This window comes from Zingiber officinale, chromosome 4B, assembly GCF_018446385.1.
Source record: "Zingiber officinale cultivar Zhangliang chromosome 4B, Zo_v1.1, whole genome shotgun sequence".
Taxonomy (NCBI): domain Eukaryota; kingdom Viridiplantae; phylum Streptophyta; class Magnoliopsida; order Zingiberales; family Zingiberaceae; genus Zingiber; species Zingiber officinale.
Genome location: NC_055993.1, coordinates 118,906,306 through 119,050,484, shown reverse-complemented (window position 1 = coordinate 119,050,484; position 144,179 = coordinate 118,906,306). Strand labels below are relative to the sequence as shown.

Below are 144,179 nucleotides of genomic sequence, written 5' to 3'. Positions count from 1 at the left end.
TTTTGGTATAAACATTTATCTAGAGATAAGAATCACATTGGTCAAATGTCTACATTTGTGATAAATGTAGTTGTTCAATTAATTTATATTGTAGATAACATGGTGTGTGGTGTCACACACAGAGGATCATGTTATCAGTACCTTATAAATTATAAACAGTAGCTCACGACCAAAATGGAAAGGAACAAACCATTAGAAGGTCGTAGTGTAATTAGGTATCAGTTTATCTTGACTGTATAATTACACTAGTACACTTAGAGTGTATTGAGTAGGACCATTTGAGGTCGTTTCTTTTATACTGATTTTATAAAGAAACAAAGACCTCGGTTATTATGGAAGTGTGTGCTCTTAATCCTGATATAATAACAAGCACATATATTTGATATTTATTTCTTTAATTTATCAATGGGTGAGATTTAGTTCGATGAATCAATAAACCCGATAAGTTGGGAAATGGTATCACTTATAGTGTGTGTTGTTGATTATAGAAGGAAACTGTGTCCTAGAGATACTAGGTTGATAATGTCCCCAAGAGGAGCTCATAAGGATTGTCATGTTAAACCCTGCAGGTGGACTTAGTCCGACATGATGATAAGGTTGAGTGGTACTACTCTTGGACTTAGATATTAATTAAATGAGTTGTCAGTAACTCACTTAATTAGTGGACATTCAATATCTTAAACACAGGGAGACTAACACACTTATAATAAGAAGGAGCCCAAAAATGTAATTTGGGATTGGTGCGGTAGTTCAATGATAGTTCTCTAGTGGAATGAATTATCATTGATAAAATTAAGTTGTGTGTTCAACACGGGATGCTTAATTTTATCGGAGACCAAAACCAATTCCTCCTCTCGGTCCCTATCGTAGCCTCTTATTTATAGAGTTCTATACCCACCTATACCCACCTTCTAAACCTACCCAATAGGGGTCGGCCAAGCTAGCTTGGGAACAAGCTAGGCCGGCCTAGGTAGGGTGGCCGGCCCTAGCTTGAACCCAAGCTAGTAGGGCCGGCCAAAATAAATTAAAAAGAAATTTAATTTTAATTTTTATTATTATGTGGAAGATATAATTTAAAGAGAATTAAAATTAAAATATCTCTCTTGTAATAGATCTACAAAAGATTAAAGAAAAAGATTAGATCTCTTTCCTTATTTGTAGATTGTAGAGATGTTTTATTTTCTCTTTAAATATTATCCACATGTTGATAAAATTAAAATTATAGAAATTTCCTTTTTATCAACCATGAAGGGATTTTGAAGAGAAATTAAATTTACAAGAACAAATAAGGAAATTTTTGTTGATTGGAAATTTTTCTTCTCTTTAAATTGTGGCCGGCCATATGAATTTAATGGGGAGTTTTTATTTTATTAATTCCTTATTAATTCATATTAAGGAAAGCTATTGATATTATTTTTAATAAGTTTTCTTAATTGTCAAGGCCAAGGATTATAAAAGAGGGGGTTAAGGTGCCTTGAAGAGAGACAATATTTTTATTTTTCTCTCCCTCTTTTCTTCTTCTTGTGGCCGGCCCTAGGCTTTCTTCTTTCTTCTCTTTTGGTGGCCGAACCATACATCTCTTGGAGCTCTTGTTGGTGGCCGGACCTAGGAAGGAGAAGAAGAAGAGGAGGAAGCCTCATCTTGAAAATCCTTTGGAGCATTGGTGGTGATCAAGTTCTTCTTCCTTGGAGGTGGTTCTTCTTGTGGCCGAACCTTGCTTGGAGAAGAAGAAGGTGCGTGGTGGTTCTCATCTCGGAAGATCGTCGCCCACACGACGTCCGGGATAAGAAGAGGAATACGGTAGAAGATCAAGAGGTTTTTCTACAAGGTATAACTAGTAATTTCTATTTCCGCATCATGCTAGTTATTTATGGAAATAATACCAAATACAAGAGGCTTACGTTCTAGTGTTTCGAATATGGTTTTTCGAAGTTGTGTTCTTTTGTTTCTTTCTTTTCCTTGTGATTTGATTGTTCTCTTTGGTTAACCTAAAGTTATTTTAGGAAATTAAATATTAGCTTTCTATTAAAGGTTTTGTCTAGTCGGTGGTGGTTGCTCCCATATCCAAGAAGGCCATGTGCCTCGCCACGTCAGTACTGGGAACCTTTTATGGAAATTAATATTTAATGGAATTAATAACTTAAGGAGACTTGGGTCAAACGTGTTAAGTTCCGCAGGAGATCCAAGTCAAAACCTAAAAGAACAAATAGATTAAGTTTTGGATCAAACGTGTAAAGTTCCGCAGGCGATCCAAAATTTAATTTAAAAGAACACATGGTAGCTAGGAAAAGGTTCAGACCTTTGTACAAAATTTTTGTACAGTGGAACCTATAGGTTTTCCGAGTAGCAACCAACAATTGGTATCAGAGCTAGGGTTTTGCCTCTGTGTATTTGGTATTAGTTTAATTATGCACATGTCATACATAATTTAGGCAGGATAATAGTAGGATGTGCTAATTTTGTGGATGCGGGATCCAACTATTATGGCTTATAGTTATTATGTGTGTGATTGGACCCTTGGACATGTCAAGGGCATTTTATTGTATGTGCATGATTGTATTAAAATACAGCAAGAGCTGTATTTAGTTTTATTAGGATTTTATTTTTGATCTAGATACATGTACATTCCTTTATGGAATATAGGATCAAAATGTAAAATTCTATTTATGTCGCGGATCGAATCTTGCAACGCGTGGAACCTTCTAAGGACCAGAGGCGCAGCGGAACTAGGAGCAAGATGGATGCGACAGCTAGACCCGGTGGCGGTGGCTAAATATGACAGCAGCTTGGGATGACAACACACGGAGGGCAACTATAGATAAAAGCCATAATAGTTGAAAATTAGATTTTCTATTTATTGCTTTTATATTGTGCTGTGTGTGCATGTTAGTATACATGACCAGTAGGCTAGCATAGTTAAAATTCCTCGTTTATAAATAACTAAGTGGGAGAGGGATTTTAAATAAATCCCATGGTCTCCATTACTGGTTTGTAAGTGATGCGAACAAGCTTGCGCGTTGGCTCTGAGTGCCTTCCTCCATAACGGATGAGCTTGTTTGTGGATCACTAGAACAGACTTCCATTTTTGGATGACTATAGGAAGTTAATTAAGAGCGTGTGATCTTCCCCAACGGAAGGAGCATAATCTTATTAATGGACTTAGTGTCTAGTAATGGTATACACTTAGACACATCTAATAGTATCCTCCCCATCGGAGTCACTGCTATTATTTGTGTGACCAAATGAAACCAACTATTAATTTGTCATAAAACTAGGTTGACAAGATAATAAAATTAAAGGGTTAAAACCCCTCTTACAAATGATTGATTTTGTATACGTCCACACTAACGTGGCATACAAAATTAACGGTGTTTGAGATAATTTTATTTGTCATAAAGATATGTTGACAAGATAGTTAATGGGTAAAACCCTCCTTTTACAAATGATGAATTTGTATATGTCCACACTAACGTGGCATGCAAAATTCACGGTGTTTGAGGTGTTGGTGAATTTAAATAATATTGTTTGAGGAATCAATGTTATTTTAAATTCAAAGAGTTTTGACCAAATATTTGATCAAAGACAGATCAACTATTAATTTTATTCGTCATAAAGTAAAGTTGACGAGATAATAAAATTAATGAATAAAATCTCCTCCTCTTCGATTTTGTATACACAAAATTCATGGAGATTTTAAGGAGTTGATATTGACCAAATATTTTTGTGATTCTTAGGATATTTGTCAATCCCTAGTAGTCATACTATAGAAAAAGACTTAGTAGTCCCAATTGTAATGATTGGAAATAAGACTTGGACATTAAGGTAGACTGTCTTCTTAGAACTAAGAACAATTAAGGTGTATTTAATTCATTAGTTGAAACATGTCTAGTGGTGTTATCTACCAGAACCTGGAGTGTAGATACAAGATGCCATTAATCATGTCTGCAATTCATTGTAGGGTTCCAGGAAACCCGACAACTAAATGAAAGGTAAATCACCGTCCACATGGGCACTACTGTAAAAGTGGTAGCTGTTGCAGTGGGAGATGTTTATCCTTTGATAAGAATAAAATATGGATTTTAAGTAATTGTCTTTACGTACCAAGTTTAGAAAGAACCTGATTTCAGTTTCTAAACTATTATAGATATTGTGTCTATTTTGATAACAAAGTTGTTATCAAGAAAAATAGGGAAGTTATCTATTCTGGTATGATGGTTGACAATTTATAATCCAATAAAACTTCCACGATGCAACAAATGGAAATAAGTAACACATCTTCTAATTTAAGAGAAAGCAACCTTCGGAAATGAACCAATTATATCTTTGGCATCTAAAGCTAGGTTATACTTGAGTAGGATTCATTGGTAGCTGATGAACTTTTGGGTTCATTGGTAGTGGAAATCTTTCCAACCTGCAAGTCTTACTTGGAAGAAAAATAACCAATAAGCTTTTAAGTCCAAGGGGTATGGAGTCAAAGATATGTTGAAAACGGTTCATTCTGATTTGTGTGATCCTATGACTATCCAGACAAGAGGTAGTATTGAATATTTTGTCTATTTTATAGACAACTATTCAAGATACAAATAAATTTACTTAATGTGCCGCAAGACTAAGTACTTTGATTAGTTCAAAGAGTGCAAGGCTGATGCGGAGAAATGTTAAAGTAAAAGTCACTATGGTAAGATCGTAGTGGCAAGTACCTCTTGGGAGAATTTAGGAGTCACTTATCAGAAGTTGGATTTCAATCCCAACTAACTGCATCTGGTACACCCCAACAGAATGATGTAGTAGTAAGAAGGTAAAGGACTCTTATGGAATAATTAGATAGATGATGAGTTATTCAGAAAATTACCAAATTAGTTTTAAGGATAAACTCTGAAAACGAAAGTGAACATAGTACCTTCCAAGTTAGAACTCTCTACTAGAATTGCTGAATATGTGAAAACCTATTTTGAAGCATATTCGGATTCGGGTAATCCAGCACATATGTTAAAGAGAGACAATGATAAGTTGGATAGGAGTTCACTTGTTTGTAAGTTATCCTAGATAAACAAAAGTAGGTTTATAGTCTTAAAAATCAGAAGGTCATTGTTAGCATCAATGACTGATTTTTAAGAAAAGGACTATATAATGAACCACGTGCTCATAAGTAAATTTGTTCTTAAGGAAATAATAAAGGACATGTCTAACCTAGTACCAACTGTACAAGATGAGATACCACAAGAAAACTGCAACACGTATCACAAATGATACACAATTGCATAAAGTGTCTTGTCATAGTGGGAGGGTTGTTAGGCAACCTAAATAGGTTCATGTTTTGGGAGAGTTTTTGGACTCGATCCCTGAAGGACATAAACCTGATCTCCGGACATATGACGAAGCACTCCAAGATAAATATGCAGCATCTTGGCAAAGAGTAATGAATAATAGAATTAGAATATATGTATTCTAATAAAATCTGGAAGCTTGTAGAACCACCAAGTGGTGTAAAAACCTTTGGGTGTAAAAGGTCTATAATAGGAAAAGAGGGATAGACAGGAAGGTTGAAACCTTCAAAGCAAGGCTTGATGAAAAAGGAAACTTTTTTCACTGGTAGCCATGCTTAAGTCTATTCGGATTCTTTTATCTATTTGGCAAGTAGATGTCAAGACAACATTCCTTAATGGAAGTCTTGAAGAAAACATCTATATAAAGCAATCAGAAGGGTTCATTGCAAAGGGCTAAGAGCATCTTGTGTGCAAGCTCAATCAGTCTATGGACTGATACAAAGCTTCAAGGTCTTGGAATATCCGGTTTATCAAAGTAATCCAGACCTTTGGATTTATTGAGTAAACGGATAAGTCTTGTGTATACAAAAGATGTGATGGAAACGTGGTGGTATTTCTTGTACTATACGTAGATAGCATTTTTGGTAGTTGGAAACAATATCAAAATGTTGTCAGAAGTAGGGGTATGGTTGTCCAAATAATTCGATATAAAGGACTTGGGAGAATATATATATTCTTGAGATCAAAGTAATAAGGGATCACAAGAAAAGAATATTTTACTTATCCCAAGCTTCATACATCGAAAAAATCCTTGCTCGTTTTAAGCATACAAAAGTCCAAGAAAGGTTTCTTACCTTTTCAGGACGCAGTAACTTTATCTAAAGATATGTCTCTGTAGACATCAAAGGAGATAAAGGAAATAAAGGCAGTTCTTTATGCTTCGGCTGTCAGAAGCCTAATGTATGCTATGCATGAGATCAGAAATCTGTTTTGCCAAGGGCATAGTTAGCAGATATCAAAGTAACCCTAGACAAGGACATTGGACTGCAGTAAAGCATATATTAAAGTACCTTAGAGGCACTAGAAATTATATGCTAGCTTACAAGGCAGTTAATTTGGTCCCTGTGGGTTACACGGATTTTGGCTTCCAATCGGATAGGGACAATAATAAGTCAACCTCGGGGTTTTGTGTTTACTTTAGGAGGTAAAGTCATAACTATGGAAGAGTGATAAGCATAGGTATTTTTCTGGACTCCACCATAGAAGCTTAGTATATGGCAAACCTCTGAGGTAGCCATAAAAGCTGAATGACTCAATAACCTCAAGATAGACTTAGATATGATTTCTGGTTTGTCCAAAGATTATTACAATTTATTGTAATAATGTTGGTGCAGTAGCAAACTCGAAGAAACCATAAGTCTATAAGGCAAGTAAACACAATAGAGCGCAAGTACCACCCAATACAAGAAATTATATAAACGAGGAGAAGTTGTTGCCGCCTAGATTGCATCAGGTGATGACCTATAGATCCTTTCACTAAGGTCCTTAAGGCAAGAGCTTTTGATGGGCATGTTGAAGGGTTGGGAATCAGATGTATGGCGGTGATATGGCAACTTAGTCTTTTAGTATAAGTGGGAGATTGTTAGAGTGTATACTAAAAGCCTAGCTTTTGGTATAAACATTTATCTAGAGATAAGAATCACATTGGTCAAATGTCTACATTTGTGATAAATGTAGTTGTTCAATTAATTTATATTGTAGATAACATGGTGTGTGGTGTCACACACAGAGGATCATATTATCAGTACCTTATAAATTATAAACAGTAGCTCACGACCAAAATGGAAAGGAACAAACCATTAGAAGGTCGTAGTGTAATTAGGTATCAGTTTATCTTGACTGTATAATTACACTAGTACACTTAGAGTGTATTGAGTAGGACCATTTGAGGTCGTTTCTTTTATACTGATTTTATAAAGAAACAAAGACCTCGGTTATTATGGAAGTGTGTGCTCTTAATCCTGATATAATAACAAGCACATATATTTGATATTTATTTCTTTAATTTATCAATGGGTGAGATTTAGTTCGATGAATCAATAAACCCGATAAGTTGGGAAATGGTATCACTTATAGTATGTGTTGTTGATTATAGAAGGAAACTGTGTCCTAGAGATACTAGGTTGATAATGTCCCCAAGAGGAGCTCATAAGGATTGTCATGTTAAACCCTGCAGGTGGACTTAGACATGATGATAAGGTTGAGTGGTACTACTCTTGGACTTAGATATTAATTAAATGAGTTGTCGGTAACTCACTTAATTAGTGGACATTCAATATCTTAAACACAGGAGACTAACACACTCATAATAAGAAGGAGCCCAAAATGTAATTTGGGATTGGTGCGGTAGTTCAATGATAGTTCTCTAGTGGAATGAATTATCATTGATAAAATTAAGTTGTGTGTTCGGGGCGAACACGGGATGCTTAATTTTATCGGGAGACCAAAACCAATTCCTCCTCTCGGTCCCTATCGTAGCCTCTTATTTATAGAGTTCTATACCCACCTATACCCACCTTCTAAACCTACCCAATAGGGGTCGGCCAAGCTAGCTTGGGAACAAGCTAGGGCCGGCCTAGGTATAAAATTGGGTGGCCGGCCCTAGCTTGAACCCAAGCTAGTAGGGCCGGCCAAAATAAATTAAAAAAGAAATTTAATTTTAATTTTTATTATTATGTGGAAGATATAATTTAAAGAGAATTAAAATTAAAATATCTCTCTTGTAATAGATCTACAAAAGATTAAAGAAAAAGATTAGATCTCTTTCCTTATTTGTAGATTGTAGAGATGTTTTATTTTCTCTTTAAATATTATCCACATGTTGATAAAATTAAAATTATAGAAATTTCCTTTTTATCAACCATGAAGGGATTTTGAAGAGAAATTAAATTTACAAGAACAAATAAGGAAATTTTTGTTGATTGGAAATTTTTCTTCTCTTTAAATTGTGGCCGGCCATATGAATTTAATGGGGAGTTTTTATTTTATTAATTCCTTATTAATTCATATTAAGGAAAGCTATTGATATTATTTTTAATAAGTTTTCTTAATTGTCAAGGCCAAGGATTATAAAAGAGGGGGTTAAGGTGCCTTGAAGAGAGACAATATTTTTATTTTTCTCTCCCTCTTTTCTTCTTCTTGTGGCCGGCCCTAGGCTTTCTTCTTTCTGTTAGGACCAAAAGTAGCTAGAGGGGGGGGGGGGGGTGAATAGCTCGTCGCGTTCACTCGGTGCGCTTCGTTGCTTGGCGTTGCTTGTTTCTTCTTGGATGTGCAGCGGAAAATACAGAAACAAACATAAAACGCTAACACTAGGATTTTACTTGGTATCCACCTCACAAGAGGTGACTAATCCAAGGATCCATACCAACGCACACACCCTCCACTAAATAAAACCTCCTTTGTGGTAACTACCAAGGGCGGAGAAGCCCTACAAGACTCAATACAAGAAGAAAGGGAAGGAGTACAAGAAATAGAAGCTTACAAGCTTTACAATGAGTACAAACCCTAACCCTAGCTTCTCTTCTTGGCTTTGATCCGCCTCTTGACTTGGAGAGCTTCCAAGATCCTTCAAGAACTGGCGATCTGAGCTTTGTGAGTGCTGTGAAGGAGCTGGCGAGAATCTGAGAAGTTGTCGTTAAAGTTCTACCGAAGACCACGCTCGCCTGCGGCTTTAAACCCGACGCAACGGTCGGATCCCGATCGATTCGAATGTTCCGAATCGATCGGGGAGGCTTTGGATCGATCCACGGATCGATCCAGAGCGCCTCTGTGCTCTGGAAACGCGCCTGGATCGATCCACGGATCGATCCAGCGCTTATCGCGCGAAGCAGCATCGTCCCGATCGATCGGCTGATCGATCGGGACCTCTGGATCGATCCACGGATCGATCCAGAAGCTTTCTGTTCGCTGGGAAGAATCTGGATCGATCCACTGATCGATCCACATCCTGGATCGATCCACGGATCGATCCAGCACTTGGTTTTTGCCCAAAACCAAGTCCCAAACCTCCCTCACCAACATCCGGTCAACCTTGACCTGTTGGTACATCATGCCTCGCATCTGGTCACTCCCTTGACCTGCTAGGACTCCCCACCAAGTGTCCGGTCAATCCCTTTGACCCACTTGGACTTTTACTCGTCGTGCCAAGTATCCGGTCACTCCATTGACCTACTTGGACTTCCACTAGATGTCTGGTCAACCTTGACCCATCTGGACTTCTTTCCTTGCCAAGTATCCAGTCAATCCCTTTGACCTACTTGGACTTCCCAACACCAGATGTCCGATCATCCTTGATCCATCTGGATTTCCTTCCTTGCCAAGTATCCAGTCAATCCCTTTGACCTACTTGGACTTCCCAACACCAGATGTCCGATCATCTTTGATCCATCTGGATTTCCTTCCTTGCCAAGTATCCAGTCAATCCCTTTGACCTACTTGGACTTCCCAACACCAGATGTCCGATCATCCTTGATCCATCTGGATTTCCTTCCTTGCCTGGCTTCACTCACCAGGACTTTCACCTAGCTTCACTCACTAGGACTTTCACCTGGCTTCACTCACCAGGACTTTCACCTGGCTTCACTCACCAGGATTTCCTTCTGCCTAGCTTCACTCACTAGGACTTTCACCTGGCTTCACTCACCAGGACTTTCACCTGGCTTCACTCACCAGGACTTTCACCTGGCTTCACTCACCAGGATTTCCTTCTGCCTAGCTTCACTCACTAGGACTTTCACCTGGCTTCACTCACCAGGACTTTCACCTGGCTTCACTCACCAGGATTTCCTTCTGCCTAGCTTCACTCACTAGGACTTCCATCTGCCTAACTTGCCAGTTAGGACTTCCCAGTCAAGTATCCAGTCAACCTTGACCTACTTGACTCTTCTTCAATCAATATCTTATTGTCAAACATCTAAACCCAAACCAAGACTCAGCTTGGTTAACCAGGTCAACCTTGACCTGAGGGATTTTGCACCAACAATCTCCCCCTTTTTGATGTTTGACAATACCACAATAACACTTACAATCCCACATGTAAGTTAGGCTAATCCTATAGCCTCCTTCTTCATGCCACTAGGTAATGAACCCATAAATTAAGCTTTCCATTCTCCCCCTAAGAGGGCAAACTCCTCCCTCTAGGTAAGGAAAACCTAACTTACTTCCTTTCATTCTCCCCCTATTGGCACACATCAACCCCCTAAAAAAAGCATCAACCCGTCTTTGGACACACATCAACCTATGCTCCAATTTTGGGCACACTTCAACAACTCCATTTGTTGAAGACTCTCCCCCTGAAGAGTTGCTCATCGTGATCACAATTTCACTCATTGTGATCAACTCAATATTTAAGGTCTCATACCCTTCATTATCTTTAACTTCTCCCTCAATGTTGACAAATACCCAACCTTGAGCATTTTCAACCACTTGAGTTGCCACTTGAAATGATGAGGATATCCACTCCCCATTTATCCCCATTTCAAGTTTAAATGCTCAACCTTGAGCAAGTTCGCAACAGAAGGTTAACCACCTTCCAAGGTTCATGAAAAATAATTTTCATGTCTTTAAAGAGTCCCTCCCCCTAAAGACATGGTGGTAACTTCTGTCATTGCACCAACAACGACTTGGAATCCCTAAACCTTTAGGAAACCCAGATTTAGAAGTTTTGAGGTTCAAATGTTCAAAATTTGAAACAAACCTCAACCTAAACTTCAACTTAGCCTTCCTTAACCAATCCATCCTTGTTTTCACATGAAAACACCCTTCTTATGTATACAAATGTATATTTAGGGGTTTGGAATGGTTACCTAGACTAAAATAGGTTCAAAGTGCTGAAATCAGGCTTTCCCACCAAAATCAGCAACTTGGATCGATTGAGTTGGGTTCCAATCGATTGAACCGGCTGAATCGATCCATCGATCGATTCAGACGGTGGATCGATCGGTGATCGATCCAGAGACCCCACCCTGCCGAATCGATCCACCGATCGATTCAGATGCCCTAGATCGATCGTCGATCGATCCAGAGCGCCTCGCCATCAGAATCGATCCATGGATCGATTCAGCACTCAATCGATCCATGGATCGATCGAGACTCCGATAGTTGCTGAAATTCCATTTCAACTTCAGAAACCCCTAGAAAATTCTACAAAAATCCAAAAATTATGAAATTTCGTGTAGACATTATTTAGGGCATATATTATCATGGAAAAATAGTTTTCTATGAAAATACATCATATTTTCAAAGATTGACAAAAACTTGAAAACTTGCAAAAGCTTTAGTGTTTTCTTCAAGTTTGTGTCTAACTATTCAATGGTGATTACTATCAAAAGATAGCCTTCACCAAGGTTTTCCAAAATCATTTTGAAAACATTTTAAAAACCAATATCCCACCATATTCCTTGGGCTTAATGCACATGACTTGTACATTAGCTTTCCCAATGATGGGAAAACACATAACTATGTGTTTTGATGAACCTAAAACTCAAAAGAATGCACTAAATCAACATTTTGAGTTTTGTTCATCTTCCTAACATCTCACTTGTATCTAATGTGCACTAAAACACATACAAGTCATCTTATAGTCCTTGTGAGATGTAAGATTTTGGTTTTGCCCTATTCTAGGGATCATGCATATCTATCTAGGCATTTTAGTTATATACTAGACATCCACTAAGGATGTCTCTTGTTAATAATTGTTGTTAAATGCCTTTTGTCCTTAATTACAAGGAATTAAACTAATGCAAGATAATGTTATGGCATACATCAAAATAAAATAACTTTCAAAAGAAAATGTCCTATAATTACATGATGTATGAATGTCATGACATGGTATTTTTTGGATTTTTCATAATAAAACATGAACGCAAAAATAGACATGATGTCATGACACATGATGGGCAAACAATCATGGCAAGGTTTAGCATAAATAAAATATACCTAGATTAACTATCTAAGTATCCTTAAAATTTTAGCTAAACTTACAACTTAAACCTAGATTGTCCTAAAGTGCTTCAAGAAAATGCCAAAGCCTAAATTGACATTTCTAATTCCCTTGATTAATGTATGCCAATTTAAATTAAGCATATTCCTCAAATGTTGGCATATTTCATTTTTCCACAAGAGTAGCACTTTAAAGTTAAGGCCCGGATTGCCTTAAATTTCCTAAGAACATACCAAAATCCCAACTTGGTAGCTCTTATGAATTTCCCAATATGTGCCTTTTAAGATTAAAATCAACTTTTCACCACTAGGCACATTTTACTCTTTCAAGGAGTAAATAATAGTTCCATTTCATTTTCAAAGGTTAACAAAAACCTTGAAAATGCTCCTTGAGTGTCAATTTCCTCAAAGTTGGGTTAACTACCCTTCTAATCGGAGTTGACACTCTCTAACCCATTTATGGGGTAGAGAAAATGCTCCTAGGAACCCAACACCTATTGGTGCTCCTTGGATGCTCTAGGTACTCACTAGGGATAACTTCCCTAGATACCTTCCTAATGACCTTGTTGGGCTTCTTAGAAGCCTTGGTCACATTTTCTAGGTCAACTCTAGGGATAGCCTCCCTTGTGACCTTGTTAGTGACTTTCTTAAACTTCTTAGAGGTCTTAGTCACTTTGGTTGCAAAGATACTTCTAGGGATATCTTCCCTTGTATCCTTAACTTGACCTCTAGACCTAGGGTTTATTCCATAACTATATGGAACTCTATGGTAAGAGGGCACATCCTTCTTAGCCTTTGGTTTGTATCTCAAACCTCTATGGCCGTTGGATGACCTTTGTGCTCCTAGACCTAGGCTATGCTCATTTTGCCCTAATAGGATATTTTCCATCCTTTTTAGGGTCTTTTCCATTTTATCAAGTCTTGACCTTAAGACTTGATTTTCTCTCACTAAGTCCTTAGTATTTGATTTTTCATTAAGTCCATGAGCATTTTGGTTTCTAGGCTTGTATCTAAAATCCTTAGAGTTATTGCCTAGATTTCTACCTACATTCCTAACCTTAGGTGTAATAGTCTTAGCATGTAGGGCCACATGCTTTTCCTTAAAGCCCTCATGCTTTCTATTCTTATGGTAATTGCATTAAAATGATAAAAATTTGAACTATCATGCTTTTTACCATTTTGCAAAGGAATAGGCTCAATGAAAGTTACCTTCCTTTTTACCTTGGAGGCTCCCCCTTGACTAGTGCCTCCTTGAGCCTTGACCTTCTTCTTCCCCTTGGGGCATTGACTACGATAATGCCCCTTTTGATTGCAAGAGAAGCATATAATATGCTCCTTGCTCTTCTTTGTGTTGGGGATGGTCTCCTTGGGCTTCACCTTGCCCTTTTGTGCCACTTGGCCCTTTTGCTTGGCTAATTTAGGGCACTTGCTCTTGTAGTGCCCATGTTCCCTACATTCAAAGCATATAATATGATTTTTATTATTAATTGAAATATTTATACCTTTGCTCATAGGAGTGGCATCTTTTTCTTTGGATCCGGAGGTAGAAGCTTCCTCTTGATCGGACCTTGATTCTCCTCCATTTGATTTTTCTTGACTTGTGGAGGTAGAAGCTTCTTCCTCCTCTTCTTCTCTTGACCCGGATGTAGAAGCTTCTTCTTCTTCTTGATCCGGTGTCACCAAGGATTGCTCCCCCTCAATCCTAGAGGTGGAGGCTTCATCATCTTGAATATGAAACAAGGAATATGCTCCCTCCTTGTTCCCTTCGTTCCCTTGAGGATGAAACTTCTTGGATTTCCTCTTCTTCGGAGGTTGAGCATCTCTCAACCTCGGAATCCTCCTCTTGGTCTTGCTCCAAAGAGTCACCCTCTCTGGATTCTTCTTGATCTTGTACAGTGGAGGGGATCTCTTCATGAAGCTTGGCCAATTTGCTCCAAAGATCCTTTGCATCTTCAAATTCTCCAATTTTGCAAAGGATGGTGCTTGGCAGTAGATTGACCAAAAGCTTGGTCACTTTGTCATTGGCCTTGCACCTTTGGACTTGCTCCGGGCTCCATTTGCTTTTCTTTAGAGCTTTGCCCTTGGAATTTGTTGGAGCTTCGAAGCCTTCCGTAAGAGCAAACCATTGCTCTATCTCCATCATAAGAAAGTTTTTGATTCTTGATCTCCAAGAATCAAAACTTGTGGAAGTGTATGGTGGAGCCACCCTTGTGTCAAATCCAAGTCCATCTTGGAATTGCATCTTGAAGTTGAGCTTAATGAAGTCTTGAACTTGAAGAATTTGCTCCAACTTCTTCACCCTCTAGCTTTTCTTGATATGCTTGACCCTTCCGGCGATGATTCCGGTGAAGAGCAACCTTGCTCTGATACCACTTGTTAGGACCAAAAGTAGCTAGAGGGGGGGTGAATAGCTCGTCGCGTTCGCTCGTTGCTTGGCGTTGCTTGTTTCTTCTTGGATGTGCAGCGGAAAATACAGAAACAAACATAAAACGCTAACACTAGGATTTTACTTGGTATCCACCTCACAAGAGGTGACTAATCCAAGGATCCACACCAACGCACACACCCTCCACTAAATAAAACCTCCTTTGTGGTAACTACCAAGGGCGGAGAAGCCCTACAAGACTCAATACAAGAAGAAAGGGAAGGAGTACAAGAAATAGAAGCTTACAAGCTTTACAATGAGTACAAACCCTAACCCTAGCTTCTCTTCTTGGCTTTGATCCGCCTCTTGACTTGGAGAGCTTCCAAGATCCTTCAAGAACTGGCGATCTGAGCTTTGTGAGTGCTGTGAAGGAGCTGGCGAGAATCTGAGAAGTTGTCGTTAAAGTTCTGCCGAAGACCACGCTCGCCTGCGGCTTTAAACCCGACGCAACGGTCGGATCCCGATCGATTCGAATGTTCCGAATCGATCGGGGAGGCTTTGGATCGATCCACGGATCGATCCAGAGCGCCTCTGTGCTCTGGAAACGCGCCTGGATCGATCCACGGATCGATCCAGCGCTTATCGCGCGAAGCAGCATCGTCCCGATCGATCGGCTGATCGATCGGGACCTCTGGATCGATCCACGGATCGATCCAGAAGCTTTCTGTTCGCTGGGAAGAATCTGGATCGATCCACTGATCGATCCACATCCTGGATCGATCCACGGATCGATCCAGCACTTGGTTTTTGCCCAAAACCAAGTCCCAAACCTCCCTCACCAACATCCGGTCAACCTTGACCTGTTGGTACATCATGCCTCGCATCTGGTCACTCCCTTGACCTGCTAGGACTCCCCACCAAGTGTCCGGTCAATCCCTTTGACCCACTTGGACTTTTACTCGTCGTGCCAAGTATCCGGTCACTCCATTGACCTACTTGGACTTCCACTAGATGTCTGGTCAACCTTGACCCATCTGGACTTCCTTCCTTGCCAAGTATCCAGTCAATCCTTTGACCTACTTGGACTTCCCAACACCAGATGTCCGATCATCCTTGATCCATCTGGATTTCCTTCCTTGCCAAGTATCCAGTCAATCCTTTGACCTACTTGGACTTCCCAACACCAGATGTCCGATCATCCTTGATCCATCTGGATTTCCTTCCTTGCCAAGTATCCAGTCAATCCCTTTGACCTACTTGGACTTCCCAACACCAGATGTCCGATCATCCTTGATCCATCTGGATTTCCTTCCTTGCCTGGCTTCACTCACCAGGACTTTCACCTAGCTTCACTCACTAGGACTTTCACCTGGCTTCACTCACCAGGACTTTCACCTGGCTTCACTCACCAGGATTTCCTTCTGCCTAGCTTCACTCACTAGGACTTTCACCTGGCTTCACTCACCAGGACTTTCACCTGGCTTCACTCACCAGGACTTTCACCTGGCTTCACTCACCAGGATTTCCTTCTGCCTAGCTTCACTCACTAGGACTTTCACCTGGCTTCACTCACCAGGACTTTCACCTGGCTTCACTCACCAGGATTTCCTTCTGCCTAGCTTCACTCACTAGGACTTCCATCTGCCTAACTTGCCAGTTAGGACTTCCCAGTCAAGTATCCAGTCAACCTTGACCTACTTGACTCTTCTTCAATCAATATCTTATTGTCAAACATCTAAACCTAAACCAAGACTCAGCTTGGTTAACCAGGTCAACCTTGACCTGAGGGATTTTGCACCAACACTTTCTTCTCTTTTGGTGGCCGAACCATACATCTCTTGGAGCTCTTGTTGGTGGCCGGACCTAGGAAGGAGAAGAAGAAGAGGAGGAAGCCTCATCTTGAAAATCCTTTGGAGCATTGGTGGTGATCAAGTTCTTCTTCCTTGGAGGTGGTTCTTCTTGTGGCCGAACCTTGCTTGGAGAAGAAGAAGGTGCGTGGTGGTTCTCATCTCGGAAGATCGTCGCCCACACGACGTCCGGGATAAGAAGAGGAATACGGTAGAAGATCAAGAGGTTTTTCTACAAGGTATAACTAGTAATTTCTATTTTCGCATCATGCTAGTTATTTATGGAAATAATACCAAATACAAGAGGCTTACGTTCTAGTGTTTCGAATATGGTTTTTCGAAGTTGTGTTCTTTTGTTTCTTTCTTTTCCTTGTGATTTGATTGTTCTCTTTGGTTAACCTAAAGTTATTTTAGGAAATTAAATATTAGCTTTCTATTAAAGGTTTTGTCTAGTCGGTGGTGGTTGCTCCCATATCCAAGAAGGCCATGTGCCTCGCCACGTCAGTACTGGGAACCTTTTATGGAAATTAATATTTAATGGAATTAATAACTTAAGGAGACTTGGGTCAAACGTGTTAAGTTCCGCAGGAGATCCAAGTCAAAACCTAAAAGAACAAATAGATTAAGTTTTGGATCAAACGTGTAAAGTTCCGCAGGTGATCCAAAATTTAATTTAAAAGAACACATGGTAGCTAGGAAAAGGTTCAGACCTTTGTACAAAATTTTTGTATAGTGGAACCTATAGGTTTTCCGAGTAGCAACCAACACCAATAGGTCAAGGTTGACCGGATATTGGTTTGGAAGGTTTGGGACTTGGTTTGGGTAAAAACCAAGCTCTGGATCGGTCTGCAGACCGATCCAGCGATACGTTTGTGTATCTGATCGGTCTGGTGACCGATCAGATGACAAACAGAAGGCGATCATGGTTCTGTGGGCTTACTGATCGGTCTGGGGACCGATCAGCTTGGAGCCTGATCGGTCCCCGGGACCGATCAGGGACGCTACCACCTGAGGTGGGATCGGTCCGGGGACCGATCAGATTCCACACAGAGAGTTGGGCAACTCTCTGTGAAGTCTTCTGATCGGTCTGGGGACCGATCAGCACAGGGCCTGATCGGTCCCCACGACCGATCAGGAGGTTCCCTGATCGGTCTGTGGACCGATCAGGAGGTTCCCTGATCGGTCCATGGACCGATCAGAGACGGAACAGAAGCGAAGGCTAGGGAATGGATCGGTCGGTGGACCGATCCACATGGAGCCTGATCGGTCCACAGACCGATCCAGGCACTAGCCGTTGCGACGCAACGGCTAGATTTCTTCTGTGTTTCTTCGCTTTCTTCGCAGGTTATAAAAGGAGGGCTGCTGCTGCGAGCCTCCTCTCCTTTTTCCTTCTTCCTGTCCCTAAGTGCTGCTGTGCTTAAGCTTTGTTGAGCTTCTCCAAAGCTTCGCGTGAGCTTCCGGCTAGATCATCTGCTGTTGTAGGCGCTTGGAGCTGTTGCTTCTTCCAGTCGACGAGAAGGCAAGATTGTTTTTACACTTGTATTGTCTTCTGCTTTCTTGTATTTCTTGTACATTCATCTTGCTGTTGCAAGAGTATTGTGGCGAGGTTTCTCCACCCATAAGGAGTTATTTTTAGCCAATTTTCCGGGGACTCATCCACCGACGGATTGACTGGACTCGTCCACCTTACGGACACGCCGAGGAGTAGGAGCCCTAATCTCCGAACCTCGTTACATCGGTTTGTTTGAGGTTTGTCTTCTTTTCCTTCGTTTCTACATGTTATTTTCCGCTGCGCTAACCTAGTTTGTAGAAACGCGACGATTTGGTGTCGGTTATTCACACCCCCCCTCTCTAGCCTCCGTACGAAGGATCCTAACACTAGTGAGTGAAGCTAGGTAGATGAAAAGACCTAGTGAGTGAAGCCAGACACGTGGAGATCCAGGTGGGTCAAGATTGACCGGATACCTGGTGTTGGGAAGCCCAAGTAGGTCAAAGGATTGACCGAATACTTGGCACGAGGAAATCCAGATGGGTCAAGGGTGACCAGACATCTAATGGAAGTCCAAGTGGGTTATGGAGGACTGGACACTTGGCACAAGACGGTAAGTCTAAGTGGGTCAACGTTGACCGGACACTTGGCATGAGGAGAAAAGTTCGAGTGGGTCAAAGGGTTGACCGGACACTTGGCGAAGAAGTTCCAGCAGGTCAAGGTTGATCGGATGCTAGGCATGAGGAGTTCCAACAGGTCACGGTTGACCGGATGTTGAAATTGGGGACCCTAGACTTGAGTTAAGCAAGTCAAAGGAAAGTCAATCGATCAACTGATCGATTGAAGGTGTGCTGTGAGGAAGGTTATCCCAATCAATCCATCGATCGATTGGGAAGTGAAATTGCAAGCACAGAATGCTCCCCAATCGATCGGTCGATCGATTGGGCTCCCCTATCGATTGATCAATCAATTGGGGCAATTTTTCTCGCGCAGATGCGAGAGCACAAAAGAAGACTGAATCGATTGGTCGATTGATTCAAGCCTCCTCAATCGATCAGCCGATCGATTAGGATTAGACCGTTGCGTAGGATGCAGACGATGGACGACTGCGATGGTTGGGATGTGACATGGCAATCGATTGGGACGAAGCCCAATCGATTGGGAGCCGCAGGAGCGCACATTATATAGTAGTTGCGAGTGTTTTTCTCAACAACTTTCTTGCGCAATTCTTCCCGATTCTTCATGCGATTTCTCCACTACTCACAACCAGTTCTTGAAGGCTTTTGGGGACAAGTGCTGGTCCACTTCCAAGGTTCAAGAGGCAACAACAAACGACAAGTAAGAAAGAAGAGAGGGTTTTTCATTTGTATTCATTGTATATTTCTTTTTGTGTTGAGTTGTTGTATGTGTGAGTATTGTACGAGGTTTCTCCACCTCCGATAGTTACTGAGAAGGAGTGTTTTTATTAGTGGAGTGAGCGTCGTGTATGGATCATTGGATTAGTCACATCTTCTTGATGTGGATACCAAGTAAATCCTAACATTAGCGTTGTGAGTGTGTTTTGTGTGTATTTCTACTGCATTTCATCATCACAAAGCGAACAACCGAAGCACGACGAGCTCTAGCACAAATCAACCCTAAAAATAATTTTTTTATGTTTTATATCATAAATTAAAAAACATATTGTCGGACAAATAGAAATCACAATGTTAAACTTTTAGCTATCTTCTTGAGGTTCTAGAAGGATAAAAATAGAATTTCCATAGGTAAAATGATTTACATTTTTTTAAAAAAATATAATTCTTGAAGTACAAATTGATTTTAAAATTAATTTATATATATTTTTAAAAAATAAAAATATTATAAACTAATTTTCAACTTATAAAATATGCTCCTACATTTCAAACTTTTAGTTTATATATATATATATATATATACACACACTAATGATAGTTTAATTTATCAAGTCATTATTTAAGCATGTGGTTCAGATTTATAAATCGGAATGATAATGAGTTTGATTATGAGGTCAAAAGGAATGAGAATCAGGATTACATTATTAGTGTTTGGTTTAAATCAATGTCTGGTTTAAATCAATGTCAGTAATGAGAATCAAATAAATTTTCAATTTTATCCTTATTAGTTAATGCATTAAAAAATAATTTGAGTTTTTTTTCATTGCAAATAACTGCAATATAAGATTTTACTTGTTTTGGCTTAAAAATAACTATAATATAAGATTTTTTATCGATAATTTTAGCGCTTTTACTTTTTTTACCTTTTTCCTTCTTTCGTCGGCACGTCTCTCTTTCCTCTTGCCATTTTGCCCCCCTATGATTTGCATCGGTCGTGCTAGCGAGCGTCACGATAAAGCTGGATTGTTTCTGCTTCCTCCTCTAAATCTCTGTGGGTCGGTGGGACGACGACTTTGTTGATTAGGTTGCAAGTCTGTTATTCATCGATCAAGGACAGGTAGATGAGCCGGGGTGTTTGTTGAGAAGTGGTTTACGTTTAAGAGGCGAAAACTGTGGCTTGGCTATAGGACCTCTAACTGGATGGCCCTGGGAGATCTGATGACTATAGGTTATTCGAGTCATCATCATTCGTTTCGCATAATTTGGATGAGTTTTCTAGCCGAAAGGATGGGGAAGTGGCAATGGGAGAGAGGGAGCAGGAGACAGCGCAACCATCTGGGAACAACTTGTAGGTGACGGCTATTGCTGCCGAAGGCAGCAACATGGTGTACTTGACTCAGACGCCAGATTTCCTTTGTTGGAGCTACTCCGACAAGCTTCCACTTCGCCAGCTGACGGGGGAGATGTGGCTATGGCACAGAGGGATGTGGATGAAGGGGGGGTATGGGAATCTTTGGTATTAAGGGGAAATATTAGTATTAGGTCAAGGGTATTTTTGAAATAAGAAAATATTTTGATTGTTGAAAATAGAGTAATGACTGATTGAGGGGGGAAGACAAGAGAATGAATTATTACCTAATTATAAGGATTCATTTCCTTATTCATATTCACATTCTTGTAATTTAAATATTAACAATAGCAATCAATTATTACTATTATCATTCCTCTCCTTTATTTCTCTAAACCAAACACCTTCTTAATTTCTATTGAGTATTTCATTTGGTAAAGAGAAGTTGAGAGTATTGAAAACAACAAAGATAAAAGCAGTCAATATTATTATTAGATTATGCCTCTAGATTTATATAACTTTTAAGTTAAAAGTTATTGTTGATAATCTTAGTTATTTATTTAAGATTATATTATTTAATCTTATTTGATTTAAGTAATAAATGATTTTTAAATAATAGAGTATGCTTTTCACGTCATTAAATGAGAGATATAGTTCGGAAGATGATTATTTTAAAAGTGTAGGGTTTTACCTGATTGCAGGGTTAATAAAAACAATTTCAAAACTTTTGTTTTTTCAATTTTTTTCCCTAAAATGAGTATTAATTATTAAGGTTATGCATGATAATTTAATCCAAACTGATTTTAATATAAATGCTATTAATCATTCTAATTAATCCAGAGTAGGTTTTACATGTCATGCCTAGCATCAAGGAAATGACAAGGCCATTTTATCATATTTTAAGGTGGTCTTAATGAATTGGTTAAAGTCTATGATAAAGCATAAGATCGCGATTTAGCATAGGAAAAAGAAATCACATCATAGGAGAGACGATAAGACAGACAGGCGACAGGGGCGAGATGATTCATTGTGTATGTTAGTATGTTACCCAATGAAAGAAGAATAATGAGAATATTATAATTTCATATTAGAAAAATATGCTTCTAGATTTTAGGTTAGATTGAGTACACGGTAACAAATATAACCAAAATATAATAAAAGTTAGAGGAATATTCTTTAGCCGGTACAGCAAGCTCTCTAAGAGCGATCTAATTAAGACTATCATTATTGTATATACTATGTGAAAATGTGAAATAGACTTCGTCATTGTTTACTTCGGTAATTAGTAATTACGAAGTAATATATGATAATCAACTTCGATAATAAATTTAATACAGTAAATTTGATTTTATACTTCGTAGGTTTAAAAATATGAGTCTCGCTTTAATTTTATCTGATATTTTACTTCATAATATATATTCGATGAAGTAATAAATTATAAAATAAAATTTATATGTCTAAGTATTGAAGTAATAAGTGAATGGATTAAAATTTGTGGTAGATCTTGAACCGGTTTACTTTTTTTCCCAACCCCTGCTAAAACCTAATTCTGCCGATCAAAGCACTTCGATCCCATCTAATTTTTCTCCTTCGCGTTTTCTCCCCGACGCGCGACAACCACTTGACGGCAACCTTCTCTTTTGTGTTCACCTGACGGCAGCCTTTGCCTTCGACGTTTTCTCCCTGAAGCACGACGGTAGCCTTCTCCTTCGGCGTTGTTCCGCCGAAAGAAAACTTAGGTTTTTTCCTTTGCGTTCCCCTCCAACAACGGTAGCCGACGGTAGCTTCTCCTTCCCATCCCCCCTTGACGGCAGCTTCTCCTTCCCCTTTCCCCCTGTCAGAAGGATTCTCCTTCGCATTTTCTATCGACGGTAGGTTTCTTCCCTCTCCACCCACCCCCTTCTTTCCTTTACTTTCTGTTGTGCCTTAGCGTTCTTCATCTTTGCAGCACTATCAGAGGGAATTGACCTTCGATAGGTCGCCCTCTTTGAGGTTTCCTGGCCACGGGAAGAAGGCAAGTTCTTTGTAGAAGTTTGAGCTAGAGATCGTTGTCCCTAACAGATCTGGTCCTGCAACCCTAACAACTCATCAACTAGGTTAGTTTCTGGCATCTCTTGTTTTTCTAGTGACTTGAAGTTGATAATTGTAACAAGTTATGTATTTAAGCAAGACAACTGAGGTGGGATAGGCAAGGTTAGGTAGAGAAAAAAAACTTTACTTAATACTGCACAACCATTTGAAGCCAACAGTAGACTTACCAAAGGAAGGAGTGCCAAGGTTCTTGTACTCGTAGAATGTAATGTTGTCATCTGGTTATTATCGTCTGTCTTGACTTTGAATAGATAGAACTTCCGGGATAATTTGAAGAGGCAATACAAAATCTAAAGCAGAGATAAAAGAATACTGTGGGGATGTTTCATTTTTCTTTTCTTTATTGCCATGGTTTCTTGCAGCATTCCTTTGAATTTCACTCGCATCATTATTTGATTTGGAGTAAGTTCCTATGATTTGTTTCGGTAAGGTGTGGATTGCCAATTTACATTCTTTGATATGATGAGTTCTTGTTCTTGATGGGTTCGAGGTTTTGGAAACAATATGAGTGATTTGTGAGTGTCACCGTGGTCATCTCGTTTTCTTTCCTGATGATGTCGAGCTTCTAAGTGCAGATTAGAAGAAGGGGTTCGGAGTTTTGTTGTGTACTTACCTCTTATTGTAACTTGTTGATCCCCTGGTAGCTTCTGGAGTATGCAAACTGATCGTCGAGGCTAGTGTTCGACACTATCTCCGTAAACGATATTGTTCCGCTACGGTGTTTAACGGATTGTTGCAATTCGTTCTCAAGATACAACGACGAACGTCTCGGAATTGTAGCACTCCGACTTCCGAGACCAGCGAACCTTTTAGTAGACTTCTTGGACTCTTGTATGCACAAGATGAGATGAATGCTTGAAGAAGAGAAGAGAGGATTGAGTGAGTATTCCATCATCTGGAGGGTTCTATTTATACTGAAAGAAGAGGTTGAGTGTCCTTTGAGTGAGTGGATGTGTTCCTTGGGCTGGATCGATCTAGATCATCTATTCTGAAGGGTTGTAACCATTCACCAAGCCCACTTCAATCTCATCCATCAGATCTGAGGAGTTGTGACCCTCAGATCCGCCTATTGTCATCGGCCATCGGATCTGGATCCATTGATTCGATGCTTCAGATCAAGTCTCATCCCAGGCCGTCAGATCGTTACTCTTTGCGATCTAACGCTCTAGATCGCATCACAAGCGATCCATCATACCTATTTGATCAACGTTGATCAACGGTAGCCATCCATTCCCTAAGTCAACTGTCCAGTCATCTCCCTTTGCCCACGAGGATGCCGCGTAGGTACTGCCACGTCAGGTACGAGCCTGACACGTCACCCGAAGTGCAAAGTGCGCCTACAAAGCGCCCATTGCGCACGTGCGCACGTGGCGGGTGGCGGGCTCACATGTGCGAGCACCTGCTCGCCCTGGGCTAAGGGGTCACCTGTCCTTTTATTTTTGTGTTAACTCCATTAACACATCTTCATTAATAAGTAGAGAATACACATCGAGAATTTCCGATGTGGGACTATTCTCCCATGCAATTTATTAATGAATAATAAATGTTATTTTGGGCTGACTTTAAACATTAATTTCTCATTCACCCTTAATCGGTTTTGAGCAAATTAATAGTCTAAATCTATCTACGCGAATCGTAGATTTCAATTTTGAAGTCAATTACGACTTTCAACAATTGATGACTTCCTTCCTCTAAATCGTTTTGGTCCATTTAAGGCCCCAATATCCAACAATCCCCCACATGAATGGAAATTAATGCAATGCGTGTATGCATGCTGACATTTTACAAGAGTCCAATCGATAAGTCACTGCATCGGGAGAGGTAGCTTGTGGCTTTGAACCTTCCGTAGTGAAATGCTATCGAGTATACTAGGCTGCGCAGTGAACGTGATGTCTTGAACTGCTCAGCTGTTGGTGTATACTTAGACAATAACACCCACACAGAGATCTATCTCACCTACTTTAGGTTCTCATGGTTGGTTCCGTTTCGGCCATGGATACCATCTTGGATTCATGAGTGTTTCATTGAAGCGGCCTGTCTTCACACTCACATAGGTGACACTTCTATCAAGAGTATCCTACCATACTCCACCTTATCAGGTATAGAAGTCACTAAAAGCATAAGCTTAACCTCACTACATGATGTAGGATAGCACAAATTCATCCTAGGATTGGGATAGAGATAAACTATCTAATGTGCTGGACCACAACTTCTGTAACTTCGTTGTCCCATTGAACCAAGATCTTGGGATCTCCAGTCAACAAGGTTGGGTTACCGCTACAGTTGTTTTAGTTGTAGATTTTTAACCCCATTCCTCTTGATGAGCAGTATACTTGATCTCGACTCAACTTCTTCGTTAGAGGATCTGCCAAATTATCTTTGGACTTAACATAGTCGATTGCAATCACTCCATTCGAGATCAACTGCCTAATGGTATTATGTCTACGACGTATATGTCGTGACTTCCCATTATACATATTACTCTGTGCCCTTCCAATCACCGATTGACTATCACAGTGGATTAGTACGGCAGGCACAGGTTTCACCCAGGTAGGAATATCTTCCAAGAAATTCCGCAGCCATTCAGCTTCCTCAACTGCTTTGTCTAGTACTATAAACTCGGATTCCATAGTTGACCGAGCAATGCAAGTCTGCTTAGTGGATTTCCAAGATACTGCTCCCCCACCGATCATGAATACATATCCACTAGTGGATTTGGAGTCTTTTGTATCTGATATCCAATTAGCATCACAATATCCTTCCAACACAGCGGGATATTTTCCATAATGTAATCCATAGTTCATAGTATATTTCAAATATCTGAGAACTCGCATCAATGCTTTCCAATGGGTGTCGTTTGGATTACTCGTAAAACGACTCAGTTTGTTGACCGTACAGGCAATATCTGGACGTGTGCAGTTTGTGAGATACATCAAACTGCCTATTATCCGAGAATATTCCAACTGCGATATGGTCTCACCATGGTTTTTCGCTAAGTGTTAACTTAGATCCATAGGTGTTTTTACTGTAGAGAGATCGTACGCATTGAATCTTTTCAATACTGACTCTACATAATAGGATTGTGTCAGAACTATTCCTTCTGATGTCCTGAGAATTTTAATTCCCAATATAACATCTGCTTGATCCATATCTTTCATATCAAAATTTTTTGTCAACATTTTCTTTGTAGTCATGATTATATCATGATTACTGCCCATTATCAGCATGTCGTCTACGTATAGACAGATGATTACATAACCTTTAGGTGTGTCTTTGACATAAATGCATTTGTCACATTCATTTATTCTGAATTTGTTTGACAGCATTACTTTGTCAAATTTTTCGTGCCATTGTTTAGGCGCTTGCTTAAGTCCGTACAACGACTTAACAAGTCGACACACCTTTTTCTCATTTCCAGGAGCCATGAACCCTTCGGGTTGCTCCATATAAATTTCTTCTTCCAACTCACCATTTAAGAACGCAGTCTTAATATCCATTTGATGTATTTCAAGGTCATACAGTGCTGCAATGGCTATTAGCACTCGTATGGACGTAATCCTTGTCACCGGTGAGTATGTATCGAAGTAATTAAGGTCTTCCTCTTGCTTGTACCCCTTGGCTACAAGTCTGGCCTTATACTTGTCAATTGATCCATCAGCTTTATACTTACGTTTTAGTATCCACTTACAACCTAATGGTTTATTACCAGAAGGAAGGTCTACTAATTCCCAAGTATGATTATTCATGATAGACTCAATTTCACTATTGACAGCTTCTTTCCACATTGGAGCATCGGGTCTAGAGAGAGCTTCACTTAATGTTCTTGGTTCCATTTCTGACATGAAAGTCATGAAATCTGGCCCGAATGATTTCTCAACTCTAGCCCGTTTGCTACGACGTGGCTCTTCACTTTGATCGTCAATAGTCCTTTTATAACAGCTAAGTTCGGTAACGTTATTTTTGTTTGAACTTCCGTTGTTATCACTTTCAACGTTTCCCTTTTTATTTGGGAATACGTTTTCAAAGAATATCGCATTCCGAGATTCTATGGTTGTTCCCACATGTATATAAGGAATGTCTGATTTGTGAACTAGGAAACGATATGCACTACTATTATGGGCATATCCGACAAATATCGCATCAAACGTTTTAGGTCCGATCTTTACTTGCTTTGGTTTAGGTACTTCGACCTTTGCCAAGCACCCCCACACTTTCAGGTATTTGTACGATGGCTCGCGGCCTTTCCATAGTTCATATGGAGTTTTATCATTTTTCTTATGAGGGATTCTGTTGAGAATGTGATTTGCCGATAATATTGCTTCCCCCCACAAGTTTTGAGGTAAGCCTGAATTTATCAACAAGGCATTCATCATTTCTTTTAGTGTCCGATTTTTACGTTCGGCAACACCGTTTGATTGAGGTGAGTAAGGCGCCGTTGTTTGATGGATAATGCCAGATTCTGTACAAAATTCATCAAACGGTGCACCATATTCTCCACCTCTATCGCTTCGAATTATTTTAATTCGTTTGTCAAGTTGGTTTTCAACTTCTGTTTTATAGGTTCTGAACGCCTCTAGGGCTTCGTCTTTACTTCTTAAAAGAAAGACATAACAGAACTTTGTGCAGTCATCGATAAAAGTAATAAAATATTTTTTACCTCCTCTAGTTTGCACAAATTTCAAGTCACATAGATCACTATGTATTAACTCTAGAGGAGTTGTTGTCCTTTCCACCGAATGAAAAGGTAGTTTCGTCATTTTCGCTTCCACGCACACTTCACATTTGAGTGTTCCGTCAACATTGACGTTTGGTAATAAATTTAATTTGACGAGACGTTTGAGAGTATTATTATTCACATGTCCGAGTCGATCATGCCATAAATTAAAACACTCAACAACATAGCTGGAAGCATTTATTTTATTACCATCAAAATTTCGGAGTACAGACATTACAACCATTTTGAATAGACCCTTTTCTAGGTACCCCTTTCCTACGAAGACACCATTCTTCGTAAGTACAAAGTTGTTTGACTGGAACACTAGCCTAAATCCGGCCTTGACCAATGCCGCTCCAGAAACTAGGTTCTTACTGATGTCGGGAACATGGAGTACATCAATGAGTGTTAGCTCCTTTCCGGACGTCATCTTCAGAACAACCTTTCCGAGTCCAACAATTGGCGACGTCGTGGAATTACCCATATAGAGCTTCCTGCCATTTATCGGAGTATACTTGGAGAACATCGCTTTATCGGAACAGATATGACGAGCTGCTCCAGTATCAATGAACCACTGCTTCGAGTTGGTATCCACCAAGTTGGCTTCAAATACAACCGTAGTGAGATCCAAGTCCTCAAGAGAGGTTGCGACATGATTCGCAACATCCTTTGGCCCCTTGGTAGGCTTCTTTGGGCGTCTGCAGTCCTTGGATAGGTGTCCTGCCTTTCCACAGTTGTAGCAGGAGCCTTTGAACTTCTTTGCTTGAACCTTCTTTTTGAACTGCTTCGGTTTTTTGACGTTCGGCTCGACCAGGTTGGACATTTCGTCTATAGTCCGCTTGGTTCCTCTGGAGTCGGATAACTTTCGATTATCCTCCTCTATTCGTAGCCTCAGGATCAGGTCTTGCAGCCCTATTTCCTTTTGCTTGTGCTTTAGGTAATTCTTGAAATCCTTCCATGACGGAGGGAACTTCTCAATTACCGCAGCAACTGCAAATGTCTCGTTCAGCTTCATGCCTTCGGCGTCCAGATCATGCAGTATTAATTGCATATCTTGGACTTGAGATGAGACGCTTTTTGAGTCCACCATCTTGAAATCCAGAAACCGACCGACGATGAATTTCTTCAATCCAGCATTTTCGGTCTTGTATTTCTTCTCAAGGGATTCCCACAAAGATTTTGCCATCTCCAGAGAACAATATACGTTATATAACGTGTTGTCCAAGGCGTTGAGTATATAATTGCGGCACAGAAAATCACCATGAGACCACGCATCGCTAGCAGCCTTACTACCTTCCGTAGCGGCTGGCGTGTCTTCGTGCAAAAACCGTACAAGGTTTAGCGTTGTTAGATAAAATAACATCTTCTGCTGCCATCTTTTGAAGTCGGTTCCGGTGAATTTCTCCGGCTTTTCTCCGTGCGGAATGGTTGTCGGAACGACGGTCGGAACGACGGTCGGAACGACGGTCGGAACGACGGTCGGAACGGCCGTCGGAATGTCGTTGGTAGCCATATCAGTTTGCAGGAATATCGTTTACGACTGTTGATCCCCGGGTAGCTTCTGGAGTATGCAAACTGATCGTCGAGGCTAGTGTTCGACACTATCTCCGTAAACGATATTGCTCCGCTACGGTGCTTAACGGATTGTTGCAATTCGTTCCCAAGATACAACGACGAACGTCTCGGAATCGTAGCACTCTGACTTCCGAGACCAGCGAACCTTTTAGTAGACTTCTTGGACTCTTGTATGCACAAGATGAGATGAATGCTTGAGGAAGAGAAGAGAGGATTGAGTGAGTATTTCATCATCTGGAGGGTTCTATTTATACTGAAAGAAGAGGTTGAGTGTCCTTTGGGTGAGTGGATGTGTTCCTTGGGCTGGATCGATCTAGATCATCTATTCTGAAGGGTTGTAACCCTTCACCAAGCCCACTTCAATCTCATTCATCAGATCTGAGGAGTTGTGACCCTCAGATCCGCCTATTGTCATCGGCCATCGGATCTGGATCTATTGATTCGATGCTTCAGATCAAGTCTCATCCCAGGCCGTCAGATCGTTACTCTTTGCGATCTAACGCTCTAGATCGCATCACAAGCGATCCATCATACCTATTTGATCAACATTGATCAACGGTAGCCATCCATTCCCTAAGTCAACTGTCCAGTCATCTCCCTTTGCCCACGAGGATGCCGCGTAGGTACTGCCACGTCAGGTACGAGCCTGACACGTCACCCGAGTGCCACGTAGGCACTGCAATGTCACCTGGAGCATAAATTTAAGCTCCTCAATGCTCCTCGTGACGATGCAAAGTGCAAAGTGCAAAGTGCAAAGTGCGCCTACAAAGCGCCCATTGCGCACGTGGCGGGCTCACAGGTGCGAGCACCTGCTCGTCCTGGGCTAAGGGGTCACCTGTCCTTTTATTTTTGTGTTAACTCCATTAACACATCTTCATTAATAAGTAGAGAATACACATCGAGAATTTCCGATGTGGGACTATTCTCCCATGCAATTTATTAATGAATAATAAATGTTATTTTGGGCTGACTTTAAACATTAATTTCTCATTCACCCTTAATCGGTTTTGAGCAAATTAATAGTCTAAATCTATCTACGCGAATCGTAGATTTCAATTTTGAAGTCAATTACGACTTTCAACAATTGATGGCTTCCTTCCTCTAAATCGTTTTGGTCCATTTAAGGCCCCAATATCCAACATAACTTTGGATTCGATTGTTGATAACTCGTTTCTTTGAGGAGTTCTAGGTTGTTATAACTGAATTCATATGTTGATATTATATTTTCTGTGTGTGTAACCATTCTTGAAGGTGAACTAGATGGGTGTAATTGAACCAGGATTTGATACTACGTTCTTCAGGTGAGTTAGCTTAAAAGGAATTGGTGATTGTTTTGATTTGGATTTGATACCAAGTTTTGTTGATGCCTTCAATGTGTACTAGATTAATTTGAATAGCTTGGGGAATTAGGTTGTTGGTTTTAACGTGTTTTGGTGATTCAAATTGATATAGGTGCACCATCCTCTCCGACTCTAACCGAACCTTCTACAAGCAATCCTAAAAGAAAATTTTGCTATACCCCTGTTCACACACATTAAATAAATAATGCCATCAATGTGAAAATATGGATGATAGATGTGAGAATCTCATTATCAATTACCTTGATACATAGATCAAGAAGAGCTAAAATTGGTAGTTAGTTGGATTGGAATGCCTACTAATAGACTACTACCTGATTTACAAGAAAAGAGTTCAACCCAAACAAATTACCATCGAGAATATCACTAACAAGCACAATTTACCTAAATGAAGCTTGTTGGAGCCCTTGAAATTCTAGCACAGTGTCCAAGTCAACTTAGAGTGATTATTTGAGCTACATGTTAAGAAGCATGACATGGGGTTTGGATTGAAGTAAAACTTGTTCTCTGGTGGTATCAGGTTTAATTGTACATCGCGGATAAAATTATAAAGATGGGTCATTATGGTCAGAAAATACATATGCTAGGTTGCGCAATCTACAAATGCATTGTGAGGGTAAGAACTTGCACTTAATCCTATAGATTGGTTAATGGACATATATATAGAATCAAATGTTTCAAGTTGTTTGCAATTGATTCACTGAGGCGGCTATGGTAAGGTGGTATAGATGGGATAAAATATTTCCAAGTTCTCTACAATCAAGTGCACATTCCTTAAGAATGAAAATACACTACCATGGTTCAAATGTGGTAAGACAAAATTGACACTGCTACCCAGAGCTACTTGATAAGCTAAAATTTCGAGGACGAAATTCTTTTAAGAATGGGAGAATTGTAAGGTCCTACTAGCATCGAATGATTAAATTAAGTATTTTGAATATTTTCGATGGTGATAATAATAATATAATAAAATATGAAATAATTGCAGTTTATTAAGAAATAATTTTATAGAATTTTTTTAGGAATTTTAGAGTTAAGCAGGGCTCATATGACATTGATGGAGATAATCTATTAGAGTTAAGCAGGAATTTTAGAGTTAAGCAGGAATGATAGTTTGCAGAATCCAACTTTAGAAGTTTATTAATAGTTCAAATAATTAAATAGCTAGTAATAACAAAGGTCCCTTTGCTGATCTCAGTTTTCCAAATTTTCATTATTATTTATAAGAAAAATGCACGTGCTTGCTGAAGATTTCTTTGCTATTGAAAATGAAAGTTGTTTGGGTTCTAAGTTTTATGATTAACTTGTGCAATTTCCTTAATTTCCAGTAACATCTGTCCATGTATATGTTTGGTAAAATATTCTCTGTTTTGATATGTATAATGTATAGTGTAATATGTTCTCCATTTTTGATAGGCATGATCTATATTGTGTATTGTTAGGTTATGTAGGTTTTGGATATGGGAAGGTCCTTGTGAATTGGTATGTTTACTGAATGTGGATATTGTGTGATGCGATACATGAAAGAGATAGTCTTGGATGAAGATCCACAATTGGAGAGGGTGAATTTCTTCTTTATGAAATATTTTCTTTATAAAATATTGAGTCATTTTTTATTGATCCTCAAACTTCTGTTAATGTTTCAGTTTGCAGCATCAAAAAATAAACAGTATTACAATCAATCTCAGTATGATGAAGTCAGAAGTGAATGGAGCGAATTCGTCTACTTCTATATGGGTGCCTAAGTGTAGGCTATGATATAAATTTTAGACATGTATTTAGAGATTTATGGATACAAAAGTTTTTGGGTTATGGTTAAACATGTCTTTTATTAATACACTTTTGGATTGTATTTGATATATATTTGTGATATATTTGTTTAATTTTGGTGATAAAAAATATTGTGTTGTAGTAAAATATTATAATATAAATTGTTGTCAATTAAAATTGTATTGTAGTAAAATATCGTCAATTACTTTGATACTATAAATAAATGATGAAGTAATACAACAAAAAAGACTTCGCTAAATTTAAATAGTGGTGTAGTTAAAGAAACTATTTACTTCACTACTGATTAAATTTATGAAGTAGTTCGTATAAATTACTTCGCTACATTGAATTTTTTGTTGTAGTAAAATATACTCTATTACTTTTATACTACTATGAAGTAATATAATAATAAATACTTCGACCAAGCCAAATTATGCAGAAGTAAAATTAAACATTTACTACACCATAATTCAAAAATTGTGAAGTTCTAGACCTATTTTACTTCGTCAAACAACGAAACCTATGAAGTCATAAATCATCAACTACTTCGGTCATTTTACAAGTCTCGATGAAGTAATAGAGCTTTTTTACTTCGAAAATGGTCTGATTTTGAACCGGTTTTGGACCGGTGATAGACTTCGGTAAACGTGTGGTGAAATAAAAAATTGACTCTTTTACTTCACGTGTGTCTACTTCGGTAATTATCTACCTATTACTTTGGATAATATCCAAAGTCTATTTCACATTTTCACATAATATACTACATCCTTAAATTATTATTAGCTTTTCTAGCTAGCATGCACATCTGTTATTATAATCATTTGGCCCTCATATACTTCGATAATAATTTAACAATGAAGACTGTCTCATAAACAAATAATCTATCTAATGAAATTTCAAACTAAAGTACATAATTGGTACCCATAAGGGAAAAACAAATGAACTTTAATGCTTATTCTCTTTGGCATATATTGTGCTAGTTTTAGATCAACTATGACAATAAAATTATCATACTATGCTTATCTTATTGTAGTATATTTATAGATAATTACAAATGCAAACTAAGGTAAAATTTTCTCATGTTGTATTGTTGGTATCTTGTGATAGTTTTGATATGGTCAACCAAGTTAAGTTAGGTCCTGTGTATTTGATCTCTGTGTCTAAGTGTGCAGGAGTTTATGAGCACAGAAAGTCGAGCGGAAGATGCGACTAGCGAGAAGGACGACATGGGAGAGAGTTGACGGGCTCGGTGCGTCCGAGGGAAGAGGTGTTGCGGAAGAGTACACCAGTGGATGAGAAGGATATGCGTAGCAGTCCGAGGGACGAGAAGCCAGGGAGGAAGACTGCTCGAAGAGAAGGCCGGAAAATGAGTTCGGGTGAGCCCTATTCCGGTTGGCTGAAATCATCCAGGCGATCGGAGTAGCAGAAGAACAAAAGGTGGCTATAAGTGTTGCTGAAGGCGCCTTCAAAGAGAGTTGAAAGTGCCTCCGCGCTTTCACTATGGAAGACGCCTTCGATAAATAGTACGAAGGTGCCTTCCAGTCATATGGAAGACGCCTTCGACTAGGCAAGAAATGAACATTGGCGAGGATAAAGTTTTATCATCGCTTGCCTCGCTGGATGCACCTTCTAACCACGGATAAGATTTTCCAGTGGCTATAAAAAGACCCATGGACTTAGGAAATAGATATCAACTCTTGTTTTTATTTCCTAGCAACTGTCTAAGCATTCTACGATTGTAAGAGGTTTCTCCGCCTATACAAAGGAGATCTTTTAGAGCTTTTACTTACCTTGGATTAACAACCATTTAGATTGTAACCAAGTAAACCCTGTGCCTCTTCTTTCTAGCTGTTTCTTTAGTTTATTATTATAGTTGCTTTTAATTAGAGTTAGAAGAACGAGAAAGATCTTTATTTATTTTTTCAGACAATTCATCCCATCTTGTCGGCCCTGCTGCGCCAACAAGTGGTATCAAAGTCAGACCGCCTTAGAAGGACTAACCGTCGACTGAAGCACCAAGACGATGGCCGGACCAAGTATCTATCCGCCAACATTTGAGGGGAAGTTTGAGTTTTGGAAACACAAAATGAAGATCTTCTTAAGACAGATTTTGACATCATGTTGAGTATTAAAAATGGTTTCAAAGTACCCAAAACAACAGACGAAAAAGAACTTGAGGAATACCGATGGAGCAAATTGTAAAATATCAGGAAATAGGCGGATATTAATAAGGGAATTTTTTGGAATTTTTGGAAATTTTTCGGGAATTTTTCGGGGCTCGTACGGACGAGTTGGCGGGGATAAAAACAGGGTCCGAAAAAGCCTGTTTAGGCTACCCATTTAAGTGAGGAAAAGATTTATTTAATTATTTCTTTTTCCTTTTTCTTATTTGTTTTCTTTCCCTCGCTGTTTCCCTCTTCCCCGAGCCCCTTCTCTCGCGCCGACGCCTACCCTAATTGCCCACGGCAGTTTTCCTTCCCTCTCGCGACAAATCCCTCGGCCACTTCCTTTTCTCCTTTTCTTCCTCCCAAGCCGCACCCCTCGGTGCCCTAGCCGAGCTCACCGACGCCGCTGCCTCCCTCTCCCCTCCTCTGGTCCGACGAGACACCGCCGACCGCAACTCACAGAGCCGACCTGTTCTTCTGTGCTCAGCCCGCGACACTCATCTCACGGCCTTACCCCTTCTCCTGTGCCCTAGTGCCGGCGCCACCGTCGACCACCCGGAGCCCGGGCCTTGCCGACGCCGCTGGTTTTTCCCCCTTCTCTGCGCTCTAGCTCCCTGGTTTGAGGTCCTCTGCGGAGTCGAGAGTCGTCGTCGCACAGAGCAGTGTCGGCCACCAGGTCTGTTCCGAGACTCCCTCACTCTCGATCACCCCTGCGCCAACAACTGTGCCCTATCACTGCTTTGTGGCCTCTTCCGTGCCCTAGTTTCGGCCGTTGTAGCCACCAACAGCTAGCTCTGATCCAGAACTGGTGAGTTTGTTAATTAAGCTGTGGTTGATATCAGATTTGGAGGAATTGGGTAGCATTTGTTTTTGTATAGGTTTGTAGAGGTTGAGTTTTGATTTTTGTTACTAACTGGAAGTGATGGGTTCTGGCAGTGAGACCTGTTCTCGGTAGCAAGTTGTCTCTGCTGTGGATCTATTGGGCTATCAAGAATTTCTGCTGTAGATAGGAGAAGGGAAGGTAAGGAGTTAAGCATTTTATATATGCTATGAATCATTGTTTGATTTAATTATGTTAGATAGTTGTTCATGTGCAGATGGATTTAGGTTTATGTGTTGATTCGGGTTTTTGCTCTAATTTAGGGTTGGAGAGTTTATTTAACTAATTATAAGAATTTAGTTAAGTAAAAGTATATCTATTGGTATTACAGGACTTTGACGCGAGACGAGCATCTCGACGTCGTATTTGGATCATATTTGGACATTCCTATTGGAGGCAGGTACTTTTGACTTATTGTCTTTGATATGCTTAGTAATGAAATTAACAATTTGCATTAATTGTGTTTTCTTATTTGTTTCGGTTAATCACTGCCCGATACATGTTACCTGCTTGATTGATTGTTTGTTTGCATTTCGGGTTGATACCTATCTGATTTCACATGCTCATGGGTAGTGATATAACCATGTTTTACCATGTCAGGACCTAGGTTTGATACCTTATGTGATCAGTATACCTTGATATGATTTATTTACTTTGGTGCACATTATCATATGTCCAGAGATCGATTTAGCATATTACCATGCTTAGTGACATGCACCATTCGCATGATTGCATGCTGTGTGAGAGATTGCTCCATTATTGTCGAGCACTTTGCCAGTTTTCATCACTGTTCGGTGCTCCGTTGTGACGCTCATGGGTAGCGTGACACAGCGTGATAGCACGTCAGTTTGACTCTTCCGGTGCTCGGTTGATCCGCTCATGGGTAGTGTGACGCAGCGTGTAGCACGTTAGAGATTCCTCCCCGTCATAGCGTACCGGGAGATGAGAGCATTGCGCTCCCCCATTTATGATTTGGGGTAGGAGTACGTATGTACTCCGACAGCATCCCGTCCTCTCGGTCACTCATCAGGAGTAGTGATGTAGAGTGCATGGTCGTCACATCCCTACCCACTCAGTCCCACTTTTGTTGTGAGTTGGCTGACTGGCGTCAGGGGTGACCATGACATTGGCATCATGTGCATGATGCATTTATTGTTTGTGATTGTGTTTGCTGCATTTATATGCTGCATATTATTTGGATACCTATGTTTGACATGCATACATGTCTTCTATACCTTTCGGACTGTTTGTCCTTATACCGGGTCCTGGTTAGTACAGATTCTCTCCTGTCTTCTTCGATTTGTATTTACCTTTATCTTTATCAGGAGACTGTACGCATGATTAGTGCTAGGTGTTATTTCTTTACTTTGCATATCAATTGTACCTGCTGAGTGTTGGACTCACCCCGCCTCCATTGTTGTTATTTTCAGGTTGATGCTGTCAGGAGGAAGTTCCAGTCGCTAGTCTTCACTGCACGTAGTGCTAGATCCCTGCAGACCTCGAGGATTTATTTACCATTTGGTTTGGTTTTTTATTTGCTTATGTGTGTACTTGGTTATTTGGATACTTGGACATCGTATGTTTTCTTTTGATATTGATGGATGTTCTATTCGATATGTTTTTACTACATGCCTGCCTGGACGGCAGAAGAGGTGAGTTTCGTCGGTTTGGAGTTTTATGAGTGTAGTGGAGTAGGGTGGATTTCGAGTCAGTGTAGTATTGTGATTACTATTATTAACTGCGTGGTTGTGACAGCCAGAGGCTGAATATCTATATAAACTGCGTTGTGATTGTTTTTATTTATTGTTATTATTCCAGCCGCCTGTGGCTGAGGTATATGGGTTATGTAGAAGTTTCAGATTGTCCGCCGTACAGGGGAGATGCTGCCGAAATTTCTTCGGACAGGGACTCCTCTGGGGCGTGACACAAACAACAAAGAAACGAATTTATGGGCAATGGTAAGGCTGAATTTCATCTACTTAGTGTTCTACCTGTGCAGGAACTCGAAAGAATCAGTGACTATGCATGTCCGAAAGAACTTTGGGAAAAGTTCTTAAAACACCATGAAGCATCAAGAAAAGAAGAATCAGACCCTTCGATGGGCATCGCTTCATCATCAAAGGAATCTGAGACCGAGGAGATCAACAATATAGCACTAATAGCTGAATACTGACCTAAAGACGACGATGAAAGTAGCTCAGAGGTGAGTATTGATGAAGGGGGAGGATCCTCAGAAGAAAGTAGCGACGAAGGGAAAATATTAGAAGACGAGGTAAGCGAGGTACGTACTTTATCTCCTGAAGAATTGTTCCGATTCATTAAGGTGTTTTCTAAATATTAAGAAAAAATAGAAAAAGAAAATGCTAAGTTAAAATTAAACTTAGCAAAATCATTCCCCTAGAAATGTATGATAATTTACATAAATAAAAAAGTTGAAAAATGACCATGCCAAATGATTTTGAAAATTTAAAATTTAAAAATTATGATAGAATCAATTGGTATATTAGGAATAATAGGGGTTAAATTAGAAGTCATGTTCCACCAAAATTGTTAATTAATCCAGAGAAAAATTTATATTGGATCCAATAAATCGTGCTTAAATTAAATTCTTATACATATTGACTCTCAATTTGATTTAATATTATTTTCGTTTAGAATTGTCTAAATAAAATGTATCGATTTAAAATTATCTCGCAAAATTATTTTTACAAAAACTTTTTTTTTGAAATACTATCATCTTCTCTATCTATGAAAATATTTTCAAAAATTATTAACCGTTGAATTATTTTGTATGAATTTATTAACAAAAATAGTATTTTGAATATTAAAAATAATTTTTGACTTACTTTTTCAATAGAGTTTATCTTTCTGTGATGAACCATGATATACTCTATCTTTACAAAAAGTTTCTAATTTTTTTAAATATTATCTGAATAATTACGAATTACTTTGTAAAAATCACATTAGTTATTCAAGAAAATAGAAATGTTGAAAATTTTATTTTTTTTTCTTTCACACAATGTGTTTGACACATTCATAAAAATTAGTAGAATTTTTAGAATTAAAAAATATATTTTTAAAAGAATTATTTTCAAAATTCAATCTCTATATTAAAATAATTCATTTCTTATCAAATAAAAATTATTTCTTTCTAAATTTTTTTTATACTTATCTAATATTGTCTTGTTGAGTTTGACAAAAATTTTCAGGAATTTTCGAATATGATAAGTAATTATTAAAACAATATTCTTCTAAATCGAGGTTTATTTATTACAAATTAAATTCTTGACAGTTAATTCTGCGAAAAATGTTAACGTTCTAGTTTTTTTTACCCCCTAAGAATTAATGTCAAAATTCTATAACTTTTTATATATCTTTCCTTATATATTTTTTTTTAATATGTAATGAAAGGGAGAGAAATAAATATAAGTTAGGGGAGTAAGGACTAAGGGAATTTTTTTTTTTTGTTATAACGAAGTTTGTAAATTTTGACTTGCTGAAATTACTTTTGCAAATTTTTTACATATTCATGTTATTACCTTTTATTTTACCCTAATTTTAACTTGGGTTGATACACTTCAAAAAGGGGAAGATTATTGATTTTGATGTGGTCAACCAAGTTAAGTTAGATTCTGTGTATTTGATCCTTGTGTCTATGTATGTAGAAGCTTAGGAGCATAGGAAGTCAAGCGGAAGACGGAGCTAGCGAGAAGGACAATACGGGAGAGAGCCGACGGGCTCGGTGTGTTCGAGGGACGAGGTGCTGCGGAAGAGTACGTACACCGATGAACGAGAAGGACGTGCATGGAGGTCCGAGGGATGAGAAGCCGGGGAGGAAGGCTGCTCGAAGAGAAGGCCGAAAAATGAATTTGGATGAGCCCTATTCCGATTGGCCGAAATCACCCAGGCGATCGGAGCAGCAAAAGAATAAAAGATGGCTATAAGTGTTGCTGGAGGCGCCTTCATTGTGGAAGGTGTCTTCTATGGATGAAAGGCGCCTTCGATGAACAGTACGAAGGCGCCTTCCAGCCCTATGAAAGGCACCTTCGACCAGGCAAGAAATGAACGTTGGCGAGGATAAAGTTTTATCCTCTCTTGCCTCGCTGAAGGCGCCTTTCACCCCTATGGAAGGCGCCTTCTAGCCACGGATAAGATTTTTCAGAGGCTATAAAAAGACCCCTGGACCTAGAAAATAGATATCAATTCCTGTTTTCATTTCCTAGCAACTGTCTGAGCATTCTACGATTGTAAGAGGCTTCTCTGCCTACACGAAGGAGATCTTTTAGAACTTTTATTTGCCTTGGATTAATAACCATCTAGGTTGTAACCAAGTAAATTTTGTGCCTCTTCTTTCTAGATGTTTCCTTTAAGGTAGATCCGCTACCTTAGCGGACCCTCTAATGCCGACCCCACGGATATGGAGGGAGGTACATGCAGGTACACAGGCCATAGGCACATGGTGGGATAAACCCCAGGTCATCAGTTCCTGAGAATCAACCCTTGACCATTACGCCAAAGATGTCATGCGCCCACCATTTGCGTTACGCTCTGTGCCTCTTCTTTCTAGGTGTTTCCTTTAGTTTATTATTATAGTTGCTTTTAATTAGAGTTGAAAGAACAAGAAAGGTCTTTATTTATCTCTTCAGGCAATTCACCCCATCTTGCCGGCCCCGCTGCGCCAATAGATATGTTTAATCATGTGTAATATATATATATATATATATATATAAAATCGTAGAGATGACAAATTGGGGATGTGACTACTGCATTGATTGGATGTAGACTTTGCTATGCTCTACAACACAAAAAATATCAATGTCGAGCCAGGGAACGGGCCCTGGTGTTGGTCTTCCGACGCTCAAGTCAGTCACTAAAAAGAGGAAAAAGATGGAGCAATAGTAGACACAGGTGTGAATAGTGAATAACGCGTACTTCCATTAGTGTATGGACCCCTTTATATAGTGCCCTGGTGGCGATGTGCACACTTCTCGAGGCATGGGCACGTTCTCCAATTAGTTGTAAGCACATTCTCCAATTTGTCCTATGAAGGACCTGTCAGGAAAATGCCTCTGACATCATACCTTAATAGGGCATGCGCATCCCTAACATGACAGCAGAACCTTCTGTTGTACGATTCACCTGTTGACCATGTCGCGTGTCAGTGGCACTATCTCCCAAAAGGATATTGAGAGATACGACAATGATCCCGTTGTTCGGCCAAGCGAGGTGATCGATCAGCTGGAACTCCTCCGATCGATCGGCCTCTGTTGTTCTTCCTTATGGTGACTGGGTATAGCAGCTTGTTATCGCTCAATCGGACTAACGCTCCGGTCGTCCCAATGACCCTCTGTTTCGTGACGAGCGCCTTATGATCTTAGATGTACGGGTGTTCTGCTTGCACTAGCTTTTGCCGGTCGGAAGCTTTACGCCCAATCGACCACTACCGTAGAGTTCCGCTCGACGCCCTTTTGGAGAGTGAGCCCGTTGGTTCTTTAACGTTGACCTTCTTGACTTTGATCTCCACGTCGACTGTTATCTCCATCCTTTGACCCACACTTGGTGGGTCCCTCTTTGTTTTATATATCCATTAATGAATTTTTATTTGAGATATATCTCTTGAAAAATGCATGTGATCCTTCAGATCTCTGACTATTTGACATTCCAGTATAAAATACATGACTAAAATATGTTGGCATCCACTTGTGTCGTAATTCATACATCAATGACAACCAATCATTTTTCTCTAAGTTAGCACATTTGATGACCTCTTTCTATGAATTCTCAAATTCATCAGGTGTTGTAGAATTTCCAATGACATTTTTGATACTTTGATAGTAGTCACAAAAGTCAAAGAGTGTAATTTATCTATAAATTTGTTTAGTATGCGCCACAAACAATATCGATGCAGTGCTTGAGAGAAAACTTGGGCAATGACTTTCGTCATAGCAGGATCCTGATCAGTGATGATCACATTTGGTGCACCTTTAGACATTACGTCTATGAACTTGTTAAGCGAGCAAACAAAAGACTCAGTTTTCTCATCACTTATAAAGTCGCAACAAAATACAATTGTCTGATGATGATGGTTAACTCCTACAAATGGTGCAAAAATCAACCTATATTTGTTGGTGTTATATGTCATATCAAATACAACTACATCACCAAATATATTGTATGCTGTCCTTGATACATGATCTAGCTAAAAACACTTGCTAAATCTATTATTTGAATCAGTCTCATATTCAAAGAAAAAAACTAGATTCTTCTCTTTCTCAGATGCAAATAACTCAATTAGTATTTCAGCATCGATACCCTTTTGTTCATCCCTTAGTTCTTTCTTAAAATTTCTAATATCTCGTTCTGTGCAACCCACCCTCACAGGAGCTTCGTACTATATCTCTAATAATCGTATTTGTTGACAAGTTGGCACATTGACTTCTGAAAATTATTGAGTCAATGCTTTCTTTGCTATCAAAATATTACGATGTGAGCGTAGTAAATGTACCTTTGAAGGAGTCGAGAGTGGATGATTATTACTTTCCATGATGTTTTTGACAACCCAATTAGATCTAGTTTGTTCCTTGACAAGTGAAATCTTTGACTGACAACTAGTTCTAACTTCGTCACGTGCTCTTTTCCTTGTCTGTTGATCACCATTTGCATTATTATTCCACCGTATTTGTTCTGTATGTCCTTTTTTAAAACATACAAATTGTTTTCAGACAACTTCATTTGTCATCTTATTTTTCTTGCTATTGTTTAGCCCAGCACTAAATCCGACTTCTCGTGCATATTGGTTATAAAATGAAAATACCTCCTCTGGTGATGAGAATTTCATTCCAATTTTTAGCTTTCGATCATCTGCAACTTGGGGAATATATATTTGGGTCTCGTCATCATTTTCTTCCATTGTTGAGAATGTCAGATGAAGTGAAGCTCTGCATATAACCATATAGCCACAAAAGCATACTAAATCAAATAGATATAAAATAGTATTCTCATGTGACAGTAATGTAACATCAAAATGTATCGTTTTAGTACTAAAGCATGATCTCTGAAAAAGTAAAAAAGAGATGGTAATTTTAGTACCTACACTAGACTCTTGGAAAAAATAATATAAAAAAACTATGATTGGGTTGAACTAGTCAGATCGTATATCAACATTTTACTAAGAATATATCTCATAAAGTATTTTACTAATCAGAATGAGATATAAGAAACCACCTTATATATCAACAACTAAGATTATATCTCATAAAGCATTTTACTAGAAATCACTTTCATTTCACTATTTACAAAATGATTCTTTTGGTGAGATAAATTTTTTGGACAGTTGATTTGTCAAGAAAATATGGAACTATAGAAGAAACTAAACTTTATTCTATTTCACTCGTGCGCATTTGCACACTGTATTTATAAACTTTGCACAAGGATGATTCCTTCAATTTTAGGTTTATGAAACAAGGGAACTAGGGAAGGGGATGGCATCAATAGAGGCTTCAGTTTTAGTGTCACCGACAAAGCATTTATGTGTATTCTCCAACTAAGCCAACCACGAATTGATGGAGCACAAATAGATGAAATTATTGCTAACAAAGAGGATGGTGTTTCACACTTTTGATGAGGTAGGCAAACTTCAGGTTCGTCATAGATGAGATTATGATTATCTCTCCAAATTACAGAACCCCAAAAATGGTTGACATACTTCATGATTTATATTGTATGAAACATAAGGACTCTGTTGTCTCTGGGAAAATATGAGCAAAGAAACAAAATAGTTATAATGGACTTATTGTTCATTCTAGTAAACAGTGTCAATCATTAGTATAAGTTAGTAATACCTCAAAACATCAACAATACAATCTCATCAAGATTTGTTAAAAATAAAAATAAAAATAGTCCAGTGTTTGATAAATAACCTTTACAAAATTCGTCCTATTGTTGTTGTTCTTAGTCCATTACAATTTCCATGAGCATGCTGTTTCGTTAGATTAAAATAAAGTGTACATATAAATATATAGGTTTAAAATAAAGTGTTCATTCCAATTTCCAATTTCCATTTTCCATGAGCAAGCTTTTCCTCGTATCTTAATTTGTAAGATCTCACCGGAACAGAGTTGGACGGTATCTTAAGGAAATCCTAGTATGCTGGTTGCTCCAGGACGGCGGCAGCAACGAAGAAGGATGGCATTGACAGAAAAATCTAATCTGCGGAGAGGGGCGTTTGGCGGCTGGGGTAGTCCTAGTAACGGCGAGGGTCGGTGTCTGGCGCCGGGTCTCACTCGGCAGGCAGAGACGAAGGCGGCAAGAGGCGTCTAGCGGGTGGGGCAGTCCCAGTCGCGGCGAGGGTCGGCGTCTGACACTGGATCTCACCCGGCAGGCAGCGCCGAAGGATGGCGGCAACCCAGAAGGATGGCGTCGGCAGCGTCGAGAGAGGAAAGAAACTATAAGACGCTGCTTCGGAAAAAAACTAAAAAAAGATGACAAAATATAAAAACGCTGATTTGGATTGCGTGGCGGTTGCGTACGGGAGCGTAGTAAAAAGTTACGTAGCATATCATTATTGTATATAATATCTGTAAAAATAAAAACGCCGGAGAATGATTAATGTTGATAATAGTTGACGAAGAGATCCCTGTAAGCCGTCGGGGAAGGAACCATGCCGGTGCCGGAGAAGAATAGATTGCTGTTTGGACTCGCGATAAATTGAATCTCTGGCGGCGTAAAGATCGCAGTAGGAGTAAAGATCGCCGGAGATATCCATGGCAGCGATGCAGGCCCCGGCGACAAGATCCCCCCTCCGCCTCTCCGTTGTTCCGGCGAGAACGGAGCCGGTCCCCTGTTTCCGTCGCGGTCGGAGGCTGTGGTCGCGCGGCCGCCGGTGAGGCTTTGCACGGTGGACATGAAGTCGGCTGGGGTGGTGTGGATGACCTTGGGGGAGACGGTGTAGATAATGACGGGACGCCGGTGCTGCTGCTGCTGCTGCGGCGGCGGCGGAAGCGCCACTGGGGACTTCTTTATCTTACGGGACTCTTTCTTGACTGTCAGAGGAGCCGGCCGCGGACCGTGCAGCTCCCGCTGCCGCGCAGTTTGTCGGCCGCCGCCGGCGGAGGAATTATCCATGGCAGAGAGAATTAAACACAGATTGATCTCAAATTACAAGTCTCTAATTAATAAATTTCTTTGAAAATGGGAAAAACAATAAAGAAAGAAAGAAAGTGAACAATCTAAATAAAATACAAATTTGGAGGAACTTTAAAGGAGATTAACATGATATTTGTAGGCAAGGAAAGCAATGCATTGCCAAATTAACATTCCATTCTATCCCCTTGAAAGTTTCAAAATTTTCAAAACGTCCTTGGGTATGTTTAGTGCTTATCCTTTTACTAGTAGGTTAAAGGCTGCTCTAGCACCACTAATCACTACTAACTTACTAAAAGAACCACAACCTATTACGATGTAAGATAAAATTGAGTATAATGTATTCAAGATGGTCCGACTATTCTCCGGGATCATGTATTCGTGAGAGTTTCATTTATTATTATTTTAATTACTTGACTAAGTCATGATATAAACTAAATTTGAAAGAGAATCTATAAGAGGTGAACGGAGGGCCAATTAAAGAAATCTAGGCCTTGATCAAACGGGTGAAAAGGTCTCCAGAATCTCTCACAACTCAGTCTACTTGGTTGACCATCTCATGAAATTGTCTCGCTCTTGAATTCTCCATGATTAATGGATTGGAATTCTGGGTGCAAGATTTTTGTGTTCTAGTTGATAATTAAGTCTGATTAGGGCTAAATTTTATAATAAAAAAATTACAAATTATCATAATTTTTTTTGCAAGATCCAATATGTATGTCTTTCAGAAGAATAGTCTAAGATAAGCCAATTGGAAATCCAAGCTTCCAAGATAAGAGGAATAGTCTACTTAGAAAATAACATCTCCTTCCTTGCGTGATGACATATCGAGGAATTTTTGTTTAAGTCGGTTAAATTCTTTGGCGATTCATGAATGGTTGTCTAGGTCTTGCAAACTCTTCAAATTTGCGGCCATACGTTATCAAGGTAAAAACACAATTCACAATTATATCTGGATGCTTTTCTATGTATTTTATGAAAAAAGTACGTATGAGAAGTCGTCTGCGTTGGCTTAGAAGTCGTCTATCTATCCAAGTCATTTGTGATTCAAGATTTCTAGAAGTTATTTTCTATAGAAGCCGAATGATTTGAATAATTACGATTGATAGATTCAATTTCTACAAAGCATTTGTTATTGTCAATTATTTTCAATAATGTATTATTTTGCTGATTTGATTGGATCGAGCCAGGACCTCAATTCAATCAGTTAAGTTGCTGGTCCCGTCGTATCAATGATATTATAAACAGTTCGCTTCTGATGAACTGGTTTAGCAGTTTTTCTTATCCACCAAACTGTAATAAACTTGACTGATAACATATCAAACACATGATATTGTCAGTGTATAAAGAAAGATTCATCAGTCGACTATGCATGGATTGCCTATCACATTATCGTGCGATCTATTTCAAACTCAGTAAGAGAGGTGTTTGTCTTCAGAATCATCGAAGCAGTTAGACATGATTATATCAACAACAATGTTTAACCGCTAACAGAGCGGTTCAGTCCTCAGAGTATCTATTCTTCAGAATCTGAATCTGCTGAATCTGGCCGTAAATGAGGTTTAAAGAACTTTAGAACCTCCTCGTAGACAGATTTCTTGAAATCAACTGCCTGTTCAGGAAGCACATAATGTAGTATGAGATTCAAATTCGATCATATATATTAGTGTAATAGGACAAGAGTCGGTTTACCCACACATTCAATAACTTGCTCCGGTGTCATCCACATCCATTCTCCGAATTCTGGCTTCTCACTTCCATCCCCAGTGAGACTAATTTCATCTTCGTCTCCTGTGAATCGAAATAGAAACCTGCACATTTATGCAGACTTAGCTATGGAGAATGAGACCATAACCAGTTTTCCTAAACAGAGTGATAATAATCAATATATTTCGCAATGAACCTTACTCGACATTAGCTAAGACAAAACAACTTCAAAGTTGTCTCAATTTGTATGCTCTATTAGCTTTTGCAACATTTGTCAAAGTCCGAGCGTAGTGTTGATAACTACTACTTTTCGAAGGAGGAATGTCTAACAAAAAATATGAAATGTTCAAAAAGGAAACAAACATTCTACCAATAGTTGTTTTGTTTGCTCTCAGTGGTAAGCGGGTTAAATTCTATTCATATAACTGCACAATTGCGAGGTTAAACCTTTCCTCTACTACCTTGAACAGGTAATACACATCATAAATAGACATTCTCATCAGGGTACTGAATAAGATGTGGCACTATTTTCTGAATACCACATTGGTTAATCGTGTGTTGTTCCAATGCCTATGTTAACAAGCCTCTCCTTTACAATTAGAAAGGTAGAAAATCAATAAGAACGTCAGAATGCTTACCACTTTTGTGCTTGACCTTTCCAATCCGTCCCCCATAGTTTGTTCAGCTTTGCCTTTGCTTCTAGAGGGAAATCATATGTTAACCAGTAGGGAACCTGCAGTCGCAGAATTGAGGCAACATATGCTCACTTGCCTCTTCTAATAAAGCGAAGATTAAAAAATTCAAGCGAAAAAAATATGGCACACTATATATCAACCAAACGATAGAACTCATCTAATGCTGTTTAAATTTTAAACCACCTGTTCTTAGCTAAGATCATGAGTTAATCCCACATAAACAAGGCTATGATCAATATATTGTATCATTTAATAGTTTAACTCGACAGTAACAACATGGCTAATAGCATGACTAAGTTACGTGGTATATCGTCAGCCGATTTGAACAATCAGCAGTTTGTTCCATCCCAAACTAAAATGAGAGCAAATGCTAGTGTAGATTGGTCACCTCAGCAAGGATATCTGCAGATGTAACTCCTGTTTCTTCTTTCAATTCCCTAAAGGCAGCAATCCTAGCGTTTTCTTCTCCTTCTATACCACCCTGAAGAAGATGTTCATAAAAGATAGGATAACTTCAGTGGCAAACAGAAAAACATATCGAAAATTGAAGAATCAATATCCAAGCTTTTCGTGTTTGACAGTAGCTGAGAACAAATTTTAAGCATCCATTCAAAACAAACTTCTACAGACATGTGACAAGCTAGAATCAGAAAAAAGGTATAACCCAATTTTAGGAGTGTTAAGTTAGTTAAATTGTTTCTTTTTATTGTCTTTACTAGAATTGTTCAGTAAAAGATAAATTAATAATTCTCTCACAATGATTTTATAATATTGATTTTGGTTTTATTTAAATAAGAAAAAAAACTATTATAAGCATTTAAAATGGTCATAGTTAATTTATTATATTTAAAGAACTTTAGAATATATTTAATTATGATCATTTTGAATATTATTATGGTGAGTAGAATACATTAAACAATTACTTTACTTATTCTAATTTAAGTAACTATTTTACTCATAATAGTTAATTGACCTTTAATTTAAACTAATGCTAATCTCTTTAGGTTGTATTTGACCAAATCTTTTAATTTATCTATTTGATGAACTCTTTACCTCCACCAATTTATTTCATGGAAACTAGAAAAACGAAATGTTCTATAGAAGGAGAATATAACGACATCTAGGATTTATGAGGTAGGTTCTTTCCCTTCTTTCCTTATCCATCCACTTCTCCTATGGGTGCACATCTCAAATCGTATTATGGTTTTTTTCATCATGGCTTTGCATCCTCCTCTTTTGTTAAAATTGATCAAAATGCAAAGACATGAAAACAAGCATAACACAAGAAAAGAGATGTGCATTGCCAAGAGAAGAAGAGGAAGAACCTATATCATAAATCCTAGATGCTGATATATTCTTTTTCCCCAAAACTTTTAAGTTTTTCAAATTTTATAAAATAAATTGATGGAGATAGAAAGTTCACTGAATGGATACATTTGGTGAAATACAATTCTAAAGAGTTTTGATTTAGCTTAAATTAAAAATTAATTAGAATAAGAGAAACAATTATTTAAACTATAATAAGTAAAACAGTTGTTTAACCTATTCTACACACTACAATAAAAAGGCAGCCCAGTGCACGAAATTCCGTCAATACAAAGTCCCAAGGAAGGATCAAAAAACATTGGGACTAATATATGGAGTCTTACCCTGCATTGCAAGAGATTATTTCTGCGACTCAAACCCGTGACCACAAGATCACATGGAAACAACAACAACAACTAGAAAACATATATATTCAAAGATCATATATCTCAAATCATCTAATCAATTAATTAAATAATTGACCTAAATTATCTTTTATATAACAACTAAACCTTATCCCATTAAGTGGGGTAGGCTATATGGATTCTCCTGCGTCATTAGACTTTTATACTCCTACTATATAATCCTCTATATTTAAATAAATTTTATCTTATTTTATCGTTGTTAACTAAATCTTCTTTAGTCTTCCTCTTCTTTGGTCTTACTCTTTTTTCTTTTGATGTCCGTATTTATTATAGTTTTAAATCATCTAACTGGAGCATTTATTGGTTTAACATAAATTACCTTTTATAGGAAACTAATTTCAAAAAATGATGATCTAATTAAACCAACTTATACTCCTAAACTTCTGATCATTCAAGGAAATTTAATTCCTTGATGGAAAACAATTCTTAATCACAAGAACTAAACTTCCATTCTGTGTTTGAAGAAATTGGCAAAAGGACTCTGTCTCCCCTAGTGTTTAACTGACTTAGCCATATGCTTTGATTATGTTCGATGTTATCCCATCCTAATCTACAAGATTAGAAGTATTGAAACAACAAATCCAAAGTTTCTCATCAGAAATATCCAAAATAGAGAACCAAATTTCCCATTTCTTACTCATTATCATCAAATTATAAGCACTAAGACACCAAAACAAAGGAATTTAGATGAAGCTAATGGAAACAATACGGTACACAGCGCAGCCATAAATGAATCAAAATGGCAGGATGAAATGGAGCAAATCACAGATGAAATTCAGTTTTTAGCACATCAAACTCGTTTATTCTTTCAACAAGGAAAGACAAGTACAGAAAGGCGATTACACTCACCTGAGGCATCTGCCAAACGCCGGGGACATCGAGCCTTGAAGCCGAAAAGATCTGAAAACGCGAAACCATCCATCAGACGAACGCTCGAGAGTCGAGGAACCGACACGAAGTGCCACGAACCTTGTTATCGGGATTGACGAGGCAGATCCCCACGTTCCTTCGGTAGCCCGGGGGAGAACTTTCCATGGAGACGGCGACGAAGGGAGCTCAGATTTAGCGGAGGAGAACGCGAAGTTGACGAACGCAGGAGGATCGGACGGGGAGGGAAGGGGCTTGTCAAGGGAGGGCCAGATAAGGAGGGGCGGCGGGGCGGCTGCAGAGGGAGGAGACCACCATGGCTGTGCATTGCCCGTCGCCATAGAAATGAAAATCGGAATTTGCTAATTAAGCGGACGGTATTGCCCCTACCCTTTGAAAATTATTCGAAATTGCCCGATTTATTTTCGAGTATCACCCTCAAAAGTTTTATCTACTTATGGAAAAGCCTATCAAAATTTTAAATCCTACAAAATATCTTTCATAAATTTAAAATTATCAAAATATTTATAAGAAATTTAAACTTCACTTACTAACAAATTTTAAAATTCTTGAGTGCAAAAAAAAAAAAAAAAAAAAAAAGGAAAAAGAAAAAAAAACCCTTAGGACAAACCATACCATATAGAGATTCTTACACCTTTCTTAAATGGACCCATAATCTCTATAATTGACAAGGTGGAAGCTTCAAATGTGCAACTTACACACAAAATATTCACTATCCTTCATGGCATAAAATGCCAAAAAGGAATATGAGGTCGTTAGGTCACGAGACCCACAATAGGCTCATCTGGCAAGTCGACTGAGTTCTTAATATTGTCCAACCAGCCATCACTCACAAGAGCCGCTAGGTTGGCTTTGGTGAAAATAGTTGGTGACTCGGCTTTCACCCGGCTTCTTTACTTGAATAGAGAGCTTGGGTGGACTACTAGTGCGTCCAATCGGGTCATATGTCTGATCGGTGGGAGCACTAGGTTAAGCTAGTTAATATTTGGCTTTGAGTTTCATCGATGCTTAAGAGATCAGGGCTCGAGGCCCGACCAGTCGGAGGGCCTGATCGAGTAAGCTCTCAATCTAAAATGATGGTAAACCTTCACTCAGAATATTGACTGCCTCTTAACTTTGACCGCCATGCAAGCCGACCTCCTAGGCTTTGACCTGCCTCAAGGGGGGCCCACCTTAACCACTGTATCACAAGTCTCCCCTTCAAGTCTAGTCGAACGAGGCTGCAAATCCAACTGACTGGACTTTAGTGTTTTTAGTGTTGTTTGTGCTTCTGGTCCTCTGATCGGGCGCTCATTTACCTTAAACGGATATTATACTTAGCCACCAGTGTTTCTGAGACCCGATATTTCCCAACTAGGTGATCATATTTTGTACCATTATTCGATTTAAGATGATGAAATACTTAGCTACTACTACTTCATGTGTCCTTTGTCTCCCGACTTGACGCTCCCTTTTTGAATCGTCTCGGCTCAAGCTAAGGTCACCCTGGCTTCTTGGAAACTGAGCAAATCACTTATCATTAATGTGAAGCATGCTAAGCACGACTTTTTATCATAAGCCTACTTAATGACTCCCATCCCTCATAAGTGTTTCTTGTATCTTATTGACACATGTAACACTTATCATTAATGTGAAGCATTGTGACGTGACAAACAACTGTTGGGATTCTATGTGACTACCGACGGTTTAAATTCAACGATCTAGATTAAACCTCTCTCCTCCATCCTTTTGATCGAACGACTGTGAGCAGCCATCACTAGGGTTTTTAAGTTGCATATTTTGACGCCACTGTATCGCTTTCTTCTTTCTCTTCATCTTCTACTTCTTTGTTTTCTGCTCATCATTGTCGATGATTCCTTGCATCTTTTACTCCTTTAGCTTCTAGTAAGTTTCATTTCTTCTCTTTTCCTGACCCTTCCCGTCCTATCCTTCGGTTCACCCATTGTTGTCCATGGGCTCTAGTACACCTCCATTGCCTTTGATTTTAAAGGTGACGAGGTAATGTTGATGTAGAAAGCATCAAACGATAGAACATAAGTTTTGATTATGTCAAAGGGTTCAAAGTTAAGGTTTCTTGTTGTCTAATAAGGTTGACTGAGTTTGTAGGAAAGTCCTAAGTGAACTTAGACAAAAGAAAGTCCTAGTTGATACTAAGCAGGTGAAAAGTCTTAGTTGCGGTTAGGCAACGAAGCCTTGGTCCGGAGGACTGGGTGAAATCTTGGCGGGTCGAGGACTTTGGGCGAAATCCTAGAGTCGAGGACTCTAGGTGAAAATCCTGGGGTCACGGACACCAAGTGGAAGACTGGGCGGGTCGTGGAGCGGACATTCAGCATGAAGTCCTGAAGTCTTAGACGCTGAGAAAAAGTCTAGACGGTCTATAGGACCGATCTGACAAAAGGTAATTTCTCCTGAGAGGAGTAGATGATGGCACACTCCTCGAAAAGGGAATAGTAAGCATTGGTCTAACATAGAGTTTCAGCAAAACTCAAAGTCAGAACTGGATAGTTCGGAGGCTATCAAAGTTAATTTTTATATATACTATTTTGCCTTTTATTCTAACTCTGTTTTATAGGAGGACTAACATTTCTATAAGGTCAAATTTTGTCTTGTTTAGTCGATCGAACGTCTAAATCAGTTGACCGAACTCCCAAGCAAAAAGATCAAATTTCAGCTCTCGATGAAGTTTTGATCGGAGGATCGGTCGATCGAACAGGGAGGTTCAGTCGACTGAACGACAGATAAACAACAAGTTGATTGGACCAAATAATCGAGCGAAGACTCGTCTGAAGTGGCAAAATCTGGATGAAAAGCCAGGCCGATACAGAAGGATCGGTCGATCGATAAAAGTCACGTTGTGAATAGTGATCCCGAGATCAGCGGATCGGATCAGGTTCACCTTGACTATAAAAGGAGGCCTCGACTTCTATACAACAATTTGAATATATTATGCTCCTGCGTGCTGCTCCAAAGATAAGTCCACGAAGTCATAACGTTGTTCCAACGATCGAAAGCTTGCATCTCCAACTCTCTAAGTAGTCAGTATAATTTCATTTATAGCACTTAAACTTTAATCACATTGTAATTGTATTTATCTTTGTAATTTTAAAAAAACTAAAAGTGAATTATCCAAAGTAAATACTCAACGAGTGTGGGCCTTGGAGTAGGAGTTGTCACAGGCTCCGAACCAAGTAAAATCAACTTGTGTCATTGTTTTTGTTTATTCCTTTATTTCCCCTGCATGAACTCTTACACGAGTGTTTTCCAAAAAAATGAATGTGAAAATCACGAGTGTTATTCACCCCCCCTCCCTCTAGCATGTCTTGATCATTCAGATAAATGAGATGCGCCACTCTTATCACATTCCCCCTGACCACCATATTATTATTCCCTTTGGTTACGACCGTTCCCACCTTCCTCCAGCTGGCTTCATCACTTTCTTTAAGGATCATTTCATGGTCGTCATTCGTTTTCCTCTTCATCCTTTCTTTTCAAAAAATTATTCTTACTTTCACATCTCTCTACAATAGTTAGCACTTAATTCTATTAGGTCTGTGCGAGGTTATTGTATTATTCTGTCTATACTACGCCCCTTTACACCCTTGGGTCTTTTATTACTTTTACTATCCGAAGAAGTCCGAGCCGAGTGTCTTCCTCTTCCAAGCTCGAGTGGGAGCGCTATTCTTTGACAAAATGCCTTCATCCAACAAAAGCTGAAAATCTCATTATTTTTATCTTCGACCGCCCCAACCAGTAACCTTCTTGACTAGGTGGCAAATGGAATTGCCTAACACTCCCGAGTTGAGTAAGTATCAATGGGAGTCAGTCTACCTCAAGCCTCCATCCAGTTAGCCGGCATGAAGTACCATATCCATAAACTGACGACTGAGGGAGTGCTATACATTTTCGAACTGAGTCTCATACACACCCGAGTGCCCTACAGCTTCGGTGAGTCATTCATCCTTTTGTTGTTGTTGGAAATAATTGATTTTTCTTGCTATTATACAGCTAAAATCATGTGGAAGACTTTGCTGAGTGATTTCACTAAGTTGGCCAATGAGGGGACAGAGCAAGGAATTGAGCTGAGCCACAGGCTTCTGTCGTCGAGCCCTCGGTGAAGAGGGGGCAAGTCAATTTGTTGGGAATGATGCATCGACAAATACTGAAGAGATGCCACCATCGCGACCTTCATTTCTTCCTATTGTTGTTCCCTCATAGTCCACAACCTCCGTTGAGCCTCTGATACAATGGCAACGCCCAAAAGGCATCGTCCGACTACACATGTCTGATCAACGACCCCAACTCCATAAAATTCTGGCGCTGCATCAATCGCTCGACCACCATTCGAGCACGAAGAGAACTCAACCTCCACAATCCCTGGAGTTGTAGCTAGACAGTCTACTCCGACTTCATCCGAGCAGACACCCTCCCTTTCTGAGTTGCCAACCGGAGTTATCCCGACCCAACCGGTTTCCTTTTGATGCTGCAACTGACCGAGATAGCACAACCCCTTTCTACTATACACTTTACTCCCTTTTCCAAATCTATAAGCAAATCAAAATCCAACTCCACCAAACTGAGTGAGTTGGGCCAGCAGAAACGAGTTTGGGCGATTATTAGGTTGCCCACTCATGATCTTCTATCTACACACTCTACCAAGTCCTTGGCCCCAAAGCATAAAATAAAGATTCAAGGACCTTTGGCCCAGACTTGGGCTAATGTACAAGCCTGAGCGGTCGCAAGTTCTTCTAAGGAACTAGTTGACCGCTTTAGTCAAGGCGCCACTGGGGTAAACTTATTTTGTCCTCATATATTCGTTTGTCTCATGTGCTTCACCTAACCTTCTTTTACTTTGATAGTTCTATGTGGAGGGCTTAACACTCTGCCAAAAATTAGTCAGGTTAAGCCATGAGTATAAAATGTTGCAGGGCTCGGTCGGGGAAGCAGACACCTCCCATGGCTCAGCCAAGCGGCTATTAGAAGAAGTGGCTCGCTTGAAGACAGATTTTGAAAGTCAATCGGAGATTCTATTGATGGTCGAGCATGCTTTCTCCAAAGAAAAAGATAAAAATCATGACCAGGCTATCCAACTTGAGAGGCTCTAGAAGCAGGCTCAAACTTATGATTCACGACTTTAATCGGCCAACGCTCAAAAGCACAGGGCCATCGAGGACTTGGACAAAGAATAAGGAGGCACAGACCCTAGCTAAGAAACTAGAAGAATTTGAGGCCAATCTCATCACCAAACAAACTAATTGAGCGGCTGAGCAAGTTGATAGGGAGCTTCAAATCGAGGAGGAGCAACAGGTCCTCACTACAAAAGACACCGAGCTGAAGACGCTGAAAGCCGAGCTGGAGGCCTCAAAGATAGAGTTGGCCAAATACAAGGAAGGGGAGCTCGATCAAATATAAGTTTTCAGAATAGAATATCTACATGGGATTTCAATCAAATGCTAGCTGATTAGACAACAAAAATATTTGGCTATGGCACCTAGGGAGCAATTAAACAGTTGAGGGAGGGAGACTATTTGACAACCACTATCACTAGAAATTTCATCAAGCGTTAAAAGATCATGGAGAACATTCCAGATGATGCTTTTCCTGACTTCGCATAATTTGTTTTGTAAACATTTTCTGTGGTTATGTAAAAACTTTAACAACTATGTGGTTGTATATACTTCTCTTTGCTTTCGAGCCTTCAACACCTTTTATACTTCAACATTTGCCATGCCCCTTACTTTCCTTAGACTTACATCTTTTAGCTTATTCTAACACTATTTTAAGCAAGCGCCCGCTTGCATAACTCCATGATTTGAATGCTCAAAGAGTCCTTGCATGACCGTTGATTCCTTAGAGTTATAATTATGTTATATTTAAACAAGTGAGCAAGTGGCTCTATAATGCAGTCAAATGACTTGAGATTCTAAGATTTAGTCGTGAGAGTAAACTCACTTATAACTCAGTCGGTTGGCACTAGAATCTAGAACTTAATTGTGAAAGCAAGCTCACTTATAACTCGGTCGATCGATATGAGCATCTGGAACTTAGTCGTGAGAGCAAGCTCACTTATAACTTAACTGCTTGGCGCGAGAGTCTAAGACTTAGTCAGGAGAGAAAACTTACTTATAACTCAACTAATTTACGTGAGAGTCTGGGACTTAGTCGTGAGAACAAGCTCACTTATAACTCGGCTGATCAGTCCGAGAGTCTAGGACTTAGTTATGAGAACAAGCTCACTTATAACTTGGTCGATCGGTACGAGAGTCTGAGACTTAGTCATGAGAGTAAGGTCACTTATAACTTGCTCGATTGACATGAGAGTCTAGGACTTAGTCGTGAGAGCAAGCTCACTTATAACTCGACCGATTGTCAAGAGAGTCTGAGACTTTGTTGTGAGAGCAAAATCACTTATAACTTGTGTTGGTGCAATATCCCTTAGGTCAAGGTTGACTGGTTAGTTTGACCAAGCTTAAGTCTTGGTCATAGTTTCGATGTTTGACAATACATGTAGACACATGGACAATGCAGGTGCAGTTGTTCATATGGGGAGATTCTGATTAGGGACTGATTAGTGTGAATGAAGAAGAGTCAAGTAGGAATACCTGACTGGAAGGAAACCCTGGTGAGTGAAGCCAGGTGAAAGTCCTAGTGAGTGAAGCTAAGCTGATGAAAGTCCTAGTGAGTGAAGCTAGGCAGATGGAAATCCTAGTGAGTGAAGCCAGGTGAAAGTCCTAGTGAGTGAAGCTAGGCAGTATGAAAGTCCTGGTGAGTAAAGCCAGGCAGAAAGAAAATCCTGGTGAGTGAAGCCAGGTGAAAGACCTAGTGAGTGAAGCTAGGCATATTGAAAACCCTAGTGAGTGAAGCTAGGTAAAAGTCCAAGTAGGTCAAGAGAGTGACCGGATACTTGGCATGAAAGAAAAGTCCAAGTGGGTCAAAGGGATTGACCGGACACTTGGTGAGGGAGTCCTAGCAGGTCAAGGGAGTGACTAGATGCTAGGCATGACATACCAACAGGTTAAGGTTGACCGGATGTTGGTTTGGGAGGTTTGAGACTTGATTTTGGGCAAAAACCAAGTACTAGATCGATCAGTGGATCGATCCAGGCTCTGGATCGATCAATGGATCGATCCAGACCTTTCCCAGTGAACAGAAAGCCTCTGGATCGATCAGTGGATCGATCCAGAGGTCTCAATCGATCAATGGATCGATTGGGACGCTGCTGCTTCGCGCGATAAGCGCTGGATCGATCCGTTGATCGATCCAGGCGTTTTTTCCAGAGCACAGAGGCGCTCTGGATCGATCCGTGGATCGATCCAAAGCCTCCCCGATCGATTGGAAAAAATCGAATCGATTGGGATCCGACCGTTGAGTCGTATTTGAGCCGCAGGCGAGCGTTGTCTTCGGCACTCCTTCACCGATTCATTTCAGATCTTCACCAGCTCCTCCACAACTCTTCTCAAGCTCGAGATCGCCAGTTCTTGAAGGTTCTTGGAGGCTCTTCCAAGTCAAGAGGCGGATCAAAGCAATAAGAAGAAACTAGGGTTAGGGTTTGTGCACTCATTGTAAGCTTGTAAGCTTGTATTTCTTTACTACCCTTTCTTCTTCTTGTATTGAGTCTTGTAGGGCTTCTCCGCCCTTGGTAGTTACCATAAATGAGAGTTTCATTAGTGGAGGGTGTGTGTGTTGGTGTGGATCCTTGGACTAGTCACCTCTTGTGAGGTGGATACCAAGTAAACCAACCGTGTTAGCGTTGTGTGATTTGTTTCTGTATTTTTCGCTGCACATCTTGGAAGAAACAAGCAACGCCGAACACCGGGCACGCGACGAGCTATTCACCCCCCCCCCTCTAGCTACTTTTGGTCCTAACAAGTGGTATCAGAGTAAGGTCGCTCTTCACCGGAATCATCGCCAGAAGGGTCAAGCATAACAAGAAAAGCTAGAGGGTGAAGAAGTTGGAGAAAATTCTTCAAGTTCAAGATTTTATCAAGCTCAACTTCAAGATGCAATTCCAAGATGAACTTGGATTTGATACAAGGGTGGCTCCACCATACACATCCACAAGCTTCGATTCTTGGAAATCAAGAATTGAAAATTTTCTTATGATGGAGATAGAGCAATGGTTTGCTCTTATGGAAGGCTTCAAGGCTCCAACAAACTCCAAGGGCAAGCTTCTCAAGAAAAGCAAATGGAGCTCGGAGCAAGTCCAAAGGTGCGAGGCAAATGACAAAGTGACCAAGCTTTTGGAAAATTTATTGCCAAGCACCATCCTTTGCAAAATTGGAGAATTTGAAGATGCAAAGGATTTATGGAGCAAATTGGCCAAGCTTCATGAAGAGATCCCCTCCACTGTACAAGAGCAAGAAGTATCCAGAGAGGGTGACTCTTTGGAGCAAGACCGAAAGGAGGACTCCGAGGTTGAGAGATGCTCAACCTACGAAGAAGAAGTCCAAGAAGAAGCTTCATCCTCAAGGGAATGCATCGAAGGGAACAAGGAGGGAGCATACTCCTTGTTTCATATTCAAGATGATGGAGCTTCCACCTCTAGGATTGAGGGGGAGCGATCCTTGGTGACGCCGGATCAAGAAGAAGGAGAAGCCTCTACATCCGGGTCAAGAGACGAAGAGGAGGAAGAAGATTCTACCTCCACAAGTCAAGAAAAATCAAATGGAGGGGAATCAAGGTCCGATCAAGAGGAAGTTTCCACCTCCGGATCCAAAGGAAAAGATGCTACCCTTACAAACAAAGGTATAAATATTTCAATTAATAATAAAAATCATATTATATGATTTGAATGTAGGGAACATGGGCACTACAAAAGCAAGTGCCCTAAATTGGCCAAGAAGAAGGGCCAAGTGGCACCAAAGGGCAAGGAGAAGCTCAAGGAGACCATCCCCGGAACAAAAAAGAGCAAGGAGCACATTGTGTGCTTCCTGTGCAACCAAAAGGGGTATTACCGAAGTCAATGCCCCAAGGGGAAGAAGGTGGTCAAGGCTCAAGGAGGCATTAGTCAAGGGGGAGCCTCCAAGGTAAAGAAGAATGTAATATTTATTGAGCCTACCCTTTTACATTATGGTAAAAAGCATGATAGTCCTAATTTTTATCATTTTAATGCAATTTACCATAAGAATAGAAAGCATGAGGGCTTTAAGGAAAAGCATGTGGCCCTACATGCCAAAACTACCCAACCTAAGGTTAGGAAGGTAGATAGACACTTGGGCGGGAACACTAAGGATAATAGATACATGCCCAAGAACAAAAATGCTCATGGACCAAAACCTAAGGATTTAATGATAGAAAATCAAGTCTTGAGGTCAAGACTTGATAAAATGGAAAAGACCCTAAAAAGGATGGAAAATATTCTACAAGGGCAAAATGAGCAATACCTAGGGCTAGGAAAATCAAAGCCATCAAATGGCCATAGAGGGATGGGATACAAACCAAAGGCTAAGAAGGATGTGCCCTCGTACCATAGAGTTCCATATAGTTATGGAACAAACTTTAGGTCCAGTGGTCAAGCCAAGAATACTAGGGAAGTCATCCCTAAGAGTATTTTTGCGATAAATGTGACTAAGACTTCTAAGAAGTCTAAGAAAGTCACTAACAAGGTCACAAGGGAGGCTATTCCTAGAGTTGACCTAGAAAATGTGACCAAGGCTTCTAAGAAGCTCAACAAGGTCACTAGGAAGGTATCTAGAGAAGTAATCCCTAGTGAGTACCTAGAGCATCCAAGGAGCACCAATAGGTGTTGGGTTCCTAGGAGCATCTTCTCTACCCCATAGATGGGTTAGAGAGTGTCAACTCCGATTAGAAGGGTAGTTAACCCAACTTTGAGGAAATTGACACTCAAGGAGCATTTTCAAGATTTTTGTTAACCTTTGAAAATGAAATGGAATTATTATTTACTCTTTGAAAGAGTAAAATGTGCCTAATGGTGGAAAAATTGATTTTATCTTAAATGGCATAAATTGAGAAAACCTAGAGAAATACCAAGTTGGGATTTTGGTATGTTCTTAGGAAATTGAAGGCATTTTAAGTCTTAATTTAAAAGTGCTACTCTTGTTGAAAAATGAAATATGCCAACATTTGATGAATATGTTTAATTTCAATTGGCATAAATTAATCAAGGGAATTAGAAATGCCAATTTAGGTTTTGGCATTTTCTTGAAGCACTTATGGGCAATCTAAAGTTTAATTTTAAGTTAGCTAAGTTTAAGGACACCTAGATAGGTAATCTAGGTATTTTATTAATGCTAAATCTTGCCATGATTGTTTGCCCATCATATGCCATGACATCATGTATATTTTTGCATTCATGTTTTATTATGAAAAATCCAAAAATACCATGTCATGACATTCATACATCATGTAGTTATAGGATATTTTCTTTTGAAAAATTAGTTCCTTTTGATGTATGCCATAATATTATCATGCATTAAGTTTAATTCCTTGTAATTAAGGACAAATGACATTTAACAACACTTATTAACAAGTGACATCCTAGGTGGAGGTCTAATATCTCTAAAATGCCTAGATAGATATGCATGATCCCTAGAATAGGGCAAAACCAAAATCTCACATCTCACAAGACCTATAAGATGACTTGCATGTGTTTTAGTGCACATTAGATACAAGTGAGATGTTAGGATGATGAACAAAACTCAATATGTTGATTTAGTGCATTCTTTTGAGTTTTAAATTCATCAAAACACATAGTTATGTGTTTTCCCATCATTGGGAAAGCTAATGTACAAGTCATGTGCATTAAGCCCAAGGAACATGGTAGGATATTGGTTTGAAAATGTTTTCAAAATGATTTTGGAAAACCTTGGTGAAGGCTATCTTTTGATAGCAATCCCCATTGAATAGTTAGACACAAACTTGAAGAAAACACTAAAGTTTTTGCAAGTTTTCAAGTTTGTGTCAATCTTTGAAAATATGAAGTATTTTCATAGAAAACTATTTTTCCTTGATAGTATATGCCCTAAATAATGCCTACACGAAATTTCATGATTTTTGGATTTTTGTAGAATTTTCTAGGGATTTCTGAAGTTGGCTGATGTTGAAATTCAGCAACTATCAGAGCTCCAATCGATCCATGGATCGATTGGAGTGCCTGAATCGATCCGTGGATCGATTCAGAAGGCAAGTCTCCCGCGAGCAGAAGCTTGCTGGATCGATCAGCCGATCGATCCAGGAAGTCTGAATCGATCAGTGGATCGATTCAAAAAGGTTCAATAGATTAGAACCCAACTCCAATCGATCCAAGTTGCTGATTTTGGCTGGGAAAGCCTGATTTCAGCATCTTTAAACCTATTTTAGTCTAGGTAACCATTCCAAACCCCTCAAAATACATTTGTATACATAAAAAGGGTGTTTTCGTGTTGAAAACAAGGATGGATTGGTTAAGGAAGACTATATTGAAGTCTAGGGTGAGGTTTGTTTCAAATTTTGAATATTTGAACCTCAAAGCTTCTAATTTGGGTTTCCTAAAGGATTAGGGATTCCAAGTCATTGTTGGTGCAATGACAGAAGTTACCACCATGTCTTTAGGGGGAGAGACTCTTTAAAGGCATGAAAATTATTTTTCATAAACCTTGGAAGGTGGTTAACCTTCCGTTAAGTGAATAATGCTCAAGGATGGGCATTTGCCTACATTGAGGAAAAATATAGGGTTAAGGATAAATGAAGGGTATGGGACCTTCATTATCATGTTGGTCACAACGAGTGAAGTTGTGAACAACGATGCGCAACTCTTCAGGGGGAGAGTTTTCAACAATGGGGCATTTGTTGAAGTGTGTCCAACATTGAGTCACGGGTTTTTGTGTGCTCAAAGATGGGTTGATGTGTGCCAATAGGGGGAGAATGTGTGGTTTAAGTTAGACCTTCATTACCTATGGGGGAGGTCATAGGGGGAGAATAAAGGGAACCAACATTCATACTTTGGCATGAATGGAGTTAAGGCTATGGGATTAGCTTAACTCAGAATAGTCCAAACTTCAAGGTATTGTCAAACATCAAAAAGGGGGAGATTGTTGGTGCAATATCCCTTAGGTCAAGGTTGACTTGTTAGTTTGACCAAGCTTGAGTCTTGGTCATAGTTTCGATGTTTGACAATACATGTAGACACATGGACAATGTAGGTGCAGTTGTTCATATGGGGAGATTCTGATCAGGGACTGATCAGTGTGAATGAAGAAGAGTCAAGTAGGAATACCTACTGGAAGGAAACCCTGGTGAGTGAAGCCAGGTGAAAGTCCTAGTGAGTGAAGTTAGGCTGATGAAAGTCCTAGTGAGTGAAGCTAGGCAGATGGAAATCCTGGTGAGTGAAGTCAGGTGAAAGTCCTAGTGAGTGAAGCTAGGCAGTATGAAAGTCCTGGTGAGTAAAGCCAGGCAGAAAGAAAATCCTGGTGAGTGAAGCCAGGTGAAAGACCTAGTGAGTGAAGCTAGGCAGATTGAAAACCCTAGTGAGTGAAGCTAGGTAAAAGTCCAAGTAGGTCAAGAGAGTGACCGGATACTTGGCATGAAAGAAAAGTCCAAGTGGGTCAAAGGGATTGACCGGACACTTGGTGAGGGAGTCCTAGCAGGTCAAGGGAGTGACTAGATGCTAGGCATGACATACCAACAGGTTAAGGTTGACCGGATGTTGGTTTGGGAGGTTTGAGACTTGGTTTTGGGCAAAAACCAAGTACTGGATCGATCAGTGGATCGATCCAGGCTCTGGATCGATCAATGGATCGATCCAGACCTTTCCCAGCGAACAGAAAGCCTCTGGATCGATCAGTGGATCGATCCAGAGGTCCCAATCGATCAATGGATCGATTGGGACGCTGCTGCTTCACGCGATAAGCGCTGGATCAATCCGTTGATCGATCCAGGCGTTTTTTCCAGAGCACAGAGGCGCTCTGGATCGATCCGTGGATCGATCCAAAGCCTCCCCGATCGATTGGGATCCGACCGTTGAGTCGTATTTGAGCCGCAGGCGAGCGTTGTCTTCGGCACTCCTTCACCGATTCATTTCAAATCTTCACCAGCACCTCCACAGCTCTTCTCAAGCTCGAGATTGCCAGTTCTTGAAGGTTCTTGGAGGCTCTTCCAAGTCAAGAGGCGGAACAAAGCAAGAAGAAGAAACTAGGGTTAGGGTTTGTGCACTCATTGTAAGCTTGTAAGCTTGTATTTCTTTACTACCCTTTCTTCTTCTTGTATTGAGTCTTGTAGGGCTTCTCCGCCCTTGGTAGTTACCATAAAGGAGAGTTTCATTAGTGGAGGGTGTGTGCGTTGGTGTGGATCCTTGGACTAGTCACCTCTTGTGAGGTGGATACCAAGTAAACCAACCGTGTTAGCGTTGTGTGATTTGTTTCTGTATTTTCCGCTGCACATCTTCGAAGAAACAAGCAACGCCGAACACCGGGCACGCGACGAGCTATTCCCCCCCCCCCCCCCTCTAACTACTTTTGGTCCTAACAACTTGGACGGTTGGCATGAGAGCCTGGGACTTAGTGTGAGAGCAAGCTCACTTATAACTCGACCGCTTGGTATGAGAGTTTAGGACTTACTTATGAGAGCAAGCTCACTTATAAGTTAGTTGATCGATAGGAGAGTTTGAGACATAGTCGTAAGAGTAAGCTCACTTATAACTCAGTTGCTCGGCGCGAGAGTCTAGGACTTAGTCGTAAAAGTAAGCTCACTTATAACTCGACTGATCGACAAGAGAGTTTGGGACTTAGTTGTGAGAGCAAAACTCACTTATAACTCTGTCAATTGGTGCGAGAGTTTAGGACTTAGTCGTAAGAGTAAGATCACTTATAACTCAACCATTCGACGCAAGAGTCTATGACTTAGTCATGAGAGCAAGCTCACTTATAACTCAGTCGAGCACAAGAGTTTGGACTTAGTCGTGAGAGCAAGCTCACTTATAACTCGACCGTTCGACATGAGAGTTTAGGTCTTAGTGTGAGAGCAAGCTCACTCATAACTCGACCGATTGACTCAAGAGTATAAGACTTAGTTGTGAGAGCAGACTCATTTATAACTCGGCTGATCGACAAGAGAGTCTGAGACTTAGTCATAAGAGCTAACTTACTTATAACAAGTTGTTGGGCATAAGAGTCTGGGATTTGGCCTTTTTTGCTTTGAACTTGCCTGCATTCATTAAATATGCACTTTTAATAAATTACATCACTTTGTTACATATATACCCTCAAACTTGATAGGGTTGTAGATGGATAGCACTCCATAGATGATTCAAATTTCTTCCTTTCACATCTTGGAGATAATAAGAGTTTGCGGCAAGCTTTTGCACAACCTTGAATAGACCACCCCACTGTAGCTCCAATTTACTGACATTGCCGATCAGATTTATCCACTTCCAGACTAAGATGTCGACTGGAAAAATATCGGGATGACTTGTCGATTATAATTTTGCTTCATTCGTTGTCAATATGCCATCATCTGAGTGGCTACTTTATCTCTAATTTCTTCTACAAGATCAACCTTCATAAGGTGCCGACTGGAGTAATATTCATCGTATAGTTGCCTCTGATCATACTTTACTCCAACCTCTACCGGCACCACTACTTCTCCTTCATACACTAAATGAAAAGGAATTATACCTATGCCCTCCCGAGGCGTAGTGCGATAACCCATAACACACTGGGTAGTTCATCAACCCAACTTCTCCCATTGTGATCGAGTCTGGTTTTGAGCCCTTGAATGATTTTCATGTTGGCGACTTCCGTTTGGCTATTGCTTTGAGGATAAGTCATGGATGTAAAAGCTTGTAAAATGTCATAATTCGAACATCATTCTTGGATTTTCAACAATTGCCTTCCATTATCTGAAATAAGCTTATTAGGGGCACCGAACCGACACACGATGTTTTGCCATAGAAACTTGATGACCATCTACTCGGTTATTTTTACCAGCAGCTCGCTTCCACCCATTTGAAAAAATGATGAACAGCTACAAGAAAGAACTTTCTCTGACCGAATGCTAATGTGCATAGATTATATATATTATTTTATAGGGTTTAGCGCACATCTTCTTGCATTCATTGTCTATGATCTATGCTTTTGCACTCTGTATCATATTAATTTTAGCATAATTATTATCTTGCATTCAGAGATCTGCTCGGAGTCTGTTTTCATTTTCAGGAGCAATCTGGAGTGGAAAAGGATTCTAAAGGCGTAAAGGAAGATCATTTAATGAAGATAGGGACCTAGCTTTGTCTACTCATGGAGAGAAAAGCCGAGGAATGGAGTGCCCAAGGCAAAGGATCAAGCAACAACCATTATAGAACCAAATTTGACCTGGTTATGCCTTGAGGCAGGGCCCAGCGGGGATGGTCGTGCCATTGGGCATGGCTAAGGAACAAGAAAGGAAGGTTGTCGTGCCAAATGGCATGGCCAAGGAAGAGATCTAGAGCAGGAATGACTCTGGCCTTGCCAAAAGGCACAACCAGAAAGCTTTCCCATGCCACATTCTAGAGTCAGAATGAGTTTGGCCATGCCTTGAAGCACAGCCACGTCTCCAGATTTCCAGTTTTGAAGAACAGGTCGTGCCAAATGGCACGACCATAAAGGTAAAACAGGGTAACCCCTACCCGAGCCGTTCCAAAAAGTACAACTAAGTAGCCAAAGGAGAGCTTTGGTCGTGCCTCTCGGCACGACCAAGTTATTTGAGCCAGAGCCAACTTGGCTCTAGTCATGCCTGTTAGAGTGTATACTAAAAGTCTAGTTTCTTGTAAACATTTATTTTTGAAATAAAGAATCACATTGGTCAAATGTCTACATTTATATGCTAAGTGTAGTTGTTCAATTAATTTATATTGTAGATAACATGATGTGTGGTGTCACACACAGAAGATCATGTTATCAATTCCTATAAATTATAAACAGTAGCTAACGACTAAGATGGAAAGGAATAAATCATTGGAATAGTCGTAGTATAATTGGTATTAGTTTATTTTAACTATAAAATTACACTAGTACACTCTGAGTGTATTGAGCAGGATCATTTAAGATAAGTTCTTTTTATACTGACTATATAAAAGAACAAGACCTTTGTTATTATGGAAATATGTGCTCTTAATCCTGATATAATAACAAGCACATATATCTAGTATTTATTTCTTTGACTTATCAAAGGATGCGATTTAGTTCGATAAATCAATAGGTCCGATAAGTTGGGAAATGATATTATTTATAGTGTGTGTTGTTGATTATAGAAAGAAATTGTGTCCTAGTAATCTAGGTTGATGATGCCCCCAAGAGGAGCTCATAAGGATTGTCATGTAAATCCTATAGGTGGACTTAGTCCGACATGACGATAAGGTTGAGTGGTACTACTCTTGGAGTTAGATATTAATTAAGTGAGTTGTCAGTAACTCATTTAATTAGTGGACATTCTATATCTTAAACACAAGGAGACTAACACACTCATGATAAGAAGGACCCTAAAATGTAATTTGGGATTTGTGCGATAGTTTAATAATAATTCTTTAGTGGTATGAATTATTATTGATGAAATTAAGTTGGGTGGTCAGGGCGAACACGGGAAGCTTAATTTCATCGGGAGACCAAAACCAATTCCTCCTCTCGGTCCTTATCATAGTCTCTTATTTATAAAGTATTATACCCACCTTCTTACAGGCCTTTTCTCTCAAAGTCGTCTTCCATGGCGGCTTGGGAATCTCACAGGGTGGTAGAGAAGAAGTAGTCGGAGCTGATAGCGTCGGCGTTTGCGTCTCCAAGGGTGGCTTCGCTCAAGTACTTGTCGGCGAGCTGCACCCTCTTCACGTTCTCCTACTCCTTCACCAGCATCTGCCCGTACTCCATCAGCTTGTCCAGGCTCATCGGCGGCTGATCGAATGTAGGCGGACCCTCGAGAGAGTTCACCAACTTCTTCCCCACGCTATCCACGCCGATGCCCGACACCCACTTTCGCACCTCGTCGTCGTAGACTCTCGCTCGGAGAGTGCCGAAGAAGTCTGCCACGGTTTGGAGATGGGCAATCGGCCGGCCAGAGTCAGTAGATTAATGAAGAGTACTATGCTTTATGGATGGATGAATATGAATGTGGATCTTACCGATGGATTGGTCGAGGAAGGCATCGACGAGCTTGACGATGCCCTCCACAGGCACGTTGTCGGTCCTGAAGATGTCGGTGCACACCCCTATCCGATCCTCCCTTGTCGGCGCCCAGTAGAATTTATCCATGAGACCGTCTCGGATTAGCGGCGCGTACAAGGTGGAGAAGTCGTTGCCAGTGACGATGATGGGGATGCGGGGGTTCTCCTGCTTGTTGTACATCCCCGGCAGCTGCACGTTGGTGGGGTTGCCCGCGATGTTCATCAGCGTGGCGTTCACCATCTAGTTGTTGATAGTGTACTGGGTGGTGCCGCCGAGGCGGCCGACGTCGGCGTCCAAGTCGTTGATAAACAGGCAGCACATCTTCCCCTTCTTGATGAGGTCCGCAGCTTCATGATACAACTGCCGGATCAGCTTCGCAGGCTCATCGGCGTTGCCGCTCTCCAGCTCTCCCGCGCTCATCATGATCAGGCTGCGCCGCCAAACAGAGCAAGCAGAATCATAGCCCAATTCAAACTGATCAAAAATTAAACTTCTTCCCTTCTCTTCGAAAAACAAAACGAAAAAAAAAATTGATCTCACTCACTTGATCCCCATCTTGGCAAACACAAGCTCACACTAGAACGACTTTCCCTGACCTTTGCCTCCCCAGATGCCCAAAATCAGAGGAACCTAAACATCATCCGGTGAATCAGAAACAGAGTCGATGTGTATAAAGATAAGAAATGAAATGCTATATGAAAAACAAGAAACAAAATGCAGAATTTAAATTGCTAAAAAAAATGCAGATTATTTTTTTGAATTATGAAAATGGAAAAATTAAAATTATTCATAAGTCTAGACTAACTAAATTGCTAATCTACTAATGTTAATGCGAACAGTCCCCGGCAACGGCGCCAAAAACTTGTTACGATTCCGCAAGTATACGGTTTCGTCGTCAGTAATAAAAATATCGAATCCACAGGGACTGTTGATTAAGCACTAGAGATGTCGCAAGGTAAATTATCTAGACGGTCGAAAGCTGGCTTTGGCGTTTGCAAACTAACGAGGGTGATTGAAAAAAGAAAGAGAAGGATGAGAGAAAGAGAAAGAACTGATCTTGGATGGAATGAGCTTCGGGAGATGGATTCTAGGATTTCGGTTTCATTGTAATACTAGGAGATACTACATAGATTGCTTAGTTTCTACCCTCTATGTCCATGCTCTTGTAGGAAGTTAGATTGGTCAATATTCCTAAGTATCGAATAGAGATGATCCCTGTGAAATCCTGTAACGGTTAATCCCCTTGTCACGAGGGTGCATCAGTAGATCACTGGGATACACATCTAGTAAATAACAATAAGGATAAGGGTTACCTACCTCCTTATGGAGGAATTACCTCTCCCTTTAAGAGAATGTCCTAGACGTCCGTGAACGGGTTACCCTTGTCACTAGGGCCCCTCGGGTATACGATCTAGAGCACTCTCTTTACGAGAGCAGCAGTTCCTAAGGGATTGTTTCTCCTTTTAAGGGAATGTCTTAGACGTCCAGAAAGGGTTACTCCTGTCACTAGGGTACCTTGGTCAATACGCTCTAAGGTATCCCCTTTGCGGGATTAACAATCCTCCACATCAAGCAATCAAAGTATAGAAACGTAAACATGGCACACACGCAACTCATCAAGCACGAACAAGGCATCAACAGGTCATTGAATAGAAACAAGGCGAATCTACATAGTTCTACATCTCCATCATATTACAAATACTTCCTAATCCTAGAAGAGGATGTCTACTCCATTATGGGGGAAGAACAACCCCAAAACATGAAGAAGAACATACTTACAACCCTTGATATGAGAAGGAAGGGAAGAAGTGATGCTTGCCGAGATTTCCGATGCCTTGGGGATGCCTCCTTGCTCTGGAGATGGACGCAACGTCAAGGGACGGCGGTGGATGAAGTCTAGGTTTCCCCCGAAGGAGAAAACCCTTTCCCAAGGAGAGGGACGAAGTCCCCGAACCAAAGATAATCAAAGAATAGGGTTCTTGAGCCTTTTATACCTCCTCCACGTTGCCAAGGAAAACCAGGATTTATAGGCGTCCGGTAAACCAGATTTTTCACCCATTAGACCAGGTTTTCTCATGATTCACCCTGAACTAAAGTTGTAGCCCTTGAAATTATCTGCAATCTGATACTTGGATTGAGCCCTGGCTCAAACCAAGCTGAGAGTTATGGTAGTTCGAAGTTTGGTCTGCAGTCTGGGCGGAGGTCCAGTTGAACCGGCGGTTGGGAGGCACGACCGTGCTATTTAGCATAGGTAAAAAAATTCTTTCTCTCTGTTGGATATGAAGAAAAGTTGTAGATCTTGAAGTCAGCTACGTTTTGATATAACGAATAGCCCGAAACTCCAACGAGGCACAAAGTTATGGCCGAATTACGATCGGTCTGTAATCTACCTAGAATTCAGCACAGTTCTGTTTTGGCGTGGTACAGCCCGTGCTCTTCGTCACACGGCCGTGTGGAATCCACACGACCTCACACGGCTTCCTCTCAGATTGAGTCACACGGTCGTGCAAGGTTGCACGGTCGTGGCCTTCTACTTCTCTGCCAAGGTCACACGGCCGTGTGGAGTCACACGGTCGTGACCTTCCTCCCCTCTGGAATGTTGGCACGGCCGTGTGCTGCTTGGCCACGGGTTGATTGGCACAGCCGTGCCATTCGGCACGGCCAAGGCCCTCTTCATCTCTGGATTGCAAGCACGATCGTGCCATTTGGCACGGCCGGAACATGCTCATGGCCACACGGTCGTGTGGCCTTGCACGGCCTAAGCACTTTTGCTCCATTTTCGCTCTAAATAACGTCTTGTCAACAAGAAAACAAGCAAAGAGCAGATCTCCGAACAAATATAATGAAAGTATGACATTATAAAGAAATAGGGTGCAATAAACATAGAATATGCTATGAAATATAAGTAGATGTGCGTCCAAACATGCATAAATGATCATAAGATCTACGCACATCATGATGCCATCGCTTGTGATGGCTTATATTTATATTAAAATTATATATGGGAAATAAGTAAAATTAGAGCAGGTTTTTATTTTTTTTTAAATTTTTTACCGACGGAATTATGGTTTCTGTCGATAAAGTATTGGTAGCCCAGTAAATTTTGTGATATATTCCCGACGGAATTACAGATTCCGTCGAGAATTTCCGACGGAATTATTTTTTCGTCGGTAATATCCCGACGGAATCCCAGATTCCATCGGTAATATCTCGACGGAATCCCAGATTTTGTCGGGAATATTCTGACTGAATAAATTTCAGTCGAAAATTTCCGTTAGCTGTCGTTTACTTTTTTATTGACGAGACAAGTTTTCAGTTGTTAAATTTACTGACGGAAAATGTAATTCCGTCGGTAATTATCGACGGAATAGTATTTCTATCGGTAAATTGCATTGCCGACCAAATGACTCCCGATGGCATAAATTCTGTCGGTATTCCGTCGGTAATCTCAAATATCGACGGAATACCGACGGAATATTCAGTCATTATTAATAATTATTTTTGTAGTGGTCTTAGGTCACTAACGCTTTGTTGGTTTGTCTCGTTGTACATAGGATCATGGAAGACTTCTTCCAGATCTACAGAAGGTTATTTTCATCATCGGAGCCAGTGCTCGTCTTCGTAGGTTTCAGACAGGATCACTGATCTAGTGCGCTAATTGCTGTAAAGAGGCTTCTCCGCCTGAAGGAAAGTTTAGTGTGCTTTCAACTTCCTTAGATTAACAACCTTTCTAGTTGTAACCAAGTAAATCCCGTTGTGCCTCTTCCTTTCTTTAATTAGTCTCTTATTGTTTATGCAAGTGTTAGAATTATTAAAGCTGTAAAAGTTCAAGAAAGATATTTTTATATTTTTGTTGTGCAGGATATTCATCCCCTCTAGCTGGTCGCCAAAGAAATCAATAAGTAGTATCAGAGCGGGTTCACTTCAGGAGGACTAACCGCCGAACGAAGCACATGAGATGACCGGACCGAGCACCAACCCACCAAAGTTCGAGGGAAAATTTGCGAGTTGGAAGAAAAAGATGGAGGTATTTTTTAAAATAGATTTTGAATTATTAATAATTATGAAATATAGTTTTATAGCTCCGAGAGACAAAGAAGAATATCAATGGATGAAGAAGGAGCAAGCTGACTTCATGGCAAATGGTAAAGTAGAGTTCCATCTGCTGAGCGTCTTACCGCCACAAGACGTCAACCGGATCAGAGTCTACGAGTCAGCCAAGGAGCTTTGGGAGAAATTTCTAGAACTACACAAAGGAACCTCAGAGGCAAAACTAGCGAGATGGGACCTGCTTCAGAACCATATCAGCAACCTCCTGTTAGAAGAAGGTGAAATCGTCGCACACCTCCACTCAAGAATCAAGGAGCTCATCACCGGAGTCACAAATCTCAGAGAAAAGGTAACCAACCGAGATTCGCTAAGGTACAAACTTAACGTATTTCTTTGGACTCTAGAATGGTCAACCTTAGTAGATGTATATTTCATCTCTAAGGATTTAGAGGTAAGGACTTTAGAAGAACTTTTTTCAACTTTTGAAATTCATGAGTCAAGATGTGCAGGTCTAAAGAAGGAATCAAGGCAAAACATTACCTTAAAAGCTAAAACGGACGAATCAAATTCCGAGACATCACTTGACAATGACGAAAATGCGTTAATGGTAAGAAAATTTTAAAAATTATTTAAATCTAATAAATTTAATCAAGTGTAGGGTACAAAAAGAAAAAGGAAACTAAGATGCTACCACTGCAATGAATAAGGGCATGTCAAAGATAACTGCCCAAAATTGAAGAGCAAGGACAAGGAAAGTACAAGAAGCTAGCTCTGCCCAAGTATAATCTAAAGGCAACATGGGACGACATGTCATCTGAATCGGAGATAGAAGCCCTCGCCAAACTTGCGCTAGTAGAAAGTCACCAAGAAGACGAAGATGAAGCAAGCTCATCCAAAATGAGCATCGAGAGCATTGATGAAGGGGGAGCGACATCAGAAGAAAGCAGTACTTAAGGGGGAGTTTCAGATTATGGGATCGACAAGGTAAGCCAAGTACAGTCTCTTCCTCCTGACAAGTTATTTCAGTTCATAAAACTATTATCGAAAAATTGTTGTAAATTAGAGAAAGAAAATAAGGATTTAAAATCAACCTTAGCTGGTTCTTGTCGATTAGAAGATTTCGACAAAGTAAAAATTGAAAATGAAAATTTTAAAAAGGACATAGAAAATTTGAAAATTCATGCATGCTCAACTTTTATTCCGTCTAATTTTAGAAATTATTTAGGACTTAACTGCTATCTCAAATATCATAAGGGTCAAATTAGAAAAATATCACAGAAATATAATCCTAAGAAATTATTAATTAATTCTGTAAGAAGGAATCTATTTTGGATTCCAAAAACATATTTAGATTGATTATTTTTTTTTACTTAGGACTTTCAGAGAGAAAATTAAATATTCAATTTATTTAAAAGGCTTTGTCAAGAAAGTGGTTGTTGTTCCAATATCCAAGAAAGTCTAGTGTCTCACCATAGCCTGGAAGTCAATTATTGAAATAAGTATTTAATTGACTAACTATTAAGCATTTAGTAGTTATAAAAATGTTTTAAATTGTTTGTCAAAAGTTCTGATCATTTTAAGTTATTTTAGAAAAGTTATGTTTTTATGAAACTTTATCTAAATAATTTTTTTCGTTAGAAAACTTTCTATGAATTAATTATCAAAATATAAATTTGTTTAATTTTGCCTAAAATTAAAGAAATTTTTTCTATTCAACCCTTGTTAATTTTTTTTAGGAGTTTTCCAAATTTTGATTTTCCCTTAAACTTTTTATTTAACTTTTCTGAAGTCATTTTAAAAGTACCTCATTTTTAATGTGATCAAAAGGGGGAGTAGTGAAAATTAAGTCTAAGGAGAGGGTAGTATGAATTTTTAAGCTTTGTACTTGCAAATTTTTTGCACATTACTTGCAAATTCTTTTACTTGCAAAAATTATAACTGTTATTTGTTTGTGGATTACCCTAACTTAACTTGGATTTGCTCACATCAAAAAGGGGGAGATTGCAAGTACCCCAAGGTAGTTTTGATGTAATCAACCAAGTCAGGTTAGGTCCTGTTGGTGTTTAACGCTTGTATCTAAGTGTGCAGGAACTTAGAAGCTTAGAAAGTCGAGCAGAAGACGCAACAAGCGTCTAAGGGATGAGGTACTATGAAAAAGTACGCGGGCAGACGAGAAGGAGGCGCATAGCATTTTCGAGGGACGAGAAGCCGAAGCGGAAGTTTGCTCGAAGGCTGGAAGTTGGGTTCGGGTGAGCCCTATTCTGGATGGCTGAGATCACCCAAGAGGAGTCGGAGCCGGAGCGGAAGACACGGACCCAAGCAAGCAGAATCGGAGTGGAAGAACTCGGACAAAATAGTTAACATGATGTTAACTTGGGTCTGGGCGCCTGGAGCAAGCTTTTATCTAGAACGCAATGTGGCACATTCCGTTGCGATGGGGATAAAAGTTTTTCCCCTCCCAGGCGCCTGGAACCCTTCTAGACGCCTCGACTAGGTCTATAAATATAGTCTGGTCCAGAAGCTAAAAAAGAGAACACTTGTAATCATTTCTCTTTCGTTTAGCTTTCTGATCTAGTGCGTTAATTGCTATAAAGAGACTTCTCTGCCTAAAAGAGAGTTTAGTGTGCTTTCAACTTCCTTGGATTAACAACCTTCCTAGTTGTAACCAAGTAAATCTCATTGTGCCTCTTCCTTTCTTTAATTAGTCTCTTATTGTTTATGCAAGTGTTAGATTTATTAAAGCTGTAAAAGTTCGAGAAAGGTATTTTTGTTATGCAGGTAATTCATCCCCCTCTAGCCGATCGCCAAAGGGACTAAGAGTTAGGACTTCCTAGTCAAGTATTCGGTCAACCTTGACCTACTTGACTTTTTTTCACATGAAACTAGTTAAACCTTGACCAAAGGAGAATTACACCAATAATCTCCCCAAACGGACAATTGCACCTGCAATCTCCATATATTGCAAACATTAAAACTCAAACATCAAGACTCAAACTTGAGTCAACTCAAGCTTAGTCAAATTGGTCAACCTTGACCTAGGAGATATTGCACCAATAATGTCTCCTTGGTCCCCTGCTTGAGTGAAAACAGACTCAACGTTGTCTTATGGTAATGACGACTGCTAGCAAAATAATGAAGGAATGCTCGACGAAAGTCTTTAAAATAGCATATGGACTCGGCCGAGAGTCGATTGAATCATCTCTGCGCCGAGTCAGACAAAGTGGTGACGAACACTCAGCTCTCAACGTTATTCGTGTACTGGTGGAGGATAACCGTATTTTTAAATTTGAGTAAGTGGTCCTCTAGGTCAGTCGCCCCTCCATATTCTTCGATCAAGAGTGGTTAGAAATGAGCTGGCAGTTTATCTTTTAAGATCTCTTGGGAGAACAACATGTTTGCCCGCTCGAGGGAACCGCTAGTCATTGGGGCCTTGCCTTTGTGAAGGTCCCGGGCGGGTGTGTTTTCAGAAGACGATCCCTGAGGCCTCTCCGCTCAGCCCATGTCATCAAGGGGCGTTCGGAACAACGCCCAGTGATATGCAATTGGAGATGGAGGCACGGGTGGGAGGCTGGTTGGCAACACGGGTGTCTACGGGAAGGCAGCCGGGGAGGTTGGAGTGATTGTAACCTGGTCGGGCCCTACACTCGAGTTCCACACTCGACCTGTGGGTCGGTTGTGGACACAGCAGGGTCGTTCAACAAACGACCCTCAGTTGCTGCTTGTTGTTGTTCCACCATTCTGGCCGCTCGAGTGGTTATCAACAGCTCTAGTTCTTCTTGTGTCAAGGTTACCGTGGTGAGTCATCCAGTCTCGTCCATCTTCACGTTTAAAATATAGGAAAAGTTTCCATATACGACACCAAATATGATTATGTCTAAAAACGGTGAAGGTGGTATGCTGGGAAGATAGCTCTAATGTTAACCAAATGGAGACTTTTTGTTGTCCTGGGTGTCAAAAGAAGTGTTAGTAACCGGGCCAGGGAAGAGATCTCTGGTGTAGACTCTCCTACGCTCAAGTCGGTAATCGGTTTAAAGATGGTGAATAGTGGAATGAACAAGAGCAATTGAGCATGTGTAATCACGTAGCGTCGCATACCTATGCATGTAGATGGAGACATCTTTTTATAGTGTTATGTTGTGTTTATGTACGAACCTCAAAATATTTCTAAAGAAGGACATATTATAAAGAGGCGCTAACACATTTCTCAAAATGGACCCGTAATATTTGTGATTGACAGGGTGGAAGCTTCGAATGTGTGGCTTATCTACAAAATATTCTCTTTCCATGACACAAAATGTTAAAAAGGAATATGAGGTCGTTGGGTCACAGGACCCACAATAGACTCACCTAGCAAGCTGACCAAGTCCTTAATATAGTTCGACCGACCATCACTTGCAAGAGCCGCCAGGTTAGCTTTGGTGAATATAGTTGGTGACTCGACGTTCACCACCAACTTCTTTACTTGGACAGAGAGCTCGAGTGGACCAGGCGTCCAGTACATCCGGTTAGGTCATATGTTTGATCGACGATAGCACTCAATCGAGCTAGTTAATATTTGACTTCGAATTTTATCGACGCTTAAGAAATTAGGGCTCGAGGCCTGATCAATCGGAGGACCCGATCGAGTAAGCTCTCAGTCTAAAATTATGATAAACCTTAACTAAGAATATTGACTATTTCTTAAGTTTGATCGTTATATAAATTGACTTCCTAGATTTGGACCTGCCTCGAGGAGATCCATCTTAATCATCGTACGGTATTTTTGAAATGAAAACAATAATTGGATGATGTTTTTGATATTTATTTTTTTATGCACTTCTAATTTTTGCATGTGAACGATCTAGAAAGCCTTATTTTTATAAAAAGAATATATATATTTTTAGAGTGTTAAATAATAATAGAATAAGAAGGAATATATATGCCATAAAATAAAATAGTTTATTTCATAATTTAAATTGAACATAAAAAACAAATAAAACATGTTTTTTAGTCAGTATACTTATTTTATTAAAATAAATTAGTTTGGATCCCGTCCTATTCAATTTTTATAGCTCTTTTTCGAGAGAAATATGTATTCGACACGTGCCATCAACTCTTCCTCACACCATCAGATACTCCTCTCACAATTATAGAAACAAACGTAGTGAAAATAATAGAGAAATATATTTCTAATTAATTTCGAGTGATGCGATCACTTTCCTAAAAAATCATCTCTCAATATCGCAATATATATTATTCTCCTTTTATTTCAAATATCGGCCCAATTTTAAGGCATTACCAAAAATAAGTCTATATAATTGGTTCTGATGGCTAATCAAATCTCGCCACGTAAGGTGGGCCACCACAGTGGACCCCAATTCGGTATGCTTTATATAAACTATAGGTCCTCAGCCCGGTTCGTCACCGTCCAAGGGTTCGATCGATTGCCAATGTCGGAGAAGAACGATTCCGGCTACAGCGACGCCGACGGAGAGCGTCGGCGCCGCCTCTTCATCTGGATGTTCGGTTGCTTCCTCTCCCTGGTAGTGCTTGTCTTCTTCGTCGTCCTCGTCGTGTGGCTCGTCCTCCGCCCCATCCGTCCCCTGTTCTACCTCCAGGACAACTCCGTCGGGCAGCTCAACCTCACCGCCGGCAACGGCCTCCTCACCTCCGTCCTCCAGGTCACCCTCTCATCCCGCAACCCCAACGATAGAATCGGCATCTACTACCATGACCTCGTCGCCTACACCCGCTACCGGGGCCAGCAGACCACCGCCGCCGCGGCCCTCCCCGCCGGCTACCAGGGTCACAACGACGTCACCGTCTGGTCCCCCTACCTCTTCGGCGGCGGCGTCCCTCTCGCCACCGACCTCTCCGCCGCTCTCTCCCAGGACCAGCAAGCCTGTCGCATCCTTCTCTCCGTCCACATCGACGGCCGCCTCCGGTGGAAGGTCGGCGCCTGGACCTCCGGCTACTTCCACCTCCACGTCAACTGCCCCGGCTTCCTCGTCCTCGACTTCTCAAGGCCTTCCGATGCCGGCTCGTACTACTACCGATTCCAGAACACGCGCTGCAAAGTCGACGTCTGATCGGATCCGATCGTAGACGGCGTTATAAAGCTCCATAATTAATTTGTAATTATTAAGAATAACAAATTTTCATGCTTATATTTTAAAAATAAAAAAAAGGCAATTGTAAATCTTTTTTTTATATTCCCTCAAATATCTATTTCCGAGAAAATTTTAATCAAAATATTTTATTTCTATTCAAAATTATTTCAAACCAAACTCTGATAATTTTTTTTTTCAAATCTAGCAACTGATTTTATTTCGAACTGATTCAAAATTATTTATATTTTCAGACTTCAAAACTCCAATATCAATATTTTAACTTGATTTGATTCATTTGCACCCTTAGTTTGATCAAAGCCTTCGACTACCTTCTCATGCAAGGCTCTATATCAGTTCCTCCTAGTCTCGCTGGCACCATGCTCTAGCACTTGGCTTCTATCGAGCTCCTTTTTACAGCTGCTCGATTTGATTGCTCGAGCCATCGACAACTTCCATTGAAAAGAATGTTTCCATCTTCCAAGTTGAGTTTTAACCAACAAAAACCCACTAGATTATGAATAACACAACACAGAAAGTGAGAGATTGCAGTATTCCATCCATATACAAATTGCAAAAGATAATAGTAACAGAAGTTCCTTGTGCCTTCACTGATAGGTAATTTTTTACAGGAACTACAAGAAACGGCCGCATGATGCAGTGGACCAGGCTCAACCCCATTCACCAATGTCTGATTGTTCATGAATAATGTGCATTTAGCATCTCTCGATAGACGATGTCGATGAAATCATTATTCTTTAGGAAAAAAATGTAAATCAGATTAGTATAATCCATGAGCAAACTAAACAAAAATTTGATCAAAGGAAATGCAAACAGAGTCGAGATGAACATCTCAGAATTCCATTTTTTTGTTCCGTATTGAAAACTCATTTTACCTACCAAACGCCAAAAATTTGCAGAAATGTTTTCAGCAAAGCATTTGCTAAAATGTAATAGTTCAACATAATAAAAAAAACTAGTCAAATCTTAAAGTTTATTTCATGCCATTACTAGCAAGAAATCACAGAAGCATTATTAAACTGTTGATGGCAAAATCAACTCTCAACTGAAAAGTTAGTTTAAAGGAATCGAAAATAAATATTAATGGTATTGCCAAGGATATAGATATGACTAGAAAAGGCATAGTGGCCTACATCTAAAATAAAATTCCTTGTTGCTTCACATATCTCCATAAAAGTATGATATCGTCCACTTTAAACTTAAGCCCTCATGGTTTTATTTTTGGACTATACCCAAAAGGTATCATGCCAACGGAGATATTATCCACCACTACTCTCATGGTCCCAACCTCCCCACAAACATCCGATGACTTGCTCCGGGCCTCCCCGCAACTTCGTTCAAGGTCACCCCACATGGCATTTGGTCTAGATTATAGCTCTGATACCATTTGTTAGGATCGAAAGAATGCACATATCTTCACAATGATATGATATTATCCATTTTGGACCTAAGCCTCATGACTTTATTCTTAGACTCATCCCAAAAGGTCTTACGTCAATGAAGATATCTTACTTCCTTTTAAATCCATGATCTTTTTTATATCTTTCTAATGTAGGACTTTGATTGTATCCCCAACATTACTTTTACAAAAGAAATCAATATAAGCGATCAAACCACAACGACTAATTTAACAAATGATAGAGCCAGTAAAATGAGATGTTTGTAGGACAAAACAAGAACAAGGGAGGAAAGCTAGGGATTCCTAGGTGTATAAAGAAACAAAAAGGTAACAACTAGCATCAACGACCAAAAAAAAAAACGAAAACAATTATTATCAGAAAAAAGAAAGGTTTTATAGACAGTGATCAGACAAAGTTATATCAACATAGTTCCAACTTTGGTGTGAAGGTAACTGGGAAAGTATGGAGACAAAAAAAATGTGAATGTTGCATCAGTAAAAGAATGGACATGACTTAGAGATAATTTATCTTAGGTCAGGACCTACGGTAAATGCAAACACACACACGCAAACAAAAAAAAAATTACCTGAACAAGCCTCGATAGTGCATCACGGACTTTGTCTCTCGTGATAACTGGTGCAAGGTTTGGAACAGGAGTGAGAGATGCAGATGGGGCAGGTGGTGGAAAGGGTTGAAGTAATGGAGTTCCATATGGCCGCTGCATTGCAACTGGAGGATGGAAGGGAGGAGCAGTTAAAACCGAGGATGACACTGGAGGTACTAGTAGTGCAGAAGACACAGCTGGTGAGAAAAATGAAGGTTTCACTAGATTTGTAGCCTGCGTGCTATTTCCATTGCAAGATTCAAGGTTTTCCAGAGGTGGCATTAGAGGAATTGGTGAAGCTGAGGGAACAAGAATGGACTGAGTAGTTGGCAATGCAGTTGGGATAAGACTTGCCGCCTGAGTAACAACCGGAGCTGGTGCAGAGGCAAGAGGTGGCTGGCCACTAATTGATGAATTTGATGTGTTTCCCATGTTCATAGCATTCTGAAAAATCAAAACAATTATACGTACAGGTTATTTCAGAAATTATCTCCATCTTGAGTTACGCAATACTTAAAATCTACAGGAATCTAAATAGATAAGAGACACTGAGAACCCTATAAATATGAATTAACATATAGGGAGTATAATAAAAGATACTTTTCACATACACTGAAAAAGTTCATAAAAGCATCATCAGGGACACTAGGAGTTGGTGTAGCTGATGTTGTTGGCTCAAGAGGGCCTTCAATGACAGATGAAGTGGGTACAGCTTCAAGCTCCTCAAATTCGCTGTTACAAGAAAAGAAGGGAAAAAAAAATCATCCAAACAGTCACATAACAATATCAGCATCTATACAAATGCAAGAAACTGAAAAGCTAAGATTTTATCAAATCATGAAATCCATGCTAGCAACCATCAAAAAACATGTTGACATCAGTGAATCACTTGAACTGTGCATCATACTAGGCAACACTCTAGCATCATGAGAAAGTAACAAATAAATACCACGGTCAACAACAGAAATTTCCTGCCACTGGACTGTGTTGATAGAAACATTAAAAGTTAGGCTGCTAATCACCAAAATTATCATTGCTTTTAGTAATTTTTCATGAGACTTGGAACAATTCAATTAGCAAGGTTCAACATTTTGTCAAAAATACTAAAAAAAGTTCAGCGTGGAATGACCTAAAGAACATATTAATTAATATTCTAAAGGAGTCTAGAGGAATCACGGTTAAGGAATTGCAGCATTCAATGTTGTAATTGATAGTGTGCTAAAAGAATTATCATCACTCTGAAAGACAAAAAAAAATTAATAAAAGAACTTATGTGCTGTTAGGAATGAATAACAAATGGATAATAGAAGTACCTTTTAGAAGAGACCTTAGGTTTTGGAGGTACTTTTGAATAGGCATTCAGTATCCTGAATAAAAATGAATTGTATCAGTAGAAAGAATCATAATAAATGAAAATAACTAATGTAGTTCATGTCGGATGCATAATAAATTCTTACCTCCTTGATGAAGAAACTACCTAGGGGTGTGTGTGTGTGTGTACAATACACAAATAAATACAATGAAAAAACAAATTGTATCCTATTTCTGTGGATTATCAGTAATTCTTGCAAGTTTGTCTAGATTAGCTATAATGGAATTTAATTCACAGCTACTTTTGGATATGGCAAATATGTCAACATCAAATGGCCAAAAAAGGTAGAGAGACAGTAGCTAATGACAATCATAATTCAATCAGATGCAGACATAGTTGCCCTAAACTAGTAAAAACTGCAAGTCATGTATCCTATCCATGACACAAGCTGATTCCAGTTAACCCTGGTATATTCTTCCAACTCAATGATTTTTTTTAAATGATTCCTTTTGTATTTTTTTTTCATCATATCTTTATTTGCTTGAATCCTTTCAGAACTTTCAGCTATTTGGAAAAAAAATATATATTGAAGAAAAAGAATTCTATAAAACACGCTGCTGTAATTATTTAATTACAGCATTTTATGTCTTTCTTTCAGGTCCGTGTTTTGTGTTCTTATTATAGACTTGCTCAGTTGCCAAGGCCATAGCTCCCAAGTAATCTCAATCTTGTTCTATGAATCATAAAGGATAGCTTTCAACCAAATCATTTAGAATTTGCATTTTTAATATCTTTAAGATATAATAGAATATATGAGAAAATCCTGCGAAAGTGAAGAAAAGAAAACTTTCATATTATAATCATTCTAGAAGCACCTTCAAAAATCCCAAACCAACCTGCTAAAAAGATTTGCCACTGCTTCACAATCTGGTGAATTGTAAAACCATATGCCATTGACTTCTTGAGCTGCATTTCGGTATAAAAGATATGGAACCTGGACTTCATACTCAAAATCCCCCAAAAGATCCTCAACCAGATTATCTGTTGAAAGAAAAGAAGCACATAAAAAAAAGGCAACCTGGTGATGAAAATTCATCAATTATCAAATACATACATATATGAGCTTACTATTATTGAATTTCTAAATTTCAAGTCAATGAATTACCATCAGGTGCAAACAACAAAGATCAAAACTGTCACTTGGTTAATAAAAACAATTGAACCTGTTGAAGTACTTTCTTTAGCTTCTGATATTTGTCCCCACAGTTGTCCAGTTGGCTAGAGAATGATATATTTGCTACAATGGGACAGGGATCAATTTCCGACGGGCGCATGCCCTCAGAGAAAAACTCCTTCCACCCCCTAGCTACTTGGCGGTCAGCTATAAACTGACCCCGTGATTTACCTCCCTTCACATAATCTGAGAATGGGCTGTGAGAGGCGCTGAGCGTAATCACCTTTTACTACAATTAAGCTTCCGATATTTATACAGTGCAACACTTTTACGAATAAGGAAACCATATCTTCTAATATAGAAAAACAACAATCATTCGCCTACTGTTTTTCTAATTTGCATTTCAGTATTTTCAATCAGCTCATGCATAGAACCCAAATCAAATCATAAGCACACACTTCAGCATGGAATGTACTAAAAAATTAACAAATTACAACAGTAGCTGATAGCTAAATTCGAACCTGCTTATACTTCCAAATGAAATAAACTTATTTAATTGATTATAAGCTTGGAACTTAGTAGTGCATAAGTGATCAATCAATGACAATAAAAAAAAAGCTACATGGATCTTTTAGATTGTTGAAAATTAATTTTGTTAAGGGTGTAATTGATGACTGTTACTGGATTTAACCAAGGCTTGCTGTCTTTAATTAATTAAAAAAAATAGAGCTAACTACATCATATCGACCTATTCCAGTAATGAAGAATGATATGGACTCTAGATGCATGGACAAAAATGTTAGAGTGCCTAAACAAATCCAAGAAGGATAAACTAGCAATCCTTACTCTCTTCACAGTAACATCTCCCTCTGATAAAATAAAATAAAGTGGAACTCAATTTTATAATTTTAGGAAGTTCAATTAAACAATTAATAATGATTAACAATGTTAGGGACAGAGGGTAAAAAGTATTTCTTACAATAATCAAAAGAGATCCAAATGTCCTTGGATCACCGAAGATGTGGCTGTATATCCAGCACAATAGAGGAAAAACAATAACACTTGTTGTTGTTGTCACAGGATATTGTTGTGTAGGAGAGTTGAGCTGAAGTGGACGTTTGTAATTGCTAAGAAACAGTCTTCTTGGCAATTCCATACTTTCTTCTTGTTTATATATTGTACTTCCTACAGTCTCCTTCAAGAGTTGGTTTTCAAAGATGTGAAAAAGAAAGGTAGATAATTCTCTACAAATCTATAAGCTAAAACTGGGTGTTCAACCCTTGTTCACTGCCTAATTTACAAGCTCACTTGATGCTCACCCATTCATCATTCCTTAGCACTCACACTTGCACCATCAAGAAATCCATGTCTTTGTTTACTCTACCCTAATGCCTTCATCATTTCTTAGCACTCAAAATCACATCATCAAGCAATCCATATTTTGTTTACTCTGCTTAATATGCCTTCCCCACTGGAAAAACCACAATAATATCACCAATCAACTATGCATGACCTAGAAAGAAATATTGAACCAAGATAACCACAGGAACTTACAAGAGACCAACAAAACATCTACAAAAAAGACTTTTCATTTACTTTCTCATTACTACAATTATATAAATAACATATGTGGTAAGACAAAACTACCAAAAATGTAAAATAATAGTAAGAAAAATAATAATAAACTCCAAGCATGTGACATTAACATGGCAGATTTCTAACCTGTGTTACGTCTATTCATCACGATGAACTGAAATCTGGGTTGTGTATTCCTGCAAATACATAATATTTTTTTTATACTTATCAATTAAAAAAAAAACCAAATTCATAATTCAAGGAAAATTATGACAAGGCAAAATTTTAATCAGCACTTGAAGGGAGAAAATTAAACCAACTGCTCCATTCTAATTATAAATTTGTAATTGCAATTTGACTTACAAAACATGAACAAGCCTCATTTACAAATCATAATTAGCTTGCAAATTAACTCACTAAAATCCAAAACTAATTTTATGGGTCTTACTGTGTCAAGTCCATGAGTGTGTTTCCTTTTCCCAACCTTAACCTTAGGGGTATCAAGTGTGTAGGTGGATTTTTTGGATTTCCTGGAAAAGCTTATCCATGATTGCTACAATCACATCAAAGGTTGTGATGAATTCAATTAATAAGTAAGCAACGCATTGTGCGTATTTTGGCACAATCTGTCTAGGAAAGCCGTGAAGAATAGGGTGTCTAATGTTTCATACGATACCAATTGAACTTGATAGGAATTTTTTACTTGGTTGATTAGAAATGAAATGAGGTAAATGGAACCTACAACTGGAACTTTGGATTATATTAGTCATGTTCTAGTTTTTATATGGAAGAGGGCATACAGGGCACAAACATCTCAAGTTGTAAGCATGCGTTTGCAAGTGGGCATCATTTAGGGGGAAAGAAAAGAAAAATGGAATCAGAGTTGCAACTTCTAGCCCATGGAAGTTGCCTCAACTGTAGTGGATGTTAAGATTGAAGCTCCATAATAATGTGTGCTGACAAGTATCAAACTAACTACCTCAAGCAACATATTGAGGAAAATAAGCAGCTAAATGAGGTTGATCTACAAATGCCTGAACTAACGGGAAGGTTATAGTATGCGTTGGCATTGCCCGATGTGTGAGGCTGGTTGAGAGGATTTGAGAGAGTGAATTGATACTCAACTCTCATTTGGAGGGTACTAGCACCATTTGAGGGTAACTAAAGGCTAGGAGGACCATCATATAACAGCAAACAACTTCTCCACACACATGTTCCCCTAGATATTCTTTTCTCGATTAGGCTGTATGAGGTATGTTCATATTCTCTTCCTTTAGATCTGTTGGTATCGCCCATGCTAGCTCCTACATGGTCTGCCCATCAAACTGCTTATATCCAACAACATGTTGTATCTTTGAACAATTTGAGTAAACACCTCAACAGCAAGCAAGACTAACAACACAAAATATCTCAGAAGCGGGATTCCCAATTACCTCTTGATGACGAAAAAGGATCCTTCAACATCTTTACGACTCTGAAGGAAACAAAACAAAATAGCCCTAGATCAGACGAGATAAGCCAGCCAAAGGACAGCCGAAACGTAATCGAATAATTAAGGATTGAAGAATGTCAATCTCAACTCACCCACTGGTTGAGCTCGATGCTGAACTCGTAGAGGGTGACATGTGCGGCGGTCATAAGGATCTCCTCCACGAAGGGATCGATGCGCTGCAGTACCGTAAGGTTGAGGACCTTGGTGTTGTTCTGGTCCAGATTCGGCATCAGCTTCCCGCTCTGCGCCATCCCCTCGGCACCCGACCAAACCCTAATAGAGAAGAAACGCGGGCAGCAATTCGAGCAACGCTCGATCGAAGAATAGCTGGGGCGAAAGAAATGTGTGCGAGATCAGCGCGAGAGAGATCGAGATGCGACGAATCTTGCGCCTCCCTTCGAAGAGTGTGCAGTTGGAATTTGTTGAAGTCGAGTCGAGGTGACGCGAGGCGATCGAGAGAGCGAGATGAATAAATTGAGGAACGAGATGGGAGAGTTCCAATGGGCCATGGAATGAATACCTTCTTCGTGATTGGAGGACCCTACGGAACGAATTGTAAATACCGGTGTGGATAACCCACCGTTCTTCTGAATGGTTTGGGTAGATTAATCATTATTGTTAGCTTCTTAATTATAAGTTTTATATAACAAATTTTTATTTTAATTAAAAAATGAAGATACATATTTTATTTCTAAGCATCATATATTTTTATTTTATTTTTTCAGTTAAATATATAATAAGACAAGCAAACTGCGACTAATACCCCATTCACCCCAACGGATGGATAGGGAAAAACAAAGGATAAATTGTAAACTCTTCAACAAACCAATAGCCCCCAACATCGAGCAGACGAGCTCTCACGGCCACAAGCCAATGGATCTACCCAGTCACACCAAAGAAAGCATACATCGATTGAAAAAGGCATATCATCGAATGAATCGATACAATATAACAAAGTGAATGTATGTAAGATCTCCCAAACAAATAGCTTCGAATGATTATACACCAACCAAATCTTCATTACACTAAGTGATCGGAATAAATATGCAATATTCGAAATCAAGGCACGAACAGGATGAACAGCTGGTTTATTTACTAGGCTTTGTGCATTAGGAAACCAGTAGAGGAATGTGAACTACTCACTATACCTAACAAGTTCTCATTCGAGGTTGCAACAAAAAGGCAAATTAATATACACAGCGGTGACATTGTTCTCCACTATGGAATTCGATCAAACCTATTTTGACCGGCATGATGGAAGAGTGATGCCGCCGCAGCAAGCTGCTACGATTATGTACAGCAACAGAATGATTGAAAATGTCAACACAGCTCTGCAGGGATACCAAAGATTCAGTGAGATCGTGCTCTGAGATATTATCGCCATAGAAGAATCAATTTCTTAAAATTTAGGTCATAATTATCATAACATCAGAGGTTGAGATGCTCACAAAAGTTTGGCATTTTTCATCCATAGAGCTTGCCGCAGACGTCTGGATTGCTTCTTGAAATGGAAAGCGCTATCTTGCATGGTAGCAGTCTTGTCCACAAGAAGTGCAAGGCGATCACCCCTGTCCAGTATCTTCTCGATATTGTCCACCATTATAGTGTGTATCTGTGAATTTTGGGTCGATAAGTCAAAATAAGAACATAGTGTAGAAGAATCAACCAAAAGTTCAAACAGCATAGCAATCCAAAACCTGTGAGAAATCCAAAAATACCAAAGCAAGAAGATAGAAGTCATTTGAAAAAAGACATCGACTCCATGTAAAACCAATGTATCAAGAAGTTGCCAACTAGTAGCAATGTCATCACAGAATAATGAACTGCAACTTCATATAATAAATGAGTTTCAAGTAACTCCAAAAAATAAAATATGAAGTATTAAAATATCAATCACGCATCAAACTCCAAAGACCATAGTGGAGCCATATATAGACATTTGTTTGATGATTAAACAACTATACCATCTTACTATGTAAAGACTATGGCACAAGAAGAACAAAAGTTGTGCAACATCTAGAGATGAAACAGATGATTGATTCATTGGAGCAATTAGCAAGTAAAGAACCTCACTATGCCAAGTGACTTTGAACAAAAAGAGAAACAAGAAGCAGATACGCTTTCAAAAAATAAGAATTGAAAATTTCCTAGAAAATCAGAATCTCGATATTTTCATTGTTCTTTTAACAATCAACTATAATATATCTACAATTCTCACAGAATCACAAGAGAGGAACAGACACAAGTTATTTAAACACACAAATATAGGTCTCCATTGGTTTTTTGCAACTTGCCTCACTAACTTCACCTCGGACACGGTTAAGTGTGTCAGAGCTTGGATTGCTAGAGAAGAATTCCATTTGCTGATGTAGCACCCTTGAAAATTCATCATTCATTGAATAAGCTAGCGCTGAATGAGCTACTTTGCCATAGTTTCTCATGAATCTCATGTGAATATCCTCCAAATACATAAAAGGAATCCTCCCTGCAATCAAAAAATCCTCTAGTTGAAGCAATAATCAACAGAAATCATAGATCTTAAAAGTTGGAACATTGATAAAATAAAGTAAAAAAGCTTTTATGTACTAAATAAAGTATATCTGAAAGATATAACACATTTCTAATTTATGCAAAATCAGATTCTGCAAGGGAACCATGTGAAAGTGTTTAATAGACCTCTCTTTATGAACTTGATCTATGTTAGTTAAACACTATAATTTAGAACAATGTTATCCATCCTAAGATCATCAAGGGCTATACAAATTTGTTCTCTTCAATAGAAAACGTATTCACCATGGAATGACATGGTAAAGTGATGTAATATGAAATGAACACATCAACTCATCAAAACATGAAGAGAAAAGGAGTGAGATAATATCATACTTCAAATATTTACTCAGCACAGAAATTATTATACTGAAATCGTTGGAAGTTTAGATATTGTGACACTAGTTAACATGGAAAACTAACATTCCTCAACTAGAAATCATAAATAGGTTAAGTCATCCATTATGTAATATTTAGAAGAAATAGTTTTTGACTATGTACCTGTTGAACTAGATTAAACTATTAAAGAGTATAAATAAAGGACAAAGAGTAAGTTCTTGGGCAATATGAGAAAAATTACATAATGTAATCCATCAAAGATATAGATACGAAATCTGTGTATTGGGTAGTGTGCCATCTCCAAATGAAATGTATAGACAATTACTTCCACTAGCAATAAGAAACTTCCACTATCAGAAAGAAGCAAGAGAAATTGTTGAGCTAAAACACATTGGAAGTACAATTCTTCTAAAACAAAAGTTCTCCTCTTAAGGAACTCTTCCAATGTCTGATCACCAGTTACCATATTTGCAATTTCAGAGAATACTCTTATAAAAACTTTAGAGATCTCGCTTACGTTCTCCAAGAAACCTTTAGCATATAGACTTAGATGTCCATTCTAACAAATCCATGAGCAATAGTTCACAAACCATGCTATACAGTCTCTGCTGAGGTGATATTAAAATTACAAATACCTTAAATTGTGTAGAGTATCGAGGTCATTAAAAGAGCTACTTTTGTACAAAATCCAAAACCAAATGAAGAAAACCGTAAAGGGGGGAAAGCAAAAGCAGGAAGCTCGGACGCACTCCCAAACGTTTCGTTGGCCATGCAGAGGAAGGTGATCGCATCAGCCCTGAGGACGTGAAATATGTAGCGATCCTGGGAGAAGCAGAGCCTGGAATCGGACTCCGGCGCCAGATTCTCGAGGATCCGGCGGGCGATGGCGCCGACGTTGCCGGTGACGGCGGAAAACTCCGCCAGCACCAGCGTTTTCCTCGCCACCACCGCGTATAGGATCGCCATGGCAGCAAACAATTTTGCGAAGGTCGAAATGCGCCGTTAGGGTTCGGGCGATCGAAGCCCCGCCTTCAATCGCCACCAGGAAGTCAATGCGCTGGGCGAGCAGTGGTTAAGAAGGAATTGTTACAAGATAATAATTTTTTAAAAAAATAAGGAAAATTTCGAGTTTATTATTATTATTATTATTATTATTATAAAACACCTCTTCATGCTGTTTCCTTTGACGGATAGATTGCGATTTCTAAACGGAAAGAAATCATAGCAAAATTGTGGAGCGAAAATCATTATAATTTTCATTAAAAGAGCTTTTTTTAAATAAAAAAATTGTCAGGGGCGTTTGGTTAAATGATGGGATTTATTATGGGTATGAGTTTGATAGTAGGGTGGAATAGGAATAGGAATGAAAATGAAACTCATCAAATTATATGGGTTTGGTTGATTCCCATAAATCTAGTAATCATTCCCAAACCCACAATCCAAACACTATCTTTTACTATCATTCCATTCCCTCATTCCCAAACCCATCAACCAAACACCCCCATTGCCGTTTATTTTTTATTTCAAACAATACCCTTATTATGATATTATCACTAAATATATAACGAAATTACTTAAATTGGATCAAAATTTACTATGAGATCAAAATATTTTTTAATAACTAAATTAAAATTAGTTAAACTTAATCAAAATCACTTCAATTTAATTAAAATTAAATCAAAACTATTATAACCACTATATCATAATTAAAATTATTTAAATTTAATCAAAATCACTTCCATTTAATTAAAATTAGGTCAAATTATTATACCAATTATGTCATAGTTACTATAATAATTTTGAATGGATTTTAATCAAATTAAAATGAATTTAATAAGTTGAAACAATTTTAAAAATAATTGTCTGTGTAATAAGTTTGATTAAATTTGTTTATTTTAACTTTTATATCTAACAAAATTCTACCTATTAAGAGATATTTTTTTATTTTTGCCTAATTTTTTTGTTCTTTATTTGCATTGAAATTTTTGGAGAAGGAAAGATTTTTGAAAAGATTTGAGTCTAACCATTCTAGAGCAAAATTGAGCATGACTAAAATTGGAGGGATATAGTTGCATAACAAGAAATATTTCTTCAATTAAATTATCTTTTTAGCACGCTAGCTAGAATTAATTGATATTTCATATATTAAAAATAAAATTATTAAGTTGGTGCGCATGATGCCTTAACTCCTTCGTAGAAAAATCAGATGAATAAAATTGAGTAAACTGAAATAATTTTCTCTTATCATAAGCAGAGAAAGAATTTAATGGATCAAGATAAGTCATACATAACAACAACTTTGTATTATGCTCGTTAAAGCTATTGTTCAACTATTGAAGTTGCTATCACTTCATAAAACGTTTCAACAAGATAGTAAATATTTATCCTTCCTTCAATATTTAGTCGTGATCTCCTATGAAAAACAAACAAATCTTCCATATGCAGGGTGACTACCTCATAGTTAACACAAAATAAAGAAATTTCATTTAGTAACAAATCACAACCATCATCTTTATGGTTTACATTTGATATTTGTTTGATCTTACAAGAATCATGGCATTTATGATGTCTTGATCTTTTCTTTGCAAAACTTACGACAAATTATTCATAACTCCCAAGATATTCTTCATTAAGTGCATCTTAAATATAAATTCATATTTTCGATTAATTCCAATAGATTATTTGTTTGCAACCTTTACTTGCAATCTTTTCACTCTTCAACAAATAAAAAGAAATCAATAACTGAATGATATAAGCATATCAAACTAACAATGTATTATAATGTGAACCCTAATGTGTGCTCTCATCTCTTTTTAATGTCATCTCTATTAGGTTGCAATGGTTGCAATAAAGTCCCACATTGAAAACACATGAAAAATGATGATGGACTTATAAAAAAAAAGATATCTCCATTAGTATGAGACCTGTTAGGTAGAGCCTAAAAATAAAATAATGAGGGTTTGGTCTAAAATGGAAAATATCATATCATTGTAGAAATATTTAAATTCTTTTGGTCCTAACAATTGGTATCAGAGCCTCAACTGTCAGAAGGACTAATTGTCGACTGTGCACAAGAGACATGGTCCAATCGAGCCATGTGGGTGGAATATTGACATGTGATGAAGGGAGTAGGGGCTCCCATATTTGGATCAAGATGATCAAATATCAGGCAAAGAAATCCTAGTTGTCACTAGGTAAGAAAGTCCTAGTAAGTCAGTTGGACCAAGGGATAAGGAAGCTCTAGTAGGTCAGTTGGATCAAGGGGTAGGAAAGTCATAATGGGTCAAGAACCAGATGACATCAAGTGGATAAGTTTTAGGGGGAAGTCCTTCATTTGAGGGGGATTGCTGGGTTGTAATGGTTGCAAACAAAGTCCCACATTGAAAATATATGAAAAGGATCATGAATTTATAAGGAAAAAATATCTCCATTAGTATGAGGTCTTTTGGGTAGAACCCAAAAATAAAATCATAAGAGTTTAGGCCCAAAGTGGACCAATATCATACCATTGTAGAGATATCTTAATTCTTTTGGTCATAACAATCTCTTGATTCATACATTGTCCAGTGAAGATAATGTAAGTACCTCGTGATAGTTTTGACTTGATTAACCAAGTCAAGTTAGGTCATGTGTATATATGATGTCTTATGTCTAAGTGTGTAGAAACTTGGGAGCACAAGAAGTAGAGTGAAAGACTCAACTAGCAAGAAGGATGACACGGGAGATAGTCAACAGGCTCGGTGCATCCGAGGGATGGAGTGTTGTAGAAAAGTATGTTGGCGGATGAGAAGGAAACGTGCGGCATTTTCGAGGAACGAAAAATCAGAGCAAAAGCTTACTCGACAAGAAGCCCAAGTGCTCGGAACTCTTCTAAGTGTCCAGAGCTGCTACGTTAGCAAACGGTCATATTTGACCAGTAGGTTATAAATAGAGTTCTGATCTAAGTAGTTAAGAACAACACTGACAAACGACTTTTATACTTCAATTTCTAGTTCTGTTCTCTACTGTTTTGTTCTTTTAACGTTGTAAGCGGCTACTCCGCCTTTAAAAGAAGAAGATTTTAGTGAGCTAGAGTTACCTTGGATTAGCAATCCTCTGATTGCAAATCAAGTAAATATTCTTTCCTTTTTCTTTATGTATTTACTTTCTGTTTGTTAACAAGTGTTTACCTAACTTAGTCTAAAGATTGAGAAAGTATATTCTTTTAATTTCAGGTAATTCACTCCCCTCTTGTTGAGCACCCGGGGACCTACAATTGGTATCAGAGCAAGGACGCTTTAGAAGAACTAACCGCTAACCGAAGTAACGAAATCAATGGTCAGACCAAGTCTTAACCCGCCAAAGTTCGAGGGGAAGTTCAAGCACTAGAAACACCGAAAGGAGGTATTCCTATGAACTAATTTTAAAATTCTCTTAATAATAAAATATGATTTTGTAGTTCCTAAAGATCAACAAGGAGAGGAGAAAGAAGAAAATAAATAGACAAAGAAGGAACAAAGTGATTCATAGCAAGTAGCAGAGCGGAATACCACTTGCTAAGTGTATTGCCGCTTCAAGAAGTCAACCACATCGGAAGCTACTCATCAGCCAAAGAACTCTAAGAAAAAATCCTAAAGCTCCATGAAGGAACATCCGAAGTGAAGCTAGCACGATGAGACCTTCTTCGAAATCAACTAACAAACATCCATCTGGAAAAAGGTGAGAAGGTAGCCTAACTATAAGCAAAGATCAAGGAGTTGATCATCGAACTAGTCAACCTCGGTGAAAAGGTAACCAACCGGTACTCAGTACACTATGCGCTCAACGTCTTTCCGCAAAAACCTCTTTTTGCGTTACGGAAACCCCGAAATTCCCATGCCACGGATCCGGGCGAAGAAATAAAATTTTGTAAAACTTTCACGTACGAGTTTTCTAAGCCTAGATCTACTTTAGATCTATAAGATAAGAATTTACCCTTGATGCGAAGCCCTTCGCTAAATCCCGCTCGTCCACGGTTCGCCGGATCTCGAGAGTATCAAAGTAGATACTCCTCTATGTGTATCCATACAAGCAAAGAGGTGGAGAGAAACCACTAGGATGTGCTAGCACCCTTGATGGTCTCGGCAAGGAGGAGGAGAGGGAGAGAAGAGAAGAGAGCAATGAGGAAGAAGATGAAAATCAATTAGCACACAAAATGCACTAATTCACATCTTTAAGTGGCCGGCCACTTAATGGCTTGTAACCCCCATGAAATATCAAGAGTCAAGTCTCTTGATCTCCTCCATGAGGTGGCATTTGGTCAAGTCAAACTTGACCAAATGAAGAAGCCTTGATGATGTGGCATTGGTCAAGTCAAAGTCAAGTCAAAACTTGACTCTTCATCTTCCTACTTAAGTCAAGTCAAACTTGACCACTTCTTTCCCTTGGTTGATCTAATCTAACCATTGGTTCAAGTCAATTTTAATTTAATGAATCTCTATTCATTGAATTAAATTGGCTCAATGCGTCTAAGTCCAAATTAAACTCATCTAACACATGAACCAAATTGAGTCCAACTCAATTAGCCTAATTTGGATTACTCTTAATCCAATTTGGTTCATCACATGAACCTAATCCTTTAGGTTCATCAAATGAACCTAATCCTTTAGGTTCATCAAATGAACCTAATCTCCATCTAATTGCCCTTTGTGTGTGACCCTATAGGTTCTTATAACGTTGACAATGCTCCTAAACCCATTTAGAAGCATAAGTAATGAGCGGTATCTAGCAACACATCATTACTACCCAAGTTATAAGAATGTTGAGATCTAACATCACCTTGTGACTACTAATTGTGACTCTTCATAATATATGACAAGTGTCCTTCTATCCTTGACATCTAGATTGATCAATGTGAGGCATAGACCGTGTCATCCTCTAATCAATCTAAATCTTGAATCCCAAGTAGACTCACTCAATCAAATGAGCTCAATATCTCATATTGACTCATTTGGACATGGCCATGCACTTCGTGGTCTTACTCTATCAAGAATATCGATGTCACTCCCGTCATATAGGAGAGATAGATCCCATCTATATCACTCACATCCCTCCGCATAATTTATTACATACCTAGTAATCGCCTTTATAGTCCACCCAGTTACGGGTGGCGTTTGACGAAGCCAAAGTATGTAACTCCTTATGTAGGGAACCATGTTGACTTCAGGTCCAAGGATTAATAGTCATACTAATAGTCACATAAGAAAGTATATGACACTCATATAACGATCCATGATACTTTCTCATGGCGGGTCATTCAGTATACATTCTCCAATGCATACCCATGTGTCAACTTGATATCTCCATATCCATGACTTATGAGATCAAGTCATCGAGTTGACCTACATGCTAGTCTTGTCGCATTAACATTGTCCCTAAATGTTAATGCTTGACTAGGAATGATTAAGAGTAGTGTTCCCTATATCATCTCACTATCGATTCAACCAATCGATTGATATAGGTAAGAACCTTCTATTCGAGGACGCTATTATACTTAGTTATTTGGAACCAATACAAGTAAGTATAATAACCATAAACAAATGTCTTTATATACATAAGAAATATAATACAATGAGTCCATACAACAATCATTAAATGATTGGCTCTAGGGCTCTAACTAACAATCTCCCACTAGCACTAGTGTCAATCAGTGTAGGCTCTAAGGCCTAATGACCTAGTGTGACCATCATGCTTTCTCTGTGCCAAAGCCTTGGTCAAGTGATTTGCGATGTTAGCCTCTGTGGGTACTCTACAAATCTTCACATCTCTTCTCTCGATAATCTCTCGAATGAGATGGAAGCGTCGTAGTATGTGTTTGGTCCGCTGGTGTGAGCGAGGTTCCTTAGCCTGTGTTATTGCTCCATTGTTGTCACAATAGAGCTCTATAGGATCAGCTATGCTAGGAACCACCCCAAGCTCAGTAATGAACTTGTGGATCCAAACTGCCTCTTTTGCTACTTCTGATGCAGCAATATACTCGGCCTCTGTTGTAGAATCAGCAACTGTGTCCTGCTTCGAACTCTTCCAGCTCACAGCACCACCATTTATGCAAAACACGAACCCTGACTGCGATCGATAATCATCTTGGTCGATCTGGAAGCTGGCATCACTGTAACCCTTTACAGCTAGCTCATCATCGCCTCCATATATCAAGAAATATTCTTTAGTGCTTCTCAAGTACTTAAGAATATTCTTGACTGCTATCCAATGACTTTCACCTGGATCTGACTAGTATCTGCTCGTCATGCTCAAAGCATACGAGACATTAGGACGAGTACATAGCATGATGTACATGATAGATCCTATGGCTGAGGCATAAGGGATCTGATCCATGCAGTCTCTCTCCTCTCTAGAAGAGGGACCTTGAGTCTTCGAAAGACTCACACCATGTGACATCGGTAGAAATCCCTTCTTGGAGTTCTGCATGGCAAACCGAAGTAATACCTTGTCAATGTATGTACTCTGACTTAGGCCAAGAAATCTCGTAGATCTATCTCTATAGATCTGTATGCCTAGAATACGAGATGCTTCACATAATTCCTTTATTGAGAAACAAGTTCCTAGCCAAGTCTTGACAGACTGCAGCAAAGGGATGTCCTTCCCAATGAGTAGTATGTCATCCACATACAATATAAGGAAGACAACTGTGTTCCCTACAACCTTCTTGTAGACACAAGGTTCATCTTCATTCTTGATGAAACCAAACTGTTTGATCGCATCATCGAATAGAAGATTCCATCTCCGAGAAGCTTGCTTTAGTCCATGAATGGACCTATGCAGCTTGCATACTCTGCCAGTATGCCGTGGATCTACAAAACCCTCAGGTTGTGTCATGTACACATCCTCGAGCAGGTTTCCATTCAGAAACGTGGTTTTGACATCCCTCTGCCAGATCTCTTAATCGTGGTATGCTGCAATAGCAAGCATGATCCGAATGGACTTAAACATCGCTACTGGAGAAAAGGTTTCATCATAGTCAATATCATGAATTTGCTTGAAACCTTTAGCTACCAAGCGACCCTTATAAATAAGTCCATCCATGTCAGTATTTCTCTTAAAGACTCACTTACACCCTATGGGTTTTACGCCCTCAGGTGGATCAACTAAAGTTCATACTTGGTTAGTGTACATGGATTCCATCTCGGATCTCATGGCTTCTACCCATTTCTCATAATCTGGGCTCATCACAGCTTCCTAATAGGAGGTGGGCTCATCCTCTATGAGCACAACGTCATCATGGTCAGACAAGAGAAATGAGTATCTCTTAGGCTGACGACGTACTCTATCAGATCTACGAAGAGGTAGGTCTGCTTTAACTGGTTGTGGTTCCTCAACTCTTTATGGAACAACATCATCCACAACACTTTGTGGTTCCAGTTCAACTTCCATCGAGGCTTCAGTGCTATGGTCCATATCTTGAACTTCTTCAAGATCGAACGTACTCCCACTAGTCTTTCTAGAAACAAAGTCCCTTTCAAGAAATACCCCAGTCTTAGCCACAACTACCTTGTGTTGACTGGGAATGTAGAAGTAATATCCCTTCGTTTCCTTGGGATATCCAATGAAATAGCACTTGTCGGATTTGGGTCCCAGTTTGTCTGAGACTTGACGTCGAACGTAAGCCTCACAACCCCAAATCCTCATAAAAGACACCTGGGCATCTCTCCCAGTCCATATCCTATATGGTGTCTTTATTATAGCCTTAGATGGAACTCGGTTGAGAATGAAGACTGTTGTGTCTAGAGCATAGCCCCAAAGATACATAGGAAGATCTGTGTGACTCATCATAGATCGTACCATATCTAATAAGGTACGATTCCTCCTTTCGGATATACTATTCCACTGTGGTGTTCCAGGAGAAGTGAGTTGAGATAGAATCTCACACTCAGCTAGATAGTCACGAAACTCATGGCTAAGGTATTCACCACCTAGATCTGATCGAAGTATCTTAATACTCTTGTCAAGCTGGTTTTGTACTTCATTCTTGAATTCTTTGAACTTTTCAAAGGATTTTGACTTATATGTCATCAGGTACACATAATCATATCTACTGAAGTCATCAGTAAATGTAATGAAGTACTTATAACCACCTCTGGCAGCGACATTGAAAGGGCCACATATATCACTATGTATAAGACCTAACAAGTCAGTCGCTCTCTCACTGTGTCCACTAAAGGTAGTCTTGGTTATCTTGCCTAGAAGGCATAACTCGCATGTCTCATATAATTCAAAATCAAATGAGTCCAGCAAACCATCTTTATGGAGCTGGGATAAGCGTTTGTCATTTATATGACTTAAGCGACAGTGCCAGAGATAAGTTTGGTTCATGTCATTTGACTTGAACCTCTTGGTACTTATGTTATAGATAGGGTTCTCAAGGTCTAGAATATAGAGTCCGTTCATCAGAGGTGCACTACAATAGAACATATCATTTAAATAAACTGAACAATATTTATTCTTTATTATAAATGAAAAACCTTTCTTGTCCAAACAAGAAACTGAAATTATGTTCTTAGTTAAAGCAGGCACATAACAACATTCATCTAATTCTAATACAAGCCCAGAAGGCAGAGATAGATGATAAGTTCCTACAGCAATAGCAGCAACCCGTGCTCTATTGCCTACTCGTAGGTTCACCTCGCCCTTCGTCAATGCCTTACTATTTCTCAGCGCTTGCACATTAGTATAAATGTGAGAAGCACATCCGGTATCTAATACTCATGATGAAGAAATAGATAGATTGACTTCTATAACATAGATACCTGAAGTGGAAGTCTCACTTCTCTTCTTCTTAAGATCTTCCAGGTAAACTTTGCAGTCCTCTTCCAGTGCCCGGTCTGACCGCAGTGGAAGCAGGTAGCATCCTTGGCGACCCCTCCTTTGGGTTTCAGTACCTTGCCTTTGCCCTTGGCTTGGGACTTTCCCTTGCCTTTGGGCTTGCCCTTGCCCTTATGTTTCTAAACCATCAGAATAGAGTTGGGCTTAACCTTCTTAAGGTTGAGCTCAGCAGTTCTTAACATGTTAAGCAGCTCGGGCAGTGGCTTGTCAATTTCGTTCATGTTATAATTTAGAACGAATTGACTATAGCTATCTGGCAAGAATTGCAAGATCAGATCAGTGGCCAGCTCTTGGCCAAGCGGGAATCGCAACCTCTGTAGGTTTTCTATGTACCCAATCATTTCGAGTACATATGGTCCTACGGGAGTCTCATCTTGCATCTTGCACTGAAACAGTGCCTTAGAGATCTCGAATCTCTCGTGCCTCAGTTGTCCTTGATATAGTTGACGAAGATGTTCAACCATATTGTAAGCGCGCATCAACTTGTGTTGCTTCTGAAGCTCAGAGTTCATGGTCGCGAGCATAAGACATGACACATCTAATGCGTCATCTTGATGCTTCTTGTAAGTATCACGGTCAGCTCGCGTGGCAGTGGCAGGAGGTGCCTCCGTAATGGGCTGCTCCAGAACGTACAGTTTACGTTCTTGTGTGAGAATGATTCTCAGATTCCTGTACTAGTCCAGGAAATTAGCTCCGTTGAGCTTGTCCTTTTCAAGGACGGAACGCAGGGAGAAAGAGTTCGTATTTGACGTCATGGTTATCTACAACAGGAAAATGCAGAAAATAAATATCATATTCTAATTAATCATCTAATTAAGCCTTTAATTAAATGATGCTCCCATTGAATTCTATAATTCATGTGGGACAAGATCCACATCATACTATGCCCTGAGTTAGTTTTGGCTAAAACGTCCAAGACTTAGTATGATTGGTAGGTAACTAATTACTAATTACATCTCTATGCAACTCTTGTTTATAGGATCAAGATCCGCATTTATATTAAAACTCGAGTTAGCTTTGGCTAATATGCCCAAGAGTTAATATAAACGTGATTTTGTCCTATCTTCCAACTATTGGAAAATGCCTATAGTTAAACTCGATCTAATTGAGTTAACTAGTTACTCAATCTAATTGAGTTGTACTCACCCATGCGTTGATAGGCGGGACCAAGATTGTCCCTCTGTACCCTACCAAGATAATATGTGTTGCTCTACTTTGGCAGATTCAACAACAACATGTGATCGAGGTAGTGATAGGTATCACGGCATGGTAGGCATTACGAGTTGACGCGATTGAGATCTAATCTAATCGACGAGGTGTATCATATACGCGATTTAGATCTAATCTAATCGTTAGGGCGCATCATGTACGTGATTTAGATCTAATCTAATCGTTAAGGCGCTAATTAATTACTATTCTAGCATGCATCACATATACACATATAAGCAATTAATTAAATATTTTTTGATTAGTCATGGCCCTACTACGATCTTCTCAAGCCAATGAGAAGATCGGATGGTCAACCTAAGGTCAACAGCTTCTCAAGCTCCTTCCATTGACCACCTTGTGTTGATCGCGCCTTCCTCGTAACTCCGTCTCGAGTGGACCTTCCACCGCTCCATTTTGTACATTACAAAAGTGAAACTTGAGTTACATTCGAGTCTAAACTATTTACAACAGGAATAAATAAATAGAAATGCACGACGCGCAGGTCGCGTATCAAATATACAACACGCACAATCACATGACGGCATGCAGACCGTATTATGAATTACAACACATAATATCCAATCAAATTGGGTCTTTTGGACCATGATCATCACAAAATAATATATAATTCTAAATTATGTAATTTCTATAAATTTCTGTAATTTTTCTTACAAATTTTATGAGTAAAAATTCCCGGCGGTCCCGTTTAGCGATTTTTGGGCGCAATCGCGGAACGAAGCCCCTTGTGGGGTCAGGGGCAGCACCCCTACCCGCGATATAACCATCGCGAGTGTTCCTCAGCGATCCTACAGTGCCTTAGCCCGTTGTCCCAAAACGATTTGGGGCGAAACCTTGCCGTTTCGAAAAAATTTTCTCGGTAGTCGAAGCCTACAAGTGTCTAAACTCTTGTGCTTCGCTTCTACGAGAAAAATACCCATTAAATATTTAAAAACAGTAAATTTACAGAAATTCACAGATTTGTAATTTTCATAAAAATATAAATTAAAACTCGTACGCGCTTCACACGTGGCTCTGATACCACTGTTGAGTTTTTCGGGCCGCAAAAACCGCTTTTTGCGTTGCGAAAACCTCGAAATGCCCATGCCACGGATCCGTGCGAAGAAATAAAATTTTGTAAAACTCTCACGTACGAGTTTTCTAAGTCTAGATCTACTTTAGATCTACAAGATAAGAATTTACCCTTGATGCGAAGCCCTTCGCTAAATCCCGCTCGTCCACGGTTTGCCGGATCTCGAGAGTATCAAAGTAGATACTCCTCTATGTGTATCCATACAAGCAAGGAGGTGGAGAGAAACCACTAGGATGTGCTAGCACTCTTGATGGTCTCGGCAAGGAGGAGGAGAGGGAGAGAAGAGAGCAATGAGGAAGAAGATGAAAATCAATTAGCACACAAAATGCACTAATTCACATCTTTAAGTGGCCGACCACTTAATGGCTTGTAACCCCCATGAAATATCAAGAGTCAAGTCTCTTGATCTCCTGTATGAGGTGGCATTTGGTCAAGTCAAACTTGACCAAATGAAGAAGCCTTGATGATGTGGCATTGGTCAAGTCAAAGTCAAGTCAAAACTTGACTCTTCATCTTCCTACTTAAGTCAGGTCAAACTTGACCACTTCTCTCCCTTGGTTGATCTAATCTAACCATTGGTTCAAGTCAATTTTAATTTAATGAATCTCTATTCATTGAATTAAATTGACTCAATGAGTCTAAGTCCAAATTAGACTCATCTAACACATGAACCAAATTGAGTCCAACTCAATTAGCCTAATTTGGATTACTCTTAATCCAATTTGATTCATCACATGAACCTAATCCTTTAGGTTCATCAAATGAACCTAATCCTTTAGGTTCATTTGATGAACCTAATCTCCATTTAATTGCCCTTTGTGTGTGACCCTATAGGTTCTTATAACGTTGACAATGCTCCTAAACCCATTTAGAAGCATAAGTAATGAGCAGTATCTAGCAATACATCATTACTACCCAAGTTATAAGAATGTTGAGATCCAACATCACCTTGTAACAACTAATTGTGACTCTTCACAATATATGACAAGTGTCCTTCTATCCTTGACATCTAGATTGATCAATGTGAGGCATAGACCGTGTCATCCTCTAATCAATCTAAATTTTGAATCCCAAGTAGACTCACTCAATCAAATGAGCTCAATATCTCATATTGACTCATTTGGACATGGCCATGCACTTCGTGGTCTTACTCTATCAAGAATATCGATGTCACTCCCGTCATATAGGAGAGATAGATCCCATCTATATCACTCACATCCCTCCGCATAATTTATTACATACCTAGTAATCGCCTTTATAGTCCACCCAGTTACGGGTGGCGTTTGACGAAGCCAAAGTATGTAACTCCTTATGTAGGGAACCATGTTGACTTCAGGTCCAAGGATTAATAGTCATACTAATAGTCACATAAGAAAGTATATGACACTCATATAACGATCCATGATACTTTCTCATGGCGGGTCATTCAGTATACATTCTCCAATGCATACCCATGTGTCAACTTGATATCTCCATATCCATGACTTGTGAGATCAAGTCATCGAGTTGACCTACATGCTAGTCTTGTCGTATTAACATTGTCCCTGAATGTTAATGCTTGACTAGGAATAATTAAGAGTAGTGTTCCCTATATCATCTCACTATCGATTCAACCAATCGATTGATATAGGTAAGAACCTTCTACTCAAGAACGTTATTATACTTAGTTATTTGACACCAATACAAGTAAGTATAATAACCATAAACAAATGACTTTATATACATAAGAAATATGATACAATGAGTCCATACAACAATCATCAAATGATTGGCTCTAGGGCTCTAACTAACAGTCTTAACCCGCCAAAGTTCGAGGGGAAGTTCGAGCACTAGAAACATCGAATGGAGGTATTCCTATGAACTGATTTTAAAATTCTCTTAATAATAAAATATGATTTTGTAGTTCCTAAAGATCAACAAGGAGAGGAGAAAGAAGAAAATAAATAGACAAAGAAGGAACAAAGTGATTTCATAGCAAGTAGCAGAGCGGAATACCACTTGCTAAGTGTATTGCCGCTTCAAGAAGTCAACCACATCGGAAGCTACTCATCAGCCAAAGAATTATAGAAAAAATTCCTAAAGTTCCATGAAGGAACATCCGAAGTGAAGCTAGCACGATGAGACTTTCTTCGAAATCAACTAACAAACATCCATCTGGAAAAAGGTGAGAAGGTAGCCTAACTATAAGCAAAGATCAAGGAGCTAATCATCGAACTAGTCAACCTCGGTGAAAAATAACCAACCGGTACTCAGTACACTATGCACTCAATGTCTTTCCTAGAACCTCAGAATGGACTTTGATCATAGATGTCTACTACATCTCGAAGTAATTGAAGGCAAGTACCTTAGAAGAACTATTTCCAACTTTAGATTTGCATGAATCCATATGTGTAGGGACAAGAATTAAGGAGTCAAGCCAGAATTTGGCACTAAGAACCACCAAGAAGGACAAATCCGAGTCAGACTCAGATATTAATGCAAACCAAGAAGCTTATATGGTAAGAAAATTCAAAAAGTTTTTTAAATCTAACAAATTTAAAGAAATATAGATAGAAAAATCCAAGAAACTGTTGGATTGTGAAAGTCGATAAAGGGGGGGTGAATATCGATCTAAAAATGTTTAAGCGAGTACGTGGTAGAAAAACAAAAATAGAGCAATGCTAACAAGAATCAATTTACTTGGTTCAGAGCCTTGGTCGACTCCTACTCCAAGGCCCGCACTCGTCGAGTGCTTTCGTTGAGCAATCCACTAACAATTCGAATAAGTTTTTACAAATTGAAAGTACAGGAAATGCTGAAGGAGATGAAGTACCGACAATAATAAAAATAAAAGAAAGAGCGCGTTGTCGGAGAAGCTTCAACGTCGCAGGAGCACAGCACAGCAGAGCAAGCTTTGAAAGATCTTGCTGTAAGTTGTTCTTTGCTCCAGAGTGCATCCTCCTTATATAGGAGGCTCCGGACGCCCGGATCCCTTCCAGACGCCTGGAGTGTGGCGTAGCCCGTCTAACCGGAGTGCTCCACGTGGCGTCGTGTGTTGGGCATAGAATTTACATTCCGGGCGCTCGGACCTACGGGCGCCCGGATCCCTTCCCGGCGCCCGAACCACTTTTCTCCAGAAAGTCCTTCTCCTGCAAGAAAGAGTTAGTCCGAGGTAAAATACAAATTATATTACCCTGCAAAACAAAGTGTTACCACAATTATAGTAAATAAATAGAGTATTAATTAGATTTCATCTCACCGAGACCGGAATCTAGTCAAAATCTCAACTTATAGTTCCGAAATAGTTCTAAGTTAGATCGGCGCCTAAGTTCCCTTCCCAGGAATGCGTACTCACAGTCACTCCCCTCCAGTGACTTATCTTAACTTACCTGCCAGACGTCTGGTCAGCCCTTCGACCCATCTGGATTTCGTGTCAGCTATCAGGTCAGCCCGTCGACCAAGTTGGACTTCGTGTCAGACATCCGGTCAGCCCGTCGACCAGTCTGGGTTTCGTGCCAGCTATCAGGTCGACCCATTGACCTAGCTGAACTTCGTGCCAGACATCCGGTCAGTCCGTCGGCCAGTCTGGGGTTCGTTCCAGCTACAAGGTAAGGCAGGTCAGGAGTTCACAAAACAGGACACGCAGGACAGGGCTGGATGTACATATTGGGATTTGTGAAGCGGCAAACGCAGGTTAGGAAATATAGGTCTACACCCCACAGAACGAGGGGCGGCAAGCATAGAGACCCAGTCCAGGGTTAACAGATCGGGACAAGCATACACTACACGACAAGCAAGTCAGAGAATAGTAACAACCTGTCAGGGAATAATCATTGTCTGTCAGAGAATATACTAACGGTCTGATGCTCACCACCCGCTGATTCCTTCCTAGACCTATAGGAGGGCACCACGTGTCATTCACCGCTAGACAAATCCTGATATCCGACATTCCCTGACACCCGTCAGACTCCAGAAGCATCTATTGCAGTATTAAAAGGGAAGCTTTGTCCCTTACGCAAGTACGCTCACTCGTCTTTTCATTTTCATCTGTTACTTTCCGTCCTTTTTACTGTGCTTCTGGAGAAAAAGTACCTGACTTGAACGTCGGAGGACCTGACCCGGGAACTTTTTTCCTGGTTCTTGGTCTCTAGCGTGCTGCGGCTTGTTTGAGTGTGCGCAGAGCCCTCGCGTCATCATCCCAGTCATCATCCCTCGTCATCCGCCCGTGTGAGCCCTTCCGGCGGGTGCCAGATCGACCAGGCTTCGCAACGACTTTCCGTCAACCTCTGGGACAGCGCAGCCCATCTCTGTCCGACTCAGCTTCCGAAAGGGATCACACACGATCGATGACAGAGGAGCGGCCACAGGAAATGGATAAGAATCCATGGATGAGTATCCTGTGTGTCATATCGTCTGCTTATCGTCCATCGCTGATCAGTGAGACAACGATGAGAATTGGGAGTCAAGGATAAGAAAGACCATCTTAATTACACCCATTCGGCTGTAATACTTGATCTTCACTTCGTGATGACGACAAAGTCTTTACTGTAGTAGGATCAATGAGATCGATCGAGAATAGGTGAATATTGATCTTCTCGATCAGGTGAATATCAATCTTTAGTTTTTCTTCATTTTATAATTTTTCTATTAAGTTAATCGGTGCAACGGAAATATAGAAACAATAATAATACAACAAAAGACGTAGGATTTATAACTTAGTTCCTAATTCCACATGATTAGAACATCCAAGGTTTGTGTAAGAGAGGCATCCATCCATTAGCATATCTTCTTTTCAGATTTTTTCAGGAGATGGAAAACCTCTTATAATTTAAAACCTAAGCACAAATATAAAATATTAAAGCACAACTTGTAATAAAAACAAACAAATCGATGGTCGGCCCGGAATCCCTCAGTACCTCGTACTCCTTCTATGGCTTTCCTTGTCATACAAATAGAGTCTTGTCGTCTTTTGAGCAAGTAGTCGAAGAGTCGAATAGAAGAATTATTGTTCTGAACGTTGTGCTCGAGGTTCCTTTTATAGAACTTTTTGATCTATTGATCCCTTGATCGGTCTACCGATAGTTAGTCAAATCTAATTTCCACGATAAGTTTCTCATGTCTGGATCTTGTCGTTATCAAATTGGTTGGTCTATCGAACTAGGCCACGTCGTCAACCCGAGTCCGGGCCTGAACCTGGTTAACCGAATCCAACTGGTCTACTGATCCTTGGGATCATTCGATCGAACCAACTTGGATTTAGTTCGACTCGAGTCAAGTTCAATTCACTTTAAACTTGGTCCATCTAAGTTTGATTATTTGTTTTTTGCTTTCTGTTTTACTTCCAGCTCCAAATTTCTGCAAAACAACATACAAAACACAAACAAAACATGTAAACTTAATCATATAAATAAACCCAACCTACTGGAATTACCTTTTACTTGGAGTTCACTCCTCTAAGATTTTACCACCTAAGGATCACTCCCATAGAATCAAGCTTAATCCTATAAGTCTACCTGACTCACTAGGTTTCTTGCTTGGAGTTTCTCCAAGATTTAGTATCTAAGGCTCACTCCCTTAAGTTTTCTTTGCCAAGCATCCAGTTACTCTTTATATGCTTGGACTTGTCGCTTGCCAGACATCTAATCATCCTTGATTTACTTGGACTTTCCCTCACCTAACATTCAATTCTCACTTAACTTGGTAAGACTTTCTCTTGCCAAATCTCTAGTCACATTTGATCTTTTTATACTTTTCTTTCCTAGTCATCTAGTCAACATTTAAATTGACTAAATTTTTATCTTTGCTAGTCATTCAGTCAACCTTTAACCTGACTAGAATTAACCCACTTCTAAATATCAAGTTCTGTTTGAATCAATCCTTAGTCAAACTTGATTGGACATAAATATATTGTTAAAGATCGAAACACTGGAGATAAAAGTCTGGACGTTGATTACACTAATATATACATGTAACTTTAATTTTATTCTGACTCCTTATGTTGACTCTCAAGTAGACTTGATTATGGTTTAGAATTGACAGTTCAGAATCGATGATTCGATGATTCGATGATTCAAGAATATCAACCCTTAATTTTAACCATCTAAGATGGTTACAGTTCACGGTTCAAAACTTTTTATTACAGTTTAATTCATGATTTTGCATGCAATTCTCTAAACAAAAAAAGTAGTTTTCTTAAAATATTTTATAAGTGGAGTATCTTGAACCTTAGAAGTTTCAGTATTTTTTTATATCTTGGCTATTAAAAATTGTTTTAATTCATTATTAATAAATTGAATATTATCAAGATCCACATCCAAAGTAACTATTTTTTATCCTTTCGAGACCGAGATGAATTAACATGTATTAGAATTAAAGAGTTGAAGTTAAAAGTAATGGAGATTTCAGTATTGAGAGGTAATAATAGAGAAGATTGTATGAAAAATAATGAAATGACTCGTATATTTATAGAGTTTGAATAATAATAATCATTAAATCTTAATTAACAAAAAAAATCAAATAATCTTAATTGTTAAAAAATAACAAAAAAAAAAAAGCTTCCCCACAATTGATTGTTCTAACAGTTTTCAACGGGCAAATGAAAAAAAAAAACAACTAGTGGTAACCAATCCATTGACCTAGTTTCAATTCCGAGAGGTTTACTTATATTAAAATTGAAGGATTGTAGTCCAAAGTGATCCAAATTTCAAAATTCAGACACAAAAGTAGAAAAAACAGTACAAAAACAATGAAAGGAACCGTCTATATATAGAATTTAGAAAATAACTATCACTAAACCTTAGTTATTGATAAAACAAATTAATCAAATAATCTCAAACAACATTTAAAAAAAAATTACTTTCCCACAGCCGAAACCGCCAATGGTCAGCAGGCAAAAGAAACAAAAATCAGAATCGACGATTTGAACCGCTAGTTCACCATTAATTTTGTGCCTAAACTATCAACAAAAAACTGACCCAACTCGGTTTCAATTTCGGACAGGGTCTGAACTACCCTAAAGTACCTAGAATGACCTGACATTCTATGTTACTCCCACTACTCCTCATTCTTAGGGCATGAAATTTTTTCTAGCTTTTTTGTTTTTTTTCTTTCCTAGTTGTCATTAAAATTAAAGAAGCTCGGTTCAAAAAACTGGAACCCAACTTCTTAATCTCTTTCGTCAAAAGCCAAAAAAAAAAAAAAAAAAAATCTAAAAATCCAAATCACCTTTGAAGATGCCCTTGGAGCATCCTTTAGAACTAGTGGAGAGAGGTTTTTCCCTTTAATCGAAGAAACGACTCCGTAGTTACGGAATTGCTTTTTCGACTTTTTATTTTTTTATATATATATATTTTAATAATCGTAAAAAAATAAAAACAGAACAATGGTTAATGTTTTAGCCGTTTATGCCGTTGAACAACGACTAATTTTTAGCCGTTGTTCAATTGTTATAATTTAAATTTTTTTAATATATAAAAAAATCTATAATTATGTGATCTATTTCATCCATTCCATTACTATCTTTGCTCTCAACTCATTTCTTCCTTTCATTCTTTATTTGTATTCGAGATGGATGAAAATCTCAATACTTCCTTTACGAATCTTTTGAATTCTTTAAAGAAGGAAATACATATTCTCAAAATACTCGCATTCCTCCAAATATCCAATATCCTCATATTTTCTCTCACACACAATATCCTCCAAATTTTCAAAATATTTCATATGCTTCATAATATTCTCCAAATTTCCTAAATTCCCAAAGTTCTCAAAAATTTTTGTAGACGTGGAACCAAGTAACGCCATCACAACTTCATTTGGTATGTATTCATCCCAAGATTGGTTAGCAATAAGTAGCCAACTTGGGATGTCTTATCCTTACGTATTTTCTCCTACTCGACCACCTGTCTTACTTTCGAATGAATCAAGAAAGGGTAACTATTGATCCATCTATCAGCGACAAAGAATCTCTAACACCATTATCTGTTCCAGCAACTCAGTTGCCACCACACTCATCACAAGAAGAGTGTGAAGTTGAGCTGGAGGAAAATGAATCAAAACGAAGATTTTGATCTTTCGATAAATATGCGGTCCTTGCGAAGTCATGAGCAACTATAAGCACTGATGCAATCATTGGTAATGATCAGAAGAATCAAGTTTTTTGGAAATGTATAGCTGATTACTACAACAAACATCGCCCCACTGGATCTATGCCGAGAAGTTATCAGCGGCTGAAATCACATTATTATAGGTTTGCACTGATGGTAAATGAATTTTCTACAACTTATAATAATTTTTATACTCATCGGCAAAGCGGTTGGAGTGACGAGAATGTGTTGGAGAATGCACTGAATATGTGGAAAACCAACAATAATAACAAGAATTTTAAGTATATGCATGTGTGGAGGGTTCTCAAAAACTATGAGAAATATACTCCACAATCAGTTGCTCATTACTCTAACAAAAAGCCAAAGACATTCGAATCAAGGGAAAACACTTCAACATCAAATCCAAATACAAGTGTTGATTTAGATGACTCTGAATTCCGCATTCATATGATAGGGTAAAAGGCAGCGAAGAAGAAGGGCAATTGCCAGAGAGTGTGACACAATGGAACATAGCATCGACAAAGAATGTCAAGATATTAAAGCATATCAAATACAAAAATGATTTTACGGGAAGCCGAAATCTTTCATAAGGATTATGAAATTCTTATGAAAAATACCAGTGAGATGACACCAGGACAATTTTATTTACATGAGAAAATGGTAGAAAAAATTAAACAGAGACATGGACTGGTGTAGATGAGTTTACGTTTATTTTTATATATTATTATAATTTATATCTTTTTATTTGATGCACTGTAATATTTATGTATTTTTTATTATTAATGTTATTTCATGTTAGTAATTTATAAATTTAAATTTTATAAAAATTTAATTGTGTTTAATGTAAAATATGAAGGAGAAATGAAAATTATAAATAATGAAAAGTGTGAAATCATGAAGGAATTGTTGAGAAATTTTTTGATAGTGAAAAGAGGTGTGAGGTTTTTAATTTTGATATGACAACGAAAGAATTTTCAATGGACTCTAACCACTGTAGATGCCCTTAGTACTCGACTCTGGAATGTCCTTTATGACTCAGCACTGAGTCCCTCAGGTACTTCACTTAGAGTTACGCCCAAACTGCATACTTAATCCTCCCTTCCGAGTTTCGAATTCAATTCTACCCTACATTCTAGGCTTCTTCAAATTTCTTATGATGGGAATGATCCTTTGGGAAGCAATACGCCCAAGCCATCACTGAGCATAGCTCCATGATTAGTCAAGATCCTCTCATAATTAGTGCTTCTACAACCCATGACCCTTGACGCCCACTGGCCCTAGGATTTAAGAGATTGATCGTATAAAAGGATTAAAGTTGACAACGATGTGAGAATCAATCAATCAATCAATCAATCAATTATCATCTCCCGCTAATAGAAATTAACTTTAGCATCGTAGAGGTGTTGTCGAATAATTTGACAATCTCGGACGAATGTTAATTTACGCAAGTTTATATTCGTTCTTGAAGGAGACTTCTATATCACTTCTTGTAGAAGATCAAATAAAAGAATCCACAGCTCACCCCCTCACTCAAGTAGTCCAGCCATATGTCTCATTCGATCCGTCCACCGAACTTAATCACACGGATTGATTGGCCGAACAAGCCTCTTTGGACCCAATTAGTCCGAACCATCTGCTCTCCTAGTCCACCCGAACTTACCGGCTCGCTCAAACCAATAAACCGGTCTATTGAGCCCGGTCGAATCATCTAGCCCATGTTCAACACCTAGTCCACTCTGTACTCGACACGATGATGCGTCAGACAAGACAAACACTGAAAAGAAGATACCTAGATTCAGTCTAGGAAGATCAAATCAAGCAACAACTTCGGGAAAACAGGAAAGGAATCGGAAGCAAGAGAAACGTGGAATCGTATCGCAAATTCTTTGCTTCAGCTGTAGAGCAAAGGAATATATTCCTTCATCCCAAATTCCATCAATCTCTGCCTCTCGAGCCTTCAAATACAGCCCTATTTTTTTGCAAGTCTGCAACCGTGGACTGCCTCCGCTTCTCCTCGATCATGGCCGCGCCGCCTCGGGGCATCTGCGAGAGGCTCCGCCGCTTCCTCTCCGGAAGCTCCTGCCAGACCGCCGAACCGGAAGAGGACACGCGCGTCCCGGTCACCGTCCGCGGACGCCCGGTCGAGTCGGTGGCGGAGACCGGTCCGAAGAAGGCGAGTCATCCGCCGGCGAGCAAGCTGTCGAAGACCGTGACGGACATAAACCAGAAGGCGAAGGATTTCATCGAGAAGAGGAGAAGGCTGGTGCTGGGGAGATCGATGACTGCTCCGAATAACCCTAAGAACGAGTCGTCTGCTTAATTAGGGGTTGTATTTAAATAGAGTGTGCGCCGCTTTGGGGTTTATATTTAATCGTATGAATAAACTATTTTTATTATTATAACTTGGATTTTCTTAATTTTGTTGTAATCCTTTCGTTCAACTGGAATAAGACTCGTTGTTATTGTTATTCTTTTTATCAGAGGTACCTATTTATTTGATTTCTTATCTCGGAAATACTCTTTATTTCAGTTTAGCCAGTTGAAATCGAGTGATGGACTCAAAGTTCGGATAGATTAACGATAATAGAGTGGAAGAGGTGTACTTCGATATTGGGATTAGGAAGGCCTCCGGACACTTTCTGTCCTGTGCTTATTAGAAATATAAAAGTAAATTTGTTATCTTAACGTAAGAAATGTCACGTGTCTATCATTTGCGCTACACTTGAGGGGATGTCATATGCTTACAAAATAGAAGATTGAAGGGACCGAAGCAAATCTCTACAAAACCCTTTTGTTGTAAGTCATACTATAAAGATAAGAATACTGAATAGATGAAATAGCATAGAATAGTCTCCCTTTCAATGTTGGCACATTATCTTATATAATACAAGGGGAGAATAGCGATGAAATACTATACCATTTGCTATGAAAAGATGTACCCTTTTCATTTTCACCAAAATTCCACCCATGCAATTGACTTCATTATCACTGTCGTGTCGAACTAATCATCGTACAGTGAGCGCAACCCATTCAAACTTCGGGTGCTTAACCATACTCGGGTGCTCAGTCGTGCTAGGGTGATTAACATCCGAATGGTCAAGAGCGCAACCCACTCAATATTCGATAGTCAACAAGCAAGCACTCAACCACTTGACGCTTGAGAGTTTGGTGAGCACCACTCAAACACTCTAGGTGAATGCAATCCACTTAGTATTTAACATTCGACACTCGATAGTCGACATTCGATAATTGACAAGTGAATACTTAGCCACTCAACACTTAGGCGTTTAGGAGTTCAACGCTCATTCGCCAATCCACTTAGACTTAGCAATTTAGGAGTTAAGTAATTGAGGCTCAGAGTGACACAACATGGTTAGATTGAAATTGAATCGTGTAGGTTACATCTTGTTGACTTGCCGTCGTTTTGATATCGACAGTATCCGCAGTAGTTACTATAACATAGAATAAAATTGTTCTAACTCGTTAAAATTAAACAAAGCTATTGTAAATTTCGAATAAGAAATAGATTACAATATTTTTTTCTTGAGCAATGATATGCTCAAGGAAAAAAACTCAAAGAAAATCTCAAGGATAGACACATAAAGTCATGACCCACCATTTCACTTTTTGTGGGCCCCATCATTTTATGTGTCTATCCTTGAGATTTTCATTGAGTTTTTTTCTTTGTGCATATCATTTTTCTTTTTTCTTAGATCAATCTCTCATTGAGGAAAATACAATATGTCTAAACTAAGATTCGAACTCTTTTGAAAAATCAAAGAGATATCCTATAATTGTACCATTATCCCGGGGTAGAAACGGACTATATTAAATCTATTATAGGTAGCCTTATTTTACATCACGAGATTATTTCAATGTTTTGAATCGTGACGATTATAAAATCACACTATTAACAATTTGACTACAAGGCGAAAGCCCCTTCATGAAATAGTTAGGAGTCAAACGATGGTGTTAAAAGGGTTTTGTGGTTTACCGCTTCGTTAGTAACGCACGACGTCGAAACCCTCGGCGAGCAAATACCAGCCAGTAAACGACAAACCCATGCCCTTATCCTTGTCCTCCGCCGGCGGCGGCGCCGGAGCCTGCGCAGTCGCAACCTTCACAAAGCCAGCTCAGTTGCCACCCCGTAAACGGCGGGTCTCTGGATTGTTCTTCTCCCGCACGGCTGATAGCGAGGCCGGTCGCCTCTTGTCACGCGTCGCTTCCGCCTATCCAGCTCCGCCCTTCGTTCCTGAGGTTGTGGTGAACCCTTAATGTTGGAAGATTTTCTACTTAGGAACACTTGATAACTGCGTCGATTGGAACTCTGAATCTAATTTGCTCGGACTATTTTGAGAAGTTCAGGTAGAGAAAGCGGTGGAATCTTTACGCCCGAATTTCAGAGAGGTAGATAATTTGGTGGCGCATAACTCCATGCGCGTTTTGAAAGCCTTTCAGAACGCCGGAATTGGATCGCATGTAAGCCGTTTTGAAGCTCTTTGATTTTGATGTGCATTTCTTATAATTGTTCGATGACGAATTTTAACCTTCTTGTTCACTTGTTATTTCTTAAAACAAAGTGATTTGAGATTTTGCAAATGCTGGTTTGTGAGACTGAGGGGACTCTTGAATGGCTTCAATCCAAGGCAATTTCATTCCATGAATTCATAGGGTTGTTGTTTTTGTTCCATCAAGTTTTCACTAGAATGTACCAATTTCATTCTCTTTTTTTTTTTTTTTTTGGCTTCAGGACTAACTATAACATGCCATCTGAGCTGATGGTAATCGGATTGAGTTCAATAAGTTGTAAACTATAGTAAAACGGGGTAGAAGCCTTTTATATCTGGCTCATGATTCATTATAAAAAATGTGTTGAGTATTGTAGTATTGCGTGGATCTGACTTCTTTACTCACTGGAATATTACTAAACTAAAAGCTACGCAAAGAGAAGTAAAAAAACTAAAGTTCTACCAATATAAATTTTCATAATGCTTCAATACCATACTAATTTTTCATACCAGCATTTTAGTGGATGCACAGGTTATGGTCATGATGATGGTGGAGGGCGTGAAGCACTTGACCGTGTTTTTGCTGAAATTGTTGGAGCAGAATCAGCTATAGTTCGCTCCCAGGTCCATAATGATTTGCTAGCTGTTACTGTGAATCATTTGCCAATGTACTTTAACACCTTACCTTTCTCCCGCTCATTGTGCAGTTTTTCTCTGGCACACATGCCATTACCTGTGCTTTGTTTGCTTTTCTGAGACCTGGAGATGAGGTGAATCATCCTTTGCTCTTCTTGTTTTCTAAATCTTGACTCCAGATATTCTAATTCTTATTATTGATTAACTTTGTTTAAAAACATAAAAGTCTCATGCTCTCTACCAGCTTTTAGCAGTTGCTGGAGCTCCTTATGACACCTTAGAGGAAGTGATTGGGATCAGAGAATCATCTAGCAATGGATCCCTCAAAGATTTTGGAGTGACATATCGAGAAGTTCCAGTAAATCTATTTGGCTAGGACATTTTCTTAAATTTGATACAGGTCTGCTTCCTTCTGAGTGTGGACTTGTTTAGCTTGCAGAAGATGGGAACCTCAGTTGGGAAGAACTTACATTTGCTGTGGGACCTCGTACAAAATGTGCTTTGATACAGAGGTCGTGTGGTTATTCTTGGCGTCAAAGCTTAAGTGTCGCTGATATCCAAAGAGCTATAACAATGATAAAGGTGTTCTCTTGCTAATTTGTTATATTCTTATTATTAACTTTTTAACAACTCTATGCTATGCATATTTTGTTGTCGTTTATCTTTGTCTTGTGAACAACTGCAGATGCAGAAACCAGATTGCATGGTCATGGTTGATAATTGCTATGGTGAATTTGTGGAAATATACGAACCTCCTATGGTGGTATGTGATAGGTGCTTCCTATAATCAAAGGCAATACACCCCCTTCTTGACATGATGATTAAGAAACCTGACTTGAACGATCCTGTATCAAGAGCTAAATTGGCTAAAGGGATGGAACATAATCATGGAGAACCCACATGGCCCAATGATCTTATATATATTTTTCAGTAGTAATTCTAGGTACTATTGCATGTAATGTAGGATTAGCAGTTCTAGAACCAACAATGATTGGTGAACCGCGGATCAGTTTGCAACTCCTTTGGAAATATTACCTGAACAGTACTTTATTCACAGGGAGCTGATTTAATTGCTGGGAGCTTAATAAAGAACCCTGGAGGAACTATTGCACCCTGTGGTGGGTACGTTGCAGGAAAAAGAACGTGGGTTGAGGCTGCAGCAACAAGACTTTCTGCACCTGGTCTTGGAGTAGATTTTGGATCAACACCAGGTGATGTGAGGCGAGCACTTTTCCAAGGCTTATTCCTTTCACCCCAGATGGTTGGAGAGGCAATAAAGGTGTGTTGGAATAGTTGGCTTCTCATTGTATTCAAGCTCAATACTAACCAAATCCTTGCTATTAGGGAGGTTTACTCATTTCAGAAGTAATGTCAATGAAAGGTTACAAAGTCCAACCACTTCCAGGAGGACCTCGTTTTGATACTGTACAGGTTCAGCTCAACCTACATACATTTGTTTTCTTTTAACGTGTTGTTCGTGCATTCTGGAGTTACTGAAGAAATGGAGTTGGGATAATTGATACAGAAAGTATTCCTTCCATGCATTAATCTACTCGTCCCACTATGCAAATTGTTAATTCTTCTTCATGGTTCTGTATTGGTCAGTGTCAATTTAGTAACTGTTTTAACTTCAAATGGTGTTAATCGCTACATATTTACTACTGGTTGGTAAAAAAAATTCTATGTTAATGAATTGAAAATCCACTAATAAAAACACATTTAATTAATCAATTAGCTGCTTTATAATTCTTAGGAGGAAATGTGTAACCTTATCATGTGTGCATCTCTTTTATTTTTCAGGCAGTACAGCTTCGAAGCAGAGATCGTCTAATATCTTTCTGTGAAGCTGTTCAAAGATGTTGTCCTGTTGGATCCTTTATAAAACCAACTGCTGGTGTGACTCCTGGATATGCATCAGAGGTCTGAATATTGTTGACTTTTGCACTTCTACTTTGATTGGTTAGTCTTGATTCTATGATATTTGCTATTTCTGTGGTATATTCAACTTACGTCACTCGAATATGTCTACATTTCTTAACCTCGTTTTATTATAGTTACTTTAATATGTATGTGTTTCCTACTGCAAATTATCATATATTTTGTGCTGTCCAATGCACATATATTTCTGAAAGATTATGTTCACAAACCGAAATCACTTCATGGTAAATGAGCAATGCTGCATATCTGGTCACATTAATTTTGTTGCGTTATCTTTGATGATGTTGAGCCATGCTATGTCATCAGTATCCTTGTCACCGATTGATTATATAGGTTAAAGTATCACCTACAGTTCGTTCTCAAAGCAGTGTTTTTTTCTTCTGATAGATTCTTATGGATGCTTTACATGTGCTGTTTCATATGCTGAAGAAGTTCACTTGTATCAATTACATAACTTTTAAGGCATTTCTTTTCGTGCACACTGCGAAACAGGTAATCTTTGCAGATGGAACATTTGTTGATGGAAGCACGAGTGAGTTGTCATGTGATGGACCACTTAGGGAGCCATTCACAGTTTTCTGTCAGGTGACTAATGTTATCCTAACCCAAGCGATGGTCGTTCTTTCATTCGATGTTTTACATAGTTTTTCTTTATATAACTTCGATTGTGGATCGTCTGATACAGGGAGGGACACACTGGACTCATTGGGCGTTTGCTTTAGGAGAAGTCCTGAAGGTAATTTAGAGTCAAGGCAAATCACAACTTTCTGGACCGAGCTGACGGAGTGATTCTTCGAATTTGTTCATGCACATGAGAAGGCGTCAAAATCATTATGTTTATTGGAGTCGATAATTCGATTTCTCAGTTGAAACAATGCGACCAGTTGCCTCTACAACTTGTTCAAGATCCTCTTCCAGAGATTCAGTTGCAAAAACAATGTGGATTGGTTTTTTAGCTGAAGCTCAAAGATTTTGCCAATGGTTATTTTGTAGTAGATGGCATATTGTGTTCTTTGATCGAGGAGGATCCACATTATTTATGTAATTGATTTCGTCTAGTTGAATAAAATTTGATTATTATTTGTTAAACTATCGAGAAACTGAATTTCTTTCCAATTGTGAAATTTCTCTCTGTATTACCACATAAGTAAACCAAATCTTTCATGCTGATCTCAAGAGACCTGTAGCAAACACACTGTTGAAACTAGATAAAGCCTCATCCAACAACATCACATGAGATATCCAAAGGAGTACATGCTAGAAATTCAACGAAAAGTATGTGTTCAAGTGCTCACCGAATGGTAGATCACACGACAAATTTCGCATAGATGAGACAGGCATAAACACTACACAGATCACCATCTTAGTCATAGGGAATCTGAATATACGCGGCATCACAGACGAATGGAATGTCAGCATACATGCCTGCTATCGCGCACCTCATGCACTCCAGCACTGTGAACAGGTAGCCAAATGCAACTGCAACCCAGAAATGCATACCAATTTTGCCCCAGTAAACAGAAAGCGGCATCCAACGGCTTATAGAACCTACAACCTGGAGAGCTATCTCAAGCAGCATGCCCATCACGACATGAAATCGGAAGAAGTGAGGCCATTCTTTCCTCCTCACAATGCCTAGGTAGGCTGTAAAGAAGTAGGCCATAAGGAACCAGCCAGGCAAGCGACCAATAACTCTGAGGAATGGGTACGTAAGGAACTCGAAATCTTCTAAGAAAGGATGGAGGTGGAAGGCAGTCTCAGCATACATCCATGTCTCATGGAGGGGCATAAGGTATGGAATGCAGGCTAACACCCTCCACCACCACCTCGGCTTTGTGGTCATGGCAGGGTACCGAAAGCTCGTAGGGACATCCTTTGATGCCCTTGGAGCCACACGATTTCTGGGATGTGCAGTATCGAATTTACGGAAAACTGGTAGCGTGCTTGGAAATTTGCCATGATCACCTCTCCGAAAAGAGGAGCCAATTGAAGAATGTGAGGTAGCCCAACCTGCGAGTACAAATGAAGACAAGTGCATAAAATTTTGCTAATCTAATCTAGCAAATGAAACCAGATCGAACACCATATAATAGATATTACCAGATCATCCAAGAACTCTCCGGCAAATATAATAAATATTACACTTTAAGTTATTCTTGCAATTGAAGATTAGCACAGAGATTTGAATCATTTAAACACAAGGAAGATGCAAAAGTAAGAGATAAACTTCTCCAAATATTTCAATGCCATCTACAAAGGGCAACCAGGAAAAATTAACCTAACAACCAGGAATATGCACCTACCTCTTGTGTGCAAAGGATCAAATTCTGTAGAACGACAAAAAACCCGTGCTCTTGAATGCGAGCTACGAGAGAAGTAAGAAATATTGGAGTTACTAGATGCTCTGCAAGGCCAAAGTTGAAGTGCTGCGCTGCCCAAAGTCATCATGCCTCCATTTAGAATCATGTCCCTACTACATGAACCACACCAATGTAAACTCATTCTTACCATAATGAGAGGAAAAAAAACAAATTTTGAGAACTTAAATCTTATCAAGTGAAGATTTGAGAATGAAAAGCAACAATAATAACATTGCTGAACAATTGCAAACCCAGCATCGGTACCAACCTTGGATTAAACAATACAACTGAAGATGAATGCATGACTCTTACAGATCACAGTAGAGACATTAATGGCATAACAAAACTGAAATTTGGCAGGATTTGTCCGCATAACAAGTCATGAAATCCAAATTTCCGATTTTAGAACAAGAGTTTTTCCAATACATAAGATTCCTAGCGATATCACGTTTCAAAAACCTCCATGAACTTCAGAAAAGAGAGAGAGAGAGAGAGAGAGAGAGAGAGAGAGAGAGAGAGAGAGGACATGATTACAACCCTTGCAAACTAAAGCGCGAGAGAGAAGAGAAAGTGGCACCTCTAGGACAAGGATCTGGCACCGAACGGTGGTCGTCGTGGTCTGTAGTGGGACGCGAGCGGAAGCGGCAGCGGAATGAGGGATCGGTGAGGGCGATAGGGTTTGCGCAGCTGTGGAAGGGGGCGGAGACTTGAGTGAGAAAGGATATCGTATCTTCTGCTATATAATTAAATTTTATGTTTTTTTATTAAAGAAATAATTATCTTAATGAGACCCTCTATTTTCAGTTTAAAAAAAAAAGAAATCAAAAGGTGTAAATATTTTAAAAGAACATCTTTTTTTAAAAAAATAGGTGTCCCATCAAATATTTTATCACGAGGATGCCCTTATTTGCTGTAGCGGATAGATAGGGATGACAAAATATATTAGATATTTCATATCCTCTATTTGCATAATTATCAAAGATTAGATATTCATCCATATATTCATAATTATCAAAATTAGATATTCATCTATATATTCATACGGAATACTCATTAAAAAAGATGAGATATTTTATATACTCATAATTTTTTTTATTCCATTCAACTATTATCATTAAAAAAATATATTAAAATTTACATCATATTAAAAAATAAAAATATAATTAAAAATAAATTAAATATCTATATAACTTACTTCTAACATCAACAAAAAAAATTAATTAATAAATTTTAATATATATATATATTTTCCTTATGACTAATTATTACAATATTATTCTTTCTAATGTTAGTGTAATAACTATGACTAGCTATTATAATATATAGTAATTATTTTATAACTGTTATAATATTTAATAATTAATATAATATTATTATAATATTTAGCAACTACTTAAATATCTAGTTGTTCTAACTATTTTAAAATGTTTTTATAAAAATTAAAATTATAACTTTTTAGCAATCATGAAATTTTGATAGGTTGATAAAGTGTATTTTAATATAATAATACTTTTTATATAATAATTTTTATTAAAATAAAATAATTAAAATTTTACATTATAACAACTAATCGGTAGTTACTATAATTATTATACAACTGGAATAAGATATATTTTGAATACAATATACAATGGGATTAGGATTGTAACTGAGCTCGAGTCAAACTAGGCTCGAGCTGTGCTCCACTCGATTTATATTGAGTCAACTCGAGGTCAAACTCGTTCGAGCCTATGGAGTTGAGTTTAAATTTGATATTTAATTATGTATTAGAGTTCGAATTTTTTATTCTTTTTATAATAAATAAATTAATATATTATATAAAAATATATATTATTATTAGCTCGTTGACCTCCACGAGTTACCGAACTAATAATAATTAAGACCTTCCAAAATTATCTTGGTTCAAGGACAGTTTTAAAATAAGAATTTTACATTTTGGCCACGGTAGTTATCTGACTTTTTATTTTGCCTTTTAAATTAATATATTATATTTTTCTCTTATAATTTATAAAATAAAAATAAAAATATTCCCTTATAATTTAAATTTAAATGTACCCAAAAACTCTATAGTTTTTTCCTATAAAACAAGTTGATTATAATTAATTATATAAGTCGTTATCAAAATAAAATTTTTTATATATTTTAAAAATAAAATAATATTTCTTTTCAATATCTCTTTTTCCTAAATTCTCTATCACTACAAATGTAATAATAAAAAAATAGAAAAAATAAATAATAAAAATATAAAGATAATAAAAATTTTAGGATAACTAATGTAGTGTGTAGTAAAAAATGATTATTTAAATTTAATAAAATTGATAACTTATCTTATCGATTATCTAATGGAATAGCTATTTGTTTTCTCCAAACATAAAATACACACACACCTAAACATATATGTACAATGACAATTGATACTTCTCTACATGATTTAATTTTAGTCTATTTTCCTGATTACTCGACTTGATTAGCAAACTCACCTATATGTAAGTCAAACTTAATCAAGATCATCCATACACAACTAATAAATCTCTCAAAATTTCTTTAATCTCGACCAAAGAGACCAACCTCTTAAATAAAGGACACCCGAAAGGTTAACTATTCTTACATTAGTCGATCTTAAAACCTAATTACCTAACTTTCACAACACAATTAAGATTAGGTTTGACCTTGCTCACACCCTTTAATTTCCACTTAGATCACAAGAACAAATATTTCCCTTTAGAAAATAAAGAAAGAACTGATGCCAAATCCCTTTTCAAGTCACAATCCAACTATGAATTATTCCTCGCATCATTAATTCCCCAAAAAACAAATATTCGTTTTTTTCCTGTGTCACCACCATTATTCTATCTAACTGCGTCCCAAAAGTATCAAAATACAATTATTGAGTCATTTTCTATGCAATACTCTTTAAGCAGAGGAGTTGAGTTTTTTGTTTATCGCCTGTGTGCTACTAGTATCAAAATGTGCTTTAAGAACGGACAATTATATCAAAATCTAACATTATTCCTCGTTCTTTCTTTTCTTAAGTCATCGCAACAATTCCATTCTTCCCGTGTGCCCACAACAATCAAATCTTATCCTACTAATTTGGGTTGACTATATGAATCCTTCTATCACGACATGACATTAGTACAATAATTTGATAGATTCATTCATTAAATATTTACTTGAAAATCAAGATTGACTAGCAACTTATTGTATAATTCTTACCCCTTATCAATCTACCTGTGTGCTAAAAGTATCAAAATACAGTTATTGTGTTATCTTCTGTGTAATACTCTTTATGTAGAAGAGTTGAGTTTCTAGTTATCTCTTATGTGCTAAAAGTATCAAAATGCGGTTAAATAATGGGTAATCAAAATCTAAGTTCTTTCTTTTCTTGAGTCACCATCATTGTTCCACCCTTCTTGTGTGCTAAAAGTATCAAAATGAGCACTTATCTGTATAGATGAATCGATCGATAGATAGATATAAATTCAACTTTAAACGCATGTAATCATGGTTAGATTAGTCAATTGGGGGTGGATCAGAGTGGTCACAGAAGACGATGGTTTAGGTGCGATGAAGAAAAGGGGTGATGATGGCTCAAAGCTTCAAACACAGTAAGTGCATGACGGATATGAAGGTTTAAGCATAGCGGCGGTTAGGGGTGAGCAAAAGTTCGGTTAAACCGAATAAATCGATTAAACCGACCGAATTTAAAAATTCGGTTCGGTTTATTCGGAAATTCGGTTTTTTATTTCTAAAAAATCGGTTAATTCGGTTCGGGTTCGGTTTTGATTTTTTTATTCGGTTAAACCGAATAAACCGAATAGACCGAATTTTTAAACCAAATCGGTTTTTTAGACCATAAATTTTAGACCAAACCGAATTTTTATTAAGCTAAACCAAATTTTTAGAAAAAATCGGTTTATTCGGTTTGTTCGGTTCGGTTTGTTCGGTTTTCTTGGAAATTCGGTTCGGTTCGGTTTTTATCGAAAATCGGTTCGGTTCGGTTTATTCGAAAACAAATCGGTTCGGTTCGGTTCGGTTAATTCGGTTCGGTTCGGTTCGGTTTTAACCGAATACTCACCCCTAGCGGCGGTGATGATCTGTAAAGATAAAAAAACGTAATTAATCAAATCAGGTAATATTAATTCTGAGACAGACGACCAGTCTGGTACTAAAAAAAATTCTCATGCTAAAGTAATTTAAAAAAGTACATGTGGATATCTATCCTAACATCTAATATTTTTAGGTCCGCAATCTATTAAAGAAAAAAAATTTCAATAATGCGTTGCAGTTAAATTTTGATTTATTACTGGAGAAATTAATTATGACGTTCGGTCCATGATAAAGTGGTTGATGAGGGCTGAGTGGGATGACAATAAAGGATGATAGCTCAAGCAATACATAACAAAGAAAAACCATTTTAACATATTATTTTCTTTAAAATATATATATAAAATAGATATGAAGCTTGAGTTTGTGATTGGTGGTGGTTCGGAGCTAGCAATTAATTGATCCAATCAAAGTTGTCCAAAGGGTTGGGTTGACTTATCTTCCACGAGAAAAAATTAGAATTTATTTTTATTTAAAAAACTTGTGAAGACTTTGACGTTCCTTTTGGATCAACTCGATTTCCATTGGATCCTCTCAATCTCCACTAAATGTCAACCAAAGTCAACGCACACCTCCCTATAATAAAGAACTCAAACCTAATCATTATTTTGGGTGGCAAATACTTTTTGTTTCTCTTTAATTTTGTTTCTCAAGGCTTAAAACAGTTCAGGTTGGCATCCACTGAAGAAGCCAATCTAACACAAGTCAACCATAAAAAGTACACTTACATTAATAAGCTTTAAGTTTTTAGGATCTGATCAATAATTAAAACATAGCATGTCTAGCCTAAACCTTCAAACACCAAAGTAGAAAAAGAATCTTCTTCTTCGAAAGCATGATACACCGAGGTAAACTTCTATGATTCTATCGGTCGTTCGAAGAAATATTCGAATGAAATGAAGGTTACTAGTAAAGCTCAAAAGAGCAAGCTGAGTTCATATATTACCATTTTGACTTTGTAATAATTAATCAGTTGATTAAGGTTTAATAATGGGCTTAACAACTATTATATGGTGGTAAAACTTTTTTCCGTCAATGTCCAAGTTACACCAGCGAAGCATCTTTTAGTTAAACCTAACTCAACTTGTTCTGTCGATGTCGGTGGGCCGACTCTCTTTATATGATGAGCAAGGAAGAGAGGGAGGGCAGTTCATGCTGCACCCTTCTTAACCAAAGCAAAATGGAAGTTAAAGAATCATATCAGCTACTGATGAACTCGATGTCTTCCTCCGCTATGAACATTTTTCCTTTGTTTGCGCTGGTGTTCCTCCGGCCGGAACTTGGTTGGCCTCGCTGAGCAAAGAAACATCATTTTTCACATCATAAACAAGGTGAAGGAAGTGATGTTGCTTTCTTGAATGTTTACGTATTTCTTACCTTCTTCAACACGAATGCCAAATAGAGGTATGCGACATCCCACTCATCTTGGGATAATGTACCTATATGAGTCAAATGCTTAGGTTGAGGTTAGCGGCTTGAAATCAGACAAATGAATATACATATTAGGAAGGATCTTACTCTGGTCGTGATTTCCATCACCTAGAGCACCAAGTCTTCGCATTAGCTCGGCGTACTCAGGTTTTTTTAGGTATTCATTAACAAACTCATGTGAGTTTTTTGCAAACACAAGATCCAGGCCATACTGTTAAAATGGAAATAAAATTGAACTTGAGAATCGGTTGCAATGAATGAGGCTAGTGCTTTGTAGGATAAGGGTGTTCATCTTTGAATGTTCGAGTAAACTAACTGTTTATGCTCGGACTTTGAGTGGGGCACCAACAACCCATTCATAATATGTAAAAACATGAAAGTATGAAACACCTAGATTTTATGCATGTAAGGTACAACTACTTGAACCAAGTAAAATAGATTTATTGAACAAAACACAAATAATGAATACTGACTGGTGACCGTGATGTATATTTCATTATGACGATAGTCCATCATCCTTTAGCCAATCTGGCAGTAATTCTTGTGGCATGGTCCAATTCAGTTCATTGATCAACCCAAGGGGCTGCTTCTTAAGAAAAACTGATTGTAAATTCCATCTAAAAACAAGTATATTGTAATCCTAGAGGCTAATTAATAAGGCATGCCATTGAACTGATAAATATAAGCAATCATAGCTAACAAGTCAGTTATTGGCCAACAAAGATGTGGAAATTACCAAATACACAGTAGTTGTTTCAGGGTTCATCCTTTAAGATGTCATAAAATATAGATGGAGGATGGCAACTACAAACAATCGAGAAGTGATAACAAAACTTATTGTTGGTACTACTCCTATGAAATATTCCAATTGAGAATATAGTAGTTAAATATATTCACAACAAACTGAGAACTAATCATACACCATTGTCAGGTTAAATACAAGCTGAAGCGAACTTTTGTAGATAATAAACCAGATAACAAGACATGCATGAAAACTCAAATACATTATTATCCCATTGAACAAGAATTAGACGATAAAGATCACCTCGTCCGCTAGGGACTTGAAAACATGAAATGGGACGATCCACTCAGGACAATCAACCGCATCCTGCATGCATAGTTTGGTTAGGTATGAATGCTGCAGTCAAAAATATGTAAACGCAAAAACAAATGCTATTCCATTTCAAAAGAGAACTGCAAATCATCATATTATAGCTATTTACTAAACAAAGCATACTGCACATCAAGTTGATCTGCAAAGGCAATTCCAGGACAAACAGACGCATAAATTTTCCAAAATGGTATTTTCAAATTTGAACCCTGAGTCCTGCGGTCATGCAATTTTAAGTACAAATGGAATAAGAAAGGTCTTTAAATATAAATTAGCTTATGTTTACAATAATCATGGTAAATAGGAACAAGGAGTCACAAACAGTGGGTAGATGTGGCTTTTTGCATATTCTATTCTTGAAGATCATGTTTCCCAAGATATGGAAAGCTAAATAAAAAAAAAGATACGTCAAAGAGATGGAGGATTTGAAGAATCAAAATGTATGCAACTCGGGAAATTTACAAAACTATATTGAAATGGAGATTAACTATCACTGTCAAATCAATTAGACAGCAAGCATACACTAAACTATGAAGAAAAATGACAAAAAAAAAACTAGACAAAGTTATCTTACGAGACCCAGCAGATTATTTGTCCAATTTGAGTGCCTATATTCCTAGAAAGCATTAACAAAATGGTGTATAGTGTAGGATACTAATGCAACATTAAGGAGTTTTATGTTCCTCCCCAATCATCATATTGCATCTCAGAATCTGGAACAACTTGCTGTAAAAGTGATGGCACAGGCATGGAATACACCATCTAGTGGACAAATACTGCAGGATACTTGTGGTAGGATTTGGTAGGTGGTAATGGTATACCATACTTCCCAAGATGACAGGATTACCACATTTGGGAGCTAATTTCAGGTTATACAAGATCAGTGGTAAATTTATTATCCGTGATGGAATGATGTAGTTCTTGTAGAAAGGAGTAAGGACTCCTGAAGGAATAATTCTATGATCACACCAAAATAGAAAGCTGTCTCAATTATATGGTTGCACCTGTGCTACTCATTTCTCAGTTTGACTTGTCTGAGATACAATTTATCCTAAAAACAATGTGCTATATAGGAAATTATCAAGAAAGGAAGTAATTTTTCAAGTTCTAATTTTGACCAATCTCTCTATTGAATTTAATAGAGCATGATCAGTTATGTATATAATTTGTTTAGCCCAAATGTGCACCAAATAATAATATATGTTGAACAAGGTGATGTTAGATGTAGGACCAACGTGATATATATTATTTCTTCACCAAACAAATAGTATAATGCAAAATCACATTGAAATTGACCAGTGGTATCTGACATGGCGAATTGACCTTTTGGGTTGAAGAACCATGGTTTTTCAGCCACAACCTCAAGTAAATAAAAATGGCTTGGCAAACATATATGGCATGCTTCACAAGAGTGATTAAAATATTAATCCAGAGATGAAAAGTACAGCATGATCTATAGGTTGTCAAAAAAATATTATCCCAATAAATGATCTAAAAAAAATGAAGTGGCATAACAATTTCAAGTAAACATAAATTCTCACTGATATGCAACATCAAACAAAGTGAAATTACATTCAAAGAAAGATGATTGCATGGGATGCAGAGCAGTGATGGGCATTGTAGCAAAACACCAAAAAGAAAACATCTATAAAGAGTGAAAGAGATAAGAGAGGTAAAAGCTTTAATCTTGCTTTGTTACCTCCAAATGAAATTTGTACTTGATTCCAAAAGGACTGGAAGCTTTAAATTTCTGAAACATGTCGTAATGTTAAGAAAAATTACTAAGATTTATTATGAAATAAAAAAATTCATAAATGAACATTTGAAAATTGTTGAGATAAGGGCAAAGCATTCCAACCTTCAACATATATTCTTCCTCAAAAGATATCCAATAGACACTGTTACCAAATTCTAAACCATCGGCTGTAAATTACAGAACAAGGAAACCATAAAAAACAAACTCAAGCAGGTAAAACAACTGTAGTTCATTGTAATACACTTAAATGGCACAAAATAACCCCAAAAAAATCGTAATGCACATAAATGACACTAAAGAAAATAAAAACATAATGCCAATAGTGAAGCAGCAGCATCAGTACTACAGTTTTGTTCATATATATATATATTTCAGAAAAATGATTAAAAATAATAACAAAGTGGAACTAACATTATCTCTAACACACACATATTACTATCAACTATAACATGGATCGAGGAGGTTGGTCAAAGGCTTCTAGTTTTAGAACTCTTTAGCCAAATAAGTATTATGATGTTCTTGATTATTCATAACTCATTGAAATAATTTAAAATTTTCCAGGGAATCCAGATATATTACCCTCAAGATGGTCACATATGAAAAGTGTAACAGATGGAAGAGCGAGTGACCAAACTCTATTTACATTTGCAGATTGCATAATTCCATCAAAATCCTTAATGACATATCATTTACAAAACCTTCATATTGAAGTTTTGTTATTACAAATATAGGAAGCTAAATAAAATAAATTCCTAAACTTACAAATAAGCTGAATCACACATGCTATTTCAACAAAGATTTATAAATAGAGATACAAAATAACTGAATTCATGCAACCTTATGCATAATGATCTAAGAAACTTTGTTTCAAGTATCAATGAGATGTTCCCAATTTGCATTTGATGAAATGTTACCCAATGATGCAATAAATCATAATGAAATGAGTAAACTACTAGATTTTCAGAAACATCAAAGGTAACAACAGCTTGAAGAAATAGAGGCCATCAAGCAAATTTAAATATGGCAATTGAAAGTAAATACCTTCCCTGAGTCTTTTGACGATTACATTTGCATCAGGCATTGTTCCTATAAATATTCCTCCAGGCCTAAGCAAGGCAGATACATTTGCTAATGCTTGCCTGGCTCGTACCTCAGTTGACCATGAGTAATGTAAAGCAAACTGCATCAAATCATTAAAAAATATCATATAAGCAACTTAGTGGAGCATCAGTTGTCACTTATGACTAGCATGTAATTTTACATAGCATAATTTGATTCAATTACAAATACAGGTATCTTGAAAATGGAGAGTAAATATCAATTCTAACAATGAAACACATGATGCTTTCTACATGCATCAAAAGAGTCACCTGGCAGCTGCAAATGTCAAATGGAGCATCATCTTGCAAATACTTATCTAAAGGAACCTGAGATAGAAAGAAAAAACATTATGCTAGATTGTCTTGGAGCAGTATTCCTGAAAGGTATACTAAATAATCAATTTCTGACATCAGATAGCAATATTCAACAACCAAATGGTAAAATAATAAGCTCAAAAGCTATTTGATTGTAAGTAAGTAATGAACTGCAAGAAAGAGAATGAAACACTGTTATTGTTCTATATGCACACACAAGTTCACGAGAAAACCAAATTACATTAAAGGAAAATGACATTAATCCTACAATGCCGCTTTTAGGTGCCAAAGAAAACATAATTTGACTAATATTAGGCAGGTTCAGACAATTATGAAACAACTAACACCTCAGCTTTCAATACACTCATGAGGATGGGGATGATGCTGATGAAAAAAAAAAGATGAAAGAGATCATTACCTCATAAAAATCAGCACAAATAAGGCGTGCAGGGAAACCAAACTTCTTCCGGCGCTGTTGCTGTTCTGAATCTCCATTATAGCGGGTTCGGCAGTCTTTTATCTTAACAGAATATATATAAATAAGTTAGCAAGTGAAATTAATAAACATCTGCAAATGTTTAACAGCATTATATAAATAGGCTGCTAAAGCAAAACTTGTTATATTAAAAGAAAGACAGTGAATAGAAATGTGAACTAATGAACGGATATATATGTAGATGGGTTAGAGTGAATAAACCGATGATGTACGTCATCATTCAGTAATGGAACCGGAATAATGTAACAGTTCGACCTGTTTTTTTGTAGAAAAGGATATATAATTTGCATCGCCTACAACCTTTTTCCAACTATCATTTTCTTTTCTTGTCCTCTCAATTTTTGTTTGAAAAATTTTAGATACTCTTTTATTCTCCTCTAGCTTCCCCTATTCCTCACCCTCTCCCCTTCACTCCTTTTATTCCACTCATTATTGGATCATAGTCTTAGCTTACTTGTACTTCCACCGCTCAGACCATTCAACCACTGCTTATGCTCCACCAATTCTTAGTCAAATTTTGCAATCATATTATACCCTAGTGCATTTCCCCCTTCTAATATTATCTTCTATTCTCCTTGTAGAGTTCTACTGGCCATTACTAACCCCTAGTATGTAGGATACGCTCACAGGTAAGTCTAGATAATTGGTAACGGGCATTACCTGCGACTTGAAATGTATTGACCCTCACTGGCAAAATTGAAAGAAACCATACAATCCAAAATGACATAATTATTCAATAGCACAGAAGCTCAAATCTACATCATTCCCGGTGTCCTTATTGACATCTCACTTCAAAATTAGTTCCCCAATTTGCAATGAACGATAAAATAATAGATGAAAATGGCATGGATATGAATATGTATATCTCACGCAACACACATGAGGAACTTCAGTACATCATGTTCATAATTATAAAATAAATTATAATCATTGTATTGTAAAGATAATAAAATGAATAAAGGAGTTGTTGAAATTACTGAGCCTTCTGCTATGTCGACGCCCAAGTAATATCCAATTTTTGCCTTGTCCCATTTAATCAAATCACCACCCTATAAAAAGAATTGTTACCAGAGATTACTGTTTGAAACAAACAAAAGTAGAAAAGGCATTCTTTAAATATTCTAAGAATCTCTCTCTCTCTTCTCTCTTTCGAAAGAAAGAATCTCATAAAATGTACGTGGGCACCCAGGGCATAGTTAAGTTGGTTATCATGATTAAGTTGGTTATCACATGACAGGTTTGCAGAATTGAAGGTCGAATCCCGGCAAAGACCAAGGAATTACACTCCCATGTGATAGCTAGGGGATAGAATTAAACCAACTACACGTGGGTACTAAAGCAAAATGATAAAAGCACAAGTGCCCAAAGTAGGGCTAGTAATTGTCCAGGATGATGCTACTAACCTTTCCACAAGCAATATCAAGCACGGCATCTTTTGAACGGGCATACAACTGAATGAGTACACTTTTAATCTGTTCATCAAACATGAGCAAAAAGAAATAAGTTGAAAACTAGTCATCAACACAGAAGTGCATCACCTAAAACACTGTTTTCACTATATTTTGGCCTACATCCCGAGTATGGTGCATTCAACCCTAAAACCTAATTTTAATCCAACGAACCAAACATGAATAAGAGACGAGGAAAGAGGTAGCATGGCAAAGAGTTAGAACCGACAAAAATTATAGAACAAAATGTAAAAATGAGATAGCAACCCACCCAATTGTTGAGTTTCTTCAAGTGGATGATGGGGCTAGCCTCGCGCTCCTCCAGCGTCTGATTCGACCTCGCACTGTAATGCTCCGCCACTCTACGAGCATTCTTAAAGCTCTCGTCATCCGAAGCACGCGAATCGCCTGCAAACGACAGTCCAGACTCGGATCAAAAACCCTAGTTTGCGGTGCGAACGATCGGCGGCACAATTTGGGGGAAAACCGAAACGCAGCCAGTCCGATCTGCAGAAGAGAATAGGAAGAGCTTGGGATCGAAGTACCGTAGGTATCGTATCTGAGCTTGGATTTGGGCGGGCCGAAGGAGGTGGAAGGACTTGCTTCGAATCCCCGCTTCATGCTCCTGCTTTAAAATAGAAATCGAGTGTCTTGTTTTCTCGCTTCGCTTCCAAGAAATAACGGCGATGGGTGCGAGCGAATTGCCAATTGGTAATTATTTTGCAGAGAAGCCCTCCAAGCTGTTCAATTTTTAGATCAAGTCCATTGGTCAATTAGTGCATTATAATAAGGTGAAAAAATATTAATTCTTATAATATTTTTTATTATTTTCGGTAGGAATTACTGAAAAGGGAAAACGATGTATGGTTCTTTTAAATATCATTTATATTTTAAATTAATAATAATGTGTGATATGGTCGGTATCCGGCTCATTCTAGGTCAGGATTAGGGGCGGATCCAGATGAGGTGTGGCATCGACGGTCATTTTCCTTATCGGTAATGGAACTCCTAATAATATGAGATTTTACCAATGAAAATAGAAGATATTATTCCTTGTTCCATGTAAAAATCATTCTTCCATATTTGAATTCTTACATTCGCCACTGATAAGGATGGATCTATGTGTCTCACTTTGAGCTAGCTCGATCATTTTATCGAATCATCATTATCCGGATTACACTTGGTCAAATTGAATTGAGCTAAATTGAGCACCCGACATGTCAAGCTGGTCCAACCTCCTGCCAACCTTCAACTTGTCGTTGGTTTGACCTCAAACATGCAAAAGAACACAAAAGTTATCATAACACGCGAAGGGGCATGAAGTCACAAATGGAACCTTTTAAGGAGATGCATTACTTAGGCTTTTCTCGACGAGGCGCGTCCTTGGGCTTTTGACATGCATAGTTTATTTATAATAAATTATGTGCCTATGTCAATTGTCTTAAAATTTAAAATTTTGAAATCTTCTATCATTATTATTAATGATTTTAATATTTTTAGATAAATATAAATTTCAAGACACTTTAGAAACTTATAGCACTTGAAATAAGTCTGATCAAAAGATTCGTCAATAAATTTTGATCGAAACTCATTGATGGACTTAGGGGATTAAGATATTTTTGATGTTCGTGCATGATTCTAACATCCCATAAATTATGTATACATGTCAATTATCTTAAAGTATGAAAATTTGAAAACCTTCTTATCATTATTGTTAATGACTTCAAGCATATATCTTGGACACATAGATTGCGGGACACTTCATAAACCTATAGCACTTGGAATGAATCTGATAAAGCTCTATAGATTCTGATCCTGTTCGAACTGTGAGTTGATGGAAGCTGGAGATGTGGCGCTCTCTGCTGGCTCCGCGTAGACGCCGGGATGAGGTGGACCTCCGGTGAACCTGCAATAAAGCCGGGCCGGGAAGGGGTTCCCGGTGACAACCCTCCGACGCTCAAGTCAGGCGAGAAGAAAGCTGAAGCAAAATAAGGAGAACTGTAGCTACAGTATGATTAATTGCATACCTCCGTCGAAGTCTGGGGATCCTTATATAGGCCCCTGGGAGGTGTGTGCACGCTCATCGACGCGTGCGCGCTTCCCCAAACATATCTCAAAATGGATGTGTCAGAAAAATACGTCTGACGTCATACCGCAACTGTCCGAGCATATCTTTGACATGACAGTGGAAACTTCCACCGTACGATTCTCTGTCTGGTCCGGCCGCCGACCATGCTGTCTGTCGGCGGCACATATCTCGAGAAGGATATCTCTGGCCGTCATTTTTGTCCTCTTCTAAGTCTTTTGTCTCTTACTGGGTTGGACGGGATGTCTGCTCGGCCTCCAGGGGGCTCGGGTGCGCATGCGCATCGGACCGAGCGAGAAGGCCGCTCGGTCAAATACTCGAACGGCGTGCGATCTGGTTGCCCCATAGTCCGACCGAGTGGATCGGCAGCTTGGCACGACGGTTCCGCTATAAAGGAGCTTGTGAGTGTCGAAAGCTCAACCCGAGGTCGAGCTATCTACACGTCGGCTCGGGATTTACCCCGGCCGGTCGGCTAGGTGGCTTCCCCCCGCTCGGCCAGGACCTTGACTCCCCCGTGTCATCGACCCCTCCCTATGTGGGCCCCCGATTCTTGCCACCGGATCACGTGTCTTCCCTTCAAGTCTAGTCGAAGGAGGCTACCAGTCCGATTGACTGGACAACTGGCCTGGTGACATCACGGCCACTCTGCCCCCGGCATACATATTTATCCGATCGAGCACTGTACAATGAATGATGCCGCTCGACATATCACCCGCCGACACTTGGCGGATACTGGTCTTACAGTCGTCTGTCTTGCCGACCCAGTGTCAGTCGATGCTGACGTCCTTCGGATTTCCTCGGGATTCGCGTAAATCCCGGCCATTAAGACTCAGCACGCGCCCGCGCCTGCGTAATGGATGTCATTAAATGCGCCTTACGGGGTGACGCCACGTGGCCAGGCAGCCGTCATCGCATGCTCGAGCTGTCAGGCTCGAGGTGACCCTTGGCGCTTTGAATTCAACGGTCGGATGCGCTCCTCGGATCCCGTGCCCTGGATCGGACGGTTCCGACCGTTCGAGCCCAACCTTTATAAGGCCGCCTCCTCTCCTTCTGTCGCTTCCGCTTTATCGTGCCCGTGTTTTCGAAGGCTCCTGCTTTGTTCTCCGGCGAACCGCTTCTCCGCCTTCCGGCCATTTGCTCCCTTCTCCGACCATCTCCCTTTTTTTTGTAAGAACTCTCTGCCCCGTTCTTTTTTCGTCCCCTTCGCGTTTTTCTTCGCATTCCGGTAGAGTCTGCGCTTCGTGGGCACTGTTCTGCTCACCTCCTCCATCGCCCTCTCTATTTTTCCTTTGCTTCGCATTCCGGTGATAATGGCCAATTCCTCTACCCCCTCTCCCGGCCTTTGGTATCAAACCATGGAGAGTCAGTTTGATTCGGGGGATGCTTTTAGACTGATTAATACATATGATATCCCTGCTAACCATAAACTCATTTTGCCCGAGTCATCCGACCGACCACATGACCCGCGGGCGGGACTGTTACCTTCTTCCGCGACCAATTTGTAGGTGGCCTTAGGTTTCCGATCCACCCATTCATCTTAGAAGTTTGTAATTATTTTCATATTCCGCTCGGCCAGCTCGTACCCAACTCTTTTAGGCTGCTGTGTGGGGTAGTGGTGCTCTTCCAGAAGCACGACATCCCACTCAAGCCTAAAATCTTTCACTATTTTTACTACCCCAAGCAGTCCGAGATCGGCACCTTCCTATTTCAATCGCGGATCGGCTTGGTCTTCTTCGACAAAATGCCTACCTCCAACAAGCATTGGAAAGATCATTTCTTCTTTTTGAGTTTTCCTGAGCCGCCACTCTTTCGAACCCAATGGCAAACTTCACTGCCGACTCCCCCCGACCTGAAAAGGTACCTGACCGAACCTGCCTTTCTACACGCGGCTAATCTACTGGCCGGGCTGAAGCTGGACATCCATAAGCTGTTGCCCGAGGGGATGATGTATCTATTCGGGTTGAGTCCGATCCGAACACGACTCCCAAGCGGCCCCGGTAAGAAGTAACCTTCTCTCCTTTTCTTTGAGTCTAACTGATTTTTTTTTCTTTCTCGCAGTCGAGACCATGATGAAAGCGGTGGTGCTCGGCAAGCTGAAACGCAAGGCCGCTGAGATAGAGGTGGTTGCCGCACAGGAGGCTGAGAAACTGGGCCTCACCCCGATCGGCTCTCACGAAGTTGAGAGTGAAGAGGTGCAGACGGCGGGCGAGGCGTCCGCTGCTCGGACGGTCACCACCGATGTAGCTAGGGAGACCACTCTACCGAGTGCGCAACCGGCCACTCGGCCCGAGGAAGCCGAATCTGATGACGATGAGCTTCCGTTGGTCGGGCGTAAACGCCGCCGAACGGGCACCCCCACCCGCTCGGCCACCTCTGCCATTCACGTGTCCGAACAAATGGACGATCCTCCAGCTCCTCCGTCTGTGGAAGCGCTGTTGTCCGACAGGACCCTATCTCAAGGAGACTGGCCTTCCGACCCCATAGCAGCTCAGCCCCTTACCTCGCTTCCTCCAGACCGTCGGATAATCAAGCAATTTCTTATTCGCTCTAAGCCGATCGGACAATCCTTTGCCCCATCCGCATACGCTCAGTCTACTCCGGGCCGGCACAGGACGATCAAGGCTTTGCTCCACCTACCAACAGAGGAATATTTGCAGAAGGCTGACCAGCCGTCGAGCCCCAAACACTTGATAACAATTCGAGGGCCCCTCGCAAAAGTCTGGGAGGACGCCCGAGCGCGCGAGGGCGTGATGCCACCTGGGCTGCTCGGCAACAACTATCTGCAACAAACTACTGGGGTAACTCTTACAAGCTTTTCCTTCTTATCCTCCGTTCGGTATTTTACGTTTTTAACCGAATCGCAGCATTGAGTCAAGAGTATAGCGGTGTGCCACCGCTTAGCTTTCCTCGAGGAGGAATTCAAAAAGCTCAAGGTTTCTGGGGGACCCCTCTTCAAGGCCCTTCCTACGCCGAGCTGAAGGCCGATCTGGAGAAGACCAACAAACTGCTGGAGGCCGAGCGACACAGATCCTCGGCCTTGCAGACCATGGTGGACAGGCTTGAGACCCAAATGAAAACATATGACAAGAAGATCACATTGGCCACCAACAGGAAGAATCAGGCCATCACCGACCTGGAGGCGAAGAATGCAGAGGCCCGGGCGCTTGAGGTGAAAATCAACGAATTGACCGAACTGCTGACCATTGAGAAGGACGGACGCTCGGCGGAGGTGGCCACTCTTCAGAGTGATCTGAAGACCCTTCAAGATGCATTAGAGGCCTCCCGAGCTGCCTTTAAAGAATATCAAGACTCCGAGCCGAGCCGGGTTGCTATCATGCAGCAGAACTATATCCGCTTGGAGAAGTTTGTGGAGAAAACCTACGATTAGCTCGTCCAGCATTTGAGTTGGCCATTACTACCACGGCCGACTACCTGAAGACCAAGGGTCGGCTTCCTGAGGACTTCACTATTTCCGTCCGGGATCACGCTGATCTTCTAACCACGATTCCGGATGAGATTTTTAATTATCTAGAGTGAAGTCACGGCTCCTGTATTGGTCGTTCGACCTATCTTGTTTTGTACGTTCGCCTTTTTTGGCTTAATGAACTTTCCTTATTGCTCTTCTGCCGTGTGTATCTGTGCGGGTTACTCGCTCCTTTGATCTTCACCAAATTTGTGGGAACATCTTTCAATTTCCGAACTGCCGCTTGGCAATCGAGTACTTGAGCCTTGTTAAGCTTAAGCGATGCTTTGGCCGAATCATTACAGAGGATGATCGGCGACAAGCCGGCTTTTTAATAGCCGCCAGTTCAACTCTGGGATTTAACGTCGCCGCTCGATGGTCTTTGGCCGGGGGGTTTATAGTCGCCGGTCCGACTCTGAGATTTAACGTCGCCGCTCGACGGTCTTTGGGCCGGGGGGTTTATAGTCGCCGGTCCGACTCTGGGATTTAACGTCGCCGCTCGACGGTCTTTGGGTCAGAGGGTTTATAGTCGTCGGTCCGACTCTGGGATTTAACGTCGCCACTCGACGGTCTTCCGAGCGGGATATTTATGGTTGCCGCTTTGACCCTAGAGTTTAACGTCGTCGCTCGACGATCTTCCGAGCGGGATATTTATGGTCGTCGCTTCGACCCTAGAGTTTAACGTCGCCGCTCGACGGTCTTCCGAGCGGGATATTTATGGTCGCCGCTTCGACCCTAGAGTTTAACGTCGCCGCTCGACGGTCTTCCGAGCGGGATATTTATGGTCGCCGCTTCGACCCTAGAGTTTAACGTCGCCGCTCGACGGTCTTCAGGTCGGGGGGTTTATCGTCGCCGGTCCGACTCTAGAGTTTAACGTCGCCGCTTGACGGTCTTCCGAGCGGGATATTTATGGTCGCCGCTTCGACCCTAGAGTTTAACGTCGCCGCTCGACGGTCTTCCGAGCGGAATATTTATGGTCGCCGCTTCGACCTTAGAGTTTAACGTCGTCGCTCGACGGTCTTCAGGCCGGGGGGGGGTTTATAGTCGCCGGTCTGACTCTAGAGTTTAATGTCGTCGCTCGACGGTTTAAAGAAGCTTGGACGTTCGGCGCACATTAGTTATGCCGTGGCGTTTTCATGATCTTATTCCTGCATTCAAAGGATAGCGCGGAACGGAAATACACGCACTTAATTACACAGGCGCACCTTTTACCCAGCTCGATACGGCTGGAGGTGATTAACGCTCCATGGTCATTCCAGCCTTCGTCCGTTTTGATCTTCCAGGTAGTATGCACCCGATCGGAGCTTCTCGACGACCTTGAAGGGTCCCGTCCAGGGAGCCTTCAGCTTGCTCACATCACCGACCGACTTCACCTTCTTCCATACTAGATCACCGACCTGGAATACTCTGGGGATTACTCGCCTATTGTAATTTTGCTTCATTCTCTGTCGGTACGCCATTAGCCGAACAGCTACTTTAGCTCACGCTTCATCTACCAAATCCAGCTCCAGCTGCCTCCGCTCGGTGTTGTCCGCGTCGTATTGCTGCACCCGATCAGATTCGATCTCGACCTCTACTGGCACGACAACCTCTCCTCCGTACACCAAGTGGAACGGTGTGACCCCCGTTCCTTCCTTAGGAGTCGTGTGGAGTGCCCACAAGACGCCGGGGAGTTCGTCCACCCAGCTGCCCCCGAGGTGGTCGAGCCGAACCCTTAGAATTCGAAGAATTTCCTGGTTGGCGACTTCGGCTTGTTCGTTACTCTGCGGGTATACCACAGAGGTGAAGTGTTGCTCGATACCGTACCCTTCACACCATTCTTGGAGCTCCTGTCCGACGAACTGCCGCCCATTGTCGGACACGATCCGCCTTGGAATGCCGAACCGACATATGAGATGCTACCAGATGAATTTTTTTACCATATGCTCGGTGATCTTGGCCAGTGGCTCTACCTCAACCCATTTGGAGAAGTAGTCCACCGCTACCAGTAAGAACTTCCTCTGCCCAATCGCCATAGGTAAGGGTCCCACGATGTCCATGCCCCACTGGTCGAACGGACAAGATACCGTGAATGTATTCATCTCTTCTGTCGGTCGGTGGGAGAAGCTGTGGTATTTCTGGCAGGAAAGGCAAGTGGCTACGGTCCGAGCGGCGTCTTCCTGGAGAGTTGGCCAGAAGTACCCGGCCAACAGGATCTTCTTGTTGGTGCGGTTTGCACTAACGATTTAACACAGGTTTTGATGAATGACAAATCATGTTAAGTTAGCTTGTTGTTGTCTAACACTCTGATCGAGTGTGCAGGAAAAGTCCAGACAGGTCGACGGGCTGACCAGATGTTTGGCACGAAGCCCAGCTAGGTCGACGGGCTGACCGGATAGCTGGCGAGAAGTCCAAGCGGGTCGACGGGCTGACCGGACGCTTGGCGAGAAGTCCAGCTAGGTCGACGGGCTGACCGGATAGCTGGCGAGAAGTCCAGATGAGTCAAAGGGTTGACCGGACGTCTGACAGGTAAGTAAGGTAAGTCACTGGAGGGGAGTGATTGCGAGGACGCGTTCCCGGGAAGGGAACATTAGGAGTCGATCTGGCTTAGATCCATTTCAGATATCTAAATTGAGATCGTGACTAGATTCCGGTCTCGAAAAGACGGAATCTAGGTCATACTCTGTTTTGCTAAGTCATACTTCTTATACTAAACTCATAAACTGTGCTAACACTTTATTTTGCAGGATCTATTTTTGTCTCGGACTAACCTTGTTTTGCAGGAAAGTTGTTCGCTGGAAAAAGGTGGTCCGGGCGCCCGGAGGGGATCCAGGCGCTCGGGAGGCACCCGGGCGCCCTGGAGGTAAAAATTATCCTGACCGTGCGTTGCCACTTGGAGCTCGCTGGTTGGACTTGCCATGTCTCACCAGGGCGCCCCGAGCTTCATATAAAAGATGGGGTGGAGGCAGAGATCAGAATTAACTCAGAACTCTTAGACTGCTTGCTCTACTGCTCTGCACTCCTGCGACGCTAACGAAGATCCGACAATACGCTCTTTTCCTCGTCTTTAATTCTTGTCAGTATTTGTTTTATTTTCATTAGCATTTCTGTACTTTAAATTATAATAATATTCGAACTGCTAGTGATTGCCCAACGAAAGTACTCAAGGAGTACGGGCCTTCGAGTAAGAGTCGTCACAGGCTCCGAACGAAGTAAAAAACATCGTGTTCATCTGTCTAAGCTGTTTTATTTCCGCTGAGCTTAACTCTCTTATACTCGTTGTTTTTCGAATCGATATTCACCCCCCCTCTATCGACGTTTCACGATCCAACAAGTGGTATCAGAGCATGTACCGCTCTGATTTGGTGCAACCACCAATCAGACAGGGGGTGAAAATATTTTTTCTTTTTGTGCTTTACGCTTAATTCTAAGTTGATATTATTATTAATTTAGGATTTTTTTCCTCTCGTTGCAATTAAGTCTAAATTGGTGCATCACCAATTTAAATACAGCTATTATTTTTTCCGCACTACTAATCCAAGACCAAGTCTTGGAATATTTTTTTTTGTTGTTTACTTGCGTGAAGGATGTCTCAACTAGAAGGCTTTAGCACAGTACGTCCTCCCCTATTCAACGGGGATGACTTCTCGTACTGGAAGAAAAGAATGGAGGTGTACCTAAAGACAGACTACGATCAATGGTTCAGCGTTATAAAGGCGTACCGAACTCCAGTCAACAACTCCGGAAATCCACTAGACCCGGAACAGTGGACTCCGGACATGAGGAAAAAGGCATCAACAGAAAACAAGGCAATCAACAGAAAACAAGGCAATCAACACGCTACATTGCGGCCTAACACGAGAAGAGCTGAATCGCGTCGGACCACATCAGAATGCTAAAGAATTGTGGGACAAACTGATCGAGTTGCACGAAGGTAACAAAAAGAGACCTACTTTTAAATAAAATATTTAATATAAAAATGCAGGAAGGGGAAACGGCAAGTCAACTGCATGTAAGAATCAAGGACGTTCTCAACGGACTCCACGCGATAGGCAACCAGATGGAAAACAGAGATTTAATAAGGTACGCATTAAATGCCTTTCCTCATAATAGCTTGTGGGCATCAATCGTAGATGCCTACAAAATTTCGAAAAATTTATCTAAGTTAAAATTAGACGAGCTTTTTTGTGAGTTAGAATTACATGAACAACCTAATGCTGGAGCCGAGAAAGGTATTGCTTTATTTGCAGGCTCATCCAAAGAAAAGAAGAACAAGCCTGAATCTGAAGAAGATTCTGATCAAGATACCGAAGACGAAGAACACCTGGTGAACCTGGTAAGAAAAATGTTCACCAGGAGAAAAAGAAGCTTCAGCAAGAAGGACCTTCAAAAGATCAGTTCTCCCTCGGAACAAAAGAACGTAACGTGCTTCGGGTGCAATAAAAAGGGGCACTATAAGAACGAATGCCCAAGACTGAAGTTCGACAAACCGAAGCCAACCAAAAAGAAGGCCCTCAAAGCAACGTGGGACGACTCCTCGGACGAATCGGAGGCAGAAGAGCAGAAACACCAGAGCCATCTCGCGCTGATGGCCCGCAAAACTGAAACAGAAGACGAGTCGGAAGATGAAGATGGGTCTGAACCCGAATCAAGCCACGAGTTCGTACTCGTTTCCGAAGGCCCAAATGAGGTATATTTTAATTTAAACAAAAAATTCTTTAAAATTATTTCTTGCTTAAATAGTAAGTTAATTAAAATAGAAAATGAAAACAAATCACTCCTTGAGGAAAATCAAGACCTCAAGGAACAAATAAAAAATTTAAATCCAACTCAAGATCTAATACTTGAAGAGAATTCATCATTAAAATAAGAAATTAGTAACTTAAAAGAAATACTAGAAAAATTCACTACAAGATCAAAAAATCTAGACTTAATCCTGAACAATCAAAAAACATGTTATAATAAAACCGGACTTGGATACAAGTCGAACTCAAATAAAACCTTTAAGTCATTAATAACCCAATACAAATCAACTAATCAAGCTTGAGTTCTGAAAGCGTGTTTGACCACGCAAGTAGGAATTAATCAATATTACATACCTAAAGAAAAAATATATTATATAAACTCAAATAAACTAAATCAAAAACCAAAACACAAATCAAAGAAATCAAAATTTAAAAATATTAAAACTCAACAAAATATAAATTATCATCAAGTTAATTATAACTATAAAATGAATCGACACAAACCTAAAACGAAAATTTAAATTAAAGGCCAATAATTCAGGGGGAGGCTCCAGAATAGCTGGCACCTTCAAAACTAGCTTACCCGACAGGGTAACCTAAACAAACTAACCCGGCAGGGTAATTAGGATTAGTTAAAAAGAGACCAAGTTTAACTTGAATCATGGTACTGGTGAAGTTTTTGGATGATAGTACATTAGGGAAGCTTGGGCATCACATGTCTAGAAAGATATGGTTTCGATCTGGTGCATTTGGCCAACTGGAACTGACCGAAGCTACCCTTAAATGAATCTTAACCAGTTAGACCAAGGTTTAGTACTAAGCTCCGTGGATAGGACTATTCGGAAAACCTCGAAAGGTTGGTTACTTCTAATGACGTCCATGTGACTCACCAAGCTTAGAAGTTTATCCGAAGAATGCCTGTTTGTAGAGACCAAAGCTAAACCTGAATCTAACACAAGTTAAACCAAAACTCTATAATTAAAAATCCAATTCATCTCACAAAATTATAGGATTCCCTGATTGAAAACTTAGATTGGGTGAGATGACTAAGGATCAAAATCAAATTCAAATCAAAGTAAAATTCAAATTAAATTAAATTTTGAATTAAATTAAATTAAATTTTGAATTAAATTAAATTTCAAATTAAATTAATCAAATTAAATTTCGAATTGAATTAGTTAAGTTAAATTTTGAACTAATCAAATTTCGAATTGAATTAGTTAAGTTAAATTTTGAACTAATCAAATTTCGAATTAAATAACTAAAATGAATTACGATTAATTTATTTTTAATTTTAAAATCAAATTAACTTTAAAAACTATTTTAAAAAAATTAACCTTATAAACTATTTTAAAAATTATTTTAAATTAACTTTAAAAAACTATTTTAAAAAAAACTATTAAATTAAACTTTAAAGACTATTTTAAAAATTATTTTAAACTAACTTTAAAAAACTATTTTAAAAATTATTAAATTAACTTTAAAAAAATACTTTAAAAATTATTAAATTAACTTTAAAAACTATTTTAAAAATTTTAAACTAACTTTAAAAAAAAAACTATTTTAAAAAAAACTATTAAATTAACTTTAAAGACTATTTTAAAAATTATTTTAAACTAACTTTAAAAAACTATTTTAAAAATTATTGAATTAACTTTAAAAAATATTTTAAAAATTATTAAATTTACTTTAAAAACTATTTTAAAAATTATTTTAAACTAACTTTAAAAAAAAAAATCATTTAAAGGGTCAAAAACTAGGGACGGGCACCCCTAGTATTCCCTTCGGGGGCGCCCGGGAGGGGATCCGGGCGCCCCGCCCAAAATCAACCCCGGGCGCCCGGAAAGGCTCTGGGCGCCCGGAGTTCCCTATAAATAGGGGGCAGCAGGCGCCCCCAACACTTGCCCCAAATCTTTTCACTCTTACCAAGGTTCTATCCGAACCTCAGTGTGAGAGTGTTCTAAAATTAAATTTTCTTGCGGTGAAGACGCTGCCGCAACTCAACCGAGGTCATCAGTTCTATACTTTACGATGGCTCCTCGGTAAATCCTTTTTCCTTGTCTAAAAATTCTTTAAATTTGTCTTGATTTAGAATATCTCTTTTATATAATAGTAGGAAACGAACAAATACTGGTGCTGGGCCCTCTAATGCTAGTACTGACCCTAGGTTTCCCACGGATGAACTTAGAATCAAGTTTGAGTCAACGATCTATATGACCATTAGGACAAAATGTATAGATAGATCGTTCTTTCTAGTTTCCTGTGCTCCCGTTATAGAGGTTATAAACCACTATAACTTACGAAACCTAGTTGAATGCACTAGTCCGGTAAACATAAGTCTGTGTGCTGAATTTTACAACAACTTAGTGAAAGTAGACGACCTTACCTATACTACTAGGGCAGCGGGTACTGATATCACGCTATCCCCTACGACGATCCGGGAGTTTTTAGGGTTACGTCCATCCACTTGTTCCTTTTTGTGCTATCCTCTCGGGGATCTATCATTCGGAGATCCCTACTCACATATCACTCTTGATACGATTTATTCGTATTTTTTTGGGGGAGAGCGAGATCCTACTGTGACCCAGTTTAGGTCAGTAGAACTTCGAGTTCAGGACTATGCTCTTTATAGGGTCTTAGTCTTCTGCATTTTACCACTGACTACACGGGACATCGCTGTGATGCGCCCATTCCATTCATTTTTACTCTATGCCCTGAGTCATAGGTTAGATATTGACATCAGCCTACATATCTTCTCCACTATTATCTACTCTGCTGGATACGTGACTAATAGACGAGTCTACATGCCTTTCTGTCACATTCTGACATCATATATGTCTTCGTTGGACATTGATGTCACTAGAGGAGACATTCGCTATATGACTGAGTTTGACGTCATAGCAGCTAGGAACTTCTCTCTAGCTAGTATCCACATAGATGAGGGCGACGGTACTATGTCTTGGCGGAGGGGGGCACGACACCAGCACGATCCAGACGCACAGGGGGAGGCCGAGCAGGATGAGTTCATGCTTGCACTGTTTCCGGAGGAGGCCGTTCCACCTCCACCACCAGCTCGAGCACCACGTCACGCACCACGCACTCTAGCCGACCGCATGACCGGACTAGAGAGAGCCATGGCGAGTCTCCAGCAGGAGAACTCTGACTTTCAGCGTGATATGCGGCGAGAGGTCTCCGAGTTACGAGCTGACCGACAGACCCGACACACTGAGCTGATGACACTACTCCGCTCCTTGGGATCTGGACCACCATCTTCCTCATCTCAGTAGCTGAATCCCTACTTGATCCAGATTGGATCATCGCTATGCAAGAGGAACTAGCTCAATTTGAGCGTAATGAAGTTTGGGATCTAGTACCACCACCTAAAGAAAAGAAAATAATAGAAACAAAATGGGTATTTAGAAACAAATTAAGTGAATCTGGGGAAATTACTAGGAATAAAGCTAGGCTAGTTGCCAAAGGGTTTAGTCAAGTTGAAGGACTTGACTATGATGAAACCTATGCCCCAGTAGCCAGATTAGAATCCATTAGAATGCTACTAAGTTATGCAGCCCATAAGGGATTCAAACTATATCAAATGGATGTTAAGTCAGCCTTTCTCAATGGACTGATAAAAGAAGAAGTTTATGTAGGTCAGCCTCCTGGATTTGAAAATCTAGAACATCCTGAGTATGTTTTTAAATTAAAGAAAGCATTATATGGACTTAAACAAGCACCTAGGGCATGGTATGAAAGGCTAACATCTTACTTAACATCCAAAGGATTCAACCAAGGTCAAATTGACCCAACCTTGTTTGTTAAATTACTAAAAAATGACATATTTATAGCACAAATATATGTAGATGATATAATATTTGGTTCAACTAACTCAGACTTTTTAGAACAATTTATCAACCTAATGGAACAAGAATTTGAAATGAGTTTAGTAGGAAAATTGACATATTTTCTAGGATTACAAATTAAACAAACAAATGAAGGAAATTACATTTATCAACATAAATACACTAAAGAATTACTTAAAAAATTCGGAATGGAAAATACAAAAGAAATAAAAACACCCATGGCAGTAAACACAATCTTAGACAATGACCCAAATGGAAAACCAGTAGATCTAAAGTATTATAGAAGTGCAACAGGCAATTTATTCTACTTAACTGCAAGTCGACCTGATATCTTATTTGCAGTTAGTATGTGTGCTAGATACCAAACCTGTGCTAAAGAATCTCATTTGACTCAAGTCAAAAGGATTTTTAGATATCTTAAGGGAACAATAAACGTAGGAATTTGGTATCCTAGGACCAGTGACTTTGAATTAATAGGATATTCTGATTCAGATTATGCTGGATGCAAATTAGACCGCAAAAGCACAAGCGGTGGATGTCAACTACTAGGCCCATCACTTGTTAGCTGGTTTAGTAGAAAGCAACATTGTGTTGCACTATCTACAACTGAGTCAGAATACATAGCCATAGGAGAATGCGTAGCCTAATTATTATGGATGATGCACACCTTAAAAGATTTCAACTTAAAAATCACAAATGTAAAAGTTTTAATTGACAATATTAGCTCAATAAATTTAACAAAAAATCCAGTGCATCACTCAAGAACCAAACACATTGAAATCAGACACTACTTTATCAGGGATCATGTTACTAAGGGTGACATTGAGCTCAAATACGTTGAGTCCAAGTCAAACTTAGCTGACATATTCACTAAACCACTCCCTGAAAAGGAATTTAGCCATTTACGTAGAAAACTAGGAATGTGTCTAATAGACTAGGAGTTTCGAATTTCAAAAATATTTTCAAAAATGATTGTTTTAAACTCATAGGCTCAAACATGTTTCGTTTTTTTTTTAAAAAAAAAACCTTCCTATTTTTAGCCTTTTTGCTCAAAATGTTTTTAGCCTTAGACTAGTTCAAAATCCTTAGAGAACATCTACCCACAGGACTAGTTTTGAGCATCTCACCAAAACCCTAGGTTTACCTTGCTTGTGTTTGACGAATATAGAAAGGGGTGAGATGCATAGGCCACTTGCCTAAGACTTAAGATGCTTATTTCAGTGCATCGATATAAGTCTGGGCGTTAAATACAAAATACACATTAATCAAGTTAAGGTTGAATTTAACTTGACTAACCAAGTGAAAGCTGCTATCTTCTGATAAGTCAGTTAGTAACAAGCTGGTTAGACATTTGATTTAATGTCAGGTTCAGGGGGAGAAATAAAACTACTTCAGTTTTTCAAATTAAACTTTTAATTTTTTTTTGACTCAAATTGATTAAATTTTTTTTAAAAAAGTTGATTCTGAAAAAGAATTTTACAAAATCATTTTGAAAACT

General features: G+C 39.2%; 8 protein-coding genes and 1 pseudogene across 11 annotated transcripts; 2 read left to right on the top strand and 7 right to left on the bottom strand.

The window, feature by feature from the left end:
- Positions 1 to 43,827: 43,827 nt before the first annotated feature.
- LOC121978593 (protein MKS1-like) lies at positions 43,828 to 44,346 on the bottom strand. The gene has a single exon (XM_042530920.1). The coding sequence runs from the start codon at positions 44,344 to 44,346 to the stop codon at positions 43,828 to 43,830; it is 519 nt and encodes a 172-aa protein (XP_042386854.1).
- A 1,299-nt stretch (positions 44,347 to 45,645) lies between these two features.
- On the bottom strand, positions 45,646 to 49,696 carry LOC121976234 (nudix hydrolase 26, chloroplastic-like). Its single transcript, XM_042528319.1, has 6 exons — positions 49,466 to 49,696; positions 49,346 to 49,396; positions 47,155 to 47,247; positions 46,710 to 46,804; positions 46,061 to 46,175; positions 45,646 to 45,976 (listed from the first exon to the last, which is right to left on the bottom strand). Exons 1-6 carry the CDS (start codon positions 49,529 to 49,531, stop codon positions 45,881 to 45,883), a joined length of 516 nt encoding a protein of 171 aa, XP_042384253.1. The 5' UTR covers positions 49,532 to 49,696; the 3' UTR covers positions 45,646 to 45,880.
- A 16,373-nt stretch (positions 49,697 to 66,069) lies between these two features.
- Positions 66,070 to 69,707, bottom strand: LOC121978592 (annotated as a pseudogene).
- Positions 69,708 to 75,986: 6,279 nt separating this feature from the next.
- LOC121978591 (NDR1/HIN1-like protein 1) lies at positions 75,987 to 76,625 on the top strand. The gene has a single exon (XM_042530919.1). It carries the CDS (start codon positions 75,987 to 75,989, stop codon positions 76,623 to 76,625), a length of 639 nt encoding a protein of 212 aa, XP_042386853.1.
- Positions 76,626 to 77,133: 508 nt separating this feature from the next.
- On the bottom strand, positions 77,134 to 84,743 carry LOC121976232 (mRNA-decapping enzyme-like protein). Its single transcript, XM_042528318.1, has 8 exons — positions 84,314 to 84,743; positions 84,163 to 84,203; positions 82,877 to 82,926; positions 80,877 to 81,021; positions 79,982 to 80,035; positions 79,280 to 79,400; positions 78,651 to 79,112; positions 77,134 to 77,399 (listed from the first exon to the last, which is right to left on the bottom strand). Exons 1-8 carry the CDS (start codon positions 84,470 to 84,472, stop codon positions 77,343 to 77,345), a joined length of 1,089 nt encoding a protein of 362 aa, XP_042384252.1. The 5' UTR covers positions 84,473 to 84,743; the 3' UTR covers positions 77,134 to 77,342.
- A 441-nt stretch (positions 84,744 to 85,184) lies between these two features.
- Positions 85,185 to 88,185, bottom strand: LOC121976231 (vesicle-associated membrane protein 714-like). The gene is made up of 4 exons (XM_042528317.1): positions 87,857 to 88,185; positions 86,516 to 86,706; positions 85,670 to 85,833; positions 85,185 to 85,552 (listed from the first exon to the last, which is right to left on the bottom strand). Exons 1-4 carry the CDS (start codon positions 88,071 to 88,073, stop codon positions 85,459 to 85,461), a joined length of 666 nt encoding a protein of 221 aa, XP_042384251.1. The 5' UTR covers positions 88,074 to 88,185; the 3' UTR covers positions 85,185 to 85,458.
- Positions 88,186 to 111,270: 23,085 nt separating this feature from the next.
- On the top strand, positions 111,271 to 115,514 carry LOC121976229 (uncharacterized protein YnbB-like). Of its 3 annotated transcripts, none has more exons than XR_006110574.1 (12): positions 111,271 to 111,599; positions 111,708 to 111,821; positions 112,364 to 112,474; positions 112,558 to 112,620; positions 112,731 to 112,844; positions 112,919 to 113,068; positions 113,172 to 113,249; positions 113,544 to 113,765; positions 113,831 to 113,917; positions 114,287 to 114,445; positions 114,917 to 115,009; positions 115,110 to 115,159. XR_006110574.1 is itself a non-coding variant. In XM_042528313.1 (12 exons), the coding sequence occupies exons 1-12, from the start codon at positions 111,405 to 111,407 to the stop codon at positions 115,167 to 115,169; spliced, it is 1,407 nt and encodes a 468-aa protein (XP_042384247.1). In that variant the 5' UTR covers positions 111,275 to 111,404; the 3' UTR covers positions 115,170 to 115,514. The 3 variants fall into 3 exon arrangements, 2 of the variants coding, with proteins under 2 accessions (XP_042384247.1, XP_042384248.1); XM_042528313.1 differs by having other exon boundaries at positions 111,275 to 111,599; positions 114,287 to 114,406; positions 115,110 to 115,514; XM_042528314.1 differs by having other exon boundaries at positions 111,468 to 111,599; positions 111,703 to 111,821; positions 114,287 to 114,406; positions 115,110 to 115,514.
- Positions 115,515 to 115,622: 108 nt separating this feature from the next.
- Positions 115,623 to 117,516, bottom strand: LOC121976230 (protein TIC 20-I, chloroplastic-like). 2 transcript variants are annotated; one of them, XM_042528315.1, is made up of 3 exons: positions 117,362 to 117,516; positions 116,728 to 116,897; positions 115,623 to 116,434 (listed from the first exon to the last, which is right to left on the bottom strand). In XM_042528315.1, the coding sequence occupies exons 2-3, from the start codon at positions 116,888 to 116,890 to the stop codon at positions 115,788 to 115,790; spliced, it is 810 nt and encodes a 269-aa protein (XP_042384249.1). In that variant the 5' UTR covers positions 116,891 to 116,897; positions 117,362 to 117,516; the 3' UTR covers positions 115,623 to 115,787. The 2 variants fall into 2 exon arrangements, with proteins under 2 accessions (XP_042384249.1, XP_042384250.1); XM_042528316.1 differs by having other exon boundaries at positions 116,728 to 116,894; positions 117,362 to 117,514.
- Positions 117,517 to 121,794: 4,278 nt separating this feature from the next.
- Positions 121,795 to 129,248, bottom strand: LOC121976228 (mRNA cap guanine-N7 methyltransferase 1-like). Its single transcript, XM_042528312.1, has 13 exons — positions 129,094 to 129,248; positions 128,820 to 128,956; positions 128,504 to 128,572; positions 128,078 to 128,149; positions 127,023 to 127,124; positions 126,560 to 126,616; positions 126,231 to 126,369; positions 125,292 to 125,356; positions 125,133 to 125,183; positions 123,368 to 123,430; positions 122,410 to 122,533; positions 122,269 to 122,330; positions 121,795 to 122,184 (listed from the first exon to the last, which is right to left on the bottom strand). Exons 1-13 carry the CDS (start codon positions 129,167 to 129,169, stop codon positions 122,092 to 122,094), a joined length of 1,110 nt encoding a protein of 369 aa, XP_042384246.1. The 5' UTR covers positions 129,170 to 129,248; the 3' UTR covers positions 121,795 to 122,091.
- Between the last annotated feature and the right edge of the window lie 14,931 nt (positions 129,249 to 144,179).

Bases quoted from the DNA above. Each gene is read 5' to 3' on its own strand.
- LOC121976228 (XM_042528312.1), bottom strand. From the start codon at position 129,169: ATGAAGCGGGGATTCGAAGCAAGTCCTTCCACCTCCTTCGGCCCGCCC. The intron at 128,573-128,819 runs GTGGGTTGCTAT...TTTGATGAACAG, and splicing joins TGAAGAAACTCAACAATTGG to ATTAAAAGTGTACTCATTCA. The intron at 125,357-126,230 runs GTATTTACTTTC...TGTAATTTACAG, and splicing joins CGTCAAAAGACTCAGGGAAG to CCGATGGTTTAGAATTTGGT.
- LOC121978591 (XM_042530919.1), top strand. From the start codon at position 75,987: ATGTCGGAGAAGAACGATTCCGGCTACAGCGACGCCGACGGAGAGCGT.
- LOC121976231 (XM_042528317.1), bottom strand. From the start codon at position 88,073: ATGGCGATCCTATACGCGGTGGTGGCGAGGAAAACGCTGGTGCTGGCG. The intron at 85,834-86,515 runs GCAAGTTGCAAA...CAAAATTCACAG, and splicing joins TCCGAGGTGAAGTTAGTGAG to ATACACACTATAATGGTGGA. The intron at 85,553-85,669 runs GTGAGCATCTCA...GTATCCCTGCAG, and splicing joins ATGAAAAATGCCAAACTTTT to AGCTGTGTTGACATTTTCAA.
- LOC121976230 (XM_042528315.1), bottom strand. From the start codon at position 116,890: ATGATTCTAAATGGAGGCATGATGACTTTGGGCAGCGCAGCACTTCAA. The intron at 116,435-116,727 runs GTAGGTGCATAT...TTGTACTCGCAG, and splicing joins TGATCCTTTGCACACAAGAG to GTTGGGCTACCTCACATTCT.
- LOC121976229 (XM_042528313.1), top strand. From the start codon at position 111,405: ATGCCCTTATCCTTGTCCTCCGCCGGCGGCGGCGCCGGAGCCTGCGCA. The intron at 111,600-111,707 runs GTTGTGGTGAAC...TGAGAAGTTCAG, and splicing joins CTCCGCCCTTCGTTCCTGAG to GTAGAGAAAGCGGTGGAATC. The intron at 113,766-113,830 runs GTGTGTTGGAAT...CCTTGCTATTAG, and splicing joins TGGTTGGAGAGGCAATAAAG to GGAGGTTTACTCATTTCAGA.
- LOC121978593 (XM_042530920.1), bottom strand. From the start codon at position 44,346: ATGGATAATTCCTCCGCCGGCGGCGGCCGACAAACTGCGCGGCAGCGG.
- LOC121976232 (XM_042528318.1), bottom strand. From the start codon at position 84,472: ATGGCGCAGAGCGGGAAGCTGATGCCGAATCTGGACCAGAACAACACC. The intron at 81,022-82,876 runs GTTAGAAATCTG...TTCTTTCAACAG, and splicing joins GATGAATAGACGTAACACAG to ATAATCTGGTTGAGGATCTT. The intron at 79,113-79,279 runs GTATGTGAAAAG...TTGATTTTTCAG, and splicing joins CTTTTATGAACTTTTTCAGT to AATGCTATGAACATGGGAAA.
- LOC121976234 (XM_042528319.1), bottom strand. From the start codon at position 49,531: ATGGAAAGTTCTCCCCCGGGCTACCGAAGGAACGTGGGGATCTGCCTC. The intron at 47,248-49,345 runs GTGAGTGTAATC...CATCTTCTTCAG, and splicing joins GCGTTTGGCAGATGCCTCAG to GGTGGTATAGAAGGAGAAGA. The intron at 45,977-46,060 runs GTGGGTAAACCG...CTTCCTGAACAG, and splicing joins CGGAGCAAGTTATTGAATGT to GCAGTTGATTTCAAGAAATC.